The sequence below is a fragment of the Nuphar pumila genome, chromosome 7 (genome assembly GCF_984573655.1).
Source record: "Nuphar pumila chromosome 7, dmNupPumi1.hap1.1, whole genome shotgun sequence".
NCBI classification, from domain to species: Eukaryota; Viridiplantae; Streptophyta; class Magnoliopsida; order Nymphaeales; family Nymphaeaceae; genus Nuphar; species Nuphar pumila.
The window spans coordinates 125,825,079-125,969,257 of record NC_143255.1 but is presented as its reverse complement, the minus strand read 5'-3'; the positions used below and the strand labels follow the sequence as shown (position 1 = coordinate 125,969,257).

Genomic DNA, 144,179 nt, shown 5'->3' with positions numbered 1-144,179 from the left:
ATACTTTCGGTTAACCGAAAAACAAATTAAGGAGGTATGCATTTGAGTTACCTAACCTTTTTGGATATTGCTTTGTTAATGGGCCAAGCCTATCTGGCCCGCCATGGGCCAGGTTTGGGTCAAGGATTTAGGCCTGAGCCCTTTAGCTACAGGACCAAAACCCAGCCCTTTATATATGTTGTCGGATCCAGGTCGGCCCGTGGGTTACTGGTCCAGCCCGGCAAGACTGAGCTATTTCTTAATTATTAAAAATAAAAAAATAAAATAAAAAAATATTTAATTACATAATAACTTGATAACTATTATTATTTACCTAATTAGTTTCATTAATTTTATGAAAACTAGAAAGATAATCAGTTAAGTACATGAGAACATGTTAATTATTTATTATTTACCTAATTAGTTGCACTAATAAGTTGGGTTTGGGTCAAGCCAGGTCATGGGCTGCTCTTTAAACCTGAACCTGTTAATAACTGGGTCATCTCCAGACCGGGCCGTACTTAAAGCCCGGCGGGCCGAGCTCTAAACAGGCCCGAGCTGGCACGATGCCCACCCCTAGGCTTGTATTCATAATATCTCAAAAGTTAGCCGTGTGTTTGTAAATAGACCAAAAGTTAGGTGGGTTTTTGTAATTTTTATTATAGATAAGTTGAGGCCCTAGGCATATTTCATTGGAGGTCCATATTTCTCCATACTTTTTTTTTTCACATGTGAAATGTAAGAGTTATTTTTTTTTTTCATTTGAGGCCCTAGGGGAGGCCTCAAATCTAAAAGAGGCCAGTCGGCCCTGCTAGGTTGGCACCCTTACTCACATTACAAGACCTAACAAATCTTTTTTTTTCCCTTTCATTTGTTATTTGATAAAGGGCCACAATGGTCGTACCCCCAGAAGAAGGGCAGTTCCTCGGTCTGATGCTGAAGCTCATGAACGCCAAAAAGACTATGGAGATTGGAGTTTTCACTGGTTACTCAGCTCTTGTCACAGCTCTTGCATTGCCTGATGATGGCAAGGTATGAACTGAAAGCCAGCCATGCATTAAACAGGCTCCAGAGATCGGTCCGCGCAAGCCTGGTGGACCTTTTGTCTGGGACTGAGTTAGACTCAGAGGGACTTTTAGGGTCCACTTGACCTGAACAACTTGACTAGAATCAACTTGCCAAGTCTGACTTCCACTAGGCCTGGGCAGCTTGGTTTTACTAATTTTCCTATATACAGGAGCCTCCTAAATGGTTTTATCTTCTAAACATCTTAATTTCTCTTCATTATTATATTTTTTCTTAAAAACATCTTAATCACTTCAAAATAACAGTCACATGCATTTTTTTGTTTAATCCAAACCTGTAAATGTTTGTCATTGTTTAATTACCAAAAGATGCACTTTACATCAGATCTATTCAACCAGAATATTGGATTTTTTTTATCAAGAACTTTTCTGTGACCTGACCATTGAATTTTTATCACTCTAAAAGCACACATGAAAAATGTTTCATCTAAAGCATGCTTTCTAATAAGTAATAGAGCATATGTAAATTCAGATTAAGCAAACACCTATTTTTTAAGCTGTTTATAACAGTTTAAGACCTATGTGCTACTCTCTCTCTCTCTCTCTCTCTCTCTCTCTCTCTATATATATATATATATATATATATATATATATATATATATATATATAGAGAGAGAGAGAGAGAGAGAGAGAGAGAGAGAGAGAGAGAGAGAGATAGAGAGAGTTTTGTTTATTCAGTTTAATTTTGCAATGTTGGTAGGGATGCAAACAAATTGGACATGGGTGCATTTTGTAAGATTCAGATCCAGATCCAGATCCAACTCTAACCAAATTCAATAGGGGTCTGGAACACTGAGTAATATCATCACTGGATCATGTAAAAGAAGTCTGAAAATAAGCTTTTTGCATGTAAAAGGGACAAAGAAAGCATGCGTGATCCAAATCCTCAGTGATTCAAATCCAGTTTCAACCCTAAAAATTTTCTGATTAAACAAACAAAATCTGATCCAAGTACATATTTGGATCTTATTTTATGTATCCATATCTGAAAATAGAGTGTAAAATTTGGACCATGGTTTGACAAAGCCCTATTCATACGCATTCCAGTAATGTGTTTTACAATGTTTGGCTTTGCAGATAATTGCTATCGACCCGGATCGTAAAGCATATGAAATTGGTTTCCCATACATCAAAGAATCAGGAGTGGGGCACAAGATCAACTTCATTGAGGACAAGGCACTTAATTTCATTGATGAACTGCTCCAGAAGGTAAGAATGTTCACTCGTTTGTAGCCATGGTAGTACTTGAACACGTGTGTAACCGGGTCGGTCTGGTGAAGTTCAGGTTGGGTTTTGTCAGGTCCATTTTTTGAAATGAATCTAAAAATTAGAATCAAATTCAACCCAATTTGATTCGAGTTTGGATCTACATCTGGTTGCAGTTGAAATTGTAAACCAGTATAAGTTAATGGGTTTGGGCATGAATCTTGTCGAGTACAAATGAGTTGGGTATTAAACATACCCATTTTCAAATTGGGGCTAAAATTTGGAGTGGGACCTGATCCATTTTGAGAGCTAAACCAAGGTTTTAACCATGTTTGGCACATCATGCAAATGAGTCCAACCAAAGGAAGGTCTAAAATCTAAAACCAATGACGGCTCCCCTTCTCCAATGCTTGAACATCTCATGGATCAGACCTCGTATATTTGTTCTTTATAATTTATTTAGTAAGAATATGTTTTATACGAAGACTTTAAGACATATAAACACATTTTTAGAAACATGAAAAATTAATAACTCACATGCATTTAAAACTTTACATTACAAAGTATTGTGGGCAGTTGATTTTTAGCGCTTTCAAAAAACACATCTAAACATGTAAAATTCATAATCCTAAACATGTTCAATAAATAAATTATAAAAATTGAATATGTAAAGTCTCATCGATGAAAAACTCGATCGTTAGAGAAAGAATGTGGTCGATTATCATGGGTTGTAGATTTTGAGCATCATGCACGTAGGCACCTAATGATGCAGACAGCTATGCATGCCCTTCTCATATATATATACCATTGCTTGTTTTATTTTTAATAATAATAATAATGATTATTATTATTATTATTATTATTATTATTATGGTAAAAGACTAAGTGGTCTTATCTTTCAATATCAAAACACTAACCCCTTTTTTTATGCCCAACTACATGTGCTGTGTGTTGCAGCCAGAGGAGGTGGGCTCGTTTGATTTCATATTTGTTGATGCAGACAAGGAAAATTACAGGAACTACCATGAACGTTTGCTTAAGCTTGTGAAGGTTGGTGGATTGATTGCATATGACAACACACTGTGGGGCGGAACTGTGGCCGGACCCGTAGAGGGTCCACAGTTGTCCGAATCGTTTTCTCTGCTGCGCGAATTTGTACTGGATTTCAATGGATTCTTGGCTTCTGACAAGCGAGTAGAGATATCTCAGCTGTGCCTGGGAGATGGGATCACCTTGTGCCTGCGTCTACCATGATTTGGATCTGGTTCGGATCTCTGAGAGAAAGGGGTCCATATTTCAGTACTCTCTAATTATGTCATCTGTCTTGGACATCTTTCCTGTTGTTTTTGCTGGTTCTTCTGTTTAATGTACCCTTTATGTTATGCTATTTCAAATGTTTGGAATTTGGAAGGAGAATATGTGCACCTGTATCCCACGTTACAGTCGTACGTCATCTTGGACACGTGCCCCTGTATCACAAATAAATTTTTATTGATTAAAATAATTAAAAGAACAGTGTCCTTGTGGCTTATTTAAAAAAAAATTGTGAACTTGCATCTCGATACCGTGTCCCACATCGAGTCATGCACGTACTTTTGTGATATAGCCGGTATTAGTGGTATATGTTAAGTTGGGTTGACCTTGCATTGCTGGGCCATTATTTTTTTTAAACAATTGGGTCGTTAAGACCATTTGGGTTCGAATCAGTTTTTTTAAAACACCAAGTTGTGAAAGGTAAAAAAAAAAAAAAACCAATGCTATTTTTTTCATTTTGCATCACTTTTTCTACATCTTTCTCGCTTTCAAACGGCCCAAGATTGGAGAATGCCACAACAAAGATATTACTGTCTGTAATGTGATGTTGTCACAAATTCACAATATCTCTTTATTTTGAAATTCTTTTAATTTGTCACGAGCTTTCTTTTTGGAAAATTCCTTTAAAAATGAGATAACTTGAATTTGCATGATATTTGGTCAATAAAGAAAATTTGAAAAAAAATTGTGAACTTGCATCTCGATTCGCACACGCAAGAGGAGCTTTACACGTGTGAGGGGAATCACCTTAGGAGCCCTCTTGTGGAGAGAGAGAGAGAGAGAGCGAGAGCCGAACTATAACTATCAACATTACGAAACAGGTTCAACCAACATTGAACCTACCAGATCACCCACCAGGCCCAAGACATGCCAAGAAGCCCCAAAAAGAAGGGAAAAAAAAGGAAAAGAGAAATGAAAAGTGAAAAAAAATAATAGAGAAACACTGAACAACTACAGTTAGACGACGAGCATCACCCTGGATCATGAGTGGTCCTTGTAGGCAGATTGTGTTGTAGATCAGGGATGTTAATGCGAAGAATGACGTACACGTCCGCCAAAATAAGGTTCACTACCATTTTGTTGAACACTGCCGGAATATGCCGAAAAATAGCGTTGTTGCGAGTCATCCATACGGCCCACCATGACGAGAGAAGCCAGGTTCGCCAAATAATCCGCCAATAGTTGCAATGACGAACTTGCTTAGGACCCCACAGCAAGTCGTTGGCGAACGATTCCTGGCGCACACTGACCCTCGGCTTATTCCAAGTCACCTTGAAGATGTTTTGAAAGACAGAGCACTCCCAAAAAAGGTGAAACACAGATTCTTCGGCCGCCTCGCACAACACACATTTACTCGGCAGATGGAATCCGATGAATTTGAGGAAGTTGTCAGTCTGCACCCGATCGTGTAAGATTAGCCAAGCCAGGAAACAAGATCTCGGAGTCGGACCCTTGCCCCAGAGTAGGCTCGTCGGAAACTAGTCCACCCTCGACGGAAGGAGAGCGATGTAACCTTCTTTTGAGCGAAAAGATCCGTTCGGAGCAAAGATGCGTCCCACGAACTGAGACTGCGAGTCAACATTACCAATATGTAACAGAACCGCAGACCAAGCTTGGATCCATGATCGACTAAGCTTTGACATTGTTCGCTGACGCACGCTTGTGGCCCTCACCAAGAATTCCAGACCTCCGTATTTAGCCAGAAGTATGCTTACACACGGGGACCCAGGTTGGTGTGCAAGCCAGCTCTGCTTCACGACGAGAATCATACTCAACCTTAGATCCTTGATTCACAAACCCCCCCTATATAGGGGAAGTCGAAGTGTGTCACACCCTATGAGGTGGCGTTTGTTGTTGGTACCTCACCCCGACCACAGAAAGTTCGCCACTACCCGAATTAGCTTCTTACTAACCCCCATAGGCATCAGAAACATAGACATACAAAATTCTGGTATAGCAGAAAGAACGTGCTTGATGAGAGTCAGTCTACCCCCGATAGAAAGGTAGGAAGCTTGCCAGCCCGATATTTTGTTCTGAACCCTTTGAATAGTAGCGCTCTAGGCTGTCGTTGTTACACAACTGATTTGAAGCGGCAGACCCAGGTAAAAAAGGAGTTTTTCGATACCGAGCACCCGAATATCTGTTGTCCCATGTCCAGTATTGACGGAGGGGCATTGACCATGGATTGACAACACTTATCGTAGTTCATGGATAGCCCTGACATCGATAGGAAAAAAAGGACAAGCTTGAATCTTAACATTTGTTGGATGGTAGCCCTTCCGAAGATAATTATGTCATCAACGAAGGTCAGGATCTGACTACGACACTCTTGTATACCGAGAGACTCAATTAGACCATCCTCCACTGCCCTCTTAACCAAAACCACAAGGCCTTCAAAGACGATGTTAAAGAGTAACGGAGATAGAGGACATCCTTGCCGAAGACCACGACCAAGTTTGAACTGATTTCCCTTGACCCCATTGATCTGAATCTGTGACTGAGCATTGGTTACCAGCTCATGCACCCAATTAGAGAAACGTCTACCGAAGCCCAGGTTCGCCAACATGTTGAAGAGGAACGGCCAATGAACCGAGTTGTAGGCTTTATAAAAGTCAAGCTTAAGAGTGAAGAAGGCCCCTCCGCTGATCTTGAGAAAGTGCAACACTTCTGTGGCCAAAATGAAGGAATGCTGAAGCCTTCTGTTAGGAATGAAGGCAAACTGAGCCTCCGAAAAAATCCTAGGAGCGACTGAACGCATCCTATTAGCCAAGACCTTGGCGATAATGCGATATAAACTCCCTAACACTGCTATAGGGCGAAAGCGCGAGATATCCGATGCGGCTTCCTCCTTAGAAACAAGTGACACAATTGCTAGGTGAGAATTAACCGACAATCTGACATTGCGATGAAACTCAGCGAAGACCCTAAGAATGTCACTCTTAACGCATTGCCAGAATATGCGAAAGAAATCCACGGGATACCCATCAAAACCTGGAGCTTTCCACCCAGACGAATCTTGCACCGTCGAGACGATTTCTTCTTCGGTGAATAACCCCTGAATCGAGTTGAAGAGTGCTCGACCCAAGGACAAAAATAACGTCGTACCGATATTGCCACCTGCAGCTTGGTTGCAGGAATACAGGTTAGATAAATAGTTGGTGACAACATTGATTACCTGATAACCCGAAAAGGAGACACTGTTGATATACATAGAATGAATCGCATGTCTTCGATGCCTGTGCGACTCTACAGAATGAAAGAACCTTGTATTCCCGTCACCCGCCTTAAGCCAAGTCACCCTTGATCGCTGCTTCCAACGAATCTCATCCTTTAGACGCCAAGATTGCACTAGAAGAGTCAGCTCGGCCAATCTAACATTGAGTCTTTCAATATCTGATGCATTCATATAGGTCGTATACAAGAGAGACTGATTGATAGAAGACAACTCATGCTCCCAATCCTCCATATTTTGGAATTTGCTTATTTTGTTGGAGATAAGCCAAGATTTGATATCGCGGGATATGCGAAAAAGCTTAACCATACATCTAGTAGCCGCCCGAACCGCATAGCAAGGTCTACTCTAAGATTGTTGGACTAATGACTCGAAGCCCGCCTCCTTAAGCCACCATTGCTCAAATCTAAAGGATCTGTCGTCGGTGAAGCCTTGTCCCTATCGGATAACAATCTGACTATGGTCCGAGACAAATGAAAAAAGTAGGTAACATGAAATGTCGTTAATGTAACTCAGCAGATCTGACGAAACAAGCACCCTGTCTAGCAGACAAAAGCATGGTCTAGAACACCGATTGGTCCACGAGAAAGCTTCACCTACATGGGGAACATGGTACAACCGGTTCATCTGAATAAAGTTTTGAAAAATCCTCATTGAATCCGAGTAGGGCACCGGAATACTTGAGTCAATAGGAGACAGAAGGCAGTTGAAATCTCCCATGATAATATGTTGGTCCCCAAATGAAGCAATGACCCTATTCAAGTCCAACCAAAACTCCCCCCGCCGGCTTTGACGGTGGGGACCATACACCATAGTGACCACAGCTGAATTTGCGTTTGGAGAAAGTGGAAGAGAGATGGATATGAAAAACGTACCTTCATCCACCTGTTGTAAGGCTAGAGAATGCTTCACGAGGATGAGGATGCCTCCCGCATATTGAATCACAAGCTTGAAGAAGAAATCTGCGCCACGCCAGATTTCGAAGATGATGGAGCTCGAGATATCTGCCATCTTCGTTTCACAAAGAGCAATCAGATCAGGCTTTTCTTGACGGATCCAACTCGCCAGGAAAAGACGTTTGGAGGGGCAATTCAGTCCTCGAATATTCCAACACAAGATCTTCATAACTGAAAGTCTGGAAATCCCCGAGGAGTGCGGATCCTCACAGACCACCTAGGAGAGACCCCAGACTTGCCAGATGGAGAAAGTGAAGGCCGACGACGTCTTCTTATTGGGAGACCACCCCGCTCAGGTTGAGAAAACCCCCCGACCGAAGGAGATAGGGAGCTGACGTTCGTGAAACACCCATCATCCGCGACCAAGGTCGGTAAACGATATGCGATCGCAGCCAGGGACTCACGCATAACAGAATCGATGCAGAGTAACTGGGTTTGGGTAAGCATGAGTTTGAGACGCCGAGCTGCATCGTCCACAGACAGACCCATAATGGATGAAAGATGACTACTCATAGATGACGAACCCGCAGGCGACGAATAGACCGAGTTTGGGGAACCCCCCATGCCTTCGAAGTCGCCCTCCCAGAAGAAAGAGGTGTTGTTCAATGCAGGTGGAGCCCTGCAAAACACGGCTAACAGAGGTGCACTTACCAAAGTGATGGAGACCAGACGAAGCGAACAGACGATGCAATTGTTTGAGATAGACGAAACCAAGGTTGAAAGGCCATCAACTAGCCTGCAGAAAAACCACTTTCGGATCGAGACTCCGATACTAGGCGACCTGAGGGTCCGAGCAAGAACTGAGTCCTCCGAAAGATGAGACCTCTTTCGTAAGAAAGCCCCAATACCAGACTTCCCATAGGACGAAGCAAACAAAATTGAAGATGTTGCAACTGCATAGAGGCTGAGAGAAACCTTAGTCGCCCAGGCGACCCCTGACAGTCCCCGATCTTTCTCAACCTCGAAGAAAGGATCCACCAAAAAGTTCTGCAGCGACATAACCCGAGACTCAAACCAACCGGATTTCCATGACAACAAGCATCTTCCCGACCGAGGCACAAATGCTTCGTCACACCTGCCAATCCAGCTTATAGGCCGCCCGACTTGGAGCGACGAGCCCAGAAAGGATGATACTACAAATAATGATGATGACAACAGTCTCTCACCCCGAGGTTGCAAAAAGCCCCCAGCCAACACATGGGCATATACATCGCCAAGGAGCCGAGGTCGCCTGTACCCCAACGCCCCCGAGGGAGAGCAAGATGATGACAAAGGATGAAGAAAATCCCCGCTCGCCCAAGAGGACCTCGCGATGTCGGTAAAGGGCCCCACACCAACCACCGATCGTCGAACGACGTGATAACCGAGTGGCCAGCACGGCCACCAAAACAAGGAGGGGCGAGATCTCGTTATATGAATCGAGGAGAGCCTGCTAGCCTGCCCTCTGGCCTTAACATTTCCTCGAAAATAAAAAAAGGCGAAAGAAGAGTAAAGGTACCTTTGTCGAAAAGAAGAACATGAATAAATCGTTGGCACCCCAAAGCATGCAACCTGCACCCCCGAGCTTCGACTAAGAGGTACAGACTGATAAATCGCAGGCACCCCAGACCATGCTGCCTACACCCCCGAGACTGTCGCCTGCACCCCCGAGTTGCAAAAATCGCCGAAAGAGGGGCCTTCATAAACGACGGCATCACAGTGGATAGGCGGGCCCGACAAAGTAGAACAGGGATCGACCCCACCCATGAGGGCTAGCGATCCACTGGGGCGGTCACGACAAAGATGGTTGAGTCTTGAACACTTCCCTGAGAACGACATCGGCGCGGTCGACGGCGACAGCATCAGCACCCAAACAGAGCCGATATTGATTCCCAAAAAAGACTTCGAAGGATCTTCCAATAAGCCGATCTGGACCCAGGGCGTGAACGAAGCTTTGCGAGGGAGGTGCATCCCTCGGGAAGAGGCTCGACCTAGGGGGGAAGGAGAGGCTACCGCCCATGAGCGCCTGAGAACCGGGTGCCGCCGAGACCTGAACAACGAGGCACAATGGAGGCATGCACGATGCTTGCGAAAGTTGAGCGAAAGGCAACCCGCGCACCACCAGTCACCCGGTTGTGCCCGAGGACGACGAGAACGAGAAAGCTTTTTGGAGAAAGACTACTGCCATGTTGCTTTCACCTCTTGCCAGCCCCGATTGACACTTGAACTGGGAGGCCTACGAAAGAAAAATGGAGCCCAGAGAGTGGCGCCAACAGAGCAAGCCTGAAGGGATTCCACCATGATGGCTCGAAGGAATCGGCTGACATCACGAGCAAGCAGCGACCTGACGACGAGACATGACGCTAAAGCCTCCGATAGGGAAAAGAACACACGAAAAGATAGGCGAAAAGGGAGGGCAATAGAGGCACCCTGACCGCTAAGGGCGAAAGGGAGCCCCCAATCGTTCAAAGCCTCTTGGATAGAGGAAAGAGCCAGTTGGTTACTGTTGGAACATTTACAATTACATTGGATCATTTATCCAATATTGGACTTATATGTATAATAATTATGTGTTATAAACTGTCTATTTGTAAGCTTTCTTAAAAGTGATTAATTTTTGTTTAAGTTATTTAAGCTTTAATGTATCCATAGGGTGTGGTGCTCTAATGTGTAGAGACTAAGATGTAATTACACTTTAATGATGGGCTAAAGTGTAATTATCCAAATGGTGATTATCATCTTTGATAAAGGGGTCATGGTCCCTGGATCGTATACTTGAACATTCCTCTACATCCCATTAAGAGAGAGAAGAAGCTACAGGAAACAAGAGCACAAAACATCAAGTATATTGATCTAGAAGATCATACCTTCAGAGATTGTTGCTATGGATTCAGGTACGCTTCCGTTTACAGAATTCTATCAAAGTTTCTATATGATTCAACATGTTGATCTAAGGGGATTGAATATTTGTTCTCATAAGTGGTATCAAAGCCATACATGAACGGATCATTTAGAAACATTAAAAGGTTATACATTTTTTGAGATTAAGCATAGTTTTTCGATTCTGCAACTTCGTACAGAATATTTTGTTTTTTGGGAAACTGCAATCGTAGAAGGATTCAGATTGAAATCGACAAAGAACAGCAACATTGTATAAATTTTTGATTTGGGCAATTTTTTTTTCTATGCCCTTTCTGTCGCCATTAAACTCTAAATTTTTTTTTTGGCGAAGAAGTCGATGACAGACGGAAATATATTTTTTTTGATTTCCTGAAACCCTTTCTATTGAAACCCTATTCATTCGATTACAGACGACGAAAGATTCAATGACTAAAAAAAAAAAAAAAATTTAATCTTACCTTTCATCGACCAGAAAATTTCTTTTATCTATCGTCGGCCAGATGGAGAAAGGGATTCCGGCGACGGACTGCGAGGGGTCCTATTATTACCCGGTGGCCTCCTCAGGGATGGCAGAGCCTTTCTTGGACTTGCAGAGGGCGGCGGCGGGGGAGGTGATGGCCTTCGACACCTCCAAGGCCGACACGCTCCTCGACCTCGCCAGGAACTCCATGGGCTCCGTCGGTTCTCCGGTGGCTCATAGGCCGTCGGCCTCGAGCTCTCCTGCGAACAGTGACCGGTGATCGGCGGCGTCGCCTCACAGGCGAGCAGTGACCTGCCGTTTCCGCCTCACAGTGACCGGCGACCGGTGACCGGATTTTTTTCTTTTTCAGTTTGCTGCTGATTTTTCGCTGGAAAGAAGACGTGCACGGCGGAAAATCGTGAAGCGGTTTAACCCCTTTCCACATTCTTTGTGGAATAACATTTTACAAAATTGCCCAACAAATTTTTTTATTTCCAGAACAGGGGTTAATTTTGGAACAATTATAAACAGAGTATATATTGACTTTTTAAGTCAATTTTATTGCAATCTTAAGGCTAATTTTTTTTGGATATGTTAAATTTTATTATGCCAAATAATTTTGAATTCAAATATTGGAAAAGTTATATGTATTTTGAGATTAATTGATTGAAACATCATGTCACCAAAGTGACCTCTCCTGTGGAAATCGATTAATTTCAAAATATAAAAGGATTTTATGCAAGTGTAATAATGTAAATAATGATCGGCCCAAAGGAAGATCAATATTTAACAGAATTACACAAGCACCTGTGGTAATAAACATGTGATAGTTATTCGGATTACATGTGGGCAATAGATCAACCCAAAGGAAGGTCATTATTCGACATATTCTTACTGTTAATGTTTGATTACTACACCAAGATGTCAATTACAAGTTAATATCCTATCCAAAGATGGGATATTAATGGAGTGTCGATATCTTGAAATGCAATTTACCGTTATTTGAATTCATTATTATTACTATGTTAATTATGTGAGCATGACTAGTTTATTTTATTTTGATTCAGCTATTTCCGCTCCTGCTAATATTACTGCCAGTATAAATTCTATTCCCATGCTTAATGGCACAAACTTCAAGTCATGGCAAGAGAATCTCTTGATAGTTCTCGGAGTCATGGATCTCGACCTTGCGATAAGGACCGATTCTCCCTCACCTATTACAGACAATAGTACCTCTGATGAAAAGAGAGAAATGAACAGGTGGGATAGATCAAATCGCATGTGTATGATGATCATGAAGAAGGCCATTCCAGAATCATTCAGGGGCACTACGTCTGAAAATATTACTACAGCCAAAGATTTTCTTGCTGACATTGAGAAAAGATTTGCCAAGAACGAAAAGTCTGAAATTGGTACGCTCTTGACAACTCTAATCTCAATGAGGTATAAGGGTAGAGGCAATATCAGGGAGTACATTATGGAGATGTCTCATCTCGCTTCAAAATTAAGGGCACTTAAGCTTGAACTCTCTGAGGAATTGCTAGTGCATTTGGTTCTTATTTCTCTTCCAACACAATTCAGTCAGTTTAAGGTGAGCTACAATTGCCAGAAAGAGACTTGGTCTCTGAATGAGCTCATCTCTCATTGTGTTCAGGAAGAGGAAAGACTGAAGCAAGATAAGACTGAAAGTGCTCACTTTGCCTCTACATCTAAGTACTCAAAGGGTAAAGGCAAGGGAATTAAAAAAAAAAGGAAGCTGCAGATACAACACCCAACAAGAAACAAGAAAAGAAACCGGGTAACCCGGGAGGTACTGGATGTTTCTTTTGTGGTGTTGAAGGACATGTAAAGAAGCAGTATACCAACTATCATTCTTGGCGTGCTAAGAAAGGTACATTACTTAATTTGGTTTGTTCTGAGGTTAATTTAACTTCGGTGTCTAGACACACTTGGTGGATAGATTCTGGTGCAACCACTCATATCAGTGTGTCTATGCAGGGTTGCCTCCATTGCCGAAAGCCAAGTGATGCTGAAAGATACATCTATTTGGGCGATGGCAAGAAAGTTGAAGTTGAAGCAATAGGAAAATTTAGATTATTGTTAAAAACTGGATTTTATTTGAATCTTGATGAAACATTTGTTGTTCCGTTTTTTAGACGTAACCTTATTTCTATTTCTGCTTTAGACAAATTAGGCTTTACTTGTTCATTTGGAAATAGAAAATTCAGTTTGTTTCATGATTCAAAATCAGTTGGATCTGGTTCTTTGTCTTTGCATGATAATCTTTATTCTATTGATATTATTGCTTCATTTAATGAATCCCTGCATTTAAGTTATGGCATCAAAAGAAAATTAGCCAATGAGAATTCAGCTGCATTATGGCACAAGAGATTAGGACATATTTCAAAACGAAGAATTGAAAGACTTGTGTCTAATGAAATTCTAAATCCCTTAGATTTTACAGATTATGATATTTGTGTTCATTGCATTAAGGGAAAACAAACCAATAAAAGGAAATTTGTAGCCAATAGAACATTAGGCGTCCTTGAACTTATTCATACAGACATTTGTGGGCCATTCCCTACGGCTGCTTGGAATGGTCAACAATACTTTATAACGTTCATTGACGATTATTCTAGATATGGCTACATTTGTCTTATTAATAAAAAGTCACAATCCTTGGATGTGTTCAAATCTTTTAAGGCAGAAGTTGAGAATCAACTCAACAAAAGGATTAAAAGCGTCAGATCTGATCGTGGTGGTGAATACTACGGTAGATATGACTGTTCAAGTGAACAACGTCCAGGACCTTTTGCTAGATACCTAGAGGAATGCGGTATCGTCCCACAGTACACCATGCCAGGTTCACCCACGATGAATGGTGTTGCTGAAAGACGAAATAGAACGCTTAAGGATATGGTAATAAGTATGATTAGCCATTCTATCTTACCAGAATCACTCTGGGGAGATGCACTTAAGACTGTAGCATATATCCTCAACAGAGTTCCAACTAAAGCAACTACTAAAACCCCTTATGAACTTTGGACAGGCAGGAAGCCTAGTCTAAAACATTTGCACATTTGGGGATGTCCAGCTGAGGCAAGGCCATATAAGCCTAATGAAAAGAAACTGAACACAAGAACCATTAGTTGCTATTTTATTGGATACTCTGAAAGATCTAGAGGATACAAGTTTTATGATCCCACAACCAAGACAATTTTTGAATCTGGAAATGCCCAATTCTTTGAGGATGTCGAGTTTGCGGGGGGTGATAAAGTAAAGGACTTTGTCTTTGAAGAAGAATATGTTGATATTCCATTAGGTGTTATTGGTATTGATCAGAATTACTCTGACCCTGTCCAAAACACAACTCAAGACAATGTTGGAGAATCTCTCATTCCAGAAACTATTCCAGATGAACAAACTCCACAACCTCAAGAACCTATACCATTAAGAAGATCCACTAGAGAAAGAAGAAGTGCAATACTAGATGATTATATTGTATTTATCCAAGAAAATGATGTTGACATTGGAATAGTGGAAGATGATCCTATCAGCTTCCATCAGGCCATGGAAAGTTCCAATTCTCAAAAGTGGATAGATGCCATGAATGAGGAGATTAAGTCCATGAGTGACAATGACGTATGAGAACTTGTCCCATTGCCTGAAGGTGTGAAACTTGTTGGTTGCAAATGGATTTTTAAGACCAAGAGGGATTCAAAAGGCAATGTGGAGAAGTATACGGCTCGTCTTGTTGCAAAGGGCTTTAGACAAAAAGAAGGCATTGACTATAAAGAGACTTTCACTCCAGTTTCTTCGAAAGACTCTTTCAAGATTATAATGGCATTAGTGGCACATTTTGATCGTGAGTTACATCAGATGGATATAAAGACAGCGTTTCTCAATGGTGACATTGATGAAACAATTTATATGGTGCAGCCAGAAAACTTTGTGTCAGATGACTCAAAGAATATGGTCTGCAAACTTAAGAAATCCATCTATGGACTCAAACAAGCATCTAGACAATGGTATTTCAAGTTTCATCAAGTGATCATCTCGTTCGGTTTTGAGGTGAACTTGGTTGATGACTGTGTATACCATAAGTTCTGTGGGAGTACAAATATATTTCTGGTATTATATGTTGATGATATTTTGCTTGCCAGTAACGATATAAGTTTATTGCATGACACCAAGAAATTTCTAGCTAAGCATTTTGAGATGAAAGATCTTGGTGATGCATCTTTTGTGTTAGGAATGCAAATACATCGAGATCACTCTCGAGGTACTCTAGGACTATCACAAAAGCGATATATCGAAAGGATTCTGAAAAGATTTGGCATGCAAAATTGTAAACTAGGAGATACCCCTGTAGCTAAAGGAGACAAGTTCAGTCTCAATCAGTGCCCTAAAAATGATTATGAGCAAAAGGAAATGCAGAACATCCCTTATGCTTCGGCAGTAGGGAGTCTCATGTATGCTCAAGTATGTACGCGTCCAGATATCGCGTTCATTGTGGGAATGTTAAGCAGATATTTAAGTAATCCAGGAATGGACCATTGGAGAGCAGTCAAACGAGTATTACAATACTTACAGAGGACGAAGGATTACATGCTCACATATCAGAGATCGGATCAGCTAGAGATCATTGGGTATACCGATTCTGATTTTGTTGGATGCCAAGATAGCAAGAAGTCTACGTCGGGCTACATTTTTTTTCTTGCAGGAGGTGCCATTTCATGGAGGAGTGCTAAACAGACTCTCATAGCATCCTCTACCATGGCAGCTGAGTTTGTAGCATGTTTTGAAGCATCCAACCAAGGAATCTGGCTGCGTAATTTTGTCACGAGACTGCATATAGTGGATAATATTATAAAACCACTAAAGTTATTTTGTGACAATAAATCAGCAGTTATGTATTCCAATAACAACAGAAGTTCTATGAAGTCAAAGCATATAGACATCAAATTTCTGGTTGTTAAAAAAAGAATTCAAAGTGGACAAGTGTCTATTGAACATATTGGGACAAACTCCATGATTGCGGATCCGCTTACTAAGGGATTGCCACCCAAACTGTTTATTGAGCATGTTGCTCGTATGGGTGTCAAGTCTCTTGAAGATATTCAGTTTTAATGGGAGTTTGCATTTGAAATGTTTTTATTATAGACACAATTTTGTTATAAAGATGTTTTAAGATTAATTTTCTGCAGAAATTAAAGTCTTTCAGTTTATTCACACTTTGAATATGGTATATGATTGATCTCAATAAGGTTCAAGGTGGACCAGTTGGAAATAGACATGTTGTAATCACATTGCATGAAATTTCCATGCTACACATCCACATCATGATCTTTGTCATTCGATTGTGTTGGCACAAGTGACCATTGAAGGTCGAGTTACGACAAATGTAACAAAGGCCGTCTTGATTCTCTGTTAATATAATTGATGGGCATGATTGATTTTTGGATACATTCAGGTATGACAGTAAAGTTGAGCTCATATGGTATTTTAATAATACATCATTATAAGGTTACACATATAGTCCAAGTGGGAGATTGTTGGAACATTTACAATTACATTGGATCATTTATCCAATATTGGACTTATATGTATAATAATTATGTGTTATAAAATGTCTATTTGTAAGCTTTCTTAAAAGTGATTAATTTCTGTTTAAGTTATTTAAGCTTTAATGTATCCATAAGGTGTGGTGCTCTAATGTGCAGAGACTAAGATGTAATTACACTTTAATGATGGGCTAAAGTGTAATTACCCAAATGATGATTATCATCTTTGATAAAAGGGTCATGGTCCCTAGATCATATACTTGAACATTCCTCTACATCCTATTAAGAGAGAGAAGAAGCTACAGGAAACAAGAGCACAAAACATAAGTATATTATCTAGAAGATCGTACCTTCAGAGATTGTTGCTATGGATTCAGGTACGCTTTCGTTTACAGAATTCGTTTCTATATGATTCAACATGTTGATCTGAGGGGATTGCATATTTGTTCTCTCAGTTACAACCCACCACAGAGAAAGAGAAGCCCGTGGAGATGACGCTTGAAGCCTGAGGGAGCAAGATGGAGGCGAAATAGGAGAGCTCGTGCTTTGGTGGGTGGGGTCAGAGGTGGAGCCTCGAGGGTAGAGGAGCATGGTGGGTTGGGTCAGAGCGGAGGCAGGTGGGGTCATGCGACTCAGGCCGCTAATGGCAGAAAAATAGGCTGGCATCGACTGATGCTCGAGAGAGAGGGAAGGGGGGATAGGGTTGCAGAGAAGGGGGAAAACGGTCTGGCCGAGCTCGAAACGATACGAGCGTGAGGGCGGTGAAAGGGAGGGCAAATGGGGCAACCGAAGGTGGTGGTGCACGGCGATGAGAGAGAGGGAGAGAGAGAGGTACAGTCGAGGCTCGCTATGCCTGATGCTCGAGAGAGAAGGAGGGGGATAGGCGTGATGGGCGTTGCGGAAATGGATGGAGGAAATGGCCGCAGCGGGTGAGTGTCGATGTTGAGGGAGCTCGTATAGTTGGGACTCAGATTGTTGATGGGAAACAATAGCTCAGATTTGCATTGACATCGATCATCAAAGCTAATGGGCGAGGCTGCAAAATGGGAGACAAACAGGGTTGGCCGGAAAAAGGGGAGGTGAGTTAGGCTGGCGCTGATGGGGAGAGGCGGAGTGCCCTTCACGATACTGGATCGACCTTTGCAGCAGCGAGATGCAGATTTTCTCCAATGGTTGATGGGGTGCTCGGCCTTTGGCGCAGCTCTAGAAGTGCTCTTCCTCCGGACATGCTCAGCCTCCAGCGAGGTTGAGAGAGAGAGAGAGAGAGAGAGAGAGAGAGAGAGAGAGAGAGAGAGAGAGAGAGAGAGTTGGCGCATTTGTAGAGTCCAGGGGCAAAGCTGGGGATCACCGTGGAAGAGTTGTGGGACGCCCAGGAACCACTGCTCTCCCCTACACAGAAGCTCGACTCCTGCTTTGAGATCATCCCCGTCTCTTCATTCCCACGTTCCACCTTGTCTCAGAGTATCCCCACCAACAACACTCATTTGCTTTGCCTTTTTCTCTTGATCTTTTGCTTAATTCTTTGAAAATATTTTGTGGGTTTTCAGTTTTATATGGATTTCTTGTGTTAGTTTGTTGTGGGGACTCTTGATTTTAATGGAAAAAGGTTGCTTCTTGTGGAAATTGAGGCTTTTTACTTGATGGGTTTTTAGTAATTGAGATCGATTCGGATGCGAGCTTTGCAGAGGCGGTGGAGATCTTGTTGAAACACAAGATTCTGAGCGCTCCGGTGAGAAACGTGGAAGCCGATGACGGCGCGAGCTGGATCGACCGGTACATTGGCATCGTCCAGTTTGCGGCCATTTCTGTTTGGCTTCTGCATCAGGTTAGAGCTCCCAAACTGTTACAATTACGTAGTTGGTACATCCTCTTGCAGACCAAAATGGTGGTGGTTTGGTTAAAATGATGATGAACCTTACAGATTTGATACCCCAATGCAGCTAGAAGCTAATTTATCTAAAATATCTAGGAGAATGTAGGAAATTGAAGGAAAAACAGGAAATTAACTGGAAATTCAATAAATCTGAAAATTAAACGGTAATCTCAAACTCAACTCTGATCCTGATATTCTTCCCCTCATCTTTATGTAGATGATATATTACAATCTTGATGATTCAAGATTCCTATCTTAATAAACACCCAAATCAGGAAGCATCATACTTCTATAACAATCCAAACTGTAAAATGGATCCCAAAACGATCCGATAATCTAATATAAAGACCCAAATAGCAAAATACTCTTAAGAACACCAAATGAATCCAAATGGACCCAATAGACGTAGGTTGCGACCCGCTTGTGCTCTATGAATTTCATAGAAAAATGAATACCAACGTGCTTAAGTATGGGCTAAGAAGTTTGGATGTGCATTGTTCTCCTGTTGGTTTGCCCCTGAGGACTGAACATCGGAAATAGCTCTTGGAATTGTATGGAGTATGTATCTCACTTTGTATTTAAGATAATATGGTACATCATTGTGACTCACCAATTTAACGGGAATTTAACTTCTAAGGGCTTTAACCGCTGGGAGTTCAGAGTTCTTAGCAAGTTTTGGGTTGTTCTAGTGGGAAGTAGAACATAAAATTGGGATAAAGGAAGTTTAATTAGTGACAACCTGTCTGCATAGTTGAGAACTGTAAAATGGAATGGTCTTTGAATGGAAATAATGTGTTGCAAATGAAATTTGATTAAAAATGCTAAAAATAAAAGCTGCCTCTTTTAGCATAGCAAGTAAATTTTTTTATTTGAACATGCGGTTGTGATCAAACTCCTCTGTATATGCCTTTAGGCCACTAACACATATGCAACATGGGCACAGATGTGTTAGCGTCATGCACATTCCATGTCATATTAACTGTAGTCCATAGCGAGGTACTTGTGTTTGTGAGTAGACATCAGGGAGTCATAACATCTAAGTGGACATGCTCATTTGTGCAATATAATGCATGCTTAGTGAACCATAACACCCAAGTGCATGGTCATACAGGCCCGACCATGCCGCACTCTATCGCCTGGTCTATAACTGGGCTAGGCCAGATAGCAGGCTCTAGCCTAGAAGGCCTACCAATCACCCAGTTATTCACAATGTGGAATCCATGAAAATTGTGGTTCTTAATATAATATTTAGGTAATCATCAATCCTTATCACTTGAAAAGAATAACAAGGCATCAACTCTATTTGTTAAAGGTGTCACAGTCAGTCTTGATCTGCAGCCAGAATTTTTTTTCCTTTTTCTTTGGAATAAGAGCGATTGTAAGTATGGCAGACAGATCCAGCGTGGCTAGGTCTTTGATTCTAAGGGCGGTTTCTCCATGTAAATATAAAAAAAAAGACTGAGGGGATAACCCATGTGAGATTCGAACTCGAGACCTCCTTGATTATGATAGTGCAACACTGCAACCTAACCATCCAGCTATATTCATTCTACCTCCAGCTGCAACCTTCATTCTTTTATGATAGCCTAAGAAAGCCTTTTAGTCCATTTCGGTTGTGTCCATATTGACATTGAAGAAAATATTTACGATTTGAAACATGGTTGACATGTTTCTTGGTAGGAAGTCGGTATGCTTTTTTCATGGTTGTTTCTGTTGGATTTTTTATGTGATCTAAGGGTCAGTTTGCAGGTCAGAGAAACTAATTCCTCAAGGAAAATATATCTGTGACGACTTTAATTCCTTCCATTTCTTTTCTGCAAGGATTGCAAATCCCCTTGTTTGTTATATGGATAAGATAGTGTTTGCCAGTGCACCACAGAAAATCCTTTCAGAGCATTACTCATTTAGATTAAAAAATGGATCTTTGAATATCTAAATCCAACTCATGAATATGTGGATCCATTTACCTACTTACTACTAAGGCTGAAACGGATAATATATAGTTGGATATTCCATCTGAACCTGACATGTTAATTCTGGATTTGGATCCTTGATGTAAGACCTAGATGTGAATTCAGATCATATTGGATTTGCTGAATAGGGTTCATTTTGGATTTGGATCAAACTTGAAGCAATATTTTAGGTCAGAACTAGTTTGATCTAGTATTACCACATACATTTCAAATCCGGTTCTAATCCTGCCGAATCCAGTATTACCACATATATTTCAAATCCAGATTCAACCGTGTCTCATCAGAACTAGATTTGGATTAATAACTACTCTTTGCATCTTAGATTGAGATGAGGGTCTAGCAAGACTCAACCCCTACCCAATCTGTTTGTGCCATTATTACTTACCTGTCATATATATGGGTCGAGCATGTCAAATATGGGTTGGGTGCACCATGGACCTGATTCTCTCTCAGTTTAAGCTGAGGTCGGTTAGCAACCTACCCGGTTGGTAGTTGAACCAAATAAAAACTGTGTATAGACCTAAACTTGATTGTAACCCAAACCCTCATTGAGACTTATGAACTTGGCCCTAACCATCCCACTGGAACCACTAGTTCACATTTTCAAGCATATGAAGGCCTTCAAAATGGGAACCACAGCAAAATATGGGTCAGGTATGAATGGAGGGAGGATCAGGTGCAATGTGATTGCACACTTTTTAGTGTGTTGCTGCATATTTTTTTTTGGCATGAGTGCAAAATTCCATTTTTTCTTTCACACGCATGTATAGAACTGCAGAGGGAGAGGGGTTAGTGGTTGTGGTAACTGGGTGATATTGCTAATGTCACCCAGCGTTAACATTCCCTGTAGATGCATGAAGAACATTCGATATTGTTTGGAGAGAAAAAAGAGAGACGTTTTTATTTATTAGAGAAAAAAGTACAAACAGGGAACAAGACTAAGGTAATATTAGCATGGAAATGCCAGCAAAGATTCCAGATCCATTTGTAACTAAATAACTCTACTTCCTATTCAATTGCAATTCCAAAAACTTCCCAACTACAGCACTCTGCAGAACGTCCCCCATTGCCCATCCACCTGATTTCCTGTGTTCCTCGTTGCAGGCTCTAACCATCCTAGGGAAGCGCTTCATAAATAGCCTAAATGTTCCCCAAGGGATAATATAGATGTCCTACGTGTTCCACAAAGGACAATATAGATGGCTTATATGTTCCTCAAAAGTAGCTATGCAGATCTTGAATGGAAAGCATACAATGATTCTTTGAGAAGGCTCTTATTGGGAGACAATCTTTTAGTAAGGCTTAAGGTAAACAATCTCTATCATGAGTAAAATTACAAAACTACCTTCCAAAAAAATGTTGCTTTGAAACATCACGCTCTCGACCCCCGTTTTACGGGCAGGGGCACTGCTCCTTCAACCCCCGTCAATTAATGTGAAGTGGGATCCATGAAAATTAAGGATTCATATCAAGGTAGAAATTAGGCTCTACGGTCTAACAAAGATGACATCAGATGATCCATCATAGCAATAAAGCGCTCAAGTAATGAGTGAAAATCGATTGATAATAAAGTACAACTATTGCAATAATATTTTTGTTTATGTAATATGAAAGTACGAGTCTTGTGACATGTTATTAATTGCAATATATTTAATATTTTGCATTGTTCTTATGAGAGTTGATGTTTGATGATGTTTTATATAGGGGTGTTAACAGGTTGGGTTTACTCGAACCAGGCCCTAGTATGATGATAAATAAGAGGATTCGATTAAGACCTGGGTCCATACTTGAAATGCCGGTTAATATATAGGCCCGGGTATATTTTGTGAAATTTTATACCAGACCCAAACTCGACCTGAGTTTCGATTAAGACCCGCAAATTTTCAATGTAAAAATGATAAAAAATATGGTTTTATCGGGTATGGTCCAGGTCTGATTCATGTAGTTCTTATCGAGTCCAGGTATGGTTTTTCTTATAGTGGACCCGATTAGACCCAGGTTCAGACCGGATAGCATACCCAAAAATTGGGTCCAAGTCTGGTTCTACCTGGGTCTAAACCAAACCCGTTGACACCCCTAATCTTATGTAGCTCGTAGAGATATAAATGCTTCATATGGGATTTTATGATTGTATTTTGTGCAATTCATCATTGTTTAACGTGTCAAGCTTTTTTAGAATTTTTGCTACATTTTTCATGATTTATTTAATTTTTTTTATTAAAAATTACTATTTTTTTATGATACCTATCTTATTTTGGACCCAACCTATGCGAATAAAGATAGGATACTTGCAACCTTGATTTAAAACCTTCCCCACAAGACATATCTCATACATATGTTGGAAATGCATGACTCTATACCAGCTTTTATCTTTTCTTGATTACAAAGACAAAAATAGTACATCCCTCTCCTTGTTTATCTTTGTGCAAAGGGGTTTTATTTTTCTCTTTCCTTTGAAGCAAGCAGTGGAAGTTGATGATGCCAATATGCAGCATAAATCTGATGATTTCCGACAAAAACAATGTGGTAAAAGTTTACTAATGGTTTTTCTTTTCCCATTTCGTTTTTTCCAAAATGTGACATTGGCAGGAACATACAAGAGACCTTCGAGCTTCGACCCATCACACCAGCTCAAGTTACTTCAGTCAACATGGTTATACAAAAATCCAGGCCCAAGACCGAAAAGGTGTTGAAAATACAGAATCTGATGGTACCATCTCGTGCCTAATCTGATTTTGGGGTGTGGATGGCTTGCTTCAGTAAGGTTGAGGACATTAGTCGTTACTCAATAGGGTAGAGACCCTGGGCATATATTAATTTGCTCCTCCTGGTGTTGCCATCTGACCAGCCAACCAACTCTATCACCATGCCGCACTATTCAATAACCACCCTTACTTAAACAGAACACAAAAAGTCCACTAACTAAGTGGTTCATTTGATTCTCTGGTGAGACCCAATGGCCATGCTTTTGATCCTATACCCGAATCCATACTTAGGATCCAATACATGGATCCAACAGAATCTGCAATCTAAAAAGAAACAAGAAAAGATGTTGTATAGTGATCACAAAGGAAGGTTTTGATACAAAAAGATTATACGGATGACATGCAAGAAGTTTATAAAGAAAATAACTAAGATGACATTTTAAACAGAATAGAGAAGCTCTAATTCTGTATTAGAGGCAGAGGAAGACATGCACATGCGAATCCACATCACACAGTCACACACACTACAGAACTCCAAGCCATTATTGACCTTACTTGATAATCTACTATATGAAGGAAATGAACAGAGGTGTCCCATGACATTTTAACTGTTAATATATAATCTTTTACTCAAGCACTTTACCACCTTTAAACACTGGTAAGTATGAGTAACTACTACCTACCGCAGTAGATTTAGGAGTTTTGATATACAATTTCCGGCTATATATGTCATAGGTTTTATGCAACGTTCTTTTCAAACTAACCCCATTACAAACTTCATTGCCTATGGTGCCTTGCAACTTTATTCAATTATTCTTGTGTTTGAATTTATTAGAATACATACACAAATTCTAAGCTCTAATTTAAGAATGCCATTTAACTGTAATAATGGGGAAAAAAAAGAGACGATGAAGTACAATTAAGAAATAATGTAATAAAGTAGGGACTCAAATTGTAACTTAAGCATGATCCCATGAAAATTCATGCAATATTAGCCCAATTGTGGATCTGCTACCTGCATAACTAAAAAGCTCAACTGCATCTTCATAAAAAAGAACAGCACGAATAACACCAACCAAATGAGTAACCCAACCAATTGTCCGTGTCTAGGAGAAATACAGAAACAAACAAGGAGCATACAGGGATCCATGTACTTACACTGGAAATTTGGAGACATCTATATCATATGACCAAGTATACATAACAAGAATAAAAATGGGTTATCACACTCATATCGGGCTCCACGTGAAAGCACAAGACCATTGAACCCCAAAAAACTACATGCACAGTCGAAGGAATCGTGAACATATTTACACTCCCAAGACAGTACAGCAACGAGCACCGAGAAAGCATGAGACTACAACCACATATGAACTTTAAAAAAAGAAACTGATAAGAGTTACAACGATGGGTGTGAATCATATGATCATAAAATAGAGAAGCTTGAGCAGATTCAATGAGCAAACCTCTAGCAACTGAACACGGCAGCTCAAAGAACAAGAGTTACCAGTTAGATCAGACAATTGGCTTCTCATTCATCACGAACTCTTCCGCCGTGGGTTACTCAGAGTTGCAGGCACTCCTTCAAACAAATCCAACAGATAGTTTTCCAAATCCTCCGGTGTATACTTTATATATTTATCCGCATGCCTCGAGCTCTCCAAATGACTCCTGAACCTCCCCACGAATGACCGGTACGCCGGAATAACCATTTCCGATATCGAAATCCGGAGCTCCTCTCTCAGCTGTGGGTCAGGCACGTTCCAAGCTGTCTGATTCCTGTAAATCTCTTCAAACCCCATATTGAAATTCTTGAACCGCTCCTTCAAAGCGACCTTAGAGACTGAACCACCGGAAAACGAACCCCCAGAACCAGTCCCAATTCCTTCATCCTTCAAACATGACAGCACCTTATTCCAGGCTGCCCGCAGGTAGCCCGTTGCGTACTGCCGGACGTGCCCCCTTCGTTTCTTCACCCAGTAGTCACCAAGGAGCGCACTGAGCTCCGAATCCTTCACCCTTTGAACAATGTAGAGTATGGTATTCATCAAGAAGATGTACTGCATCGCCTGGTCCTTGTAAAGCTTCGATTTTTCGACAATGTTGGCCTCGAGCAAAGATGTCAACGACAACAGCCTCATCGCCATCGGTGAATTGCTCCCCAAATACTTGATATCATCGTCCTCCTCTGAGACATCGATGCTCTCGTCCTCCATCAACACGTTCAGAGTATCACTGTAATCGACCAGCAACTTCAGATAGTTCATCACATATCGAACCAGCGGGTGGATCGCCCCTCCCTGGATCGGCGTCCTCGACGTCTCCCCCTGGATCGCGTTCTCGAACTCGGCAAACGTCCCTTTTGCCGCTTCCCCTAGGCTCACCAGCAAGCTCCTCGCCTCCTCGAGCAAGGGCTCCCCAGCATCGCCAGAAAATAGAGCCTCTAGATTCGGCAGGGACTCTGAGAGGGCATCGTACATGTCCAGGATCCGGGACAGCTTCTCTGGCGACCTGCGCCCGATCGCGACGGCCTCGCCGAAGTTGAGGAGCTGCAGCACCGCACCCTTCACCGTTTCCACGAAGCAGACATTCCGGAGGTCCTCGCCGAGCTCTCCGAAGATCTGGTCGCAGAGGCAGTGCTCGCCGGAGCTGATGCTACCGATAGTGACCTTCACGGCCTGGATCCACCGACGAATCTTCCCGTCGAGGGTCTTCCACTCCATTCTCTGCACGTCGTCGATGCTGAGCTTGTCGACGCCGAGGATCGTGAGGCAATCCAAGAGGACGTCCCGCCGGACGCTGCTGTAGATCTGGCAGCACACCCCCGCATAGCCCGATCTGACCATCCGGTGAGCGATATCCCGGAGATCGGAGACTGCCTCCTGCCTGATCAGTTCCAGGGAGACGACGCCAACCTCGTCGCCACCGACGCAATCGCCCCGATCAGCCGCGGCATCTCCCTCCTCGCTTTCGTGCTCGCCGGCTCCTCCGGAGCACTCCGACCCGCCGCCGTCGTCGTCCCGACGGATCGAGATGCTCCTGTTGAGCCGATCGGCGTCGAGCGGCACCGTGTTCCGGATCAGGACGTGCCGGAACTCGTCCTCCAGGCGGTCCATGGCGACCTGGAGCACGGACTGCGCCCGCTCGAGGAGCTCGCGGTCGTCGTCGCTCGCGAGCGAGAGATTCCCCAGACTCTCCGTTAGGCCGCAGATCTCGTCGACGGCGCCGAGGAAGTCCTGGGCCTCGTTGGGGAGGTCGCCCCAGAGGAAGCAGTGGCGCCCGGCCTCCGAGTTCATGTCCCACTGCAAAACCCTCGCCTCGGCACCGTCTAGGCGCTCCTCCATCTCTCCGGCGCCGGTGCCGGCGAGGAGCTCCGTCATGGTGGAGAGCCGGTTGTCGAAGCTCGAGAGGATCATGATCATGTCTTTGGTCGCGTTCTTCGTCGTCCCGAGGCTCTTTACGATCTGCTGCGCCGTGGCTATCACCCGCTCATCGCCGTCCACGGCCGCCATCGATCTTCCTCCTCCGCTTCAGCCCGATAGGCGAACAAAGGATAAACCCCCCAAAACCCTAATCCTCAATCGACCAAATGACCCCAATTCTTCTTCTCGAGGGAAGAGTAGCAAGCGAGTCGTCTTCCTCCCTTCCTCCTTCCTTGCTCTTCTACTTCTTCTTCGCCTTGGCTGGCTTTGCTGCAGAACATTAGAAGAAGACTCTCTCTCTCTCTCTCTGAGAAGCTTCGCCCCCATCGTCTGCGTCCGCCGGCAGGTTTTCCCATCCACTTCTAGCGTGGGGCCCTCACATACTATGTCTCTCTCTTCCTCTCTTTTTTTAATTAATTAAACGTTTTAATGAAAAGAAAAATGGGAAAAAATTAGGGTGCAATCTTTTGCCATTAATTCCATAAAAGAGCCTCACGTTTCTGAATTTCTTGGTCAAAGCTTCTGAGTTCTTAAAAATTGCCAAACAGAGATTTTATTTTTAAACTAAAAGCAAGACATTGACTGCACATCGGCCTGCATCTAATTAGTAAAATCCTTTTGGGTCTTTTCTACCTATCAGCAAGTGCACACAGCGTCGACCTTGCGGGCAAGGAATGCCACTTGTGGATTTCGAACTCATAACATTCTATCCCAATCCAAACCGTTTACATCCCTAATCCACTCAGATTTAATTCAAAATCACAGAAGTCTCAATGCTATCCCCTCGTCTAATTTGACCCACAAACCAGGCCACATTTTTAAGAACATGGGTCAGGTTCCTGATTAAGCCCCGATCCGAACCACTGACGGCCCAACTGGCCATTAATTAGGACTCAAAAGGGTTTTATAAGAAAGGCAACCACCCGCGACCCAACAGTAAAGGCACATGGGAATGTAGTCATCAAAATGAGCCCAAACGATGTGAACCACACAAAATCAGTTTGACTACCCTAGTTGAGGTAGGGCACCACCCGGTAAAGAGCTACCCTAGATTGGGCCTTTTACCAAAGGAATAAAAATGAGTACTCAGCCTTCGCTTGCTGTTTCAGTTTGGTGTGCAAGATTACAAAATCTTAACTAATATAGGTTTCTTGTGAGGTGTTGTATTGTTCCTAAACATTTTCATTGGTTGACAACTAGGGGTGGCAAAATCTGACCCAACCTGCCAACCAGTTTCTTAGCCTGGTTAGGGTTTGGCTTAAGCAGGTTCGTGCCATTTTCATTGGTTCACAACTAGGGGTGGCAAAATCTGACCCAACCTGCCAACCCGTTTCTTAGCCTGGTTAGGGTTTGGCTTAAACAGGTTCGTGTCGTAAACGGGTCGACCCGCCTAACCCGTTTATTAAACGGGTTGTGTTCGTGTTAGGGGTATGCCAACCCGCCAACCCGTTTAATAAACGGGTTAGGCAGGCAGGTCAACCCGTTTACACAAACCCATTAACCCACAACCCATTTATATATATATATATATATATATATATATATATATATATATATATATATATATATATATATATATATATATATATATTAACTTATCTAACACTAACTCTTAACTTTACACTTTAGTCACCCACCTAACTCCTTCCTACCCAGCCACAGCTGAGAGCCCGAGACCTCTCCTCTAATTGCAGATTTGCAGAAAAAAAAGTATAATATGTATTTTTTTTTGTGTTTCTAATTGTGTTATTCGAGTTAGACATGTTATTCAGGTTACTCGGGTCGGTTATCGTGTCATGTCGATCTGACCCGTTTATTAAACGGGTTAACCGTGTCGTGTGAGGTTACCCGTTAAATAAATAGGTCAAATAACTTTTTAAAGGGTAAATTGTATGTATAGTCTGTTGCAATGTTTTTTGGATTTATAACCCGAAGAAACCACACCAGGCACGAAGACCTGATCCTGCTGGCTCAGCCTGCTATACCTACGATCATTGTGCCAGCAGCGAAGCTAGGATCCCCTGCCCCCTGGACCTATGCTATGCATTGGCTTGTGCAGAGGAGCGACACCCATGTGAATCGAATAGCAGCCAAGCCGCCACCCCACTACGCCAACCTCCCTTGGGGCTAGTCTATTGCAATGTTGCTATCAATGATCCTGATAGCAGATTGTCATTTGATAGAGGGATATTTTCACATTCTTTGTACTTGTGGAGATTGGATATGCTAGTGTTTAAGTGGACAAAGATCATGTCTGGTCGGTCTCTCGGACCCATGCATATGTTTTGGTGAATAAGTTTAGTAGATAATGCACCAAAGAACCGCCCAAGATGGTTTTGCTCGTTTGGTAGGGACAACTTGTCAACCATAGATACAAATCTTGTTATAGGGATATTCTTGGCAAGGGAATATCTTGAGATATTTTTAAAAAATGTGTTTTTCTTAAAAAAAAAATGGGAAAATCTTGACAAATTAAAAATAAAACAAAAAATATATATTTTGAAAGAAAGGAAAAAAAATGTTAGTTTGTAAAGAGAAAGCGGATGAAAAAAAAAATGAAGAACTTCCAGTTTTGGGGTAAATACTATGCTATTATTGCCCTTCATGCATGGGATTAGTCACATATGGAAGAGATGGGTGCAGGAACATTCCCGCATACTTTATAAAATTGAGTGCCTTCCCTCCATTTTATTTCAAAAAGAATCATGTTTCTCTCACTTGGGTGAGCATTAAGGGTGTGTATGATGGTGCATTCATGATTGGATGGAACAAGCAAACATAACAAACATAACACGTGTTTCATCGCTTCTATAATGATTGTACTATGTCTAGGGTATGTTTCAATTAGACAAAAAAGTTGTGTTCTTTGTATTCCGTGTTTGATTTTTATGTTGTGCGAACAACTTGGAGACATATGGATAATGGGTCGGATAACTTTGTTTTGGACTATATGACTCAATTTGTCTAACTGTATGAATGTTTTAACATGTTTATTATGAATTAGTTTCGAATATGGATCTCTAATTGGATCTAAAGACTAAAAAATATTTAAATTTTGAATAATTTGAGAAAAAATTGGTATATTTTTGTATATACAAGTGCTTTCATTGGTGTCATATTGGATCTAATTACGAAAGTTTATCAAAAATTGTGAATTTTAGCCTCTGAGCAAAGAAAATGGGCTTCGTGCTCTCACCACCCTGAAAGGAATAAAATGCATTTCTTTATAAATAAAGGAATGAAGATGATCATTTGCTATTTGATTAAGAGTTGCAACTGTCTCGGGCTGAGCTTTCAGAATGGGGCATGTGCAGTGCGGAGCTCTACTGAATGAAAAATGCATCAACTATAGAAACACGCAGTGTGCGTTGGCTTGATTGATAACGTAAGGTGATAGCATTGCATGCGATAGACAACGATATTGTCGTTAGTGCATCATTGTATGACGGTACATATATAGAACGTTGTTTGGTTAAGAAGTGCCAGCGGATTAAAGGATGCTGCCTTTGGAGATTTGGTTAAGGACTTCTTGGCTTGCAAGAGTTTCTCACGCATAGCTGTTGGATGCACAGGGTGCGTGTGGGTTAAAGTTAATTCCTCCAGGGATCACCTTAGGTGGTTCTAACCGAGTATGGTGACTCGGGGCTAGGTGAGTGAATGTCTAGGCACTGATGAATGAGTTTGGGTGGTGCTCTTCGCTATGATCTTCAATCATCAATTGGTCTTCGAACTGGAGGCCACAAGGTCTTATTCCTTCGATGGTGAGGTTTTGCTGTGTCGTGCGCATGAAATCACAATACGCTCTATAACACACAAGGCTAAGGCAAAGTTTGTGCCTCTTTCAGAAGTGATAGCTGGTATGAGACGGCTATACACTAAGCAGCATGGACTATATAGAATACGCATTTGAAAATGCGTTTGATCAGCTTTCGCTAGGCAGTTGCGCATGATGTGGTGCGCAGGGCCAATGAAAATGATTCAGCACATGGAAATGTGTTGGCATGCAGCCTTTAGCCGTTAGGCTAGTCAGCTTGGGCAACTTGGTGTATCACGGTTTGCAAAGCATTTTATGCCCATGACAGAGCAATATAAAGACTTGTGGCAGTAAGGAAGGACTATCACGCCATACTAACTTATTGAAAAAAAGTAAGACAATGACAAATTGACATCAGAGCAGAAAGATTCACAGAGACCTTATTGTTCATTATGTGCGACACTGAAGAGGATAATGATGGTTTATCTTGGTTAAACAAATTTTCACAGCTGAAGTGTGGTTGACCGAGTACAAAAGCAAGATGTTGGCAGGATGGTATAAGACATCTTGTCGATGATAAGCAGAAGTGTAAGGTTGTTGTTCAGTTGACTAAGGGAACATAGATAAGACAAAAGATTCCTACCAATTGTGTGTTAGGCTCACAGATAGAGCATGATGTTTGCCTTGTGCGTGTAGAGAATGCACGTTGGATTTGGGTAGATAGATTTGCATCTTTGGGTATGAGAGACTCAAGTAAACTTTTAATTTTTCTATCAAGATTGTGGGTTAGCAGAGTGCCCATGTTGAACAAAATGCTCATTGTTTTGGTTCCTTAAGTTGGCAGATTCTCTATAAATTATGTGTGTAGAAAAAAGTTTTTTTTTTTGCTCATCGGTTCCTGCGAGAACGTTTTGCTGACTCTGAGAGAGAGTTACATCGTGTTGGTTCTAGGAGGAGAGTTGCAGTGTTGGGCCAAATGTGCCTATGTGAGGATGAGTGCTGAGGAAGACGCTTTGAACGACTACTTTGGAGTGATACGCAAGAAGGCATCCCCCACTTGAGTACTAGTTTGGACCGTTGAAAAATCGCAAGTTGGTGCTTAAGGGAGTTTATATCCCTGCGGCATGCATTAATAGTCGTCTTTCTCTGTGAGGACCATGAAGGGCTTGGAATTGCCCTTGCTGGGGTTGGAAGGCACCCCAACCATGAGCAAAGAGATGGCAAGTTTGTCGTGCGGGTGAGAATGACCTGCTTAAATGCACTGGAGCCTCACGAGCAAATGATGTTCGATATTGATAAAGCAGAAGACCGTTGTCTAAGTGATCAGAGATGTGTTAAAGGTATGTACTTGGTTTATTAAAGGTTGCGGTGATGATGGATGTAAACTAGAACAAGTTGAATAGGTTGAAGAAAAAAATAAACCAAAGATAAGTACAAAGGGAAACTGACATATAAGTGAAGACTGTGTTCTTACCTACACCAGCATTGTCGAGAACGATAATGGTTTTGGTGAGACAAAATGTTCGGGATGAGCTTTCGGAATGGGGCATGTGCAGTGCAGAGCTCTACTGAGTAGAAAATGAATCGTCTGTAGAAACGTGCAGTGTGCGTTAGCTTGATCGGTAACATGCGATGGTAGCATAACATGTGATAGACAACGATATCATCATTAGTGCATCATTGTATGACATCACAGACGCAGAGTGTTGTTTGGTTAAGCAGTGCCAGCAGATCAGAGGATGTTGCCTTGGAGATTTGGTTAAGGACTTCTCAGCTTGCAAGAGTTTTTTATACGTAGCGGTTGGACGCATAGGGTGCATGTGGGTTAGGGTTAATTCTCCCAGGGATCACCTTAGGTGGTTCCAATTGAGTATAGTGACTCGAGTCTAGGCGGGTGAATGCCTAGGCACCGACGAATGAGTCTGAGTGGTGCTCTTCCTTGTGGCGTTTAATCATCAACTGGTCTTTGAACTGGGGGCCGCAATGTCTTGTTTCTTTGGTGACGAGGTTTTGTTGTGTCGTAGGTATGAAGTCGTAATACGCTCTATGACACACAAGGCTAAGGCAAAGTTTGTGTGTCTTTTGAAAGTGATAGTTAGTATGTGACGACTATGCACTAAGTGGCACGAACTATATAGAATATGCATTTAAAAATACGTTTGATCAACTTTCGCTAGGCAGTTACACACGAGGTGGTGTGCAGGGCCAATGAAAATGATTCGACACATGAAAAGGTATTGGTATGCGGCCTTTGGCCATTAGGCTGGGCAACTTAGCGCATTGTGGCTTTGTAAAACATTCTATGCCCGTGACAGAATGAAAGAAAGGCTTTCAACGGTAAAAAAAGTCTCGTCACACCACACTGGCTTATTGAAAAAAAGTAAGCCCAACATATATATGTTAAAATCATAGATTTGTTCTCTAGGCATTACATGTAACCTTTAACAAACAAAAGCAAAAATAACATTTGACATGAAAGAACACACTACCCTTTATGTTATGCTTGGGAGCCAGTCATGGGAGGGTGATGAGAGACGTGACAAGTATGGATAGATAGGAGTGGATTTCACAATAACATCCTCGCAAGGATATAGTAGATATTTGGAGATAGGAAGGGGGTTGCCAAATATACTCCAGCAACCCCTTCAATTCCAAATCCAACACCCCAAACAATAGAGACTGTCAAGGATTCGGTGAATCTTCCTTACCCTCCCCATCTCCTCCTCAGCCGCCCCAAAACCGGCTTCGAAACATCCAATAGGCTTAAACTTGGCAAACATCTTTCATAGCAGACTTCATTTTGAACACCAAGAACCTGTCCTTGGTGAAAAATATAAAAGTAGGTGTACCCAACCTCTACCAGTTCAGGCCAAGCTTATAAAAACTGAGTGTAGGAAATTTTGTTAGGCAACTTGTATCCAATCTACTTGCTCATTGATGCACGTTAAGAGTGTTTGCACACAATGCATCTACATATGTGCATCTGTACACACAACAGTGTACATATTTGAATTAGTAGAACACTTTCAAAATTGGTTTTGTTGGTCACATTAGAGATTTACTGGAAAAGTTTTTCTGTTTTTTTTTCTGTTATTGAGCTTTTTTCCCTTGACAAGTAAGCTGGAAAATAAAATTTTTCATTTCTCGCTTGAATTTGGCTGCCTTTGTAATGGTTTGGTGCTAGGGATGGCAGTGGACCGGAGGAAAATGGGGCCCCACCCCGCCTCACCCCCTTTTGGACCGGGGATGGAAGACATGAAATGGGGCTGAAAGTTAAAATCAAAACCCGTGTAGGGATGAAGGCGGGGATAGACTTATGTTTTTTTCCGCCTCATCCCTGATCATCGTTAGTAAAATAACTAAAATACCTTTAGGTATAGCATTGGATCAGAGAGAAATGGGGCCCCGCCCCACCTCGTCTCATTTGGACCAAGGATGGAAGACATGTAATGGAGATGAAGGCTGGGATGGAGGTTAAAATCAAAACCTGTGCAGGAGGGCAGAATTTTGGGATGAAGCTGAGGTGTAGACCTTGTCCCCTGCCTCTGCCCAAGGTCCCCCCCCAAAACCAATGACAGATCAGCTGCAATCACATTGCATACTTTGGGTGTGCCCCTGTATTGTTGTTCTGCCCTACAATTGATAAAGATGAGCGAGGACCAGGTGCAGCCGCACACTAATGCAATGTGATTGCACCTTATCAGTCCCCCCCACTAGTTAGCGTCCAAATCTTTGTCACTGTCCACACTCCACACAGTATATGATTTGATGTGTGTTTCCTTATAATATGAATAGATGGAATGAATGCAAATCAATTCATAGTTGACAACTTACAAAACCACCGTCATTTCTAAAGCTGAATATTCTTTCACCTGCTCTGGCCCAGCTAGCTCTCAAGGAAAAGTTTGACAAAGAATGATGGAGTGTAATATATGCATAAATGTATACTTTTAGAAATAGTTATCCAAGCCTAGTGGGTGGAGCCTTGGCTGCTAGACACCGGCCGTCAAGGTTCAATTTTCATGAGTGTTGCCCTTCTGCGCAAGCCAACGCGTAGCATAGGCCTTGGGTGCAGGGGTCCTAACGTTAAAGTTTTACGCTCCCGGCACAACGACCACAAGTATGACAGACTGAGCTAGCGCAACCAGGTCTTCGTATTGGGGGCAGTTTCTTCGGGTTATAAATCCAAACAAAAAAAATCACTGCACGGGGCAAAGCCACATGGTGGGTAGGTGGGCACGTGCTCATCCTGACCCGGAGCGTAGGTGGGTATTGCCCACCATGACCTGGACTGCAGGTGGGCATTGCCCTGGCCGGGTCGGGTGAGCACCACTCATGTTCGACCCAAATGAGTCAGGGCATAATTGGTAAACTCGTTCGAGTCAAACCGTAGACTCGATGACTCGGTCTTAGCAGACACCGTAGTGATTTTTTATCTGAAGTAAAATTGAAAGTTGCCAAAAATTAATGAAAGCTCGGCATAAACTAGTGAAACTCGTCCAAGTGATGAGTTTTTGAAGAATCATCAGAGATTTGTGTGTTTTCTTATTTTATTTTTTATATTTTATATGTATTTTTTATTATTTAGAAATTTTATTTATAAAATAAACAAAAAAATCAAAGTCATCAGAGTTGACTCACCGAGTCTTGATGATTCAGAAGATGGACCCAAATGATTTTTGGCCGAGTCACCCGGTAGGGCAACTATGGGTCAGGGTGACCCCAAGCCAACTCTAGTGAGTACATACCCAACAATCTCTCTCTCTCTCTCTATATTCCTTTGGTTAGATAATTAGGTTTTTTATTTTTAGTTATAATAAATTTATGATTTTTTTAAGAATTAAGGTATTAATTTTGACTTTTTTGAATGATATATATGTTTAAGTAGGGGTTTAATTTTTTTGTGTTCTTTTTCTAAAGAATTATTTGATAATAGCATGAATGTTTTGATTTTAAGGGTTTTATTTTCTTTTTTTAGCATGATATATAATGCTTGTTAGGGTTTTTGTTTTTTTAATTTGTTTTTAAATAGAATAAATGTTTAATTAAGATTTTACGATTTTTTTATATTTTTAATTAGCAATTAGGCATGTAATGAATGCTTGATTTTAGTTAGAATATTAGGTTTTTTTAATGAACAAAATCCATGAAATTTTGAGTGATTAGGGTATTGGTTAGCATTTTTCCAAATGATGCAAATGTTTATTTATAATTTTTTGGTTTTTTATGTTTTTTTTTATATATCATTAAGCAAGATTCTATTAATGAAGGGTTGATTTTAGTTATTACTGATTAAACCCCTAAATCTTTGATTTTTTTTAGAATTCGAGGTTTCTATTTGGTTTCTTAAATGTCATGAATATTTAATTAAATATTTTTGTCTTTTTTATTTCAATCAACATTAAACATGATTTCTTGAATACAAGCTTGATTTTGGTTAGAATTTTAAGGGTTTTATGTTTTTTTTATTAAATCATGTTGTTAGATTTTAGGGTTTTGATTTTTTTACTTTGCATTTGTGCCTACCTTAATTTATTAGTTTAGATTCTTAGCTCTCTGCTCACTGTATATTATAATATACATGGACATGTATGAAACTGGTGACAGGTATGATGGTGGTTCACTCCAAGTTTGAAATTAGTGTAGCGATCATCCTTTACAAATTTAATTTAGTTTAGAAAGTAGTTAATGATAATAAATGGAAGATGTTGGCCTCTATCTATGAGCCTTATATTCAATTCTTTGACACATCATGAGTTCTTGCAACTCACCAAGAGTCATCATCCAAAACTTCTCTTTATATCTATCTCAAAGTAAACATAAGTGGTGCATGGCTGTCATCAGTTCGTGTCGTAAGGTGTTGGGTTAAATCTAGAAACAAGTACAATCCGCTCGTATAACTGTCACCATCGAGTTAAGCCGAAGGAAGGTGAGGATGACTTCACATCATCATTGCGCCTTATGCCCTCTGCAACATGTTCTACAATGATTTTTTTTTTAAGAGGCAGACCTCTGCCACTACCAGTTATACAACTATATCATTGGGTTTTGACAATGCAATATCTCAACACAAGGTGATGTGCACTAGCTGCTCTTACCACACAAGTGAAGCCCCCGTTGGTTAAGACAAAGGGTGCAAGCTAACTCCAAAGCCAGTTCTCCGTTCGGATTGTAGGTTGCAACTCGCCTACGTGAAATTGAAATCACTAGCAAGGTTGTTAAATGCGATGAGGCGATGCAAGGCGTTGAGCCTGCGCTTCGCCTCTGAGGCGTATGCCTCAGGTACTGAGGCGTACGCCTCTCACAACATGAGACTCTCAAGTATCAGTGGTAAACGAGAGCCTTGGAAAGCTGAAACCCCAATAATACGTATTCGACTGCATCAGAATGACCTTTGTTTAATGATCAGATTTGGAAAGCTGAAACCCCATCTGCAAATAATCAGATTTCTTTTTTTATATTTACCTTAGGCGCATCACTGCAACGCCTCAGTACCTTGAGCGTGTGCTTCGCCTCTGAGGCGTACGCTTCAGGTACTGAGGCGTACGCCTCTCACAACACTGATCACTAGTAATCACCGGTCAGCCATACGGCAGTGATTGTGAATTCACTCTTGAGTCCTGTACATAGTGTCTGACTCTTAAGAATTATATGTCCTGTATATTTAGTTTTTTTGTAGGTGTAGGTGACCAAATAATGGTTGGTTTGAGTTGGGTGTCCAAGAGCATATATTAGCCCGTTATTATAAACAATAAAAGTGGGTTAGTTGTGGATCAGGAAAGGTTTCAAACACGCGTAAACACATCATGGTTGAGATTTGGAGCCTGATACGGATTTGATTCACCTAGCTGCATCAGAAGTTCACAAAATCAGCAGGAGCCTATTGGTTTAAAAAAATGTGAGACATGAATTTGGGTCTTAGATATGTACACATGCAAGAAAATCAAAATCCGAATATGACTAAAACCCGAACACAATTACGTGTGAACGTCAGGTCTTAAGCTAGTCGGATCCAGATTTGGTTTTATCTTTTTATCCAACCCGAGTTCGACCGGTTGACATCAGGTGAGCTCCCTATCCACGAGCCCAATGCCATTTGAGCTACCTCTTGGGGTCCTATGGTGTGCCTACTCAAATAAGCGCAATTTTCAAAAATGCAAATAAAGTTTGGGCATTAATAAAAAACATGCCTAAGTTTTAATTTTTTTTTAAAAAGGCACCTAAGTTTTTGCACCGTTGATCAAAGACAAACTTTCAGGTTATCACTAATCCAAGATGAATTAAGAGAGTTAATTTACTTAGTTAACCCTTCAAATACGCCTTCCCTCCTTTTATGTTCATTTTACAAATATAATGCAGAGGGTAAAATGGTAATTTCATGTTGCATTTAGCAACAAACTTGATGGCTGGTCCTTTTAATTAACCATGATATTTTCTAAGTGCTCGAGGAGACAAAATCGGTTGAGAGCTCACGTCTACAGCTATGGTGTCATGTACACGTTATCCAAATGAGTGGGTTTCAACTACATAAAATCTTAGTATATATAGTACTATATTTTAGGCACCTTGCATCCATGAGGTTCGCCAACTACTAAAGCTTTTCATATCTTACTCACAACATAGAAAATTCTCTCTCTTTCTTTATATATATATATATATATATATATATATATATATATATATATATATATATATATATATATATGCCCTCCTGCCCACCTCGTTCTACCTCTTCAAAAATCATCGTTTTTGACATTTTTTATCACATCTAACGCCACAAATATGATCTATATGTGGGATCCTGCTTTTGGATCACCGGAACATGACCTGCACACAGGTTCTTCTGGTGATCCAAAATCAATGGCTATGAAGGTACAAGTTTTTTTTTGCTCATAAAATATATTTTTACATCCAAAAAACATGATCCAAGAGTTGATTCTCATTAAATTGAGATACTAAATACATCCAACGGTTCAGATCTATCATCAAACACTTCAAAACTATGAGGCAGAATGAGAAATGAGACCTAATATGTTCAGTTCTCTCTCTCTATATAGTCACTAGAATATGAGAACCAAAAATATGAGCATTTTCGTCACTTTTTTTTGCAAATCCAACCATGTGGATGTGCTTAGCATAGTGAATTTGCTGGGAATCAATCATTGGATCTTGTATTTTGAAGAAAAATGTGATTTTTTAATGCTTGATTATTTATGAAAATTATGAGCCATTGATTTTAAAGCTTTAAAAAAATCTTGTTTATGCATCAAAATCAGATAATTCAAGAGCAGGTTCTTATAAAACCACACATGTAGATCACATCCGTATGGTTAGAATCAAGAGAAAAGAAACAAAAATTCATGAAAATCGTGGTTTACACATTAGTTCTCATAATGCCAGTTCTCATATTCTAGTGACTCATATATATATATATATATATATATATATATATATATATTGTTCTCATGAATTTTTGTTTCTTTTCTCTTGATTCTAACCATACGAATGTGATCTACATGCATGGTTTTATAAGAACCCGCTCTTGAATTATCCGATTTTGATGCATAAACAAGATTTTTTTAAAGCTTTAAAATCAATGGCTCATAATTTTCATAAATATTCAAGCATTAAAAAATCACATTTTTCATCGAAAATATACAATTCAATGCTTCATTCTTAGCAAATTCAACATGCTAAGCACATGGTTGAATTTGCAAAAAAAGTGTTGGAAATGCCCATATTTCTAGTTCTCATGTTTCACTTCTCATATTCTAGTGACTCAATATAATATATAATATATAATATATAATATATAATAATAATAATAAGATGGTTCTCGACCATGACATCGTATGGTGATACACATTTTTGTTGGTATGGATCTAGCCCTCAAATGATAGATCTAACCATACGATTTATTTACTATAGTAAAAGGTTTTATCATGCTTCATACATCATACGATCCTATTGAGACAGTGAAAATCAATGACTCACAATTCATGAGGGTGGTCTATAAAATGTTATAAAATAAACATCTTTCTATCATGTGCTTTGCTTTTCGTCCAGTTCTCATGACACCATTTAACAAGCTGTTTATCCTTGTCAAAACTTATTTATCAAGTTGTTTAGGTTTGATTAAGACAAAAGAATGAGATCATTGTCTGATTAGTTGTTGTAAGCACCCATTTAGTTCCTATGTGCTGCCTCTTGGTATGCATATAATAATTCCTCAGGTGGGTGTATGTGATTCTGTTGCTGGATCCATGTCCTCCTCTAATGGTTGGAACTGTGACAAATTATTTATTTAATATTTTAATGCCCCCACCTCTCCATCTTAGGTTTCTGCCTAAAGATTATTTAAAATTCTTTTAAAAGAAAAAGATCAAATCAACTGATGTTTCCTATTAATAAAGAACTTAGGGTGCATTTGGATTTACGATTGACTAGGGAAATGTGATTTTGTTATCCTCTCGATCTTAGGTGGCTGCCTAAGGAATATTAAAATTTTATAGAAGATTTTATAAGTTTGTTTATTTAGGAGTGTTGGATTTGGATTCATATCTGGCATGACTGGCCTATATCTGACCCATTTGCACTTCGAGAAATAGGGCTGTGAAATGAGACAAAGCAGCTTGTAGCTTAACTTGTGATTTAGCTAGTAAAGATGTTGTTGGCTCGCAAGATGGGCAGTCAAGGTTTGATTCTCATGGTCGTCATCCCCAGCACAAGCCAATGTGTAGCATAGGCTCAGGGAGCAGGGGTCCTAGCCTCGGAGTTTTACGCTGCTGGCACGACATAGGTATGGCCGGTTGAGCCAACCCGACCAGGTCTTTGTGCCAGGTACAATTTCTTTTAATTATAAATCTAAAAAAAAAGCTTGGCAAGCCAAACACAAATAACAAGTGATCAACTCGGATTGTATTTGTATATGCTTGTTAACTAGTAATAAACATATTTGACATATATTTTATACCACATAGTGCAGATGACTGAAGTATTTAGTTTACAAAACAACAATTTGGAAGTTCAATCTTATTGCTTATAGCCTAGAAACAATGCATTTATTTTGTAATGAGTCAGCTTGAGCTTAGCCAAGCAAATTTAAAGTCCAAGTTTTATTTTTTTCAGTTATATATATATATATATATATATATATATATATATATATATATAACAAATCAGCTTAAATTCAATTTTTTCAAAAGACTACAAAAGAAGCCCCAAAGAGGTTTGGCTTAGTGGGATGGGACCTAGGCAGGTGGTATAGGTTCAAATCTCATGGACATTCACTCACTCCTTGTACTAGTTGAAGTGTGACTAATCTTTGGGGGCAAGAGGTAAGCCCATGAAGTTTTTACTTTGTTAGGATAGTGACTTTCGGGGCAAGAGGTAAAGCCAGAGCGGTTAGGTCTATGTTCTTGGGGGTGATTTCTCCATGTAAATATCAAAAAAAGTGACAACAAAGGAAACAAAAAAAAAAAAAAAGGAATTACAATTTTCAAGGTGATAGATACTGACTTGAGCTGTTTTCAAGAAAAAAATTAGTCCATATTACAAATTTCAGAAATATGAAGTCAATATTTATAATTAAGAGCAAAAGATGGGACCAAAATGAAAATTTTCCATTTTTTAAAATGCGGGAACTCTCTCTCTCTCTCTTCTCAACGGCGTCCTCTTCCTCCTCTTCCCACCTCTCCCGACCAACCCTAACCCTTCCGTCTCCAACTCGCGAGTTGCAGAGAGTTGAGTTAAAAGAGTCTTCACAAGCGTCCATCGTTGGGGCGAGGAGGAGCGTTCGCCGACATGAGCGTCGGGTCGCTCTCGAGCTCCGCGATCGCGAGGTTTTCCTATGTGTTGAGTTCCTCTTCCTCCGGTAATACTTTTTCTTCTTCTTCTTCTCTCTTTTTTTTTTGTTCCGACGGTTTCGTTACGATCGTGTGGTGCTCCGATCTCGTTCTTGTTTTTTCTCGTTTTGGGGGTGAGTTTTTAAGTTTTTTCGTGGAATATTGGGAATGTTGGTGAATTTTTGTTGTTACAATTTTGGCTTTGGATGTTTTATGATTTTTTACGGTTGAAATGCTATTTTTGGTGTTCCTCGATCTTGCGTCGAACCCTCTCTGTATGTTGATGCGGACGATTTTGAGTTTATGGATTTTTTCTGAGGATCGGTTTTCATTTCGTTATGCTTCGAACGATCTTGTGGTGTTTCGTTCTTGTTTATTTCTTTGTTGTTGTTGGGAATTTTGATTTTGATTCGTGGAATTAAGGGAATGTTGATGAATTTTTGATGTTGCTATTTTGGTTTTAATACGTGTTATTTGTTGTGGCTGAATGTAGTTTTGGGTTCTTTGATCCCTCGTATTGAATTCTCTCTGTACGGAGATGTGGATGATTTTGAATATATGTATTTGCTTTTTTATGTTCTCCTTTGATGTTTAATGATTTCGTTATTTTATTTGAAGATCTTGAGAAGAAAGAGGGAAGAAGGATTAGTCTTTTGATTAGTTATTTGTTGTTTGTTTACTTCTATTTGTGTTTTTTCTTTGTCTTCAGCGATCTTTGTTTTTCTGGAAAGGGTTTAAGAGCGTTGTGAGCGAGCTTTTTTGGTTATGTGAATGAGGGAAATAATGATACATTGGAAGATTCTGTTCCCTTTGGAACTGCATGTTGTGATTAGCAAAGATATTTAGATTTTTGATACATTTTCTGCTTTGAATTATTTTATTTGTATTTTTTTGGTGGAGGAGAATATTGCCTAATTTCATGAGTTGTACATAAGATTAACTGCCTTTCTGGTCTGTTATTATTGAGAATGGATTTCCTATCGCTTGTGTATTATGTGATCTTTGAAGTCTGTCTGTCATTGGGATCAAAGGCCCTTGTAATTGTTTTGAGATGGTTCATGAAGTTCCACACGAAATATGTACATCAGTTAATTTTCGGATCCTGTGGATTTCATGTTGAAGCGATATTTGTAGCATTGTGCTAGTTTTTACAAGTTAGGAGCATCACACGGAAAGTACATGCAAAAGTAGATATACATTATGGGAATTATGTGCCTGAAGAATTGATCATGCTTTTCCAATGTTGGCATCTGGGGTGCCAATATCTTAGGAATGTGGATGCCTTATTGGTCGTAGGAGGTTACATGAAAATTGACCTGCTATTTATCATGTTGCAAAATAATGTTTATCATGCCAAGGTGGTGTTTTCCATATTATATGTCCTGTGTTTTTGTCCAACATGTTTTCTTCATATGTTAGCGTCACCTGAGGAATGCATCTATGTTTTCTTTTGCAAAAAAAATCTTTTCTTATTTTTGTATTTTATTTTTATTCATTTCAATTTTAAAATTGCAGATATTTTCCAGATCTTTTTTGGAGATCTATTGAAAAACTTAAAATATCCTGATTTGCTTGCCGAGATACAGTTGAGATTGATATATGTGATTATGACGAAAGCAAATGACATTGCAGATGCCTACACAAAAGAGATTTTAAACGCTAACAAGCAAATCTCCAATGCACACAACTACCTATTAGTCAAACTGATAGAATGGGAGGCTTTATTTCCACTGAAACCATGTTTGATTGTTACAAATTCACAGCTTAATTGCAAACCTAAGTTATTTGTTTGCAAAGTACTGCCTGTATACACTGTTTCGTTGAAGAATTTAGCATTTGGTATTCATTGTGGTCCACCATTGGTGGATTCAATTTTGTTTGTATTATGAAAATTTTCCATGAGCCAGTGATCTTGTCTTGCTGAGATACAGGAGGAACAACAGAATCTTGATTTTTGATCTGAGGTTGAATTCTGTGTAAATAGATTGTGATTGGTGAAGAGGGTGATTGAGGTTGAGTCCTATGTAGACTCAGAATGGAAGGCAAGAATACAGAATTTGTATGAGAAGTAATATTTGTTTTTTTTTTAGAAAAGTATGAGAAGTAGTAAGTTGAGGAATGGAAAGAGACTAGTATCCACCGATGGTCTTAATCCCACCATCTCTTTATCAGTTGTAGCATTTGATACACTTGTGGTTTCTCTTCATCTACTCATTCTCATTTAAGACAGAAAGGTGAAATGCTTCCACCCATGGTACTTCTTATCAGAAGTCTGTTAGAGGCCTTCAGAATATGAAGTACTAGGTGCAACTATAACCATTCTTCCATCAAGGTGAACCCCTTATAAGTGGGATGCAGCAGCTACAACTGGTTCTACTTGATGGAATATTCTGGACACCACCTGTGACAGCTTAAATGGTTGGAATAGCTGTATTGTCCAGAGTTTGGTTTGGTAATCCAGGACTTACAGAGCAGCATTTCTTGGACCAGGTTCTATTTTTTCACAAGTTGTGATAAAAGAATCATCTTGGGCCTTTTATTTGCGATGGTCCTTTTTATTCAAGGCACTAGATACTGCCGAGGAATTTTTTATTACTTTGAGTAGGAACACTCATGCGTTGTGACATTATCTTGGTGGTCTGCTAGTTGATTGTTATTGCTATCCCAGGGTGTCCTTCACATTTGTTATATAAGAACAATACTATTCTAAATATGTGAAAGCTCCTCATGTTGAGTGGACACTTGTTTTTCTTTGAAGGAATGGGTTCTTCTGGTGTAGGGGGGAAGTGACCTGGGATGGGGTATGTGAGGTAAGCTGGTTGTTGTTGCATTTAATTCAATGGAGGATATTGTGATAGGATTTAGTCATATACCACTTGTATCGGAAACTTTGATAATGTCATATCCAAAATCCAGCCCTCTGGTTATTCTTATTGTGATTATGATCCAGTGAGAATCATGTTCATCCGTAACTTTTGCTAACTGCTTACTAAATTGTTCCTTTTTCAGTATTAGTAGATTGTAGTAGAGTAGGATAGAAATCATGTCTTTAATACCTAGTCACTTGCATTACCAAATTATTCCTTTTCCAGCACTAGTCGATCTTATAACAGTAGCATAGAAATCACAAGCATCTTTAAGACCTAGTCATTTCCCACATGCTAAATTTTTATGCTTTCATTTAAAACTGAACACATTCTTGGTCAACTCAGTTGTTTCTTTGTCATTTTAAGTCAATGTTTTTGGCTTCATATGCCTTTTTTATCTCACTTCTTTGATGGATTGGCACTGAGTAAAATCAACTTCTGGTTGTCATTTGGGTATAATAATATATCATTATATTGCACCATCATATTTTTAGAATTTATAAGATTAAATGATTCTCACAGCTGATGCAACAAATGGGACATTGGCATGGCGTGGTAAAGGTGTTTGGTGCATCTGTATGCAGCGAAAAGGGACTTATGAGCGTATATGTATTAATTTGACTCCATTACAGGTGAGTTTTGTTTGCAAGCTGCACATGATTAATAAACAATAGAACTAGGATTACGAGTCATGATTTTTTGAATTTTCAACAACAATTGTTGTTGATGTGGGATTTAGGTAAAATTTGTTCTATTTTTTCTTGCAATTGCCATTTCCAATAAGTGCAATGCTGGTGCTGTATAGCACTGATCTCTTATTCTATTCTTTTGAGCTATTCAATAATTTATGCAAATATTTCTCTCTCTCTCTCTCTCTCTCTCTCTCTCTATCTCTCTCTTACACATACACACACACACACACACACACACACATTAATGTATCCTTTTGCCTTTCTCTGTGGTGACCACTCTTTGCCGTATCATGTGCTCTTTCTTATCCTTTTTTTTATTTAAATCATGGTTTTCTTTTCTATTGCCTCAAAAAAGAAAAAGTTAAAAGTGGAGATTATACTGTAAGATGGTTGTGTTACCCTTGGTACTTATTTTTGGTATGTTATGTGTCTATAATTGCTTTTCCTTTTCCTTATGTTACTACACCTTCTTGGCTTCTTCGAGGAGAGATATATGTATCATATGGCCTTGTTATTGTTGGAAATTGAATTGTGTCTAGGTTCATAGCTAAAACAAAATATGCTGAAATAGATGTGGAGATTTAAAATTTTATGCATGCATACGATAAAACTTTAATTGAGGAAGCAATAAAAGAGGAGATTATAAGTTAGATAGAAATGCCATGGGCCCCTAATTGCCTCTTGCAGTCTTGTGTCTGTGAGGTGGCACACATCTTTTATTTGAAAACTAATTATGGTTAACAACAAAGAAGAACATCATGTAACAATAGTTACATGATTACCATACCAACATAATACACAAAATAAAGAAATTACATCAATGCCAGGCCCATCACTGAATACATCATTTGTCAGGAGAAACTTATATGGCACCATATTGTGTGGTAGCCCAGTGACTAGTCATAAATACTATAAGACAGATGCAACCTTTTTGTGAGAAAAGCTCCATGTATGATTTGCTCAACAAAATGGCCTCGTTTTCCCTAAATAATATTAAAGAAAAATGGGATAAGCAGATTTCTCCTAATTAAACTTTCATAAAATAAATGTAGCATTTTTACTTGAAAAGGTTAAAAATATTGAATTGCAAAACTGACACACGGACAGTTGGTTTGAATTAATAAAATGGGTATTACTATGAGCATGCAACAGCACATGGTTATGCTTCAATTTTTTATGATAAGGGTGGTGTTACATTGTTGAACTATTGCAGGAAGAACAATTAGGGCGTTTGAAGCATCGCATGAAAGCAAGCTTCGATTCCTCAAAATTGGATCATCAGGTGCAGTTTGCTTACTATGCAGTTATCATATGTTTATCTATAGCGAGCCATTCATAGAATTTATACTGATTTGATGGATCAGATGTGTTAACTGGTTTGAGTTGCATTGACCAGCCAAGGGGTTGATGCTCCCATGAGGGGCTATCGGCAGGCCTGCCTTGAAAAGAGAAAAGGAAAAAAATTGTTATTTTGCTAATGCAACAACATGCTACTTTTGAGGAACTATAGGAGGTTGCTCTTAAGTTGATTGCCATGCATGCATCTGGAAGACGAGCCAACATATTTGACAAGCATCTGGATGTCCATATGTTCATCGATACATCTATATCTAATGTTCAACAAAATCCTAGATTCTAAATGCAAAGAAGGGGGAGGAAAATTTTCAGGCATCATCATCGACACCAGGCACCAGTCTCATCATCACTTTCTTCATTATCAACAACTTTTTCCATCTTCTCTCTCTTCATCACACACACACACACACACACACACAGAGAGAGAGAGAGAGAGAGAGAGAGAGAGAGAGAGAGAGAGAGAGAGAGAGAGAGAGAGAGAGAGAGCATTTGGTGACACAATTCTGTTTTGGTTGTAGACCGAGAGAGTAGCATTTTCTTGTTCATGATTGACGTATACATATCATCGTTCAAGTTGTACACAAAGGTGTGCCGGGAGAATAAAAGTGTTGTGGCTATGCAAATTTAGTATTTCTTAAATTAACTGCACTTATAAATTGGTCAACATTTTCACTAGATCAAATGCATAACAAAAATGATAAATTACAATCACATAAATATGCACTTGGCACATACTACAACGAGTTCTTACACTTAACCTTCAAATCATATAATTTATTTAAATGTGTGGCACTTATATTCTAGGAACTCATGGATTTTTAGGAAGGGAACTTATTTTTTTTTATTCTCAAAAACTGAGATTTGGTGATACGATTCAGTTTTGATTGTAAACTGACAAATAGGTAAAAGGGGATATTCCCTATCTGTAAGTTTTCTAGACTCCACTTCTATAGTTGGATATCAGTAAACCCACTTCTAATTAGATATCTCTTTATGTTTAATAGTATTATCAATCTAATGGAAAGAGATTGAGTGGAGGTTTTAGACTTGTCGACAGACCTACAGCTTCTTGGTGAGTTGATATTTTTTAACCTGTTTCAAATTGTGAAACTCCCACTTTATGCTTTCAGGAAGCTCTCAGAGTTCTTTGGCAGACTGCATACCCTGGACAGGAGCTGAATGGCTTAATATCTGAACAATGGAAAGAAATGGGATGGCAGGGAAGAGACCCATCAACAGATTTCAGGTTCTCCAAGTGTTCGTTTCATAGTTCTTTTGGGGTTTCTGCTTGGCAATCTTTAGCGACCCATTAACTCAAGACAGAAAATTAATGTTTTACAGGGGAGCCGGTTTCATTGCTTTGGAGAACTTGCTTTTCTTTGCAAAAACTTTTTCTGTAAGGCTTTTTTGTGCCCAAGTGATTACATTATGTTTTTTTAATTTCTATGTCACAGATACACTATTTGGGTCCAGTGTCTAGGGGACAGAGGCACAATTGGAGGCACACCTCATGACATGCTTTGACACCTTTTGGGCACCAATAATTTTTTTAGTAATTTGTTGAATTTTATTGTTTTTATTTTTAATGATGTTTGAGTTTAATCCATTACTTTTGTATATATACTGCACTTGATAGATGTATTTTTATGCATTGAAAATTAACTGAAAAAATGTCTTGAGTCAGCATCGTATCCTTGTTTAGTTTAATTTGCTACTCGCCGAGTACGGTAAATTGTTTGTGCATGTGCTCAGGCACATTCACTTGCAATATATGCTTAAGTTAACATTGCTATGCCTAGCTAATGTGTGGGCTGTCCTTGATCTTTCTTGAAGATCTCTCAATTGTATAGGCAGTTGCCATTCATGCCTATACTCATCATTAGGCGAAATGGTATTGTTGAGGCATAGAGGCCGATATCAAATGGATGCTTATTAGTTGAAAATTTCTTCAAATTCCCATTTGTTCTGGAATACTGAATGAAAGATAAATATTGGGAATTGCACAGAACACTATCTGAAAATTGCTAGGGAAAAAAATAAGAACGTGCATTCAAGCTGAGATTTGGGACTTAAAGAACAAAAAAACTGACTAAAGATTCCTTTTTCCATTTTGATCAAGATTTCTAACGTATCAAATTCCTATTAGATTGCTGATAAATGTTCTTAGTAACATCTTTATTATATTAATTAGTTGTTGCTGTGTTAATTGATTGCAAGTTGTTTCTTCAGAGTTACAGAGTTTAGATTTGATTTTAGTTTTATTATTTCATTTAGATAAAATGATTATTCACTGATCATGTAACTTCTACATTTTTTAATGTTAATTCCTTTTTTTAACCTTTTGCTCCGCAATGAAAATTTACATGATTGCCAGCTCATTCATTTCTATTTTCTTACACTTTTATATCAATTCTTTTGTTGTATGGGCCTAATACTAAATTTCATGGTGTTTACTAAAACTGTTGATGACATTCTTAACAAAAATTTCTTTATGATCTAGTTATTTAGAGATAAGAATTAATGTTTTTCATTCTCATTTAAAAACTCCACATATCTGTTTTATTCAGACATCCTTCCAACGTTTGTTGACCAAGCAGGGAGGAAAACGAGCCACTTGGGAGTATCCATTTGCTGTTGCTGGAGTAAACATTACATTTATGATCATCCAAATGCTTGACCTGCACTCCTGTAAGAATCCGATAGCATGCACATGCATGCATAGACAATCACATCTGCTAATGGTTATGATGCTTGCAATCTCTCTCTCTCTCTCCATATATCTATCTATCTATATATATATATATATATATTGAGAAGCATTTTCACCTTCTGCTTGATATCTTTGTACTATTCTATGATTGGAGAAAAGATAGGACAGATGAGCTATCACCAGCTAGGCATGCAGTTCTTTTTATAGTTTTATCTATTTGTTTGTGCTTGAGCCTAGTCTGCTTCTTTTTGCTACAAAAGTGAATAACCTCCATATATATGCTTTTGTTTCACTGCCAAATAGAATTTTGACCGATAGCAGAATTTTAATATGGTCTTTAAGTTATTTCAACTGTTTGCAGCAAAGCCAAGGACATTGATCGGTGCTGTGTTCATGCAAATGCTTTCAGGTCACTTGTCAAGCTCATTTTAGCATTAATTTCTGTTTCCATTACAGACACTTGATATAGCCTGCTATCAGAAATTGCAAAGGTGGCAGATATCTTACTAACTTGAACATATTCCTGCTGTATGTTTTCAGAGGATGAATGGGCATTCGACTTGCTTTACTGCATTGCTTTTGTGGCTATGGATGCACAATGGCTGGCAAAGAATGCATCATACATGGATTTTAATGTAATCTTTGTGCGTGTGTGTGTGTGTGTGTGTGTGTGTGTGTGTGAGAGAGAGAGAGAGAGAGAGAGAGAGAGAGAGAGAGAGAGAGAGAGAGAGAGAGAGAGAGAGAGAGAGAGAGTTTTGATGTTGAGAAGTGATTATGATTCTGAACACACAGGATGTTTTGAAGTCGACTCGAGCTCAGCTGGAGAGGGAGTTTTTGTTGGAGGATGTATATCGGATTGAGGATATGCCATCATATGGCCTGCTTCTGTGAGCACTAGCAGCTTGTGAATTTATTTTGCTGTTGGTGCTCGTTCCTGCAGGCTCGCTTCAACAGTAACAAACTAACACAATTGTGTTTCTTCATGTATTGTTAAATTATTGTCAAGTCTTGTATCATTCTGGTATACTATACTACTGTGGCCCCTTTCAAGGGGAAGCATGTTCAAATGGAATTCATTTATTTATTTATTTTTCACTGCCAAATAGAATTTGACCAATATGGTCTTAAGTTTTTTCATGTGTTGGCAGCAAAACCAAGGACATTGATCTGTGCAGTCTTCATGCAAACGTTTTCAGTTCAGGTCACTTGTCAAAGCTCATTTTAGCATTAATTTCTGTTCTCATTACAGACACCTGATATAGCTTGCTATCAGAAATTGAAAGGATGATAGATATCTTCCCTCCAAAGTGTAAGATTTTGCAGGGATTGGAAAATCGACGACCTACAATGCACCAAACTTTCAATCCTTACAAAATCATATTTTATATCGAAAAAAATATGATCCAAGAGTTGATTCCTACTATTTTGACCATGCTAAATGCAGTTATGTGGTTTGGTTCGGTCAAAATTCGACCTCCCATTATGAGTTCCAACTAAAGGGTTCCGTGCGCATGAGGGTACAAAATCTAATATCCGCACTTCTCTAAACCATATCTTACCTCCTATACTAGCATTTCTTGAACAAAGTGTCGGGATATATAAAAAATCAATTGTATATACAAAATATGCAAACATATAAATAAATATTTCAATGATATAAAAAAAGTCTAGAAAATTGTTTTTATCCTGCTGATATCATGATAAAAAAAAATGGCATTCTCAAAATAGGTGATATTGAAAATATTATGTTTTTCCTTGTATAATATTGGTCTTTGAAATTTTCAGCAACACTGGTGACTATCATTTAAAATGTGATATATTTATTCAATTGTTTCTTATATTTTAAAATTTTTAATCTTGTTATTTCTGTCAAAAGTTCTCATATAAAAACTCAAAATTGATAATTTAAGAAATTCACAGCCGAAAATTTTGTTGTTTTAAGCTTTTTCCACTATGCTTAGCATTAACATATTGGCACATAAAAGCATTGATAGAAATTGAACCAACACTAGAATTCTTTCAGCTGCATTCTGAACTGGAATTTGTTTGGGAAGTTCTATGGCATAATCGGGCTGCAAACGGATGTGATATGGGCTGGATCCGGGCTCATCCAAATCCAGATTTTCTAAAGTTCATTTGAATCTGAGTTTGAATCTGGGAAAGATCTGATGATGTAATATCCAATCCAGATCCGAAATATATATGTTGATATTGGATCTGACCAAGAAGAACAAAAATCAAGGTTTTTACATGTAAAATGTGCAAAAGCATCAGAGTAGACCTAAATATGAACATAGATCTGCTATGGATCCCACTTCAAAAAACACTCCAAATACATTTGTTGATCTTACTTTGATGATTCACATCCAAAAATAAAAGTGTCAGATTCAGATTCAGATCAAAGGTCTGATCCAACCCGGTTCCTCTGCACCCCTACTTAAAAGCCCACAATTTTATAATTGACGTTTGTTACCAAGGGTGGGCAATGGGCCCGCGACCTGATGGGCCAAGCAGACCCGGGCCCGTTAGGTACCGGGCCGAAACCCGGCCCGTTATATATGTGGGCTGAGCTCAGGCCGGCCTGCAGGCTACCGGCCCGATGGGCCTGAGTTATTTATTAATTTTTTAATAATATATAAAATTTTAAATTAACTATTACATAGTAATTTAGATAACTATTATTATTTACCTAATCAGTTGCATGGAAACTTACTATTTGTTAATTATTACTATTTATCTAATTAATTGCATTAGGTAGGAATTAGTTGCATGGGAACTTGCTATTCTCTAGGTGACCCATGATTTCAGTCAAGCATTTAAGCATTTTAGGATTGGGCCAGGCCAGGCCGGACCCAGCCTGCTTCACATTGGCCCGTTGGGCCAATGGGCCGGGACATGGGCTTCTCTTCAAACCCGGACCCATTAAGAACCGGACGGGCTGATGCCCACCCCTATTTGTTACTTTAGACTCTGTTTTTTTTTGTAGGATATAAATGTTGCATTATATTATTACCAATTGGTTAAAATTTTAAGTGAAAGTTAATGAGTTTTAGGCAAAAAGCACTGTAATAAAAGTTCAATGATGAGACCCAAGGGATTTGGCATAGTGGGATGGGGCTTAGACCATTTGATGGGTAGTCTAGGTTTAAATTCCATGGGCGTCACCCCCTGCATGAGCTGAAGCTTGGCGATTCCCTGTGGTCGTGGGGTAAGCCGTCAGTGTTTTATGCCAGGCTGAGCCAACGCCGCTAGGTCTATGCGCCTGAAGCATTAAGTATTGGGGCTCCACAACGTCACAAAATCAGCATAGATGCGGGAAAAATGTTGAGAAAATTATCATACATACAAAAAATATAAAACTACAAAAACACAAAACGTTAATATCAAATCTGATATTTTTTTGAAAAACTACTACTTTTAAAACATCGCCATTTTTTCAACACCATCACTATGGGCCCCTCTGGAGGGCGTCAATGGGTCGGGTTTGACCCAGACCCGAGCTGTACCAAACCCTTTAGGGTCAAGGCTTGGTGGTAAATAAAAAGGTCTGATTAGAATCCGCGTAGGACCTTCGGGTCCCATTAATATATGGAATTTGATATGATTTGTAAAATTTCATACCAGACCCAGGCCCGACCTGAGTTTCTACTAAAATCCATAATTTTTCAATATAAAAAAGGAAAAATATTACTTTACCAAGTATAGGGTCTGAATATCGTTTTTCTTATGGTGGTTTCGATTGGACCCGAATTCAGAAGCAGTTCAGTCATCTCAGGTCTGGGTCTGCTTCTACCTGGGTTCAAACCAAATCCAACCCTTGGACACACCAACACCATGTGATCGTGGCATACAAAACACCATTAGGAAACCAAATAAACAATCATCAGAATAATCAAATGATAAAGACAAAAAATCACAAAATATTTCAGTTTCTTCCAAATTGGTGGAGGCCGCGCGAACGCGTTCCCCCGCTGACACAAATTATGACGTCCACTCTCCCACTTGGGGAGATGGTAGAAAGACGCGCCTCCCAAGTGCAGTGGAAGCCGCCTCCCTAGGCCATCGACCTTATTGATCGCCGATAAACCCCGCCCAGGTAAGTATGGTTATACTATGCCATCAAGCCCCTTTTATAACCATTCACTTCTCCACCTTCCTCTTCTCTCTTCGATGTGGGACTATTTTTCCTTGTCTTTTGTGCCTGCTACAAATAGAGAATATCGAGGGGTTGATTTACTACCAACGGGCCAGGAACAGTTATTTCACGTCACCTTGTGTTGCCATGTTGTATACAGGGGTGTCAACTGGTCGGGTTTACCCAGACCTGACTCAGATCAAACTCTAAAGGGTTCAGGTATTGTGACAAATATGAAGACTTGATTAAGACTCAGGTCCGGACCCGAAGGTCCGATTAATACATGAACCCGAGTAGAGTTTGTGAAATTTTATACCACACCTGAGCCCGGTCTGAACTCCAATTAAGACCCACAAATTTTTAATGTAAGAATGATAAAAAATATTATTTTACCGGGTATGGTCCGGGTCAGGTTCATGTAGTTCTTATCGGGTTCGGGTATAGTTTTGACTCAGGTCTGGACGATGATACCATACCTGAAAATCTGGTCCAAGTCTGATTTCACCCGAGTTCGAACCAAACCCAACCCAACTCGTTAACACCTCTAGGGGTCGGCCTAACCCCAGCTTTCTCTGTCGAAAAAAATACAATGTGTTACTGAGGACGCTTCATATGCTAGCAGTTTCCATTTACGCCTTGTATGTGAAGCTCATAATGACTATTTATTATTTGTTCCTCTCTTGTATGTTTGCCTGAGGGAAAATAAATTATACAAATAAAAGACATTTGGGTTTGGAAACCAGAAAGCAAATGGATCAGTGTTTCGGCCCTTGGTCTTAACCAGATCCAATCCATATTGCCATGTTCAAGTAGTATGCATTTGTATCTGAGTCGGATTTGGAACAAACATGGTCAGGTCCATTCGGATGTGTGATAGAATCTGGTAAACAAATTCTTGTGATTAGATTTGAGTTAGAGTCGGACCCAACCCTATGTCAGTTGACTTTTTCACGTGTAGCTTTACCAATTTTCAACGGATACAAATACATACCACAGGACTCTCGAATCGTAACCAGATCCAAAACCTTACTATGAGATCAAGTTAGACCCAAATCTGTAACCAGACCCACTACTCAGAAGTTAGATACAGTCGCAGGACCAATTTCAATCCCTATTTTCAAATGGGCATGTTCCAAGTCCAACCGATATGGTATGGCATTGGTGTTGTCCCGGACCGAGCATTTGGAATGGGGCATGTGCGCTTCTAAGCCCGTGACAGGTGAATTGTATATCCCTAATTGTGTGTGCCATTGCCTCATGGGATAAATCCATTCTCAGTTACATCGGGCAGGGACCTATGCTTGGTTTTTTCAGGCCACTAGGCCAAGTATAAAATAGCTGATGCAATCAAACGCATGGCTTCGGCCCGTCCAAGCCGATATCAGACACAAAATTTTCACATATGTCACATGGATGCGGCTGCAGATATAGGGATTCGACCAAATTTAGTAAAGTTTTCAATACAACTTGTATTTAAATGGATATGGAATGACAGTCAAAACAGAGTATCCATGTGACAGTTCTTCACTGACCTTAAGGCTGGGCAACTTTTCATGGATGGTTGGCTCATGCCAAGATCACCCAGGCTCACACTGCATCCTGAATAGGAAATGGGTACCCGCCCCACCTCACCCCATTTGGGCTGGGATGGAGGACATGAAACTGGAATTTAGGTGGGGATGAACTTACTTTTCACCCAGCCCCGTCCTCGATCCACGTTAGTAAAATAACTAAAATACCTTTAGGGATGACAGTAGACCAGGGAAAAACGGGGCCCCACCCTGCCTCGCTCCATTTGGACCGTGGATGGAGAACATGAAACAGGGATGGAGGCGGGACTGAAAGTTAAAATCAAAACCCTTGCGGGGATGAAAGCAAGGATGGAGGGCAGAATTTTGAGACAGGGAAGGGGTGGAGACCTTGTCCCCCGCTTCCACCCCAGTCCATTGCCATCCCTAATCCTGAACAGTTGAATTTGGCTGAGCTCGGTGTGACTGGCAAGTCTAGGACAAATGTTGTGTATCTGGACCGCACAGCATTTGTCTTGTGGATCAAATGCACCCAACACAGATTCTGATTTGAATTTGAATTAGATCTTACAAAAAATACTGCTTTAAATATGATCTAAATTAAAAAATCATCTTATTAAAGAAATCCAAGTCCAATACAAATGCATTTGAGATTTTTCGTGAAGTGCACAGATGGATTGAACATGGTCAACTTGATAGGAATCAACTGTTGGATATCATTTTTTTGACAAAAATAAAGTTTTAAAATCAATAAATTTTGACATTGTTTGTAGCCATTGATTTTTGAACAAGCTAGAAAATCACACATTTCAAAGTCATTGTACTATGAGACAATTGACAATGAATCCAGCGGTTAACACACGTGTGGACCATGTAATAAAAGTAGAATAATCCCATATGGGTCTCACCCACTAAAGCTGATAGGTTTAGCCAAGCTTAAGACCGAGACCTGTCTATTCTACATTGTTTTGCACCTCTAAAATTGCCTTGAAGGTGTACTTACCCTACAAGGATGAGGGTCAATAGCGACAATTCTTTAATGGTGACATAAAATGTCGCTTCTATTGACTGAGCAATAACTGCAATTTTGGAATTCTCGATAAATGCATTGGCACTAAACAAATATCACCATTATGGATATGTCTATAATGGGGCCTTAAGATATCGCCGTTATAGGTATACATGTAATGGTAACATTATATGGCCATTAACTATATCGTCGTTATAAAGAGACTTATACCAACAACATTAGATATCGACATTATAGGTACTTTTATAACGACAACATTATATGGACACTACAAGGATGAAGGTAAATAGCGGCGACACTTTTACGACGATAATAAATGTCATCACTATTGATAAACTACGACAGATGTGTCGCCATTATAAACATACCTATAACAACGACATTATTTAACCATTAAAACCACTTTAAAGACAATATTTAATGATCAATAATGTTGCCGTTAAATATCAATAACATGATATATAACTGTTGTTATAAGGTTTTACTCAATAACAATGACTTATATATTGTCGTTATTTACTCTATAATTAGAGCTTTTTTGGACAAAAAAATGCTCACTTTCTCTCTATCCAGCCCCACTCCTCCCTACTTGGGTGATGCCATCGAACCCCAGCCTTCTTCCTCCCTACTCAAGAGATGTCGCTGAACCCCGACCTCCCTCTCGAAGATCACCCTCTCTCTTTCTCTCTTTTCTTCCTCCTCCTCTTCTCGTTCTTCTTCTCCCCTCGTTGTCGCCAATGTGTCGAACCTAGCTGGGGCTTAGTTCAACAAAGCCGAACCCAATGTCAAACCCAGACTGGGTTGGGTTGTGCTTTTTTAGGGTTAGGGCTTTTTATAAATTTTTTAATTCGCAATTGGTTCTTTTTTTTTTGTTTTTTAAATAAAATGAATGTTTATTTATGTGTTTTCTTTGCAATTAACATAAAACATGATTCTATATACTTGATTTTAGTTAAAACTTTGCAATTTTAAGTTTTTTTTAATTATCATGTATATGAAATTATGAATGATATTTGTTAGGCCTTAGGGTTTATTTTTTTATTTACTTTTTTTAAAATAACATGAAAACATGTATGTCATGCATTTTATATATTTTTTTATTTACTTTTTCACTTATATTCATGGTTCTTTCAAGTTCACGTGCATAATGATTAATGGGAGTGTAGGTCACGTGTATACTCCATTGTTGTTTGGTATTCCATAGTATATGAGGCATATTAAAAAACCTCATAGAAATGATTATATCCCTATGTTTATAGTTGTATCCATGCCAAAACATGCAAGTTATGGATGGGTTAAGAAGGTTTTGCTTATTGCCACAGTCAATTATATTTATAAAAATGTCCCCATGTCTTCAACATTACCGCATCACATAGAAGCAAGTTGTCAATGGGTTAAAAAATGGGACATGATGTGCAAATCTTCATGCACAAATTATAAGTTGATCTAGAGTAAACTTATTATGTTCACAATATTAACCCATTTGAGTGTATTGTATGACTATTGAGCATATTCATGTTAAATCTATGTTACATGAGTCTGAGTTCCATTGATACTCATTTATAATGTAATACAAATGAGTTTATACTATTATAATTCTTATATTTAAAAATTTAGATTTCATATTCTAGTTCTCATATTTCAGTTCTTATATTCTAGTGATTCATCAATATATATATATATATATATATATATATATATATATATATATATTGATGTCTTTTCTCAACTTTAGATAATTTTATGGGCATTTCTTAGAATTTTAAAAATTTGTGTTTTTATTTGTAAATGTCATTTGTTAAAGATTCTCTTGTTGAATATAGTGGGGTCGTCGTATGTGAATATTGATCAATCGTAGATACACATTCACGTCATTAGTTCTAAACCTTATACATTTGGAATTGATCAACTCATTGAAGCGTCATGCTCTTATATCGATTATGTTGGTAGAATGCTATGTTTATCTCGAGATTGCAAGGATAAAAAATATAAAGTTACACCACTAATCAAACTATACTTGACTGGACGTGATTCTACCATAAAATATATTCAGTCCCATGTAAGTATGACTCAAATCCACGTAGATGCAGTGCATGTACATCATGATGAGAGCAAGGATACAACAAAGATTCACAATCGGGTCTAGGAAATGTTGAACAACGTTATTATGTAGATAATATTGGATCCAACTGTAGACGATGGTGGCAAACACATGTCCCTTCAAGACTTAATAGGTGATGTTTGGAGCGATTTATATTCAGGTTGGACAAAGTTAACAAAACTAAATTTCATTGTCAAGTTGTTACATATCAAATTAATAAACAATTTGAGCAATAAATTGTTCGACCTGCTGATTGATTTGTTAAATGAGGCATTGCCCGAGTAGAAAAGATTGACAAACTCTTATTATGAGGCAAATAAATTTATGAATCACACTAGCTTTGGTTACGTGAAGATAGTTGCATGCATGAATAACCGTGTATTTTTCTAGGAGCATAAGAAAAAAAAAGTGTCTAAAGTGCAATCCTTGAAGATGAAAACCACACAAAGGCAAAGAAATGAAAGTTTCTCAAAAGATATTACACTATTTTTTCATAAAACCGAAGTAGTAGCGCTTGTTCGTGAAAACAAAAACAACATCAAATATGAGGTGACACAAGACCCGACGTGTAAGTAATAAGAACATACTAATTCATCCATAAATAAGCTAATAGCGATGAGAAACGTCATCGCTATTGACCCTCATCCTTATAATGTTAAGGAGTAAAATAAGAGTAGAAAAACTTGCTACAAGGTCGAAGCTAGGTGTACTTCCCACAGTGCAGGAAAGACCGCAAGAGTTCTAGAAGTCAGAGCATTGCCAATATATATTGGGTTTTTTCCTTGGATTAGCCAAAAAAATCATGATTTCCTCAGTGTAATTATTATTTTTTTTACTCAAAGAAACTGCTCCAGGCGCAGAGACCTAGTCGTGTTGGCTCAGCCTGTCATACTTATTATCATTGTCCCTTTCGTCAAGCTTCATGAGGGTGAGATTGGGATTTGAACCTAGACTGTCCATCAAACGGTCTAGCACCCCCATCCCACTACGCCAAACCCCTTGAATCTCCTCAATGCAATTATTCATTACCCAAACATAGCAATTATTCATTTTACACCCAAACATGTTCAATAAATAAAGACCATAACGTAGAGACCAAGCAGGGTGATATCCCATGTGGTAAGCGGGGTTCTGTGCCAAGCCCAGGTTTGATAGGGCCCATGAGACCTGTGATAGAGGTCAGCCTAACCCCAGCCTGCCTATCATTTTTTTTTTTTTTTTGCGGACCCTAATAAATGACAACAAACAAGGTTCAAAAGAGAAACCAGATTAAAAATCACCAAAAATCATGACAATCATGGCATAAAATCACGTAATGCAATAACAGATACTTGAATGGGCTTAATGCCCTCAACCATTTCTTAACGCCCAAACAGGAACTGAAGCAGAGTCATAGATAGTGGTGTGAACGGGTCGGACTCACCTGGGTCTGAACCGGGTTCTGTTTTGACGTTTAGGTACTGAGTCCAGACCCGGTTCCCATCGGGTCTGCTACAAACAAATCCACACACGCACCCTATAAGGATTACATGAATATGCGTAGATTTTCATATTGTACGCAAACTTATGTGCTTTGATTATTCTGCATTTGGACTCAAATTCAGATCAATATTTTTGTTGGATCTGCATCACACCTGATCCATTTTCACATGCTACATGTAAAATGTATGCTGACAACCTAATTTTAACAGATGTGAGTAATAAATCTACTTCATAAGGTCCATTTCAGATTTGGATTCAGGCATATTGTTTAAAATTTGGACTATTTGATCTATCATGTTTCAGGCTGGATGTACTGGCACCGTATCTAACTTTTGAGGAGTGGGTTTGGTTATAGATTTGGGTCTAACTTGGCATTATAGTGAAATTTTGGATCTGGTTATGATCCGAGTCCTTTGGTATTGTATCATTAGATTTTTTTTTGGTAGTCAAGTATCACTTGAAAATTGGCAAAGCTACACGTGAAAAACGTAAATGATTTGGATTCTATCACATATCCGAGTGGGTTGGGTGTGACTCTTACCCAAATTTAATCAACAAAATTTGTTTACCAGATTCTGTCACATATCCGAGTGGACCTGACCATGTTTGTTCCAAATCCCACTCAGATTCAAATGAATACTACTTGAACATGGCAATATGGGTAGGATCTGATTAAGACCATGGCCCAAAACTCGATCCCATTTGCTTTCTTGTTTCCAAAGTCCAAACCCGCACATATAAGGCACAAATGGAAAGTGGGAGCATACAAGGCGATCACAAAAATGTGAAGAAAAATAGTCCCACATCGAAGAGAGAAGAGGAAGGTGGAGAAGTGAATGGTTATAAAAGGGGCTTGATGGCAGGGTATAACCATACTTACCTGGGCGGGGTTTATCGGCGATCAATAAGGTCGATGGCCTAGGGAGGCGGCTTCCATTGCACTTGGGAGGAGCGTCTTTCTACCATCTCCCCAAGTGGGAGAGTGGACGTCATAATTTGTGGCAGCGGGGGAACGCGTTCGCGCGGCCTCCACCAATTTTTTGTTTAAATTTTTTTGTGATTTTATATATCCTGGTCATTTGATTATTCTGATGATTGTTAATTGCTTTCAGAAAGGAGTTTTGTATGGCTGTGCGAAAATGGTGAGAGTGATCACATGGAGTTGGGGTGTCCAAGGGTTGGATTTGGGACCCAGACGTGAGAGATTTAACTGCACCTGAATTCGGGTCGAAACCGCCATAAGAAAAAGCATATCCAGACCCTATAAAAATTACATAAACCAAGGGGCGGGGAGGGAGAAAGCTCCCACACAGGTTTGGATTTTAACCTTCATCCCCACCTACGTATCTGTTTCATGTCCTTCATCCACGGTTGAAATGGGGCAAGGCAGAGCCCCGTTATCCCCCGATCGATCCACTGCCATCCCTATTCAGGATGTAGTGCCTGGGTGATCCAGGCATGAGCCAACCATCCATGAAAAGAGGCCCAGCCTTAAGGTCTGTGAAAAACTGTTTTGACCGTCATTCCGTATCCATTTAAATATAAGTTGTATTGGAACTTCACAAAAATGGTCAAATCCCTGTATCCGCAGCCTCATCCACGTGACATGGGTGAAAATTTTGTCTGATGTCGGTTCAGACTGACCGAAGTCATGCGATTGATTGCATCATCTATTTTATACTTGGCCTGGTGGCCTGAAAAAACCAAGCTTTCGGTCCCTGCCTGATGTAACTGAGAAAGGATTTATCCCATGTGGTAAGTGGGGTCTTGTACCAAGCTGAAGGCTCAGGTTCGAATCCCTCTGCCACATGGGGCTTAAGAGATATCTGGTAGGGGTCTGCCTAAACTAAGCTTGCCTATAAAAAAAAAACCAAGCATAGGTCCCTGCCTGATGCAACTGAGAATGGATTTTAAAGGCACGATAAGCGGCTGTCACAAATATCACTGATATTTTTTCTAAATATCATGATTTTAGCATGAAGTTAACACGATAATGGAGTAGCTTTTATTTACATTTTTATGTATTTTATAAACCTTTTTTGTATATTTACATGTGAAGAAAATAACTTCATTATAACTCATGGTCTGTTTTTTTTTATATATATTTACATGGAGAAACCGCCCCAGGATCAGAGACCTAAACGCCCATTTGAATACACCAATGTCATACCATATCGGTTGGACTTGGAACATGCCCATTTGAAAATAGGGATTGAGTGTCAAATAATATATGCTGGTCCTGCTTGTCCTGCGACTGTATCTAATTTCTGAGTAGTGGGTCCGTTATAGATTTGGGTCTAACTTGACCTCATAGTAAGGTTTTGGATCTGGTTATGATCCGAGTGTCCTGTGGTATGGTATTCCTATCAGTTGAAAATTGGTAAAGCTACACGTGAAAAGGTCCAATGATATAGGGTTGGGTCTGACACTAACCCAAATGTAATCACAAAAAATTGTTTACCAGATTATATCACACATCCGAATGGACCTGACCATGTTTGTTCCAAATCCGACTCATACAAATGCATACTACTTTAACATGACAATATGGATTGGATCTGGTTAAGACCAATGGCCGAAACACTGATCCATTTGCTTTCTTGTTTCCAAACCCAAATGTTTTTTATTTGTAATTTATTTTCCCTCAGGCAAACATACAAGAGAGCAACAAATAATAAACAGTCATTCTGAGCTGCACATACAAGGCTTAAATGGAAACTGCTAGCATATGAAGTGTCCTCAGTAACACATTATTTTTTTTTCAACAGAGAAAGCCCGGGTTAGGCAGACCCCTACCAGTTATACAACTTAGGTGTGTTAACGGGTCGGGTTTGGTTCAAACCCAGGTAGAACCAGACTTAGACCAGATTTTCAGTTATGGTCTCGGGTCCAGACCAGAGTCAAAATTATACCCGGACCATACCCAGTAAAATAATATTTTTTTTATCATTCTTACATTGAAAAATGGTGGGTCTTAATCAGAACTCAGACCGGGCCCAAGTCTGATATAAAATTTCACAAATTCTACCCCGGTCCATGTATTAATCGGACCTTCGAGTCCGGACCTGTGTCATAATTGGGTCTTCTTATTTTGTCACCGTACTCGAACTTCTAAGGGTTTGTTAGTATCACATATTGTTTATCAACGCCTCTCTATTCTCTATTTGTGGCAGACACAAAAGACAAGGAAGAATAATCCCACATCGAAGAGGAGAAGAGGAAGGTTGAGAAGTGAGTGGCTATAAAAAGGGGCTTGATGTCACTTTACACCCATACTTACCTGGGCGGGGTTTTTCGTCAATCAATATGGTCGATGGCCTGGGGAGGTGGCCTCCTTTGCACTTGGGTTGACCGGTTGAGCTTCTATCTACCATATACATCTACCATCTACCCCATGGGAGAGTGGACGTTATAATTTGTGGCAGAGGGGGAACGCGTTCGCGCGTCATAAATTAACATGGTTTTATGCCATGACGTCTATGATCTATAGTTAAGTCTGTCAATTTTCCAGCTATGGTTAATTCACTTTTTCCAGAATGATTATTTCTTATTTGAAGTTTCTAAATGGGATTTCGTATGGCCATTGGAAAGTAACGAGAGAGGTGATCTAATATGTCTATGAGTCGGGTTTAACCTAGATCCAACCCCGTTAAGGTCAATGGGTCTAGTTTAACCCGGATTCAACCTGTGTCAAACCTTATAGGTAGGAGTGTCAACCGGTCGGGTTTTAGGTAGGAGTGTCAATCGATCGGGTTTGGTTCGGATCCAGGTGGAGCCAGACCTAGCCTCTGGTTTTCGGGTATGGTATGGGGTTAGGGCTCATGTGTAATAAGAGAAACCATACCCAACCCAATAAGTACTATATGAACCAGACCCGATAAAATAATATTATTATCTTGTTTACATTGAAAAATTACAAGTTTTAATCTAAACTCATTTCGACCCCTAGTCTGGTATAAATTTTCACAAACTATACCCAGGTCTATGTATTAATGGGACCTTTGGGTCCAAACCCAGGTCTTGATTGGGATTTGAACCTAGACTGCCCTCAAAGCACCACCAACAGCCAAGACCTTCCACCCTTTCTCTTTTCTATGAAATTTGATCAATATCACGCCACAATGGTTCATTGATTCTTAGTGCTTCTTGTAACGACCCCAACTCATACCCCTTAAAAAGTATATTTTTTTTTACAAGTATGAAAACAATCTTAGAGACCTAGCGCCATTACAGTTGAACACAACCACCACCATAAATGATCTTATACTCATCTTTCACACCAAACCAAATTTTATTTATTCAATTATAAAGAATTCGACAAATAAGTAAATAAAAGTAAAGAAAGCAAAGAAAAAGTCACGTCGTCCCAAAAATCTGCCAGGCAGTCCTGTAGTCCTCTCGTGACTCTTCTTAAAAGCAAGTCCTCCACACTAAGCATCTGAGGCTGCGAAAAATACAAAAAGTAGGGTGTCAAAATTCAAAGAATCCTGCGTATGAATTTTTCTAGTAAAATAAATAAGTAAAAAGAATATAAATAAGATTCATGTAATATTTTAGATGGATACAATTATGATAAATTTATAACTCAATTAACTATTCATGCAATAAGAAACAATTAATAAGCATGAGAAAACAATTTAATAAACAACCAAGACTACAATTTAAGCAATAAAGACATTTAACATACATTAGGAAAAAAACATCATGCATTCACCAATATATCACAATTTAGATAACAAGTAAATATGTATGATCTAATGCATAGAAAGAATATAACAACAACAATAACTACTACTACTACGCCTTCATCCCAAAACAATTAGGGTCAATGATATGAACCAACAAAGAAAATCATTCTAGGTCTTCCACATGAATCCTTCTCCTCCAATCATTTTTATCCAATGCCATGTCCTCGGTGAGGTTCGAAGCGTTCATATCCTTTCCTATCATCTTCATCCAAGTCTTCTTAGACCTACCCCGACCTCTTTTAACTAATATATTTTCCCATTTCTCCATCCTTCTAACTGGAGCATCATTAGGCCTTCGCCGAATATGTTCAAACCATCGTAAACGATTCTCTCTCATCTTATTTTCAATGGATGCAACGCCTACCTTCTAACGTATCTCCTCGTTTCGAATCTTATCTTTTATTGTATTTCCACACATCCATCTAAGCATACGCACCTCAGCTACACTTATTTTTTGAATATGATGTGTCTTGGCAGCTCAACATTCCGTACCATATAGTAAAGCGGGCCTAATTGTCATCTTATAAAACTTTTTCTTCAACCGCAATGGCATTCTACGATTGCACAACACACTAGTTGTACTTTTCCATTTCATCCACCCAACCTTTATCCTATGATTTACATCTCCATCAATTTCTCCATACTTTTTAATAATAGATCCCAAATATTTGAAACAATCATCCACCGGTATTTCTTGCTCACCAAGCTTCACTACACTCTCATCACTACTTCGTTGCTTACTAAATCGACATTCCATATATTTTGTCTTACTCTTACTTAACTTAAAACCTCTTGCTTCCAATGTCTGTCTCCATAATTCTAACTTAGCATTAACCCCAACTCTAGACTCATCAATCAAAACAATATCATCAGCAAACAACATACACCATGACACATTTTCTTGAATTGATCTCGTAAGCTCATCCATCACTATAGCAAATAGGAAAGGGCTTAAAGCAGATCCTTGATGTAAGCCAACCGTTATAGGAAACTTGGTTGTCACCCCTCCACAAGTGCGGACATTGGTTATTATTCTTTCATACATATCCTTAATTATACTAATGTACTTGAGAGAAACACCTTTCTTCATCATTGTCCACCAGAGAACATCCTTAGGTACTCTGTCGTATGCCTTCTTCAAATCAATAAAAACCATATGTAAATCTTTGTTTCTCTCTCTATTTCTCTCAATAAGTTGTCTAAGAAGACGTATAACTTTCATAGTTGATCTTCCAGGCATAAAACCAAATTGATTCTCCGATATCATGACAACCTTCCTCAACCTAGACTTAATCACCCTCTCCCAAAGTTTCATAGTATGACTCATGAGTTTTATACCACGATAGTTTGTGCAATCTTGTATATCACCCTTATGCTTATATAGAGGTACCAAAGTACTCTTCATCCACTCATTAGGCATCTTATTTGTTCGCCAAATCTTGTTTAAAAGATTTGTCAACCATTCTAAACCTTTCTCTCCCAAGCATTTTCAAGCCTCGATAGGTATACCATCTGGGCTAACTGCCCTTCTTGATTTCATTTTCTTCAAAACCTCTACAATTTCTTTATTTTGAATCTTGCGCATGAACTCACGATTCATCTCATGAAAAGGAATGAACAAGTCTCCAAGATACTCAATATGACTTTCATTAAATAGCTTATCAAAATAATCTTTCCATCTCTCCTTAATCTCATCATCTTTGACTAAAACCCTTTATGTTTCATCTTTGATACATCTAACCATACCTAGATCCCTCGATTTCCTATCTCTCATCTTTGCAATCCAATAAATATCCTTCCCTCCCTCTTTGGTATTCAACTTGTCATAAACCTCCTTATATATCTTATCCCTCGCGTTTCAATCTATTTTTTTAGCTTCCTTCTTTGCTATCATATACTTCTCCAAATTCTCATTATCACGACTCTTACTTAGATTTCTATAACACTCTCTTTTAACCTTAATAGCTAATTTGACATCCTCGTTCCACCATGATGTATCCTTACCTAGCGGTGCACCGCCTTTAGACTCACCCAATACCTCCTTAGCCACCATTCTCATGTCACCCACTATCTTATTCCATATTGATTCTGAATCCTCCTCGAGAGACCAATCAACTTCCTTAACTACCTCCTCTACAAACATTCTTTGTTTAGCACCTTTCAGTGCCTACCACTTAATTCTAGGATCTATCCTATGTCTATCTTTTTTGCGGCATTGTCTAATTCTAAGATTTAAAATTAAGACTCTATGTTGTGTAGCTACACTTTCTCCCGGTATAACCTTACAATTGATGCAATAACCCCTATCTCTTTTTCTATGTAGGAAAAAATCTATCTGACTCGTATTAACCCCACTTTTAAATATTACTAGGTGAGAATATGCATGAATAATTTATTATTATCTTTTAGCAGAGTTTTTTTTATATGTATGTCTCTACTAAATGCACACAATTTAAGTTCCTCCTTTTTAATTAGCATTGCCCGTAGATATTCCAAACATTAAGAATTCTCGAAGTCAAGTAGGGTTCTCAGGGTAACTTAGCACACAAGTTGTATTTTATTACTGGGTTCTAAACTTAACCCTTGATTGATATCAGGAATTAACATCATCCATCAGAACATTAAAAATCAACAACCAATATTGGGACACTATGAAAATCAACAACCATAATGTTACTTTCTTGGTATACCAAAATAATAGTTGTGTCTACACACCACCCCCAGAAAAAGTGACAAATTCTTTTTAAAACCGTAGCAAAGAGAAGAACCTCAATATCGAATTTCGGGATAACAACAATGCATACGGAATTTTAGTATCCTCACAATTTCTCAAAAACCGCAATATCCAAGATTCTCACACTATACAAGGGACATCAAAGAAACATATATTACACTACTCTTTTAATTCCTTTTATTAATTCATCTTCTTTTAAATTGCAATTCAACATGCAGAATTAATAACGCAAGCTCGTAAAACAACATGCAAAGCTCTTCACAGGACCACAACTCATGGCATCATAGAACAGTACAATAAGAATAATAATATCATAATTGATTTTTGCAATGCATGAATCAACTAAAACAAAAAGGAACACCTGCTCAAGGCTCATATAGCCTATGATGATCCATTTTGATCATCGATGCATACATATGCAAAACTCATCAATCACATGCCACTATGCATTCCTTTCACATGCCTTTTAATGCACATTCGTGTATGCCAATTTAGAGATGTGAATAAACAACAATATTCATAAGCATGCACATGAGTTCACATAATCATGTTGATTGCATCTTTTATTCAATTCATATATTCATGGCAAATGCATGCTTTCATTCATGAATCATTTTAATTAAAGTATGTGCACTATCAGGCAATTACTTACATGCAAAATACATCGATTTCATGAATGCACGTGCACATAAGAACAATTATGTATTAACACTTTGATTAAGCATGATATACTAATGTGCAAACATGCGAAAATTTTATTCTTTTACATGCATAAAGCCAAGCCCAATTTGATTAAAAATCTAAAAAATTTATTACATAACTGAACACATCCACGTGAAGCAAACTTAAAACAACATATTGCTTAAGCATGTTACCCCAAGCCAACGCATGCGAAAAATCCATTCTTAGCATGTATTAAAATAAAAATACATGTACTTAACAAAAATCCAAATTTTTTAAATATATAACAAAATAGTTATTTATTTATTTTTTTGACTGCTATAACTCCAAAACATGCCCAGCCGAGTGACAGTCATTTGGGGTTAAAACCAAGTTTGTACCCAGCCAATTGTAAGTCGGTTGGGCTCAAATAAAAATAAAAATAAAATCTTCCTTCTTTTTATTTTTTAAATAGCACATTTAGTCCACCAACAAATGAGCCGAGCAAAAAGTGCTTTTAAAAGTGTAAAGACAAAAGGAGAAAAAGATACCTATACCTGACAAGGTATTATATCAAGTTCTAACAAAAAAATCTGTTGTTGATGCATCAAATTATGGACTTGCATTAAAGAAGGTTGTTACCACATGACTATAAAGTCTAGGTTGCCTTTATGCATTGAAAGTAACATAAAGAAAAACCAGGGAGGAATAACTAGGAACTGTTTAGGAACCATAGTAACTGAAAGATCCCTAAACAAAGATAATCATAGAAGCCTCATTTGCTGGATTAAGACTTATGTGCATATTTTGTAAGGGCAGGAAAAAATATTATAAAAAAAATGGGATCTGATTCAAAGTTTTTGTGAAATCTTATACATTAGAAGAATTGCAAAAGCTACACATGCAACCATATTCATTAACCATTGGAAGATAACCGAAGAATACTAACAATAAAATATGTGCACAATTTGAGCTACTTGTTGCATGATTTAATGGCTAAACTAGCAAAAGAAATAGATTATGCTCACGTTGATTTTTTTTTAAACACCTGCCCAACCGAGCCCACTCAGCTGGGTCCCTGCAGTTTGGCAGGTCTGGCTGGGCCAACTCAACTGGTTCACCTGGGCTTGGCAGGCCTGTCAAGGAACTGTCAGGTCTGGCCAATCGACCAGGCAGCAACAAAAAAAATCCCAAAACCAAACATGTACGTATTAAAAGAAACCACGCCCATGACTACATACATGATAAAAAAAAGTAAACCCCACATAGATTTATGTATCTGAATTCATTACCAGTCATATGCAATTCTTCTTCACATAAGCATACATAGTTATCAGGCTATTAGCTTAGAAATATAAGGACTTAGGAATTAATGATTCAAAAGGCATGGTAGGTAAACTTACACTCACGTATGCACAGACTCATGGTCAAATAAACATGTTAATACATGAGTACAATATTATTTCACCAAATATTTGCATACCTCTAGCAGTCCATAGTATGGACCGTCCATCAAAATCGATAATAGCATAAAACACATAGAATAAACTATTTTTTTCATGAAATAAATTCTGTTTTAAAACTCTAACACACTAGATCGGTGACTCATCAAATATACATACGTATATATATATACATACATATTCCCAACATAAATTTCGAAAAAGATGAAAATATATTAATTTTAACTATGGATCTTAGAGTAAGTAATCAAGTTTACTCTTTCTCGTAGATTTCTATTAAAATATAGCATGAAAAGTCGAATCCATGTTTTTTTTCTTGTTTGAAACAAAAGAGAAACCCGTACCTTAGCTGTAGATTGAAAATAAATATGGATTTGATTGTGAAATCGACTGATGATTAAAGAAGGAAGCCTTTTTTTCTTCCTCTCTTTTTCTCTCTCTTCGTCTCTCTTTCCTTCTCTTACTCTTTCTTCCCTTTTCTTTTGATCTATTTATAGAGCTTTAAATGGGCTAAAGAAGAGAGTGCAGTTCAGATGGAGCTCTCTTTTCTCTTAGAGTTTCAAAAATTTTGAAACTATCAAAGTATTGAATTTTCAAAGTTAAGTGCTTTTTAAAAGTCTTTCTTAAACCTTCTAAGGCATGAACAAGGGGTCTATAAGGAGTCCTAAACACTCTTAAAGTAAATCTAAAAATTAATTATAATTAATTAATTAAAATTAATTAATTTATCAATTAATTAATAATAAATAAATACCTAGAAGCTTTTAAAAATCATATTATTGAGCTAGAACACTTCAAAAGTGATTTTATATGGGTTTAAGGTCTCTACTTAGAGTCCTAGCCAATTGTCAAATTAAAATTTTGGAATTACATTAATTAATTAATTAATTTATTTAATGTTAAATATTAAATAAATTCCCAAAAGCTGTCAAAAATTACCAAATTAACCTAGGAGGCTTCTTAACATTAATAAATTATAATTTAAAGGTTTTAATGAATTTAAAGTTGGAAAAATCATTGGGCATGGATTTGGATCTAGATCAGAATCCAAGATCCAAATCCATCTCAAAAATTCAAATGGGTCTTGGACTGGAACAATACCAAATTAATATGGGTTTTGGATAGAGTCTAAATCCATATCAATTTGGATCAGATTCGATTCAAATCCAGATCCAAACCGACAAACTGCTCAATTTTTGAAAAAATGTGTTTCTCGAGCCAACCGTAGCTCGAATCAAGAAAAATAAAATATTGTTACGCTCAAAATTTTGAGATGCATCTAACAATATATAACTTAAATTTTGTTTCAGAAATTCTTCCAAAAATAACCCAAATTTTGCTTAAATTTCACTGTTAAAAATAAAACTTTCTCACATTTTAAGTGATTCGTTTAGACTAAGTTGATTAGACCTGGGTGACGCCCATACTTAAAAGCATTGGTCTAATATCGAGGTTCAAACAATTTTTCTTCTATACTTAATTTTTTTTAAAATTTCAAATTTAACTAAGTGTAAAAATATGTGATATTACACTTCTCATGGCCAGACACTCTTGGAATAAATTTTTTCTTTTTAGCGCATGCAACTAATTTATCTTTTTTTTTTCAGCTCTCTTATTTTGCAAAAGACTGCCAAATTCACTTGTGCACATGGTTATGCTTTGATTTTTCTTTTCTTTTTTTTCTCCCTTCCCCAACTTTCCTTCAAAGACTACAAAATTTTGTGCAGTCATGAATATTCCCAATGTGAGCTCAAATGCCATAGATATAGGGATGCAAATGAGTTGGATTCAGGATAGGGGTTGGATTTTTTTGACAGAGAAAGCTGGAGTTAGGCAAACCCCTATCAGTTATATAATCATATACCATTGGGATTCAAACTTGCAACGTCCAACATAAGGACTAATTAACTGCTCCTGCTAGACAATCATAGTTCACTCCGCTTGCGGGGTTTGGATTTTTTTTTACCCAAAAAACTGGAGTTAGGCAGACCCCTATCAGTTATACAATTATATACCATTGGGATTGGGATTCGACCTTGAAACGTCCCAACATAAGGTGACGTGCACTAACTGCTGCCAGAAAAGAGTAGCGCCAGTTAGTGGGTTTGGAATATTTAGCTGTTCTGGATCAGACTCCCCACGTATTTGGCTGTTCCATATCCGAACTGTTTGCATCCCAACATAGATCGTGATCTAGCTCATGAACTCTATCACCTAGTAATACAAACCTTCCAAGTATCACGTAGGGCTGCATAAAATACGATATGGGCTGTAAGCATGGTGATAAAAGTTTAAAATGGGAAAATAAAGGTTGCCAAATTCTCAAGAAAATTTAAATTTTTTAAAATTTTCTCACATTTACATCAACAAAATTTTAGAAAAAAAATTAAGTTAAAAGATTAACAAAAATATTTAAAGGAAAAAATTAAAAATATATAAAATAATCCATTGTCACTGAGAAACAACCAGTATAAGCAAAAATATCATGACATTTTTGTTAAAATAATAAATATCATAGTATTTTGAAAATATCATAATATTTTGGCTATTTAAAACAGCGACTAAAATAACATGTTTTTTGGTGATATTTTCAAAATGTCACCGATATTTGACACCAGTTATAACACACACAGGGTGTATTAAAGATGGCAGTGCTTTCATTACTTCATAGCATTAGTCCAAGGAAGCGAGAAAAAGAAAGATTAATTTCCTTGAACACTTGTGGAAGAAAAAAATTACAAATGCAGTTTTTGAGAATTCTAATGTAGTTGAGACAGACCTCGGAATTTTGATGGTATAAAAACTGAACAACCATATCTGGATCCACATTGCTAGATCAGTGGGGTACCTTTTTTTTTTTTACTCGAAGAAACCGCCCGTCACTGAAACCTAGCCGTGCTGGCTCAGTTGTACTAATGGTCTCTGTCCATGTAAAGCTCAGAGGGCTTACCCCTTGACTGTAGGGAGTCGCCATGCTTCGGCTTACGCAACACAAATTAAGACATCCACTCTCCCACTTGCGGAGTTGGTAGAGAGACGCTCATCACAAGTGCGATGGAGACCGCGTCTCTAGGCCATCGACCTTCTTGATCGTCTATAAACCTTGCCCCGGTAAGTATGGTTAGGATATGCATCAAGCCCCATTTATAACTACTCACTTCTCCACCTTCCTCTTCTCTCTCTGATGTGGGACTATTTTTCCTTGTCTTTTGTGCCTGCCACCAGAGCCGTACCTGTGTTTTATGGGGCCTGAGGCGGAGGGAAAAAATGGCCCCCCTATTAATAGTAGGAGTTTGGGGACAGGGCCTTGAAATTTTTTGAGTCCCTATTAAGAATGGGGGCTCTAAAAATAGGCCCCCTATTAATAGTAGGAGTTCGGGGGCAGCGCCTCAGAATTTTTTGAGCCCTCTATTAATTAATAATAGGAGTTCGAGGGCAGCGCCACCAAAATTTTTGGTGCCTCTATTGAAAATGCAATCCCAATTAAAAATGGGCCCCTAAATTTTTTTTGGCCGAGGGGACCTGAGGCCCAAGTCTCATTGGCCTCTTGACAGGTCCGGCTCTGCCTGCCACCCATAGAGAATAGCGAGGGGTTGATTTACTACCAACGGGGCAGGAACAGTTGTGTTGCCATGTTGTATATAGGGGTGTCAACGGGTCGGGTTTACCCAGACCTGACTCAGACCAAACCCTAAAGGGTTCATGTACGGTGACAAATAAAAGGACTTGATTAAGATTAAGAGTAACGTTCAGACCGGAAGGTCCGATTAATACATGAACCCAGGTAGAGTTTGTGAAATTTTATACCACACCTCGGCCCGGTCCAAACTCTGAATAAGACAAATAATTTTTTAATGTAAGAATGATAAAAAATATTATTTTACTGACTATGGTCCGGGTTAGGTTTACCCGACCCGCCAACCCGTTTACCCGACCCGTTTAATAAACGGGTCGGGTTCGTGTTGATGTATGCTGACCCGTCAACCCTCCAACCGGCTGACCCGACCTGATTGCCAACCCTACTCCTCAATGCAATTATTCATTATACACGCAAACATGTTCAATAAATAAAGACCACAAACGTAGAGCCAAAGAGACCTAGCAGGGTTGTTTGCAAAACAAAGTCATTGTTTACTACCAAGGTGATATCTCGTGTGGTAAGCGGGGTTCTATGCCAAGCTGAAGGCCCAGGTTCGAATCCCTCTGCCACATAGGGCCTATGAGATATCCGACAGAGGTCTGCCTAACCCTAGCTTTAGTGGTGGCAATTTCTGACATGACCCGCAAACCCGACCCGCCAACCCGCCTCTTAGGCGGGTTCGGGTTGGGCTTAAGCCAACCCATTTAATAAACGGGTCGACCCGCATAACCCGTTTATTGAACAGGTCGGGTTCGGGTTGGGGGTATGCCAACCCGCCAACCCGGCTGACCCGTTTAATAAACGGGTTAGGCGGGTGGGTCAACCCGCCAACCCGCCAACTCGTCTGCCCGACCCGTCAACCCGCCAACCTGCCTACCTTCCAACCCGATCCGTCAACCCGCCAACCCAACCCGCCAAACTGACCCGCGAACCTGAAAACCCGTTTACCCGACCCAACCCAATTATTAAATGGGTTGGCGGGTCGTGTCGGGTTACCCGTTTATTAAACGGGTCGGGTTCATGTTTGCCACAGCCGACCCGTTTAATAAACGGGTCGGGTTCGGGTTGAGGTATGCTGACCCGCCAACCCGACCCGCCAACCCGCCAACCCGACCCGATTGCCACCCCTACCTAGCTTGCCTATAAAAAAAAAAGGTTTTGCGGACCCTTATAAATGGCCACAATTACAAACAAGTTTCAAAAGAGAAACCAGATTAAAATCACCAAAAATCATGACAAACAGATATTTGAATGGGCGTAATGCCCTCAACCATTTCTTAACGCCCAAACAGGAACTCAGAAGCAGAGTCATAGATAGTGGTGTCAACGGGTTGGACTCACCTGGGTCCGAACCGGGTTCTGTTTTGACATTTAGGTACTGAGTCCAGACCCGGTTCCTATCGGGTCTGCTACAAACAAATCCATACACGGACCCTGTAAGGATTACATGAATATGTGTGGATTTTCATATTGTACGCAAACTTATGTGCTTTGATTATTCTGCATTTGGACTCAAATTCAGATCAATATTTTTGTTGGATCTGCATCACACCTGATCCATTTTTACATGCTACATGTAAAATGTATGCTGACAACCTAATTTTAACAGATGTGAGTAATAAATCTACTTCATAAGGTCCATTTCAGATTTGGATTCAGGCATACTGCTTAAAATTTGGACTCTTTGATCTATCATGTTTCGGGCTGGATGTACTGGCACCGTATCTAACTTTTGAGGAGTGGGTTTGGTTATAGATTTGGGTCTAACTTGACATTATAGTGAAATTTTGGATCTGGTTATGATCCGAGTCCCGTGGTATTGTATCATTAGAAATTTTTTTTGGTAGTCAAGTATCACTTGAAAATTGGCAAAGCTACACGTGAAAAACGTAAATGATTTGGATTCTATCACATATCCGAGTGGGTTGGGTGTGACTCTTACCCAAATTTAATCAACAAAATTTGTTTACCAGATTCTGTCACATATCCGAGTGGACCTGACCATGTTTGTTCCAAATCCCACTCAGATTCAAATGAATACTACTTGAACATGGCAATATGGGTAGGATCTGATTAAGACCATGGCCCAAAACTCGATCCCATTTGCTTTCTTGTTTCCAAAGTCCAAACCCGCACATATAAGGCACAAATGGAAAGTGGGAGCATACAAGGCGATCACAAAAATGTGAAGAAAAATAGTCCCACATCGAAGAGAAAAGAGAAAGGTGGAGAAATGAGTGGTTATAAAAAGGGCCTGATGGCATTGTTAAGCCATACTTACCTGGGCGGGGTTTATCGGCGATCAATAAGGTCGATGGCCTAGGGAGGCGGCTTCCATTGCACTTGGGAGGAGCGTCTTTCTACCATCTCCCCAAGTGGGAGAGTGGACGTCATAATTTGTGGCAGAGGGGGAACGCGTTCGCGCGGCCCCCACCAATTTGTAAGTTGAAATTTTTGGTGATTTAAATTAACTTCATGTTTTTCGTGATTTTATTCCATGATTCTTAGTTAAGTCTCAATTTTACAGCTATTGTAAATTCACTTTTTCATGATTGATTATTTCTTATTTAATATTTCTAAATAGTATTTCGTATGGCCATTGGAAAGTAATGAGAGGGGGTGATAATATGTCTAGAGTCGGGTTTGCCTAGATCCGACCCGTTAGGTTCAATGGGTCTGGTTTAACCCTGATTCAACCTGTGTCAAACCTTATAGATAGGGGTGTCAACCGGTCGGGTTTGGTTCGGATCCAGGTGGAACCAGACCTAGCCTCGGTTTTCGGGTATGGTATGGGGTCCGGGCTCATGTGTAATAAGAGAAGCCATACCCCAACCCAATAAGTACTATATGAACCAGACCCCAATCATACCCGGTAAAATAATATTATTATCATGTTTACATTGAAAAATTACAGGTTTTAATCCAAACTCAGGTGGATCCCTGGTCTGGTATAAATTTTCACAAACTATACCCAGATCTATTTATTAATGGGACCTTCGGGTCCAGACCCGGGTCTTGATTGGGATTTGAACCTAGACTTCCCCTCAAAGCACCACCAACACCAAGGCGTTCCACCTTTTCTTTTTTTTCTCTTTTCTGTGAAATTTGATCGATATCACGCCACAATGGTTCATTGGTTCTTGGTGCTTCTCATGGCCAGACACTCATGGAATAAATTTTTTCTTTGCTTTTGCAGCTCCTTTATTTTGCAAAAGACTGTCAAATTCACTTGTGCACATGGTTATGCTTTGATTTTTCTTTTCTTTTTTTTCTCCCTTCCCCAACTTTCCTTCAAAGACTACAAAAATTTGTGCTGTCATGAATATTCCCAATGTGAGCTCAGATGCCATAGATTTAGGGACTCAAATGAGTTGGATTCAGGATAGGGGTTTGGATTTTTTTTGACAGAGAAAGCTGGAGTTAGGCAGACCCCTATCAGTTATACAATCATATATATACCATTGGGATTCGACCTTGCAACATCACAACATATGGTGACGTGCACTAACTGCAGCTGCCAGATAAGCATAGCGCCGGTTGGTGGGTTTGGAATTTTTAGTTGTTCTGGATCAGACTCCCCATGTATTTGGCTGTTCCGCATACGAACTGTTTGCATCCCAACATAGATCGTGATCTAGTTCATGAACTCTATCGCCTAGTAATACAAACCTTCCAAGTATCACGTAGGGCTGCATAAAATACAATATGGGCCGTAAACATGGTGATAAAAGTTTAAAATGATAAAATAACGGCCGCCAAATTCTCAAGAAATTTTAAAATTTTTAAAATTTTCTCACATTTTCATCATCAAAATATCAGAAAATACAATTAAGTTAAAAGATTAACAAAAACATTTGAAGGAAAATTTTAAAATATATAAAATAATCCATTCTCACTGAGAAACAGCCAGTATAAGCAAAAATATCATGATATTTTTGTTAAAATAATAAATATCATAGTATTTTGAGAATATCATAATATTTTGGCTGTTTAAAACTGCGACTAAAATAACATGTTTTTTGGTGAAATTTTCAAAATATCACCGATATTTGACACCAGTTATAACACACACAGATGCACGTGCACACACACACACAGGAAGTATTAAAGATGGCAGTGCTTTCATTACTTTATAGCATTAGTCCAAGGAAGCGAGCAAAAGAAAGATTAATTTCCTTGAACACTTGTGGAAGAAAAAAATTACAAATGCAGTTTATGAGAATTCTAATGTAGTTGAGACAGACCTCGGAATTCTGATGGTATAAACAGTGTTGTGAGAGGCGTAAGCCTCAGTACCTGAAGCGTACGCCTCAGAGGCGAGGCGCACGCTCAAGGTAGTGAGGCGTGCTGTGATGCGCAAATTGCCCCTCATCAACCTCCAGAACCCCAGCTCCTTCATCCCCAAGTCTTCCTCCTCCGCCCGATTCATCGTCTGTGCTAACCCCAAGTGCCGGTGGATCCACCGCCACGTGCCGGTGGATCCACCGCCACGTGCCGGCCAGCTGCTCCACCGCCGCTCCCTGCCTCCCCTCCCACCGCTTCACTTTCATACCAGTTGTGAAGCCAAGTAGATCTCATGGTGATGCAGTAAACAGGTGGATCGCTCCTGAACCCCGCAAGAATCGGCACCCTAGTGCAGCTACAAAACTAAAAAACTATGAAAAGAGAAAAAATAATAAAAAATTCAAGATAAATAACTAAAAATCATCAATAATTCATTCATGTGGCTCCCTGTCTAACTCTCTACAATAAATATTTATAATGAATAAAGGAAAATCCTTGACACCCTAATCTTACTTCATATCTGAGATAGATCTGATATTAACTAAATAATTATAAAAAAAAACTAAATAATGAAAATGGATCCGAATGAACCCGACCCTATGAACCCAGTAGTGTCTCGCTCTTGCTCGTGCATCACATGGCCAGCTTAACCTGGTCCACATTAAGATCTGAGCAGGGTCTGGTTGAACTTTACATTATAGTCTTGACCTGGAATGGAGCACGTTGGAACCTACCCATTACAAATCCAAACTCCGCATGCTTGCATTTTGCAAATGACTGGCCTTTCCAAAGAAAATTTAACAATTTTGTGTGGTTCAATTTAGAGTCTTGGGCTAGAGCATGTATCTTTTGAAGATATACTATAAGCTGGATCTACTCTTTAGTTGGATTATGAATCTAGGGTCCACACTTCAAGGACAACAAATCCAAGTCACTTGCATGCTGAATGCACTAGCAGCCTAAGTCTTTGGTCAAAACCTTCCCTCAAAAACAGAAAATTTCCCTCAGAAAAAAAAAATGTGATCAAAACCCAAAATCCTCGGAGGTATAAATCATTTTCATGTATTGTGATCAATCTCAATGTAGCAGCTGCAAGTGGGTCGGTTCGGTTCTACTTTCATAAGACTTGAAAAGCTAGACCTGAACCCAACCATACGAATTAGGTTGGATAGAGTATTTATTTCTGACCCATATTTGTAACTAGGTTAAGGTATATATCTGCTCGGGTATATATCGGGTCAAGATTTTAAATGAACCGGGTCGGATTTTGTGTAAACTAGGTTTGGGTTATGAGCCAGTTCAGGCCTTCGTATGTTATAGGTACAGGTATAAATGGGCTCAGACACAAATCGAATTTGGGCTTGGATCAGTTCAGGTGTATATTGTAAAGAACCAATTGAGTCAGGTTTAAAAACAGGTCAGGTACAAACAGGTTTGGGTCTTCAATTTTCATCCCAAAGAACTGATTCACTTTTTAAACAAACCCAAGTTTTGGACCTGATATGACCCATGAGTCTATTAACATCGGATTGGTTCGACCTAGTCAGTTTTTCCGGGTTTAGAGACCCACTTACACCTCTCCATCAATGTGATGGAAGAAGATTGAATCAGACAGCAGTCACACATATATATAAATATATATATATATATATATATATATATATATATATATATATATATATATATAGAGAGAGAGAGAGAGAGAGAGAGAGAGAGAGAGAGAGAGAGAGAGCATATTAATCACACAAGCGATATATATAAATAGAGTAACCCGTATCTTCAAACACTTAAAAGTATTTGAAGCTGCATTTTTTTTTGAGCGCTTGCTAAAAGTCTTGGCGGGAAAACTGACATTTAGCGGCGGTTCAAAACTAAAAGTCCTTTTTTTAAAAGACGTGCGGCGTTACACCGCGAACGGTTCGAAAGAAAGCCTGTTAGAATATACGGTTTTTCCTATATATTTATTTCCCTGACCATCCTAAACCATTTTTAAAAAAATGTACTTGCATTCCTTTAGATGAGCTTGGAAAATGAAAAATAAAGGTGAGGGAAATAACTGGAATCCTGAATTGGCATTGCTACAAATGGAAATAAACTATAAATACCTTCTCTTTCAATCATTATGTATCTCTTTGAATACAAGTGACCATATAGGTACGACTTACCGAAACTGAAAAGAATGATCCGGGGAAATTGGTCCAGTGTAGGGGATTGAGATGTTTTGACTCCAAACAGAGGGGCCCTCTAAAGTCAGTCAGGTGTTAGAGGGGTTTGACCAATGCTGTCAGTATCGTATTGATTTGGCCCAAAATCGATTCTAAAGTGGCCGATTGGGTTTAATTATTTTTAAGGGTGTTTAAAGTTTTTTAATAATTTTATTATTGTTTTATGTGTTAATGACAAGCGTTCATTGGATGTTGGCCGATTCTCTGAATCATTTTGAAAATTGATTCAAACCCGATACATTACAAGAAAAAAGCTAATTAGCGATGAAAATTTGTGACAAAAATAATTCATCGCAAATTTGAGACAGATTAGCTAGAGAAAACTAGTCGTCTGTAAAATTAAAATTAGTTACAGAATTAGCGACGGAAAAATTCTGTCTCAAAATTCGTTGCTATTAGCGACGGAAATTTTCTGTCTCAAAATCTATCACAAATTAGGCACACATTAGCTCCAAAAAAATTACTTCACTAATCTGTCGTAAATTAGCGATGGATGTCGCGAAAAATTTTTTTTGTCCCTAATCCGTCGCTACGTAGCGACGAAATTTTTTCATTGTGAATCCGTCGCTAATTTGCGATATAAAATGGCCCGTTTAGGGCATACTCTCTCTCTCTTTCCTCCTCCCCCCTCCTTTCTCCTCGTAGCCTCCACACCACTCGCTTGTCGCAGTTCCTCGGACTTCGCAACCAGCACGGCTTGTGGTCCGAATCTGATTACGGCTCCGACGTCATAGTCAACATCCTCGACACTGGAATCTGGCCGGAGCGCCGGTCTTTCTCCGACCTCAACCTCACTCCAGTGTTGTCGCGATGGTACAGTGCCTGCGAGGAAGGCCAGGTGTTCACGACCGCGAACTGCAATCAGAAGATCGTTGGTGCGCGGTTCTTCTCCAAGGGACACGAGGCCACCGCCGAGTTCCACTCGCCCCACGACTCCGACGACCACGGATCTCACATGGCGTTGACGGCCGCATGCAGGTACATTTTTTAGGCGAACATGTACGGCTACGCGGTCGGGATAGTGAAAGGCGTCGCTCCTAAGGCCCGCCTCGCTATCTACAAGGTCTGCTGGAAGTCTGGTTGCTTCGACTCCGATATCCTCGCAGCCTTCGATTGGGCCGTCGTCGACGACATCGACATGATCTTTGTCTCGATCGGCGGGGGCTCTGTCCCTTACTACCTCGACTGTATTGCCCTTGGCTCCTTCGCGGTTGCGGCCAAGGGTGTCTTCGTCGCCTCCTTTGCTGAGAACGAAGGGCCCATGGGGATGTCCATCACGAACCTCACCCCCTGGATCAGCACCATCGGTGTCGGGATGATCGACAGAAACTTCCCCTCGCAGGTCACAATCGGTAATGGCAAGACGTTCACCAGTGTCTCGCTTTACTCCGGCAATCCCCTTTCTTGCAGCATATACCCGCTCATCACCCACTGCTCGTGGTTAATGGTAATTAGATGATCTTCTCATGTAATTCTTTAAACAGGCTTGTGCTGGTAGCGATGATGGAAGTGACAGTGATGAAAATTGAAGTGATGATTGAATTTCATGTGAACAGTGATACAACATACCATGATGATGCTCAGTTATATATCTTGGCTTTACCATGAGCTAGATCAAGATGCTTGGCTTTATGAGACATGCACATTGGCTTTACAACTTGTTGTAGATCTCTTTGTTAAGTTTTACAACTCTGTTAACCCTTTGCTCAAAAAAATGCTAATGCTGCTAATAAGTTTCATAAAACGACATCATCAAAGCCTTGCTGGCATTGGTATTGCAGCTTTTGTTCATCTTATGAGTCATGCAGGTGGTTTGTTTTCCGAGGATAAGTAGCTAGAAGTGGTTTTATTACTGAAAGAAATAACTATTGCCACTCTTCCTGATTTCTCAAGGGTTCTAAATAAAATGAACAGTGTGCATGTGATTAGCAGCTCTGAAGTCTCTTCCAACAAACAGGGTGAGTTTTCTGGATCAGCTATGCCTGATGATGAAATGGAGAAATCAAGCGAACAGAGCCTGTATCTTCCCATTAGCGATGTCAAGTGTCAGACCGTTGTTCAACTTCTACTTATTCGGGTATGCTCCTCTCACCCCCGCAATGTTTCACTTGTTATTTCTATTTAGATATTTGAGCATCATATTCATCATGTTTATATTGGTATTAATTTGATGTCTGTGTTACCTGTCTTGTAGAGAGGTTTTGTTTCTCTCTCTCTCTCTCTCTTCTTTCATTGTTGATTTTTCAAGTGTTATGAAAGATCTCATTTGCCAGGCTCTTAACAAATATATTGTATACAATGAAGAACCATCTTTACTGATTTTGATATCTATGAACCTTGTCTACATTTGATTACCCCAAGAAAACACTACGAGAAAAGAATCATTAAGAAAATAAAAGAAAAAAAGTGACAAAAATCTTTTCACTATGCATTTTCTCTTTTAATGTTGCAGCTTGGATCTCTTCTCAGATTTGAGACAAATCGAGGTCTCATACTTGTTGCAACTTAGGATCCGAGCCGAGCTGGAATCCCTCATGAGGACTTCTACAAAATCATCAATTGACCCTTGAGAGAGAGAGAGAGTATTTTCTTGGTTTCAAGGTGTTTTTCTTAGCACGATGGAAACTTGAGAAGAAATTTTTAACTTCACATTGCTGATTCTCATTGTTGCATGATGGACATGTTTTTATGGGATCTGATTGCTTGGGGGTTGCTTATATTGTTCTTAGATTAGTGTGCTAATAGAATTCTTGTTGCAAACACTGATACAGATCTTGACACTCTGGTATGGAGCTCCTGAGGTCCTTCTGGGTGCTACTCACTACTGAACTCCAGTAGACATGGTATGTCGGTTGCGTCTTTGGTAATGGTTGAAGAACAATTAGAACTTACAAGCGACATTGTTATTCCAAATTTTCATTAACATGAATTCTTTCAATTACATGTTTATTATTAGTTTAACAACATAAAGATTGAAATTATGTTGCAGTTGAGCTTGTTACAAATAAAGCACTCTTTCCAGGAGACTCTGAACTTCAACAGCTATTGCACATATTCAGGTTCTACTAGCTCACCCTTAACTTTATTAGTTTTTTCGTCTGTATGAACTACTACATTGCTTCAAATGGCCAGCTAGAAATTATTTTCTTTGGCTGTAGGTTGCTGGAAACTTCAAATGAAGAGGTGTGGCCTGATGTAAGTGCACTAAAAAATTGGCATGAGTAACCACAATGGAAGCCAAAGAGTTTATTAACAACCATTCTTGATCTTGATCTTGTTGGCTTGGATCTATTCTGGGTATTATATGCCCTATTCCATTTTTTTTCTTTTAGATCAATAAGTTCATGTTAACTCCTTGACTTACATATGTGCTCTAACATCTACAGAACATGTTGCAGTATGATCCCTTGAAAAGAATCTCTGCAAAGAAGGCAATGGAGCACGCATACTTTGATGATTTGAACAAAACTCACCTTTGAGAAGTGGTTTTCTCATTGACAGTGTGCAATCTCACCCTCTTAAGTGAGTTCATTTGCTTTTCGCAAGTACTTGTTTTAACATTTGTGAACAACAAACCGATCATGTTGGATGAAGTTATGTAATTAACATGTTTGTCGGTTCTCTTTTCTAGTTTTTTAATTAACATGTGCACAAGTGTCAATTTGTTTTCATTTTTTTATTTCAAACAATTTTTTTTAAAATTTTGCGACGGATTAACAATGGATAGTATTCATCGCTAATATTTGGTTTTGCGACGGAATGTAATCCATCGCTAATCCGTTAATAAAATAGCGACGGATATGTATCTGTCGCAAAACCAAATCCGTGCTTATTTAGCGACGGACTCACAATGGATCATGACCATCGTTAATCCATCTTAAAGTAGCGATAGATCAGTTCTGTCGCTATTTAGCGATCAAGAAATTGAGACAGACGATATATGTCACTAAACAGTTCAATGATGGATTTGCGACAAATATCGTCCGTCGCTAATCCACATTTTTCTTGTAGTGATACCAATTCTAACAACATTGGTTTAAGACAATTAACTGATACAACATCTTCTGTTTAAAAGTGTTCGTTAGGAAATTATCTACGTGGGGATTCATGTCGTTTGTGTAGGGGTTTCAAAGAGTCAGGTTTGGTTGGACCTAGGTGGAACCAAATTTGGACCCAATTTTCGGGTACACTATCAGATCTGAGCTCATGTTTAATCGGATCCACTATAAAAAAACCATACCTGGACTCGATAAGAACTACATGAATCATACCTGGACCATACCATGTAAAGCCATATTTTGTATCATTTTGACATTGAAAATTTATGGGTCGTAATCGAAACTCGGGTCGGGTCCGGGTTTGGTATAAAATTTCACAAACTATACTCGGGTCCATGTAATAATCAGACCTTTGGGTCTGGATCCTAGTCTTAATTGGGTTTTATTATTTATCATCACACTCGGACATTATAGGGTTTGGTTCATATCGAGTCTCGGTAAATCCGACCTATTGACACCCTTACATTTGTGTAAGCTTATCAGATCAGAATATCAAGGACCGACCCTTCGGTGCTACTCTATTGATCATGCATATATTTTGCATTTTATTCATACATTTTTATGCATGATCCATCGAAAAATCGTATTAAAAACTTTATTTTATCTTTATTTTTGAGAAACTGCTTTGAAATTAAAAATACAGGTAAATCGCACATTTCAGAGTTTGCCCTACGTTTTTCAGTGTTTTACCTCGTTTAAAATTTTCTAACTTATAGTTTAATTAAATTAGGAGTTGGTGAATTAATTTTAATTAGTTTAGAAGTAGTTTTTATGGGAAACACGTTTTCAAAGGAAGACTTGTTTTGAAATTTCTGAAAATTTTTCAAACTTTCATAAAAAAATGTGTTTTAACCTAGAAATTAGTATAAATAATGTTTTTAGACCTGCGGCCCACGTTTTTCCTGCTTGAAAAAATGCAGATCTCTTCTCCCTCTTCTCTTCTCTTCTTTCTCCTCTTCATTCTCAACCGGTTCTCCCTCGTTCTCCTTTTTTTTCTATTTTTGATTCATATTGCTTCTATTTATTTTTTTTGTCGTCGATTCTTCTTGCATTAATCGATGGAGGTGTGTGTTGCTCAAGAGAAAGACCATCTTCTTCTTCTCAACCCCTCCATCAAAGGTAAATCACATAGTTTGCTTCTTCTCCCACATCTCTGTAGTATTTAGGATCATTGCATACATAATATTTTATTTTCTGAGCATAGCATTTAAAAGAGTTTGAGTTTGCATTGTGATTCTTGCGTTTAAGTTAGGATTAAATTCAATATGTTGCATCTGATAAATAGTTATTTGTAGTTTGGTTGGGTCTATTTAATATTTTTTGAAGTTTTTTTTAGAGCAAAATGCAATCTATATTTACTCTTTGAAGGCCAACAATCCGACCTGCGTGACTTTCATATTGTACGCAAACTTATGTGCTTTGATTATTCTGCATTTGGAGTCAAATTCAGATCAATATTTTTGTTGGATCTGCATCACACCTGATCCATTTTCACATGCTACATGTAAAATGTATGCTGACAACCTAATTTTAACAGATGTGAGTAATAAATCTACTTCATAAGGTCCATTTCAGATTTGGATTCAGGCATACTGCTTAAAATTTGGACTCTTTGATCTATCATGTTTCAGGCTGGATGTACTGGCACCGTATCTAACTTTTGAGGAGTGGGTTTGATTATAGATTTGGGTCTAACTTGACATTATAGTGAAATTTTGGATCTGGTTATGATCCGAGTCCTTTGGTATTGTATCATTAGATTTTTTTTTGGTAGTCAAGTATCACTTGAAAATTGGCAAAGCTACACGTGAAAAACGTAAATGATTTGGATTCTATCACATATCCGAGTGGGTTGGGTGTGACTCTTACCCAAATTTAATCAACAAAATTTGTTTACCAGATTCTGTCACATATCCGAGTGGACCTGACCATGTTTGTTCCAAATCCCACTCAGATTCAAATGAATACTACTTGAACATGGCAATATGGGTATGATCTGATTAAGACCATGGCCCAAAACTCGATCCAATTTGCTTTCTTGTTTCCAAAGTCCAAACCCGGAACTTTTTTTTTATTTATTTTTTCCCCAAGCAAACTTACAAGTGCTATAAATAATAAACGGTCATTATGAGCTGGACTTGTCCGCACATATAAGGCACAAATGGAAAGTGGGAGCATACAAGGCGATCACAAAAATGTGAAGAAAAATAGTCCCACATCGAAGAGAAAAGAGAAAGGTGGAGAAATGATTGGTTATAAAAAGGGCCTGATGGCATTGTTAAGCCATACTTACCTGGGCGGGGTTTATCGGCGATCAATAAGGTCGATGGCTTAGGGAGGCGGCTTCCATTGCACTTGGGAGGAGCGTCTTTCTACCATCTCCCCAAGTGGGAGAGTGGACGTCATAATTTGTGGCAGCGGGGGAACGCGTTCGCGCGGCCTCCACCAATTTGTAAGTTGAAATTTTTGGGGATTTAAATTAACTGTATGGTATTCGTGATTTTATGCCACGATGTTTATATTTCTTAGTTAAGTCTTTCAATTTTTCAGCTATTGTAAATTCACTTTTTCGTGAATGATTATTTCTTATTTAATATTTGTAAATGGGATTTCGTATGGCCATTGGAAAGTAATGAGAGGTGTGATCTAATATGTCTAGAGTCGGGTTTTACCTAGATCCGACCCGTTATGTTCAATGGGTCTGGTTTAACCCGGATTCAACCTGTGTCAAACCTTATAGGTAGGGGTGTCAACCGGTCGGGTTTGGTTCACAATCCGACCTGCGTGACTTTCATATTCATGCAGACCGGCTGGGCTCTCCAAACGTTAAGGGATCAGCAAATCGTGTCGTCCACATAGATTTAGCGATCCGACCTGCGTGAGTCAAGATTACTTGTGATGACGCAGGCCTAATTTCTCTGGCCAATATAGACTGGTATAACTGCACTAGTTGGTTTGCCCGAGTAGCTTTAGATTAATTAATTTTTAGACATTTAATGTTTTGTTTGTTAGTAATTAAGTAATATGTACTAACATATTTTGATTAGTGTATTTCAGATTAATGAGTCATAGTTAATGAATCGGTTAGCGTATCTTCAACCTTTAGTGTAATGTAGAGTAGCCGTATGAGTCCTTGATTTGAACGTTTTGTGCTAGATTAAAATAGTTCACAATTTTTAGTCAAAAAAAGGTGAAAAAAGAAATGAAAGAAAAAGGAAGAAAGAAAAGAGAAAAAGAAAAAGAAAAAGGAAAAAGGAAAAGGAAAGAGAGAAAAGAAGAAAAAGAAAATGAGGAAAAGTTACATGCACATTCACAAGGGTGAATATGTGTAAAATGGGAAATGATAGAAATGCCCCTGGAAAAATATATATATATATATATATACCCCCCTCAAACTTAGGGCTTGATGACCGAAAGTTTGCTAAGAAGAAAATAAAATCTGGGGGAACACAACGCCTTTGTGAAAAAGTATGTCAACTGGTATTCTGAAGTCACATAAGCAAGGTCTATGATTTTCTGTAAGTAGGCTTCTCTGACATAGTGGCAGTTCATCTTAATGTGCTTGATACGCTTACGAAAAGTGTGATTTTTAACAATATAGATTGCACTTTTATTATCACAACACTAACTTATAGGTCCTTGGATTAGTACTCTCATATCCTTCAACACTTGATGAATCCACACAATCTCCATAGTCGTAGAGGCCATGGCTCGATATTCTGCTTATGTTGATGAAAGAGACACCTTCTGTTGTTTCTTGCATCTCCATGAGATCAGTGATTCACCTAGAAAAATACAAAAATCAGTGGTGGAGTGACGGTTATTTAGGTCATCTCCCCAATCAAAATTAGTATATGCAATCAATTTTATTTTTGAAGATGAGGAAAGAAATACTCTCTTGTTTATTGTGTCCTTTATGTATCTGACAATACAAAGTACAACACTCATATGAAATAAAATGGGAGCATGCTGAAATTGACTCACAGTATACACGGCATGAGATATGTCTGGCCGTGTGATACTAAGATACATAAGTGATCCCACAAGTTGCCGATAGGGAGTAGGATTTTCCAAATAAATCTCATCATCACCCTTCATTTTTTAGCCCACAACTTCAGAAGTCTCACAAATTTTTTCATCTGTAATGTCAGATCTGTCAAGAATCTCGCAAGCCAGTTTAGTCTGAGACAAAAAATAACCTCTATGAGAGTAAACAACCTCAATACCCAAAAAGTATGTCAAATACCCTAAGTTTGACATTTCAAACCTTTCTTTTAGAGTGGATTTGATATTTCTGATTCCCTTAATATCATTGCCTGTAATTAGCATATCATCAACATATAACAACAAAATTACAATTACTGCATCAGACTTTTTGACAAAGAGAGCAATGTCAGTATAACAAGAATTAAATCCAGTTTCAGCCATTACTTCGCTAAATTGATTGTACCAAGCTTTTGGAGCTTGCTTTAAACCGTACAAGGCTTTTCTAAGACGAAGAACTTTAGCCTTTGGTATATCCATGCCAGGGGGGCCTCCATGTAAACTTCTTCGTTTAGGTCCTCATTCAGAAAGGCATTTTTAACTTCAATTTGATATATGTTCTATTTTTTAATGGATGCAGTAGTAATCAAACATCTTACAATGACCATTCTTGCAACAAGAGCAAAGGTTTCTTCGTAATCAATATCATATTCTTTGCTATAACCTTTAGCTACTAGCCGAGCCTTATATCTTTCAAGAGTTTCATCATTTTTTGTCTTAACTTTAAAGACCCATCTACATCCTATTGTCTTTTTTCCTTCAGAAAGATTTTGAAATTCCCAAGTCTTGTCTCTGTTAAGGGCATAAAGTTCATTATTCATTGCATTTCTCCATTCTAATCTTTCTTTAGCTTCTTCGAAGTTTCTGGTTCTTCGTATGAGTGAATGACACTAAGGCAAGCCCTATGTTTTGGGAAAAAGCATTCATAAGATATAAATTTGGAAGGATTTCTCCTAGGTCTTTTAGTTCTTCATAAGTTGCTATCTTCAGAGGGCTCACTAAAATCACTATATCTTTCTATTGCACTTCTAAACGTATTTTTATCCCTACGTGAGTATGTAATTGGTTCATTCACATCTTCTTCAACTGGTTGAACAAACAGGGGAACTTCATTATCAACATTTTCATTATTTGTCTCATCATCATTGAAAAATTCTTCATTCCTATTTAGTAATTCAAATAAAAAGGAGTAATCAGCATTATCGGGAAGGGTTGAGTCCTTCTCAAAACCACTTTCATTTTCCAAAAAGGTGACATTCCTTGAGACGTACAGTTTATCATTCTGAATGTCATAACACCTAAAACCTTTTTGTGTTTCTGAATAACCAAGAAAAACACAGGGAATGACTTTAGAAGATAACTTATCATTTTTATCAGTGAGAACAAAACATTTACAACCAAAGATTCATAATCTGTTATAATCAGATTCTTTTTTATATAAAACTTCAAAAGAAGATATTTGGCTCAAATTTTTAGAAGGAAGACGATTTATAAGATAGACAGAGGCCAGGGCAGCTTCGGCTCAAAATCTTTTTGGAATCTTTTGTAAAATAAGTAGAGTCCTTGTAGTTTCAATAATATATTTATGTTTTCGTTCGGCTAAGCCATTTTCTTGAGGAGTTTTGGTGCAAGATATTTGATGAATGATCCCATTACTCTTTATAGTCTTTAAATTCATTTGAGAGAAATTCACTCCCTGAATTTGTTCTAAAGATTTGTAACTTTCTATTGAATTGGGTTTCGAGCATTTCATGAAAATTCTTAAAAGTGAAAAAAACTTCATGCTTATGTTTTAAAAAGTATATCCAATTGTATCTTGAATAGTCATCAACATAATATGAAAACCCTCCCTTAGATACTACATGTGCGGGTCCCCATACATCCGAATACACAATTTCAAAAGGCTTAGTTGAAAACATAGATCTTGAGCCAAGAGGTAAGCTTCTCATTTTTTCCAGAATACAATCATTACAACTGAAATTTTCTTTACATAATGTTTTAGCAAAATGAATATGAGAAATCTTGTCAATATTTGGATACCCAAGGCATTTATGCCAAACATTTATATCTTTATGTTGGGCAATGTTACAAAAAGAAGTTTTTGAAACTTAAAGAGACTCCATAAAATAGAGGTCACCCTTCCTAGAGCCTTTCACAATCAACTTCTCGGACTGGCGATCCTGTATCCAATATTTATGTGATGAGAATTTTATATCGCATCTAAGATCCGAAAGTTGAGAGACGGAAGGCAAGTTCAAATTTAATTTTGGAATAAATCTAACTTTGGGAACAAAAAAATCTTGTTTTTCAAAATCTCCAATTTCTTTAATTTCAAGAGAAGCCTCATCCGCAGTAGAGACAAAGGATGATGAGGGGGTTTTAGAATAGTTGGTCAATGAAAAAGCATTTGGAGTCATATGAAAGGATGCACCTGAGTCTAATAGCTAAAGAATTTTACCTGGAGGAGAGAAAGATGATTTATCGACTCAAGAAATAGATCCCTTGAGGAGTGGTTGAAGAGCTTCAATAAATTAATTTATAGATAGAATGAAATTGTTGGAGGAAGGCGACGTCTCCTCTCTGAGGGTTGTCGACATTACCACCATCTTTTTCCACTTGGAACACACGGATTTTATGTGCCCTGGTTCTTTACAAAAATGAAACACAATTTTACTATAGTCTCTTCTTTCATATTGTTCGTTATTATATCTTCTTCCTTGATTCTTGTTGAAGTGTGGAGGTTTATAAGGTTTAACATTACTCCCCGGTCTAGATACAGTGTAAGCTCCCTCATCCTCATTTTTAGAGGGGATGACCAACACATTTTGATTGGTTTTATTTATTCCTAATCTAGTCTCTTTTCCACTTAATTTGGTAAAAACATCTTCTAAAGGTAGAGAAGAAAAAGAAGATAAAAGAAGATAAAAGAGAGGATCAAGATTGTTCGAATTCGGGTCTAAGCCCATTTAGGAAATTAAAAAAGTGATCCTCTTCAAATTGTTTTTGCCTTAGTTCGATAACCTCTCCACTCCATTTAGGTTCAAGGATAGCAAGTTCATCCCATATAGCGGATAATTCGGCAAAATACTCTCTAACCGACAAGTCTCCTTGTTGTAGAGTCAAAGCCTTCTTTTGGAGGTAATACTTATGGGACAAGTCTCTTGACATATACATTCGTTCAAGATACTCTCATACTTGATATGCTTTCTTGAATTTCAATATATTGGCATTAATCTTGGTTTCCACCGAAGAGAAAAACCATGAAAGAATTTTTTAGTTTTTCATCTCTCACTCTTCATGCCTTTTATTGTATTCTTCAAACGCCTTTTCTCTTTCTTCACCGTCAAGGACCTTAATCTCTCCTCTCTCAATGATAGTAATTTTAGGTTCGAGAATAGTTCCTTGAACATATCCCCAAAGACCCTTACATTTGATATGAGCCTCCATATTTTTTGCCCATACATGATAATTATATCTATTTAATTTAAAGCCAAGAGAGAAGTGTGGGAGTCCTTTTCGCCCATTAGAGAGAAGAAAAAGAGAAAGAGATGCATACGACAATGAGATATAAAGTCCTACTTAAGGTAGGATGCTTCTAAAATATTGAATGAAGAAACGAGTCTTCACCCTAATCATCCAAACTTTGATGGCACGCTTTTCGAGACACCCAAAAGAGAGAACAAATCACACAATCTTCTTTTCTCCCAACCAAGCTCTGATACCATGTAAAAATATCTTCAAAGATGTGCACTATAAGCACAAGCTTCACGAAGGGATACGTGTACAAAGACACTAAAAAACTTTGAATAAAAAGTATACAAAGATACAAAGAGAACACTTGAAATGCAAAAGATTGAATCTATTGAGCAAAGGTGAGCACAAAGGCTCCTAAAAGAATGGGTACAATTAGAGGGGACACACCCCTATTTATAATACAAGAGGAGACCAAAAGGAAGGGCTCCTAGTAGACGTTGGAGGGGGATCCAACGTCTCCCCCTCCTTTGACTTTTAGTCAAAAAGGTGAAAAACGAAAAAAAAGAAAAGAAAAGAAAGAAAAGAGAAAAAGAAAAAGGAAAAAGAAAGAAAAAAAAAGAAAAAGAAAATGAGGAAAAGTTACATGCACATTCACAAGGGTGAATATGCGTAAAATGGGAAATAACTAAAATGCCCCTAGGGCCAATATATATATATATATATATATATATATATATATATATATATATATATATATATATATATATATATATATATATATGTATGTATGTATGATGGTATAATTTAACACGGTTATGATAGAATGTGAGTCTTCGCCTCATATGGCCAAGTGATAGATGTTGGATCCTAGTTTTGGATCCAGTGTAGCCATACATTCTCACACCGGAATCTCAAGAGCCAAGACAGGTAGACTCGTTAAACCTAATTATGAAATATAATTATATGATTTATGAAATGATTATGGACTGGATTTTATGAGGCACTATCTTTAATTTGTGGTGTATTAAATTCAATCCTCGTATCTCAACAGATAGAGCACGTGTTTTCCACATGCATGGAGGTTTGATACCATCTAGCACACGCCTCATTCGATCCAGTACCCAATTTTGGAACAACATGTTTATCCAAGACTGTAAGAACAGCACTTCCATACAAGGTTAAATGTTGCACAACTAAGAACAGACAGGAAGAGAGAGTGCACACAATTGAACATAAGTACATTACCATAGATATGTTAAAAAAAATATGCTCATAGTAGTAGTGACTACCTATTAAGACTTTTAGGAGTATTACCGAAAAACAGAAACAAGTTTGAAGTTACATAAAGATAGTTGAAGGCTACAAGCATGTGCCACAAAGATTAACCACAACCCTTGCAGTATTATTCCATTCATCAAACTTTTAGCACATTAGGGCCACGAGAAGCAGCACTCGGGTCGAGACGATTACCTCCTTGGGCAATCGGATGAGCTTGTGGACGGTGGAGATGAGCCGCCGGTAGAGAGACTTCCCAGATTCCGTCGGGAAACCGATTCCCATTGGCTTAGATCCACGCCACCCGTCTCGTCCATCGTGACCTTCCATAGGCGCACGTCGGGCTCCCTTGCCTTCCCCTGCACCGCCGTCGGATCATCAGACGAAGGCCTCTCTCCAGTGATCTTCACTGCCTCGTTTCCGGCCGACGCCGTCTCCCAACGCCCCCGTCCACGGCAAGACGTTCAGACACATTCGCGCGCGCGCGCGCGCGCGCGCGAGAGAGAGAGAGAGAGAGAGAGAGAGAGAGAGAGAGAGAGGCCGGCGCGGCCTTAGGCCTTTATAGAGGGGTGAAAATCAAAGCAGGTTATATGTCCCCCCCCCCCCGAACAGGGCAATTAGCTACATCTCATGATCGGGGGTCCCAAAGAGCACCACGTATGTAAGCATGTGCGTCTCGTATCCCCATGTTTGTCAGCATTAATTAGCGTTGGAGTTTGATAAGATTGCAAAGACTTAAGTACCCTCTCCTCCATTGGTGCAAAAAAAAATGACGGTTCTTGAAAAGGAGTGGTTGTAAAGACTTAAGTGCCCTGAAGATGATTATTTAAGACCTAGTCTCTGCACTGCAGGATTATCCGAGAAAGAAATCTCCCCTGGAGGAGGCCATGAACATCAACCCTCTCACTCTCACTCTCCCTTCTATTTCTGCTTCTGTGCACATCCATTAAAAGATCATACATTGCTCCATCAAGCACCGACTGACCTGTACATTGACTCTTGTGAAGCCTGATTTAGAGTTTTTACCCTTACAGGAGGAGGGTTTGGGGGCTCCTCCCAGTGTGGGTATCATCATTCAATTAAATGAGTTGTAGATCCTGATTCAGAGTTTTTACCCTTACAAGAGAGGGGTAAAACCTCATCTCACTCTCTCTCCCTTCTCTCTCTACTTCTGTGCACATCCAACAAACGATCCAATATTTCTCCATCAAACACCGACTGACCTGCACGCTAACTGTAGCATCGTTCAACTTGATGAGTTGTGGAGCCTGATTTAGAGTTTTTGCCCTTACAGGAGGGGGGTTTGGGGGCTCCTCCCAGCGTGGGTAGCATCATTCAACTTGATGAGTTGTGGAGTCTGATTCAAAGTTTTTATCCATTCATATTTTAAGGCATTAGATGTCATTTTTGAACATCCACGCATGTGCAGTTTGCTTTCATCATGTTCAGTTGCTTTCTAGATTATACTTTGAATTCTTGTGCATTTTAGATCTATCGATTTGTATGTAACCAGAGCTCATTTTAATTTGAATTTTTTACTGCAACTTCATGTATATGTCTTCATGCTCTCCACCAAAACTTAGATCATTCTGAGTTTGTTTGACCCACTTTAAAAATCGAGATTCAAAACCTGTTATTTTGCACCGTCAGGATTTTAGCAGAATCAGGACCAACTTGCGGAAGTGATTTCTCCCTAACCAGAGATGATCTTTCGGATCCGTAAAAAGGGTTGTTTTCTAAATTGAATCTAGTTTGTTCATACCAAATTTCAGCGATTTCTATGGTGTTTTCATACCAGTTTCGGGTCAAAAACAATAACCCTGTCACCCTGTGTCATTTTAACGGCTTAGATTTTGATCCATTTTGTTTGAATTTTATTTTCCTAATGGGAGATCATTTTTCAATTCTGTAAAACGGGTTCTCTTCGTTTATGTGTCTAGTTCATCCCTGTAAATTTTCAGAATTTTTCATGGTCAATTACTATTTTATTTTGATTAAATACCAGAACCTTGTATCCAGATTTTATAAATGTTCTGATTTTGGCCCCCATATCATAACTGTTGTATCACTTCTTCAACAAATTGTTATTTGGTTGGCAATATTCTTCAGCAAATTGTTGTTATGATTTTTTTGAGTCTCTAATGAGTCCCTACTATGATTTGTAGTATTTTTGGGTCTCCAACGAGCCTCACAATGATTTATAGTGTTGTCCGATCTTTTAACTATGATTTATAGTGCTTTGGGGTCTCCAACGAGCCCCACAATGATTTGTAGTATTTTTCGGTCTTTTAACTATGATTTATAGTGTTTTCGGGTCTCTAACGAGACCCACAGCGATTTATAGTGTTGCTGGACCTCGCTATAGCGATTTGTAGTGTTTCTCACTAAACACTACAGCGATTTGTGATACAAATCGCTATCCGAATCAGGACCAACTTGTCAGGGTCATATCTCCCTAACCAGAGATCGGATTTCAAATCCGTAAAAAGTGGTGTCTTCGTTATGAAGTCTAGTTTATTCATGTAAATTGTCAGTGATTTATATGGTCATTTGATACCCCATTTGGATCTAAAACCAGACCCCTATCAGTCTGTCTTATTTGAGTGACATAGGTTTTTATTTCATTTTGTAAGAGTCATATCTCCCCAACGGAAGATCATTTTCCAAATCCGTAAAAAGGGTTTTTTTTCTCTATATGTCTAGTTTATATCTGGAAAGTTTTATAACTTTTTATGCTCATTTGATATTTCAAACCTGTTAAAACTCGAGACACATAGAGGAAGTTTTAAACTTTTTAAGTTTTATAACATTTTATAACATGTCTCGGTTTTTAACAGGTTTTAAATATCAAATGAGCATAAAAAGTTATAAAACTTTCTAGATATAAACTAGACATATAGAGGAAAAAAACCTTTTTTACGGATTTGAAAAATGATCTTCCGTTGGGGAGATATGACTCTTACAAAATGAAATAAAAACCTATGTCACTCAAATAAGGCAGACTGATAGGGGTCTGGTTTTAGATCCAAATGGGGTATCAAATGACCATATAAATCGCTGAAAATTTACATAAATAAACTAGACTTCATAACGAAGACACCACTTTTTACGGATTTGAAATCCGATCTCTGGTTAGGGAGATATGACCCTGACAAGTTGGTCCTGATTCGGATAGCGATTTGTATCACAAATCGCTGTAGTGTTTAGTGAGAAACACTACAAATCGCTATAGCGAGGTCCAGCAACACTATAAATCGCTGTGGGTCTCGTTAGAGACCCGAAAATACTATAAATCATAGTTAAAAGACCGAAAAACACTACAAATCATTGTGGGACTCGTTGGAGACCCCAAAGCACTATAAATCATAGTTAAAAGATCGGACAACACTATAAATCATTGTGAGGCTCGTTGGAGACCCAAAAATACTACAAATCATAGTAGGGACTCATTAGAGACTCAAAAAAATTATAACAACAATTTGCTGAAGAATATTGCCAACCAAATAACAATTTGTTGAAGAAGTGATACAACAGTTATGATATGGGGGCCAAAATCAGAACATTTATAAAATCTGGATACAAGGTTCTGGTATTTAATCAAAATAAAATAGTAATTGACCATGAAAAATTCTGAAAATTTACAGGGATGAACTAGACACATAAACGAAGAGAACCCGTTTTACATAATTGAAAAATGATCTCCCATTAGGAAAATAAAATTCAAACAAAATGGATCAAAATCTAAGCCGTTAAAATGACACAGGGTGACAGGGTTATGGTTTTTGACCCGAAACTGGTATGAAAACACCATAGAAATCGCTGAAATTTGGTATGAACAAACTAGATTCAATTTAGAAAACAACCCTTTTTACGGATCGGAAAGATCATCTCTGGTTAGAGAGAAATCACTTCTGCAAGTTGATCCTGATTCTGCTAAAATCCTGACGGTGCAAAATAACAGGTTTTGAATCTCGATTTTTAAAGTGGGTCAAACAAACTCAGAATGATCTGATTTTTGATGAAGAGCATGAAGACATATGCATGAAGTTGCAGTAAAAAATTCAGATTAAAATGAGCTCTGGTTACATACAAATCGATAGATCTAAAATGCACCAGAATTCAAAGTATAATCTAGAAAGCAACTGAACATGATGAAAGCAAACTGCACATGCGTGGATGTTCAAACATGATATCTAATGCCTTAAAATATGAATGGGTAAAAACTTTGAATCAGACTCCACAACTCATCAAGTTGAATGATGCTACCCACGTTGGGAGGAGCCCTCAGACCCCCCTTTTCTGTAAGGGTAAAAACTTTGAATCAGACTCCACAACTCTTCAAGTTGAATGATGCTACCCACGTTGGGAGGAGCCCCCAGACCCCTCTCCTATAAGGGTAAAAACTCTGAATCAGGATCTACAACTCATTTAGTTGAATGATGCTACCCACGCTGGGATGAACCCCCGGACTCCCCTCCTGTAAGGGCAAAAACTCTAAATCAGGCACATAAGTAGAGAGAGAAGGGAGAGAGAGTGAGAGGGTTGGTGTTCATGGCCTTCTCCAGGAGGAACCCTTTACCTCCATTGATTTCTTCTCTAGAGAGAGAGAGGGTTTTACAGTGTTTTACGAAGAAGGAAGAAGAAGAAGATGACGATGGAGCAATGTAGGATCGTCTGTTGGATGTGCACAGAAGTAGAGAGAGAGTGAGAGGGTTGATGTTCATGGCCTTCTCCAGGAAGAACTCTTTGTTTCCCTTGATTTCTTCTCTAGAGAGAGAGAGGGTTTTACAGTGTTTTATGGAGAAAGAAGAAGAAGACATGTTTGTCCTTTTTTTGAACAGAAAAAGAAAAAGACTTTGAAGAGTCAACATCATCCTCGACTTTCTGGATGGAGGACATGTTTGTCCTTTTTTTGAACTGATTGTTTTTTCTTTTTTGAATAAAGGGCATTTTTGTCATTTTCTCAAACCATCACTTTATGAGAAGAATAGCAAGAAAGGGTACTTAAGTCTTTGCAACAACACCAGAGTCCGATGCAAAGTTATGTCAACATACACGGAAATACGAGCCCCATGTGCTTGTATACGTGATGCTCATTCAAAGCCCCGAACACAGACGTGGGATTCAGTGAATCATCGGGGGCGAACATACACCACCCTCTCGGTGAAAATGGATAGAGTTTGGTTAGACATCTTATCCTGGTCGGGTTTACATTTGCTTAATCAGTATTAGGGATGTCAATGACTCAATGGATCAGATTTTATCCGATGTCCGACAGAATTAGATTCCGTAAGCCAAAACCATATCTTATTATAATTAGATGCGGATATTGTCTGATTTTTGGTGTTGGATTCGACAAATATCCTAACGAGCTTTTTACCATCAGAATTCAAATCCGTTTAGGCAACATCCGATTAGTAGTCGAATATGGTATTACATCCCTATTAATAATCATAAACACTTTCAGGCTCGAATTAAATTATTATCAATACTTCATGATATGCCCAGAATGAGATAAAAACCCGATCCTTTTGAACTTTTTACATGTAAATTTATATCAGTTCCTTGATTGCTACGAGTATTTTAGATCTAGATTTAGCCCTGCTTCATCGGATCTTATTTGGATCTATTGCATAGAATTCACATTCAGATTTGATCAAGCGCATGATTAGGTCTGTATCTAATCCATATCAAATCCATTTGCAACCCTTGGGGTGGATTTGGGCTCGCTCATAGATGAATCTGATCTAGATCCATTTACAAGCTGTCAAATATTGCAAAATCGAGTTTGGATCCTATTTGTGCACACCGTGGCCGGATTTGAGCCTGCTTGTAAATGGATTGGTACTATATCCATTTACCAGGATCCATGTTTGGATCCTAAGTGCATCCATAGCAAGATCTTGATTTGAATCCCGTGCTTATTGGGTGAGCATGGACTAAGAGTCTTCTTATTTGGATTTGGATTGGACATTGTTATATATCGGTATTTGGCTTGAGAAAAGAAGGTGTGTGCTTGTATCGTGCATAAACCTACAGGTTTTTACCAAAGGGGGTTCCCCTTGTCAGGCAAGAGCAGTTAGTGCAGGTCACCATGTGTTGGGAAGTTGCAAGTTCGAATCCCAATGGTATGGTTGTATAACTGGTAGGGGTCTGCCTAACCCCAGTTTTCTTTGTCGAAAATAAAAACTGCATGTCTTTTGCAGAAATGCACAAAATCCGACACTTTTTCACAGGCCCCACTGCGCGAGGTGAATCGGGGCCGCTTTCATGGGACCATCCCTGTTCCGACAAAAAAGGCTCCAAATAGGGATGTAAAAGAGTCGGGCTCAGGTCAGATCTAGTCATTACCAAGTCCGACATAAATGGGTCTGATCCAATCGGAATCAGATTCAAGTGCAGGGTAGGATGAAATCAGATAAAACTGAATTCGGATCCGACTAGCTTAAACCCTGATATTTACACTTAATCAGATTCAGGTTAGAGTTTAAATGTAAAACTCAATACCGAACACAAATCTGATTATTAATCGGATCCGGATTTGGCTACTGAATCCAACTAATCGGATTCAGATTTGGTTTGGATGTTGGGTTACGTCCGACCCGTTGACATCCTAGCTCTAGCCTATATGCTATGACACAAACTCTTGTGGCATGATGCGGGTTCAACTTCTAAGTTTAATCAATAAAAAACTATTATTTGATATTTTAATAGTAGAAATATACTTTTTATTTTTATTTTTATTTTTATTTTTATTTTTTATTTTTTCAGTAAAGAATTAGAACTAGACACAGTAACGCTAATCAAGGAATTTGTTAACAAGGATTTCTTTTTACTTAAATGAAAGGAATCCATTAGGATTGAACCCTAATTGGCACTAGTAAACCCAGAAAGAGTGGACCAGTCCACAGCGCTGATTTACACCTTTTTTTTCTTGTTTTATAATGAGAAAGTCTCAACTGAGAACAGGGTCACTTAATGGGCGGGTCACCAACACTCAAGCTCTTATAGAGTCCACCAGTTAAAGGTACTCACATATATACCCCATGGGAGTCGAACCTGGGATAAAGGGGTCATCACCTTCTCCCCAAGCCCACTACCACTTGGCCGACCCAGGCGAGTGTAATGTTGATTTATACCTTTGGCACGTTTGATTACAAGTAGGGGTGTCAACAGGTTAGGTTTGGTTCCGGCCTCAGTGGAACCAGACTTGATCCTGATTTTTGGGTATGGTATTGGGTCTGGATCCGAGTCTAATAAGACCCAACATAAGAGAAACCATACCCATACCCAATAAGAACTACATAAACGAGACCCGGGCCATACCCATTAAAATGATTATTTTTTATCATTTTTACATTGAAAATTTGCGAGTCTTAATCGGAACTCAGGTTGGGCCCGACTCTGGTATAAAATTTCACAAACTATACCGGGCTTCATGTATTAATTGGACCTTTGGGTCCAGACCCGGGTCTTAATCGGGTTTTCTTCTTTATCACCATACACGGACCCTATAGGGTTTGGTACAGGTTGGGGTCGGGTTTAGGGTCAGGTCCGGTTAAACCCGACCCGTTGACAACTTTAATAAAAAGGGAACTAAACTCATGATGTCTAGGGACTAGGATTTTACACTTTAAAGATATAGAAGGTTAACCTTTCATGATGATACTTAACAAGTAGAATTACAAGCCCCCTTTTTTTTTAAGAGAGAATCACAAGCAGTTGTCCTTATGATTCCTATGAACAAGATGTACTGGAGTTTTTGTTTGGAGCAGCGCAAAAACCCGCTTAGTCAAGCCTGGCCTACTTAGATACTCCCAAACGTGACAATTCTGCGTCAACCTTGCCGGATTCCATCAAAACGGAACCAGGTTCCGGCGAACCGCCCTACATGCTAGCGGCTTCTTCAACTCGAGCGACATGCGCAACTGTTCGGAAAGATCCACCAGCCGTCGTGGATCCGCATAAGGAGATGGAAGCCAGCTGAACTGGTGCAGCAGCCTAGCAAGCCATAGATGAACCGTTGCCAAGCCCAAGACCTTACCGGGGCACGCCCTCCGCCCCGACCCGAATGGGGCTAGCCTGAGGTCCGAACCCATGATGCTAATGTCCTCCTCCAGGAACCGCTCTGGCCTGAACAAGCCCGGGTCCTTCCAGATGGACCCATCGTGGGTGATGGCCCACATGTTGACCATGGCCGTAGTGCCAGCAGGGACGAACCACTTGCCTACGTGGACATCGTGCACGGCCAGGCGGGCCCACGAGAGGAGCGGACCCGGTGGGTGCAGGCGCAGTACTTCTTTGACAATGGCGTGGAGGAAGGTGAGCTCAGGGAGGTCCGAGTCTTCAACTCGCCGAGTCGAGTTTACGTGTGCATCGATCTCTCGTTGGGCACGAGCCTGGATGTCAGGGTGGAGCACCATCCTCGCCATGATCCATTCCATAAGGATGGACACTGTATCAGTGCCTCGAAATATCATCTCCTAAAAAATAAAAATATGTAAAATGATAGCAAAAAATCAGAATTGGCTCACCGAATACAAAGAATTGTGCTTGAGTTGCAGTCATAGCCCTACGGTTGATTCATTGTGCTTCACTAATCAAACTGACCTGACTAGAAAAAGTCTAGCTTGACTGGTCAAGATTGACCCGACTAGGCTAAGTCAAATCAAACCGACCTGAGACTGACTACTTTGAACTCAGCCCAATGCAAAGCGAGTAATCACGTACCCAAAGAACCGCCACCATATCCGAGTCCGAAACCCGATCCTCTTCTGGCAGCGCAAGCAACACGCTCAAAAAATCACCACCACCACCTCCATCCTTCTTGCGCTCAGCCACCACCCTGCCAAGGAGCTCAAAAACCCGAGCCCGCAACTTTTCGGATCTCTTCCCTATGGATTGAAGATCAAAGATCCGAACCGGAAAATAGTCCCCCCAGTTGAACTTCCCCAGCAGCTCATACCCTTCCCTTACCATTCCCACCAACTCCCCTCTCTCTTCCTCCACCCACCTCCCAAACACGGTCATCCAAACGCTCTTCAGGGAGGCTTCCTGTAGGGCCCACCTCAGCCCCACCACCCCATCCCTCTCCATTACCCTGCACACCCCCTCCATCACCTCACCGATACACCCCTGCCTATATGTCCCGGACCCAGCGATACGTCTGGGGCAGAAGAAGTGGGTGGCAGCGATGCGGCGGAGGTGGTGCCAGTGCTCGCCGGAAGGGGCAAACCCCACAGCACGGTGGAACATGAGACGCCGGGCTGAGTCCTTGATGGGCCGGTCCGTAAAGGCTGAACCGGTTAGGATCTCCCGAGCCGTATCGGGGTGGCTGGTGATGACGAGACGTGTGAGGCCAATGGAGAAGGCCATGAGATGGGTGGCATCAAGGGCGGCGGCAACCTTGGCGAGGGCACGGTGGGAGAGTGGGCTGGAGAGGAGCGAGGGGCTGCCGAGGAAGGGGAGGCCGGCCGGGCCGGGGACCGGTGGCAAGCCGTGGCGGGGTACCGAGTGCCACGCAAGACCGCCTGACGATGGCCAGAAGTTGAGGAGGAAGAGGAGGAGGAGGAGGGAGGAGAGGAAGAGGAGGAACTGCCATTGTTCGAAGAAAAAGAAGGTTGTCATGTTGGTGGTGGTAGTGTAAGAATAGAGTGAAGAGTTGCTGATTCGTAATTCATATATAGCATGAGCAACAGGGGGCACACTCGTGATTTTTGGACTTTCTAGTGGTAGTCACAAACATCAGCGGTACTTTGAAAATATCGTCATTTTGTCGGGCAGTTATTTTATTGTGGAATATTCTCAAAGGCCAAAACCTTCGCAAAAAGTGGCACATTCTTTAAATATCAGTTATTTAAATATCATGTTTTTAATTATCCCTATATTACATAAAAAGACAACTCTTTTATTTGTATACCGTTTATCAGGAGGATGAACAGCAATTGGAAAAAGTTTGGACTGTCAACCAAGTTGCTAGGACCATTGTCACAATTATATCGGCCATTTTTTTAATTTTATCGTGAGATTTTCAAAACTGAGATAATCTCCAAAAATGTGATATTTTCAGAATATAGACTATTTTTTAAAATGTCATGTTTTTATCACGGTATTAGCACAATATTTATATTTTCATAATTTTAATGTTTTTTTATGATTTATATATTTCTATATACTTTTAAATTTTAAATTTTAAATTTTAAATATATGGACACTTTATCGAGATTTGTTCTGAAAAAAAAAATTAATTTAGCACAATATTTTGTTTGGCTCAGAAAATCCCATTTAACTTTCTTTCAAAAAAAATGAAGTTTTCTTTCAAAAAGAAAATTCCATTAAACTAGATTTGTTACCATGGTTAGGACCTGATTGGGGTTCACTTAAGCAAATAGATATTTATAACAGCAGAGTGAATGCTGTGAAGTTCCATGTCAGTAGATTGACCATAAGATAATGGTGTGAACTAGAATGATTCCTACTAAAAAGGAGCATGCATTAATGCACTAACTCTAGTACATAAGTTACAAGTTCCAAACCCCACGGGTGGCGTTTCTTGCTGCAAGGTCGAAGCTGGGTGTACTCCTTGATGGACAGGGAGAGAGCAGAGCAGGTGATTCATCAAATCACTTTAAGTGATTTGATATCTTCACCGTCCATTGTGTCATTCCATGGGACTCCACGGTCTTTATGAAATTTGTGGACGGTGAGGATGCCAAATCATTTTTCTTAAAGCTATTTAGCAGATCACCTGATTTGCTCTCGGGCAGGGAGACCTTAAGGGTTTTACCAACCTGAGGCCAGCCAATGTGCAGATTGACTATCAAACAAAAAATGTAGCCCTTTTGAAGTAAACACTATTTTGTAGTACATAAAAAACATTGGTACAGTCCAGCTCAAGAAATCTTTTTCTCACCAGACAGCTTCTCAAATGTGGGACCTAAGAGATTAAGAGTGCACAAGCATGATTATAAGTTCGACTATGACTCAGAAAACATGTCCCTATGTTAGCAGAAACCTGTACATAATTCATTAGAATGCCCAAATGAAGCTTTTAGATTCATGAAAGTGTTTTTAAATTATTGTAAGCATATCAAGGTTAAGTACCAACTTGTATAATAGTACAATGATTTCTGATTATAGATATGATCATGTTCATATACAGATAAGATCTAGCTCACCTCTGTATTCCCATGTGGGTTGTTTTGTACCATAAATGGATTCAGGGTTGGTGCTATAGACTGATAATGATTGAACTGAATCATGCTTGTAAAACCAAAGTTACCGGAAGCTTCTTAGGTAGGTGGGAAACTCGCTTCGGAAGCACGATACTCCTCGCTTCCGAAACTTCATGGGAAGCTCGATTCCCCCACGCTTCTTCTATGCCTCATACACATGGTCTATGCATACTATATGCTTTTCTCACGTTTCTTTTCATCTTTTTCATGTATTTTCTCTGATGCTTTCACTCACTTTCCATGTACTTTCTTTAAATTGGTAACCATCATTGTTAGATTTTAACAAAAAAATTAACTCTTTTATAGAAAAATCATGAAATATAAGAATAATCAATTTTATTTTAGTTTTTATTTGTTTCTTGTTTGATTCCATATTGCTTTATTTTTTATTCATATTTCGCTTTTAAATTAAAACTTCGCTTCCCGCTTCGTATAAATTTTAAAATGCCTCGCTTCTCGCTTCCGCTTCCCGTGTAGTTTAAAACATTCTTTGACCAAGTTCATAAGCATGGCCTCACATTTATGAGTTGTTTTCTAAGCATAAATAAACATTAGCAATCAACTCTAGGCAAAGAGTAGATGAGAACATATCATACAACATGGTTGATTGCATGAAATGATTAATTAAACTTTTGATGTTCTATATTATGGTTTTTTGGGGGATATCTAGGAAAAACCACCTCACTCGCTTGCGAGCTCATTGATATAAAAACCGCAAGAAGCTCATGCGCACCAGGGGGTACACCCAACTTTGGCCTTGCAGAAAGAGACACTCACCATATGCGGTTTTGAACTCGTGACATCCCTTCAACTTGGTGACATTCACTAGTTGCCCCGACTAGATGAATGCCTGGGCATATTCCGTATTATAGTTCACCTGAACTGGTGGTAAATTTTATCTTAACATTGAATAAGATGTATCCATAGATAATTTGTTTAACCTAATATATATTAAATCTTTAAAGATAAACAAATTGTTTCTCTTTTATGGATATTTAACCTTGTTTCTCTGTTAGTCACTTGCGGTCTGAGAGGAGCCTTAGAAGCCAGTTGGGTTATCAGAGTAACCTAATTGCCATGAGTGCAGACAGTGTAGTGGGACGCTTCTCTTCTGTGCTTAAAAGCTTTGGTATAATTTTTTAGTGTTTTATTCTAGGTTTCAGCTTACCCAATTAAATTTTGTACCAATAAAATGAGAGAGAGAGAGACATATGTGAAAGACAACTATGCTCATTGAGAGAGAGAGAGAGAGAGTCATTTTCCCGAGCATATGTGAAAGACAACCATGCACATTTTAATCCTTCTTTTGGGCTTATTTGGTGGAACTTTCAAAATCATGATCACCAAATTTCTCAAGCTAGCAAAACAGTATGGTGGGAATATTCATGATTTTTATACCTCTTCTGTGCTTAAAAGCTTTGGTATAATTTTTTAGTGTTTTATTCTTGATTTCAGCTTACCTAATTAAATGTTGTACAAATAAAATGAGAGAGAGAGAGAGGCATATGTGAAAGACAACTATGCTCATTGAGAGAGAGAGAGAGAGAGGCACGTGTGAAAGACAACTTTTGGGCTTATTTGGTGGAACTTTCGAAATCATGATCACCAATTTTCTCATTCTAGCCAAACAGTATGTTTGGAATATTCATGATCATGACATTGAATATTCCAGATAAACCCTAGCACTGGCTCTTTAAGCTCACCAATGGATACGACTAGGGATGGAGGTCCTAATCAATCTTTTCATGGAGGGCTTCATAATAAGAAATGATTCCACGCACGTACTTCCAATTAGCGAACGGGTTTGGAGCATGTGGGTCCCGGGTCTGATACTAACAAAGCAGTACGACAATGACATTTGAATGTCATTGTGGTGGGCCCCGTCACCACTCTCCAAGGATATGGAGGGAATGGTCTCGCATGCTCCACACACAATAGTCTGTCTAACTATACGCCCCCGGCCCCACCCCAGTTGGATGGGACCCATCATTTGGTGAGTTTGACAATTGGTCGGGTTTGCGTCTGGTACCCCAACCGACCCGAACATCAGAGTACGGGCATAAAAATGACAGCCCATTATTCGGGTGGACCCAAACACCACCCAGGTAATATGTGGTTCAGGTTCAAGCCGTGAGTTTTCATCGTTATCTGAACCATCTCGGACTGACCCGAGTATTTTGTATGTATTTGCAAGTAAAAAAATAAATAAAAAACACATCTAAATTGTGCCAATAGTAAAACACACATTAGCTTCTGATATTGTTAAAAACATATATATCCCTTAATTATTTTTTAATATTTACACGGAAAAACCACCCCAGGATCAGACGTAGCTGCGCTGGCTTTGCCTGCCATACTTATGATCGCAGTGTAAAACTCGGTGAGCTTATAACCCAATTAATTCAAGTAAAGTTAATATGATAAAGTTACTAATTTAACCAAAAAATTAGAAAAAGCACATAAAGCTTTGACAATAAATCAAAGCATGCCTGAATTTTCGTAACTGTAGCACACATTGGTGGTGCATTTGGTAGAAACATGGTCAAATTGCTTTGGTGGTGGGTGTTTGAAAACTGGTAGCTTAGATGGGAGTTTATGCATTTGGTAGAGGAAGTGAGACTTCTCCTTTTCTATATTTGCAATAAAGAGTGGATTTGTAGACTCCCACCCGATACACAACAAGCCATTAGGTTTTGAACTTGCAACGTGGGTGACATGCACTATCAGCTCCTACCAAACAAGCGGAGCCCCAGTTGATTCTCATGGCAAAGTTTTTTTTTGTTTTAAAGGCAAGGTGGGGTTAGGCAGACCCCTACCAGTTATATAACTATACCATTTGGTTTTGAACCTGCAAAGTCCAACACAAGGTGACGTGCACTAGCTGCTTTTTTTTTTTTTGAAAGGCAAGCTGGGGTTAGTCAGACCTCTCCCAGTTATTATTCAACTTACCACTGGGGTTTGAACCTGCAATGTCCCACCACAAAGAGACGTGAACTGATAGCTCCTACCAACCACGCGGAGCCCCCGTTGGTATCACATGGTGACTTGCATAAACGGATTCTACCAGACGGTCAGAGGCCCCGGTTATGATGTTAAAAACTTCCCGAAAGTATGGATACTCTTTGAATTATGTGGATTGAGTTTTGGCTTCCATTTTCTAGAGCCTACTTAGCCCTAAACCAAACGCAATTACTTTGTTATTTGGGTAGGTTTGGGTTTACCCTGATGGGTCGGCTGCCCTACCCTTTAACCTGGATTTCAGGAACTTGGCCCAAGTGAACAAAGAAGGCACCATGGCTACTGCTAGGGATGGCAGTGAACCGGGGGACAACGGGGCTCCGCCCCGCCTCACTCCGTTTGGATCGGGGATGAAGGGCATGAAACGGGGATGGAGGTGGGATGAAGGTTAAAATCTATCCCGTGCGGGGATGGACTTATGCTTTTCTCCGCCCCGTCCTCATCCCAATCCCCGCCCCACCCCACCCCACCCCACCCCACCCCACCCCACCCCATCCCCAATCTTTTAAGGGATGACTATACACTAAGGGAAAATGGGGCCCCCGCCTCACCCCCGTTTGGACCGGGAATGGAGGACATGAAACGGGGATGGAGGTAGAGGTTAAAATTCATCCCCATGCGGGGATGGAGGTTCGGATTTTGAAACGGGGCGGGGGTGGAGACCTTGTCCCCCACCCCCATCCCTGTCCGCTGACATCCCTAGCTACAGCTCAACCTCATGATGAATGGCCACATCCATGGGACCATGCTATAACAGCCCCATGATTCCGTCCATCTTGTCCACGTGGCACCCATACATTAAAACTACACTTTGCATGATATATGGCACTGGGAAATAGCATAACTAGATTGGATCCAGGAGACTATAACCACTTGAATGGAGGACTTTGTGTGGCATGATCTAGTCTTGATCTTGATGCCAAATCCATGCTCTCCAATCCATAGAAAGGTTAAGGATGTCAACAGATATCTAACCAAATTCAAATCCTATTATTTGCATTCAATAAAGAAAATAGAATCCCATTAATAATCAGATTCGGATTTGATATACAGATTTTTCAACTGAATAAGGGCATGTTTGGAATCTAGGAACTGGGATAGCAGTTGATGCATTTGGCAAAAAGTTGGTCAAACTACCACCTGGTGGCTGTTTGGTAACTGGTAGCTGGGATGGGAGAATGCATTTAGGATGAGAAGTGGCAATGTATTTACATTAAAACATGAAATTGACAGCTGCCACTTCCCATCCCAGCTACTAGTTTCCAAACAAGGCCAAATGAATTTATCCGACCCTGTTACTTGTAAAATATATCTATTACTTAATCAGCATCGGGTTTTAGTATTGCTTTTTTCCATCTGACTCTGCATCCAATTAAGCTAGATCTAATTAGGTCAGACTCAGTAATGCTTAGATCCGAACCCAATCCTGAAGTTTACAACAATGTTCCTTTATTGGGGTTTTCTTTAAGGACCATGGCAAACAGCCTTAAGTCCAATCTGTGCATGACTCTATGCCCAGTCTATCACTCTTTCCTTTCTTTTTCTTTTGCCCTATTCCAACTTGGCACAAGCTGGCATTCACAATCACTCAAAAGTATTTAATTTCTTTCTCCCCAAGGGAACAGAAATTTGCATAATCACTTCATTGAAAGAGCAATTCCTGTTGTGGACAAAACATGCATCACACACCACAGTCTCAAATGCTCAATAACAAGCTAATGGTAGAGAGAGAAACAGTTAGAGAAAGAGAACTCCAGTAGTGGAAATAAAGAACCACAGTCTACCAATTGGGACAAAACAAGTCAACTCCATTTGTTTATTCTAGCTACCTTTACCCATAGTGGAAAGCAATGCTATTCCCGCAAGACCCCCTCGCTAGAGCATTTTACTCTGGGGAGGGTGGGGGGGGCACTCAAGCAATCTTTCTTTTATTCATTTCCCATGATCCCCCAATCAACTGGCCCCTTGTTTCATGTGAAACCTTGCCTCCCATTTGTTATACACTTAACTCTACCACACCAATGATTCAAAAGGATAGTAGACAACAAAATGCCATTAATCAACTCATCAATCAATTGATGACCAACTAATAACACAAGCCCCAAGGGGGTTAGCATAGTGGGTGGGGCCTTGGCTGCTAGACTGGCAGTCAAGGTTCGATTCTCATGGGCATCGCTTTTCTGTGCAAGCTAATGCGTAGTATAGACCCTGGGGGTAGAGGTCTATTCTTGGAGTTTTATGCTACCGGCATGATGATCGTAGGTATGACAGGCTGAGCCAGTGTGATCAGGTCTTCGTGCCCGGGTACTATTTCTTCGAGTTATAAATAAATAAATAAATAAATAAAAACTAATAACACAACAAGATTGAACGTGGGGCTTTCATTCTTACACGTGTTAAACACAGCCCCACGCCAATTAAGGGACTAATCCTCTTTTCTTTTGCATTTTATATTGATTTGGGGATCTCTATACTACAACCTAGGCTTCCTTTTGATCAAAAAGCAAGATATGCAAAGAGATACGAACAAAACCTAATATGCATTGAGACAGCCATAGCCATGGCTAAAGGTTAAAAGAGGGGCAGATGTCGTGTCATTCTACTGGCCTAGTCTTGCACATTGTGGGGGCAAAAGTTGCAGACACGTGTGCCACCTCCGAGGAGAGCGGCTCTAATGGTACGTGTCACGAGTGAGAAATATTATTCAAAAGAGCACTCACGATAGTGACTGCAACATCTTTATGGTTGATGCATTAGGGAAGATGCTTAATGGGGTCCATGAGCAAACCAGTATGAATTAGTCAAAATGAGCACCACCAATGCATAAGTTTAATTTCATCCAATTCATCATTAACAAGATCATCACCATAATCATGGTCATCATCATCATCATCATCATTGCTGTGATACCAAAGGGGGCTCCGCTTGTCTGGTAGAAGCAGCTAGTGCACGTCACCTTGTGTTGGGACGTTGCAGGTTCAAAACCCAAAGGTATAGTTGTATAAGCCTAACCCTAGCTCGCCTTTAAAAAAAAAAACATCATTGTTGTGATGCGGTCACTCGATCGTCATCTTATATGTTTTGAATGCTGGGGTGAGGAAAGTGAGCTGCAACCAGTAAAGTGGATTTTAGGAGGTCTTTTGGTTGAGATATAGAGAGCTAAACATGAAAGATGGCCCATGGTCATGAGAAATTGTAAGTTTGGATGGAAATGTTTTTTGCCCTGTTCAAGCATGATAGTTTGTTCCCCAATTTTATAGGACTCACACCTAACAGCATTTTGGGTAAAATTGGATCCCAATGAGAGTGGATCTTTAAGTTCATCTCATTCACAAATGCACATGAAATGATTGTGAGATACAAAACTAGCGCAGTTTATTGAAGCAGGATCATGGGCACCATGATCCTGGAATTTGAATATCCAGATTTTCTACGATCCAATTTCTTGAAACCATGCAACTGTTTGTTACAGGAACATATACCCCCCATCTCAAAAAACACTAACAAAGGTTAGATAATTTACTAGATCTAGCTGTCATAATAGTCCATATCTAGAAGAATCACTTATAGATCCCATGTTCACAATTAGGTGGTGCCATGCATTTCTCAGTGGGCAAAGGCTGAATAGAGATGAATAATCTTATTAAAAGCTTCACATTATAAATTATTTCCTTCTTGCAGGAGTTTTCACCTACATTAACCTTGTTTCATGAATGCTTATCTTTGACACGCTGCCTGCTTTTTGTTTGTTATTTGGTGGTGATCTTTTTTGCTTTTTCCGTCTTATTTTGTTAATACATGCAAGTTTTACAAATTGCAACTTGGGGTTAAAGGGTCCACTTTGGGTCCAACCCGGATACATTACGTTTTTTATTGAAATAAAAGAGAAAATATACCCTCAAACAATATATTATCAATGTGGGCATGTCAATTATTGGAAAGAATCTTATTAAAAGCTGCACATTATAAATTATTTCCTTCTTGCAGGAGGTTTCACCTACATTAACCTTGTTTCATGAATGCTTATCTTTGACACACTGCCTGCTTTTTGTTTGCCATTTGGTGGTGATCTTTTTGCTTTTTCTGTCTTATTTTGTTAGTACATGCAAGTTTTACAAATTGCAACTTGGGTTTAAAGGGGCCACTTTGGGTCCAACCCGGATACATTGCAATCTATTCTCAAGGCTTTTTATTGAAAGAAAAAGGAAAACACTCCCTCAAACAATAGATTATCAATGTGGGCATGTCAATTATAGGAAATAATCTTATTAAAAGCTGCACATTATAAATTATTTCCTTCTTGCAGGAAGTTTCACCTACACATTAACCTTGTTTCTTGAATGTTTATCTTTGACACACTGCCTGCTTTTTGTTTGCCACTTGGTGGTGATCTTTTTTGCTTTTTCTGTCTTATTTTGTTAATATATGCAAGTTTTACAAATTGCAACTTGGGGTTAAAGGGGCCACTTTGGGTCCAACCCGGATACATTACAATCTATTCTCAAGGTTTTTTATTGAAAGAAAAGGGAAAATGCACCCTCAAACAATAGATTATCAATGTGGGCATGTCAATTATAGGAAATAATCTTATTAAAAGCTTCACATTATAGATTATTTCCTTCTTGCAGGAAATTTCACCTACACATTAACCTTGTTTCATGAATGTTTATCTTTGACACACTGCCTGCTTTTTGTTTGCCATTTGGTGGTGATCTTTTTGCTTTTTCTGTCTTATTTTGTTAATACATGCAAGTTTTACAAATTGCAACTTGGGGTTAAAGGGGCCACTTTGGGTCCAACCAGGATACATGACAATCTATTCTGAAGGGTTTTTATTGAAAGAAAAGGGAAAATGCACCCTCAAACAATAGATTATCAATGTGGGCATGTCAATTATTGGAAATAATGCTCAGAAACCTTATACCTAGAACTGCAAGTGGGCAGGGGTAAGATTAGGTCAAAGTATGCCCAAGACCCTGCCCAATTTTTCTACTTTTCTCGCGTGCCTTGTGTCGGTGCACCTACTTGCCATATTTCATGTCTTCGATTGGAGCACTGGCTCCCACATAAATAATATAAGAAGGGAGCCATGACAGATCAAATCCAGATGGGCCTCAATTTCAGGTCAAAATGCTCACTAGGCTAGTGCAGCATCTGGGTTGGCATGTGGTCTTTCCCTGGTTACAACCAGGGCCCAAATCCATCTTCAAGGTTCTGTTTGGAAGGTAGGATTCATGAGGCTGGAGTATAGAGGTATTTGACAAGAGATTCCTTGAAGAGGCCATAGTTTTTTTTTGACAAAGAAAGCTGGGGTTAGGCAGACCCCTACCAGTTATACAACCATACCATTTGTGGTTCAAAACTTGCAACGTCCCAACACAAGGTGATGTGAAGTGCACTAACTGTTCCTGCCAGACAAGCGGAGCCCCCCGTTGATCAAGAGGCCATAGTTGCTCAGTGTAAAGATTTTAGTTTGGACGTAGATGCTCCATTAACCATTGGAATCATTTAATCTCTCCAAGAGAGACCAATCGGGCTTTGTTTGTCTAGTAGGAGCAGTTAGTGCACATCACCTTGTGTTGGGACGTCGCAAGTTCAAATCCCAATGGTATGGGCCCCAGCTTGGCTGTCAAGAAAAGAACTCCAATAGAGAGATTTGCAAGATGAGATGGGGGCCCCTTTCTCCTCACATCCCACTCTTTCCAAAACTCTAAGCTCTCCGCTTGGAACCTAGAAAGGCAACACCGGGTGTGCAAGTGCCTAAGTAGGTCGGGTCAGGTCAGACCAGCAGACCTTGTTTTGAACAATGTTTGGAAATCAAAACCAAACAAACCAATATGAATCAAGCAAGGTTCAGCCCTGGCATGACTTTTACCTTTAATCCATTTGGATCATTAGGTTCAAGTCGGTGTATGGCGTATGTTAAACGTAAATGGTTTGATTAAACATAATATCACGTTCAATTGGATTTGCAACAGTTTAGTCTGGGATCAGTTTGGGTATGAATCGATTCAGGGCCATAACAGCTTACGCCCAGTTCGAAAATAACATGAATTGGTACAAATGCCAACAAATAAGCCCGACATGAACTCTTGCAAACTTGATCCAACAAATAAGCCCAACATGAACTCTTGCAAACTTGACCCATCAGGGTGTACCCAAACTCTCCCCAATAACAAGTCAGATTTGGGTTCGGGTTTTGCCGGGTCAAAAAAATAAAATCTCAAATCCAGATCAGTATAATTTCATAGGCAAGCTTTTACTAAAGATACATATAAAACACTCAGGTCCAGAATATCCAGCAAAACCGCATATTACATGGGTCAGGCTTCTAGAAATTCAGGTTCAGGTTGGGTCAAGTACGTGATACAAACCCAACCCATTGACAGACAGTGCGGGCTTGTTTGGTAGGTGCTGTTAGTGCATGTCACCGTGTATTGGAAGGTTGAAAGTTCAAAACCCAATGGTATGTACCGTAACTGGTAGGGGTCTGCCTAACCCCAGCTTGCCTATCAGAAAAAAAGGGGCGGAGTGGGAGCACCAACAAATTGGAGCATATTGTTCCTTTTTTCCCTTTCTTTTAATGTTAAAGAAAACCTAGGCGGGTGTACAAATGAACCACTAAGAGGAGCAATTGCCAAATTGGTAATAAACAATTCCCCAGGACCAACTGCCAGTAAACACTTCCCTGTATCAATTTATGTCTAAGTGCCCCAATGGCCACACAAGAATGATAGCATGATGAAATTAATACTAGATTTAATCTCATAAAACAGGGGGCCATGCAACCGTAATGCCAATTGCCAACACAAAGTGAAGGGACAACCATTTCAGTATGGTTTACAACCAGGAAAAGGGATGCACAATTTACCCATCTGTGGATCTACAGTCCCCACCAACAGCGGTCCAGAGAAAAAAGTTACATATTAATCCTCATTTCAGCAAAGCATATATATATAGGGGATAAAGAGTCATAAATAGGAATTTATACACTAAGATCATGTCTCTCAATCACTGTGCATGGTTCGAGTCTTATCCAGATTCATCTGAACTTGCAAAAGCCTTAGTCTTAGTAAATCCCAAGTCCCTTTCAAGGCCATTCAACCAGAAATAGCCCAACCACAAACTCATGCTCGACTTACTGAATGTTGGACCGAGTTTCAAGTCCTTTACTCTAACTAATACAAAACAATAGTGATGAAAAGGAGCATACCAACAAGGCAAGGTTGTGATTTTGCAAACCCTCAAGAGTAGCTAAATTATATGAAATCTCCATTTAAACATCATTATTGATGATATATGCTCATGTGTGTGAATGTGTGATATGCATTGCTGAACTAGTGAATTTGTAGCAAAATAAAAATGCCCGTGATGCTGAATCAGTAACTTGTAGCAAAAAGCATCATGGTGTTTTTTTTCAGCTCGAGGAAGTTTTCCTTCACACACACCCCACGTTTGTCTATTCTCTCATCCACGAACTACTATGGTCTTATACTATACTTTGACAGAGAACACAATGCACGTAATGAACAACAAAATGTTCTTGTTAAACCTCATAAAAGAAGCAAACCTACATAAAAAGAGGTTATGATGACAAAGGATGGCCTTATACAAACTATGACTTAGTATATACTAAGTTCCAACCATATACATGAAGTACTAAACTGATGGAACAACCCTGTTGCTGTAAGTTGAAAATACAGTAGGACTAGGAGGTTGGCACTGGATATGCCTGTTAGATGATTCACCCAGTTAACCCCAAAGAAGTCTCTGCCAAAGTCAACCATTCACTTGGATCTTCTGACAGAACATCCAAAGTAAAGGATAATAATGGCCAATCAAAAACTGAAGCAACAGAAATTTGGAAAGAAAAGAGAAGATAAAGGCAGGGAGGACTAAAGGGACTAACCATTATGGCCCACCTGGTAGACAGGCAGGTCATGAAGCTTTTTACAGTAGAGCTGATCAAATCAGCAAGAGATTAAACCAGCGTGACCTTATGGGACATTTTTCATTGAGTTGTGGGCATGGTTGAGCTGATCATTCAGTCTTGCCCAGCTGACCAGAGCTAATTCAGCACTCCCTTTAGTTAACAGACAGTCCATTGACAGACCTCAGCTGGTTTAAGCATAAGCAGAAGTAGTGCCAGAGCTAACTCAGCACACAAGGTACAGGTAGCTACTACTTCTGCTAAAAGCATCTCATGCAACTTCGACATAGAATGCACCAATAAACGAAGCACGTAGCCACATACAATTAATATAATGCTTTTCTCCCTAGTGCACAAAGTAACCCTCACAAGGGTTTCAATACTATATACTGTTGTCCAAGACCCAAGGTAATATTAACCAAGCGACCAAAGGGGATTATACTCATTTATCACTCATCGGCCATATTGATTTCATGTCTGGTGGGATATTTGATATTTTGCTGATTTGTATTGTTATCTAACAGTTTCTGTTTATTTTCATGTATTTCAGTTTTACTATGAGTCTTGTAAGTGCCCCTATTAGCACATTACTTTTGATGTGTTTGCCCCACAAGTGAGGTCATAAGGGGCCAAGAGATTCCTTTCTTCAATTGGATCAAAACCTTCATCTTCTTCTTCAAATCTATTAATTCTTACAAGATCTGTAACTTAAACAAATTCAACCTACTCCAGCCAGCCATAAGTACCTGCCTACCAGTCAGACCGCACAGCACTAGTCTTCATATGAAATCAAGCCCTAAATCTACTCAAATGGTACCAACCCAGACGTATGATATGATCCTCATCTCAATATCGAAGTATTCTCCCCATTAAAACAAAGATGACAAGGCAATTAATATTTGTTAAAAAGCGCAGAAAAAAAGAAACATAAACAACTCTGTGATATAGAATTCTCTGAAGTAGCTCACATGTGGATGGGGTAGGAACCATGGGGGATGCTGATTCAACTCATATATATGCCTTCAGAACTTGCAAAAGGAATCGAACAAAAAGAGGACCAAAAAGCACCGCTTCCTCCTGGTGAAATTCAACAGTAACAAAGTTACCTTGAGATAAGTATTCGGCCTATGCATTGGCTCTTCTCATGGAGGTGGAGCAGGAGGCATATGTGATTTTGCCATACCAACCCATGCAACAATACCAACTGCAAGGATGATCCACCCAAATATATCATATTTGAGATCACTGCTTTTCTTCTTTTTCATGTTCTGCGAAAAAAAATGTTTGTTAGAGAGAGAGGTGTCAGTGTAATTAACAGATTAACAGCCAACTTGAACAAGAAGATATATTTCTTTTTACATAATCAGCATCATCATCAAGGCCTATTTTATAGCCAATTTATACATAGATCACACACACATCATTTTAGAACAACAGCCACATGGGAGGTGAAGGGCAGAAAACAGGTCACGTTCAGTTCCAACCTAGGTACATCCTGGACCATCCCAATACAATCCAGCTTAATTATCAGATAAAGCATTGGACCCCCAGTTTGCAAGCCTTGTAAGAGAATCGGGAAGAATAAAGTTTGACCTTTTTTAATCCTGTTGCTTTCTCCTTTAGAGTTGGATCTTTACTGGATAAAATTTTGATATTTTACCAGCCTTTTAACTGATTGTGCAATATTTATTTGAGAATTGAGAAACCTTAACCAGATTAAATTGTTTAGTGATCTTTCCTCTCTTTTTTCTGTGAAAGCATAGACAAGTCAGTGAGCACATCCGGTACAAGCATGCCAAATAAAGTTAAAAGTACTTGCAACCTGTAGATCTCAGTACGAAAAAAATGTCATTTATATCCCTACTGGCAGGAATGGCACAATGCATCCTGCCAAGAGCTATATCATCACTAAGCTTTCAAAGAATATCCAACAAAAATCTCACACATCTGTTGAGAAATTACTAATAGTTTGGTTGGCTTTCTTGAACTCATTTGATGAAATCACAGAATTGCTTCTCCAATTTTTCATCTTCTGTTCTTTGATCTGGATCTCATCTGAATCACCACTTCTGGTCCACCTTGATGAAGGCTGCATGCACCATGCACTGTTCTAAAAGGACTTTAATGGCTTCCATCTTCAATATATAAAGACAAAGCAATACATCGCAAAAAGCCACACTACAGGCTTCCAGTAAGTAGTATCGATTCGAACTAGCAAATGGTTTAAGGCAGTTCACTCCAAAGAAACTTATATAGACTTCTATTCACCTTGTACAAAGTAATAGAATTCTCAATTATCCACATTCAAAGCATTCCATGGAGCTAACTGTCCCGTATAGTACATTTATTGAACTTGCACAGTCAAGACTCAAGCTTGTCTGTACTGGTGTCCACCGCTATCACGTGTAATATAATACTCTTCTTCACTGTTAAAGTATCATTTTAACTAAGATGGACCACTAATCCCATAAAGGATGTACCATTAAGGGTGGGGATTGAACCAGGTCTTCATGTGCTTTTTGGATACCTTACCCCAGATAGACTGGGGTCATCCTAGTGTATAATAGGCAGAACCACAATGACATCCACACAAATGATGTAAACTACCCCTTATGCACAAAAGCTGTACATTGGCAAGTTTCCGCAAATGGGGACATGCAATCTGCCAAAACCTCATGATTGCACTTCAAATTACTTATATCCTCAAATAAGACTAAACATGCAACCCGAGTAAATGGCATCAAAATTTAAGGAAACAAGCAAATTTGATTAACAATGTGTGACCAAGGGTCCCACCAGACAACCATATGGAAAATGCTAGTATGCAATGCAAGCAATGTCTATGCCATTTATGGAAGACATGCCACAAGCAGTTCAGGTCACAAATCAACTCAAGATGCATCAAAATCACCACTTGCAAGACAACTTTCCAATTAGAACATGCTAATGTAGAGCCTGTACCCACTTCCAAATGTGAACTATCTCAGCTCCTGTATCAATAAGGACGTGGCCTCACCACATAGGCAGCGCAACAACAGCGATTTCCCATGGCTACTCATGTGCTACAGTGTGATGGCACCAATGAGAACGTCTGTGAACACTGAATAAAAAAGAATACTTGACATATAAGGCATCTATCCACTAAAAGTACATGTGCTATTAACCAAACAAAACTAGACTTTGGCTCTCGTGTTTGATCTGAACAGGTCTATAGACAACAGGACAAAGTGATATATTGAATAGTTGAAAAGACTTCAATCAAATTCCATCAGAAACATCAAAACCGAAGGTATCCTCACATCCTTGCTAATCTTCTAAAAATTCTTGTGAATTTGCATAACCACCAACCCTTAAAAATCAAAAGCCTTTGGATGGATAAGTCAACAGTCAATGCTTAAATAAAGCACTCTTCTAGAATCTTAAAAAGATCCTCTGACCTACATTGAATTCAATGGATGGGCTAGTGTGTGTGATTAATGATATTAAACCAAACACCGTATAAAACGCACAGAACATGAAATTTATGAACAGACACATTTGATCAAATCAACTAAGAAGCGAGCCGGAAGATAAAAATACTCAATGATTTTCTCGTTTCTACTTTTGTGATTACAATTTCTTTTCCGTAACCTCATAGCAACTTCACCTTGACATTGGAAGATGCAGAGGAACTCGTAGCAGCCTGCTGTTGATATTGCACCTGCCTATGGACTTCTAGATGCAATTCAGGAGCCTGTGGAAATCAAAGAAACCAAAAAAATAAATATATAAATAAACTCTCAGTAAAGTGCAAAGAATTCTCTCAAATAATTAATGACAGGGCAAATCATGATCGTTCATTTTTACAAGAGGTACACTGAATCTATAAACAACATGAATTGAACTTCTATTGTTTTCGGTTTTTCGCAATCAACAGAGCAGAAGTCTAGCCAGCAAAACATAAGATAGTAATTTGAAAAGCAGGCTCTTAGTCTTACCTAAGTAAACTACTATAGAACCTTATTGTTCAGAAAGTTGAATTTGCACTAAGCTAATTAATAAACAGTAGCAACACATACAAAAGAGGAAATACATTAAAAAAACCTCCAAAAGACTCGATTTATTGGCAGAAACATTAATATAAATATTTGCAAAAATAATTCGATAGCAGATGACCCCAAGAAACATAAACCAGTTAAATATGAGGCTAAGAAAGTAATAAGCAAGAATATGTGCAATACATGACCTTCCTTGAATAAATCCTAAAATCTTTACATGATTACATACAAATAGATGAAAAACGTTTCGTACCTTACTAACCAAGAGTGGAAGAATGAAGTTGACCGAGAAAAAGAGACATAAGGAAATGATGGATAAAAATATGAATTAAGGATTAAATAATAAAAAAAAAAGTCAAGGAACTAAAACTAGATGATATTCCTTCATTATAATAAAAAAACACCATTTTCTTCAGGCTATGCCTTGGCTTTCATGACATAAGAGATGAGATTAAAAAAAATGCCACAAGATAAAGATTTTGAGGTCGTTTTCCATGGTACAATATCCTCTCTTTTTTTTAGTAGGGCTGAAGGCTTTAAGAAACAAAAAAAAGATAAAAATGGACCTATTACTAAACTTCTCACTTACCGAGATTCCAATATATGTGAATTAAAGCACCCTCAGCCTATGCATCAAAAGCATGTGCCACTATCCTAAAGTGGCTTCTCATTACGTTACATTAGGTAACAAACCTACGTAACATATAACAGATGGAACAGGGAAAAAGGACAAGAAAATACAAAAACAGTTGATTTGCAAGATCCACGAGCAAAGCCAAGTAGTCGACAGATTAGTCGCATGCTCTTTAACATGGTGACCGGTATCAAATATACATTAGAAATTAGTCTCATGACTCTCATGAGTAATAACAACCTGACCCTACATAACATATAACAGATGGAATAGGAAAACAGGACAAGAAAATTAATAATAAAAAAAACTAATTGCAAGGTCCACAAGTAGAGCCAGGTAGTCAAACAGATTGGTTACATAAGCACTTCAACACAGTGACAAGCATCAAAGATACACCAGAAATTGGTTTGATGAGTAGTAACAACCTGCTACATAGCCATTAGTTCCTGTATGCAAGAATAGTTAAACTTAAGAGACCAGCACATCATGAAAAGGACATCATAAACATTAAAGGTTTACTAATGAATCCTAATCACACTAAAAAGGAAGCTTATCGAAATGTAATTGTAATAAACGAAGAAAATATACCCTGGCAGTCAACTCAAGGGACTTCAGATAAATCTCGTTGTCTGGATCCTGCAAAAGAAAATGACTTCAGTTAGTAACATAATTTAAAATTGAACAAAATAAAAAGAAAGACTGCATAACTCTTTTTACAAGAAAGAGGTCCTTGTTAAGATGTACTTAACGTTGTGCTGTTTTCTGTATTTATAAGCTAGTGTATTGAGTACTTAGTTTGGTTTATTCTAAGTGGATATAGGATAATTATAAATAAGGTATACTTTTACAATAGAATAGGAGTTTTTCTTATTTTTTGTCATTACAATTTTTTTTATTGTCTTTTTATTTTTTGGTCAATTTAAGTTGACCAACTAGCCGTTGGACCTCTTCCAATTAGCCATTGGGCTTGCCCCTCTCTATTTAAAGTGTGAGTATGTGCATGAGTGACTTGAGAGAGGATGAATGTACATAGGGTGTGTGCTTGAGTGTTTTGTAGTAAGAATGCTTTGTAACTTTTGCATATTTTTGTTATTAATAAAATTATTTATTTTACTTTATTTCTAGGTGTTCTTGTGAATGTACAAATATGTTGTTCATTATTCTTGGCTAAATGAATTATCTTTATGCTTTAGTCCCTTTTTGTTTTTCATTTGGTTGGGCTCGGGTTCCATGCCACTTCATGACAGTCCTACCCCTTGGTCACTGTTTGAAACTACACATTCCAACCATGAGACCAAAACCAGATCTTTATGATAAGGTCATTGGCCTAACACATGCTTGTCAATCCACAGGAAAAAAAAAGAAAGATAAATAAAAGATCCAGTGAAAACAAATTCAAAACCACCTGCTTAGCAATCATGACCCTTTTGCAACCAGCAAAACTGAATCAAGCACCATAAAATAATAAGCAATCAATGCCATTTCTAAAATGCAAGATATTGAACAAACAGAAAATATTGAAGTCTAAAGCCATTTTCCCAAAAAAAGCAGAACAAACATCATAAATACCAGTGTTTTCGGCTAATAAGTCAATCACAATAGCAAATCAGCTTCATGAACAACAATAGTAAATGACCTTCCATGTGACTCAACACTTGTAAAAGAATGGTGAAAGTGTAAGCAAAACAGTGAATACAAAGTTATAACTATCAAGGACCAAGCATACCTCTTCCACTGCCTGCTGAAAATATTGTGCTGCCTTCTTGAAGTAAACCTTAGCAACATCATGCTCAGGAGTAAGAAATGCATGGGAAGTGTGTGCATTTCCTAAGCACCACATAGTATCATGCTTTCTTGGATTGACTTTCAACGCCTCCTCAAGTTTAGAAACAGCATCTAGCTCAAGAAGTGGCAAAAGAGTAGGGTTAGAAGCAGAAACCCATTAAAAAGGCTTCACATGTTTTACATGACTAACAGACCTGGATCAAAGACACATGAAACAAACCTTACACAGGCCACATATCAAAAGTATGTTTTCAAATAATTAATGAGATGATTACGCCAATATTATTGGGACAAAATGGTATAAACATACAACATTTGTATAATTCCAAGAACAGGCACAAGATTGTAGAGAGAATGCCAACAAGATGGAATATAGAAGTTAGATGGCCAAGATAGTAAAATATGCACACTTCCAGATCAGTCTACATATCTTAGTCTAAATAGTCACTGTTCTTTAGTACGGCCCTACAGTTTTAAAAGGTTTTTGAAATACCAGACTATGGCTTATTAGAAAATGCAAGTGAAACATTTTTACAGCTTCCCAGCATTGAATAATTTTCAGATTCTTATGACCATAGAGGCACACAAGAACAAAACTGAGTTTGGTGGTAACATTTTGAGAGAGGCATGTAAACAGGAAAACAGCCCTTCAAAAATGTTTCACCAACATTTAGGGGTGGTAATCAAATTGAGCTACTTGACAGCAGGCTGAAAAGTTCAAATGTGTTTGCTAAGCTAACAACACAAACTCTCTCTCTCTCTCTCTCTCTCTCTCTCTCTCTCTCTCTCTCTCTCTCTCTCTCTCTCTCTCTCTCAACCACATGCATGCATGCACAAGAACATGCAGACAAGCCACATCCCCCCCCCCCCATGCCCATGCCCGCACACGCCACACACATGCAGTCAAAATCTATTGAAGTTATATTTAGGGTAGTTTCCAGCTTATTAGAAGCAAAAGGCTGAGGAATATTTTGTAACTATGTGCAAGTGCAAGTTTGAAATATCTAGATATCATATAAAGCTAAGAAACCCAAGTAAGCTTGAAAAGTAACGGTCAACAGCTTTCTGCCACCACATGTAATGTGTGAAAGTTTACTCCCAAGAATGTCCTTCACCTTCTCAGCTAGTTGTTCACACAATCACATGCACACATGAAAACATAGATACATACACACATGCATGCATACACATACATGCATGTACAAGGTGAAAGATATTTTGTGGATAAATATATATACATTCCTGTGCATGCAACATGTGTTTCTCATGAACTCCAATTTCAAGCACCATTGGTTGAAAATTACAATCTACTACATGGCTCATGGACTTGATCGGTCAGCAATTGATTGCTCAATTTTCAAGCAAGATGCATGAAAGATAGAAGACTTGTGGGGAGAAAACATTCATATATGTGTTTTATGTGTGTGTATGTGTGTGCACCATGTATGCTTTTCTAGTATTATTGGTTGAAAATTATAACCTACTATATTGTTTAGTCTGCTTAGAGAATAGAGACTTGAACTTGTCAGCAGTTGATCGCTCATGTACACCAAATAGAAGACTCCGCTAATCTAATCTAAGGCTCTGTTCGGTTGGTGAAATTCAATTTACACTTAGGGTGCAATGCCTTCACTCTTTAATTCCAAGTCTTTGACTGAGATATTCCTCTGGTAGCTATCAGAAGTAGGATTTAAAAGAAAAGATATTTGATTTTATAGGGAAAGTCTTCCTTTAGGATGTATGGTATAAATGAGTTGAAAATCATATGCACAAGTTGTTTCGACTCAATCTGGCACTGTAGATGTGATCTACATGTTTTGTTCAGTGGGGAACAGACTTTGAATTTTGTGTCTTTGGACAAATATATATATATATATATATATATAGAGAGAGAGAGAGAGAGAGAGTAATGCACTGGTTCTGCCCCGATCTGCCCCCTCAAAACCACATTTTTTTTTTTTGGGGGGGGGGGGGGGGGGGGTTCTCACATCTAACACCATAGATGTGATCTATAGGTTTTGTTTAGTGAGAACCGGCTTTTGGATCACCGGGATCTGACCTGTATACAAGTTTTTCCGGTGATCCAAAATCAATGGCTATGAAGGTACCAGTTTTTCCCGGCTCATAAAACCATGCTTTTTAATCAAAAAAACATGATCCAAGAGTCAGTTCCCACTAAATTGAGCATGTTAAACACATCTAACGGTTCAGGTCTATCATAAAACACTTCAAAACTATGGGGCAGAATGGGGCAGAACGAGAAATGGGGCCTAATATGTTCAGTTATATATACACACACACGTTACATTTGATTCACTAAAACAATCTGCTCACACATCAGAATTCAGTGATCCAAGGGCTGACGCTCACCAAACAAAACATGTAGATCACAACTACTTTGCCGGATTGAGTCGAAACACCTTGCACCTATGATGAGTTTCAACTCCGATACCATTTACACATCCGCAACGAAGACTTTCCCGATTTTATATACCGACATACCTACATACACATACATCATATATAATTATATATATATGAAAAATATTGGCTACCCCCATGGGTTCCAAATCCCCTGATAAAAAATATTTTTTTACACATCTGACACTTCAGATGCAATTTATATGTTTGATTTAGTAGAAACTGGTCCTTGGATCATGTTCCCACATGTATGTCAGATTTCCTGGGGGTTAAAGAATCAACTGCCTACAATATACTGCATTTTCAATCCTCAAAAAATTGCATTTTTTACGTCAAAAAGAGTATGATCCATGGGTCAATTCCTACTATTTTGACCCTGTTGAACACATCCATGAGATCAGATTTTGGTCAAAACAACCTCCCCATATGAACTTCAATTAAGGGGTCTGGAACATTATATATATATATATATATATATATATATATATATATATTATCACCTAGACCATCCCAAACCCCTTTGAAAAACATACTTGCATGTGTTTAATGCTTAATCCAAACTTGTAGATGTGTTTATCATTGCATATTCACTAAGAACCATGTTTTGGATTGAATCAATTTAACATACTTGATTTTTAGTTAATCAAGTTTTTAGCGTAATATGAACTGTTTATTTCTTTTGTTCAGTTAAAAACACATCTAAACATAAAAAATGTTTAAACCAATACATGTTTTCTACTAAACAAAACATAGAGATCACATCTATGCATTTAGATTAAGTAAAAAATATATGCAAATATGTTTTTTAAAGGTGCCTGGAACAGTCTGGAAGATAAATGGTATGGAACTTGCACATTACAATATATATATATATATATATATATATATAGATAGATAGATATAGATATATATATATATACGGGCACTTCTATGGTGGTACTGTACCACCATAGCTCATGGTAGTACACACTTGATTTACATAGATTTAAGCTCCAAAAGCAAAATCTAACTGTTGGATTATGTTTAGCATATGCTATTTATTACTTGTGTTAAAGTTGACTCAAATATGATATTTTATACCATTTTTAAACCACCCTTAATTTCATGAATTGTGAGCCGTTGAATTTCAGTGTCACAAAAATGAAATCTTATGACATATTAAACATGATAAAACTGTTAAATTATGTATATATAAATATATATATATATACATATACTTATATATATATATATATATATATATATATATACATTAGTATATATATAAGTATATATACGTATATATGTATATATACATAATTATATAGCTTTTTCCTGTTTTGTATAAACCAAAAACCCGATAGGGGTGTTTTGGTAATTCCATATGTATTTTTTGTTTTTTACTTTTCTTTCTTTTTTCCCCTTTTTCTTTTTCCTTTTTTATTTTCTGTTTTTTGCTTTTTGGAACCATAAAGGGGCCCCACCCATCTAGTCGTTGGGGCCCCAACAGTCATATTTATGACCGTTGGGGCTCTCAACGACTAGAAGGGAGCCCCCTTTATGGTCCTTCTAAAGTGCTCTCCTCCTCTATAAAAGGAGGAGGTTCCCCCTTGTAAAGGTATGGGTTTTTACACCCCTCTCTTCCTTTCTTCAATAAATCCAACTTATGACTTTAAGTCATTTTCTATATTCTTGAGTTTTTGTGTGTGCACATTTGGTGTTTGTGTTCGTGGCTCTTGTAGTCACTCTTAAAGAGTGACTTTTGCCCTATTGGTGCTTCCGCCTCTTTTCATTTCATGGTATCAGAGCTCGGTTGGTGATTGGGCTTCTCTTTTGTCATCTTGGAAAGCGTGCCTCTCAAAGTTTTGAAGAAAGGAAGTATATTTGGTGCCGATGGAACATGACTCTAAAGTGGAGCTCTCTTTCAAGCTAAATGGGTCCAACTATCTCATGTGGGCCTCCGCTATGGAAAATCATCTAAGAGGTAAGAAACTTTGGGGCTTTGTTATGGGAACTACTCCCGAACCCTCTCTTGTTCTTACCAAAATTGAAAATGAAGTTGAAAAGGCTTTAGATGGCGATGAGCGCATCAAAGCCATTAATGAACATCAATCCAAAATCGAGGATTGGGAAAGTTTATGAACAATGTAGATCTTAAAAATTGTGCTAATGTTGCCAAGTTTAGAAGGGCCAATGAGGCTTGGTTTTTCCTTAAGGGTATGTATACCCAAAAGGATCTTGCTCGGCAATTCTTTTGTCAAGAAAAAATTCGTTCCACCAAACAAATGGATATGAGTGTCCGGGACTATTTTAGCTCTCTAACCCCTCTTTGGGATGAGCTTGCCCTTCTTGAGCCCAAATGGGTTGCTCTACAAGATATTGAACTTAGAAGGGAACAAATTGAAAAGGAGCACTTTTTTCAATTCCTTCATGGACTTCGCCCGGAATTTGAACAAGTGAGGGCATCTCTTCTCCATAGAAGCAAAGCCCTACCTATTGAAGATGCTCTTGCCGAGGTATGTCAAGAAGAAACTCGACTTGGCTTGAGCATTAAGAATGATGAGGTTTTGGCCGTTAATAGGCCCGGATCAAATGTTAAAGCATATAGACCTCCCCACTTTAACAAAAATATCAATGGGCCTAGAAAGGGAATCATATGCCACTATTGTAATGAACCGGAGCACATTAGACCGGTTTGTCCAAAGCTTAAAGGAAAGGTTGCCGCGGTTGGAGAAAATTCTCCAAAGAAGGAAGAAAGTACCAAAGAAGGAGATATCAAAGAAACTCTTAATCATATCTCTGAAGTTCTCCAACACCTTCTCAAGTCTTCTCCTTCAACATCCGAAGCCGTCATCGCCTACTCTTCATCACCTCCAGGTATGTGGATACTAGATTCTGGTGCTTCTTTTCATATGACATCTCATAAAAACTCTCTTTCAAATGTTTTTTCCGAACCCATGTCCTCCTATGTTTCAACGGCCGATGGAACGTCATTAAAAATTGAAAGTATTGGAACACTTGACTTCAAAAATTCTCAAAACTTTTTTGTTCCTAAAGTAAGAGTTGTTCCAAAAATTAATTTAAATCTCTTTTCTGTTTCCCAAATCACCGACCATGGATGCCAAGTCTCTTTCTCACCTAAAGATTGCATCGTGCAGGATCTCCAGTCAGGGAAGCTGATTGGGCAAGGCCATAGAAGGGGTGATCTCTATTTTATGGACTTTTTGACGCTTCCATCTAAGTCATCTTGCAATCTTGTTAAAGACAAAAGTATTGGAATTTGGCATGAGAGACTTGGTCATCCAAATTTTGTAAAAATGTCTCTCTTCCCTTTTTTGAACAATACTTGTAAAGACAATCACATGACTTGTAAAGATTGCATTTTTGGAAAATCTAAAGCTACTCCGTTTCCTCAAAGAAGTTATTTTACCACTCGGCCATTTGAACTTGTTCATTCCGATGTGTGGGGACCTTCCCCAATTTTATCTAAAGGAGGTTTTTCGTATTATGTGGTCTTTATTGATGACTTCACTAGATTTACGTGGATATACTTCCTAAGTCGCAAATCTGAAGTTTTCTCTTTCTTTAAAGAATTTCATGCAATGGTTAAAAATCAATTTTTGGAAAATCTATCTATTCTTAGGTCCGATTCGGGAGGTGAATATATGTCTAATGATTTTCAAAATTACTTAAAAGAAAATGGAATTTGTCATCAACGTTCTTGTCCCAACACTCCGCAACAAAATGGTCTTGCGGAAAGAAAGCATAGGCACATAATAGAAACTACAAGAACATTATTGATTTCAAAAAATATCCCAAAATCCTTTTGGGCCGAAGCGGTTCTAACTTCAACATATCTCATCAATAGAATCCCTTCATCCTCTTTGAAAAATCTTTCGCCATTTGAAAAACTTTACAATATGTCTCCCGATTATAAAAGATTAAGAATTTTTGGATGTAAATGCTTTGTTTTAACTCGCAAAAATGATAAACTTTCTCCTAGGGCTATTGAATGTATTTTTTTGGGATATGGCGAAAAACAAAAAGGATATCGATGTTTTGACATAATTAAGAATAAACTTTATATCTCAAAAGATGTCACATTCCTCGAAGAAGAAAATGGTTTTTCGCATCAACCAAATGAAAATATTGACTATTCCTTTTTATTTGACTTGTTACCTCAAGAAAACATCATTGATGATCATATTGATCTTAATGAACCTCTTAATGAAGATCTTGTTGAACATCCAAATAATGACCAAAACTTAGAAGAAAATGCTTCAAGACAAATACAAGTCTACTCTAGAAGGAATGAAAAAAATCCTCCTTGTGCCCTTGAAAGATTTTCTCAAAGTGAGTCGATAGAAGAAACCTCTCAAAGAAGATCAAATCGTATTCCTAAGATTCCAAATAGATTTGTTTCTTATGACTCTTTTTCCCCTAATTATCGAGCATGTCTTCTTGCTCTTCACTCCTTTCATGAACCATCTCATTACAATGATGCTAAACAATATGCTCATTGGAATGAAGCTATGGAGCTTGAACTTAATGCCCTTAAAAAGGCACAAACTTGGGAAATCATTGATCCTCCCAATGGCAAGAAACTCATTGGATGTAGATGGGTGTTTAAAGTAAAAACTAAGAGTGATGGTTCATTAGAAAGATATAAGGCTAGGTTGGTAGCCAAAGGTTATGCCCAAGAGTATGGGGTAGACTATGATGAAACTTTTGCCCCAGTTGCTCGAATGACTAGTGTTCGAGCCCTTATTGCTATAGCTTCTGTTAAAAAATGGCCCATCTTTCAACTTGATGTTAAAAATGCCTTCTTGAATGGTAATTTAAATGAAGAAGTTTATATGGAACCACCTCCAGGTATGAATTTAAATGGAAAAGTTTTAAAATTAAAAAAGGTTTTATATGGACTTAAGCAAGCTCCTAAAGCTTGGTATGACAGGTTTAGTAATGTATTAATCAATTTAGGTTTTTCTTCTTGTTATACTGACACTGCTCTTTTTGTCAAAAGGACAGGTGACTCCATTATTATGCTTCTGCTGTATGTTGATGATATGATCATCACTGGGAATGACAAAAAGGGAGTAAATGATGTTAAGTCTATGTTAAAAGATACTTTTGATATGTCTGACCTTGGTTATTTGAGATATTTTTTAGGAATTGAAGTGGCTTATTCAGCGCGTGGGTACATCTTATCTCAAATGAAATTAGCTGCAGAAATTTGTACCAAATCAGGAATATCTGATGAAAAGAAAGTGGAGACTCTTGAAGTTATCAATGCGAAACTAAGACTTGAAGATGGTGTTCTTCTTGAAGATCCAACCCCCTACCGTCAATTAATTGGATCTCTCACCTATCTATCCATCACACGTCCAGACATAGCTCATGCGATTCATGCAGCGAGCCAATTTCAGCACGCTCCTACTACGGTTCATATGGCGGCCGTAATGAGAATTGTGCGATATATCAAAAATACCATCTCCAAGGGACTCTTCTTATCCTCTTCCTCATCTCTTGAATTGACTGTTTTTACTGATGCTGACTGAGGAGGAAATCCCAATGATCGGATCTCGATTACGGGTCTTTGCATTTTTTTAGGTGAATCTCTCATCTCGTGGAGATGCAAGAAGCAGCAGAAGGTCTCCTTATCATCTACTGAAGCTGAATATCGGGCCATGGCGATGATAACTATGGAGATTGTGTGGCTCAGAAGTCTTCTTGGTGACATGGGCGTTCCCATTTCCACTCCCACCAAGCTCTGTTGTGATAACAAGAGTGCGATATACATTGCCAGCAATCACACCTTTCATGAGCGGACCAAGCATATCGAAATGGATTGCCATTATGTTCGAGACGAATATCTCAAAAGGACCATCACATTGCCATATGTCACTTCAGAGTATCAACTAGCTGACTTCTTCACCAAGGCGCTCCCAACTCTACGATTCATGTTTTTTCTTGGCAAACTTTCGGTCTTTTCCTCGTAAAGTTTGAGGGGGCATGTTAAATTATGTATATATAAATATATATATACATATACTTATATATATACATTAGTATATATATAAGTATATATATATACATAATTATATAGCTTTTTCCTATTTTGTATAAACCAAAAACCCGATATGGGTGTTTTGGTAATTCCATATGTATTTTTTGTTTTTTACTTTTCTTTCTTTTTTCCCCTTTTTCTTTTTCCTTTTTTATTTTCTGTTTTTTGCTTTTTGGAACCATAAAGGGGGCCCACCCATCTAGTCGTTGGGGCCCCAACAGTCATATTTATGACCGTTGGGGCTCCCAACGACTAGAAGGGAGCCCCCTTTATGGTCCTTCTAAAGTGCTCTCCTCCTCTATAAAAGGAGGAGGTTCCCCCTTGTAAAGGTATGAGTTTTTACACCCCTCTCTCCCTTTCTTCAATAAATCCAACTTATGACTTTAAGTCATTTTCTATATTCTTGAGTTTTTGTGTGTGCACATTTGGTGTTTGTGTTCGTGGCTCTTGTAGTCACTCTTAAAGAGTGACTTTTGCCCTATTGGTGCTTCCGCCTCTTTTCATTTCACTTCTCATATAGTAAGGTTAGATCATGCTAAACATATTTGTCTGGTTCGATTTACCATTTGGTGGCTAGATCTATGCACACAAAAACGTGTACCACCGTATGGTATAATGGTACAGAACCACCATATATTTTTCATATACATAATACATACATACATATATATAGAGTAGCGTATATCATCAAACACATAAAGTGTTTGACGATACACCGGATCATTTTGCGCCACTAATCGTGCACGCGAACAGCGGCCCAAAAAAATTTGCACAAAAGACAAGTTTTCATCTTTTTGAAAGAAAAAAAGATGCGTAGCGCAAGGCCGCACGCCTGGGGCGTTCGATGATACTCTCTCTCTCTCTCTCTCTCTCTCTCTCTCTCTCTCTCTCTCTCTCTCTCTCTCTCTCTCTCTCACACACACACACACACACACACATATATATATATATATAGAGAGAGAGAGAGAGACAATGTGTAGCCTTTCTTTTTTTTATAATCTACACCTACAGATGTAATCTACTTGGTCCATTTAGTGGGGATCAGCATTTGGGCCACCAGATACTAACATCTGAACAGGTTTTTGCAGCAATTGTAAAATTGACAACCATAAACCCTTCAAATTTTCTTAATTTAGAAAATGTATTTTTTTGTCAAAAAACCATGATCCAAGGGTCCATCAAAATGACCATGTCAAATTGAGTCAAAACAACTTGCATCGTGAGACTGTATAAATATATATCCACTTTGTTGAGTCAGAGTTTGTGGGACAAGTCCGCAATACAGAGGCCATGTCTTGTTAGCCTCAATGTTCTGGGACCTACAGAATGAGTCCTTGAATATCTATACACATTCAACAAGTACACTAATTATTATATGAAATAGATTACAGCTCCAAGTGAGTCCCTGGACACACATTATCACAAGAAATAAATTACAGCTTTAAAAGATATTCATAACGAAAAGAGTGTTACCTTTGACCATCTTGATGCATTCTTGTCCTTGTTGGAACTGAGACAGTTCCAAGAGTGCACCACCCCATCTAGTCAAATTCTGTTAACAAAATTTGCGACAGTTATAAGCCCAGTTCTTCCAAATTTATCATTATCTTTCTGACACAAAAAAAAACAAACACATATGCCAAATCAGCAACAGGTAACCATCATGGCATGCTCAGTTGAAGAAATTAAATGCACATACCATGGATCAAGAACTTTGTGGCACCTTTTTAGTCTGTGTTCAGACTTCAGAGCCATTTGAAATACAGAATGCATTTTCCACACATAAGAAACAAGGAAATGGGCCTCTTAGGACCTAATTTTGTAAAGCATCTATACCATTTTCCAAGGAATATAGATGCCATCAGCCAAAGGACAATTCCACTTCACGGGATCACCTTTCAATTCTGTGAACCTAAACGTTTCAACTATGAATTGCAGGGGAAAAAAAAAAGTAAGGCAGCATCCATGTTCTGCCAAGAGAAAACGAATAGGCAGATAGAGAGAAAGAATACATGCCATTCTTTTTGCACACCACTGATTGAAATCACATCCGTGATCCACTGAAACAAGCTTTTGATTCCAATTTCAAGAGACCAAAACGGCCATTAAGAACACTAAATGAACCGGCAGAAAACAACTTTTCACGTGACAAAAAAATAAGATCACATTCGTGAACCAAACGGTCTTTTGACAACACCTCAACACATTAGCAATGACATGTTTTTGCAGCTAAAAACATAAAGATATGTGTACGCAGACGCACACATAACATGAATTCCTGATTGCTGCTGAACTCACCACAAAGCAAAGTCGCGTTCCTTTAGTTAATAAGACGCAAAGTTTGATTGATCTTAGACGGCCACTGATTCATAATAGGCATATAGAGATTATTGTAGGACAAAATGACATCAAACATGTAGGTTTCAGAAGATAGAATGTCTAATGTTTTTTCACCAATGGAACTAATCAGATCATGTGTTTGTGTATATGTGCGTGTTTGCGTGCATGAGCTTAGAGAAGCAACAATTCATCCACGATCACGCCGCGATTCTAAACCAAATAGAATCGGAAAGAGAGGAGATGAAATGATGAAATGAAGAAAAGACGGCAACAAAATAAGTTATAAACACTACACAGTCTCGAAACGACGAATAGTACTAGGATTAGAGCACGCCCAAAGGCATCATCAACGAGAACGAAAAGCTAGAACTAAACGTTCCCGGGTTCCGAACTCGCGAATTTGGACTAAACGGCCCCAGAGATCGAGTTTCTCCGCTTGGTCGCAAGAATCAACGAACGGAAAACGATCCGAGGGTGTGATCGATAAAGAAGTTACCGAAAACTATTAACCGTGGGAGAAACCTAGAGAAGAAGAAGAGGCTTACGTCGGCGTCGAGGGGATCCTTTGCGTAGTTCAACTCGGACGTCTTCCTCGCGGCTTCGAAGAAGAGAAGGCGATCGAGATCGCTGGTAGGGATCGAAATATCGTCCATCTCTCTCTCTCTCTCTCTCTCTCTCTCTCTCTCTCTCTCTCTCCCTAGGGCACGGAGTAACAGAGAGTGAAGCGGGGAAGAGTGCTCTCTTTTCTAAGAAGGGCAGACGTCCGAGAGCAGATCAGGTGATCTGTCGAATCACTTTAAGAAAGTGATTTGATATCTTTACCGTGCATTGCTTCATCCCATAGGGACCTCATTGTCCTTGAGTACATTGTGGAAGGTGAGGATGCCAAATCTCTTTTCTAGAAGTGATTTGGCGGATCACTTGATCTGCTCTCCAGAGGTCGAGAGAAAGACGAGTCCGTGTGGCCCGGTCGACTCGTGCGGTCCATGAAAGGTATAACGGATGAGAACCGGTTTTGGAGTAACGTTGAGCCGGTCTGGCATACGAATCGGTTTTTCAGTTTTAACTGGTAGCCCAAGACTCAAAGAGCAGGGAGACCGGCCCCCCGTTTGGACCGGGGATGGAGGTTAAAATCAAAATCTGTGCTGAAGGCAGGGGTGGACTTACGCTTTCCCCACCACGGCCCGCCCCGTGAGAGGAAATAGGGCCCACCCCGCCTCGCTCCCTTTGGACCGGGACAAGGGACATGAAATGAGGATGGAGGTTAAAATCAAAACTCGTGCGAGGACGGAGGTGTGGATGGAGGGTAGGATTTTGAGACAGGGTACGGGTGGAGACCTTATTTCCCACTCCGGTCACGGTCCATTTCCATCCCTATCAAACAGAATTTTCGATATGGAGAACTCTTCCACTCGAATCTCATGTTTTTTTTTTCATCATTTTGCTTTTATCACTGAAAAAACAGCTTCAAAAGTATCGAGGTACATGAATTTATAATTAGGGGTGTCAACGGGATTGGTTTACCCCGACTCTACCTGAACCAAACCCTATAGAGTTCGGGTATGGTGATGAATAAGAAGACCAGATTAAGACTGGGTCCTGACCCAAAGGTCTGGTTGGACCCAGGTATAGTTTGTGAAATTTTATACCAGTCAGGGACCTGACCGGAGTTTTGCTTAAGACCCACAAATTTTCAATGTCAAAATGATAAAAAATATGATTTTATGGAGTATGGTCTGGGTTTGGTTCATGTAGTTATTATCGGGTCCGGGTATGTATTTCTTCTAGTGGACACGATTAGACCCGAATCTAGACTCAATACCATACCCAGAAATCTGATCCTAGTAAGGTTCCACCTTGGTCCAAACCAAACCCCACCCCTTGACACCCCTATTTATAATAAATGTTTTGAATATACAATGGGCTCTACAAAAGTAACAATACAAAGAAAATCACGGCAGGGTCAGCCAAGGTGGTTGTGAGGGCAATGAGATGAAAGGCGCCATATAGAACCTTGTTAGTGCACGAGTGTGTTTGTGGCTTTCAAAGGTGAGCCATGTAAGGGTAGTTGTGGGGCCCCAGCTGAGGTTTTTGACGCTTCGGTGAGAGTTCCTCCTTATCGAAAAAGTGATACAAAGAAAATTACAACCTATTTTTAGGTTATTATTGAAAAAATTAATATAATGTGGTTCGATGAAATCACCTACGTCCACGAAAAGTTGCCTTGCTTCTCACCATATTTTTGAAGCAAGGTTTCCACTAAAAATAAAGAGTTTTTTTACAAAGTAGAGGCACTCTCATTTGATAGAGATGAGTTGTTAACATATCTAGATGATGTAACTCTTTCCTCAATTTTAGGTGATCTTTCCACCTTTATTTCAGCAGTAGTATTTGATTTATATTTGCTAAGATCCTACGTAGAGCTGTCCTTGGAAACCAACTCATGGTCATCCTTATCACTTTCATTTTTACTGTTGTAATTGTTTGTAACTTTGTAACTGACTTTTGCTTTGGATCAGGGTCTCGGATCTCAAACGTAGCTTCGGATATTCTAACATCCCCCCTCAAACAAAACGGGTGGGACACCATAGTGAGTTTGGTGAGTAAATGGAGAAATTGGGCCTCAGGAAGTGCTTTAGTGAGAATATCAACAACTTGAGGAGATTAGGCAAGATGTTGGACAACAAGTTGGTGTTTGGCAATCCAATCTCGTACAAAATGGATGTCAATCTCCACATGTTTGCTGCGATTATGAAACACGGGATGGGCCGCCATGTAGGTTGCACTAACATTATCACACCACAGGATTGAAGGAGAAGGATGAGGTATCTTGAGCTCTATAAGAAGGTATTGTAGCCAAATTAATTCAGTGGCTCCATGTGCGACTGAACGGTATTCAGCTTCAGAGCTGGAGTGGGCAACGGTGGCCTACTTTTTCGAGCTCCATGACAATAAGTTTGGTCCAAGAAAGACCGTGTATCCACTTGTCGACTTGCGATCATGAGGGCAACCAGCCCAGTCCGCATCAGTGTAGGCTTGAAGCAATAAGTGAGGAGATGCTCGAATGTGAAGGTCAAACTGAAGAGTATGCTTCATATAGCGCAAGATCCGTTTAACAACGCCCCAATGAAGGATAGTCGGTTACTGCCTAAATTGACACACCTTGTTGACTAGGTAGGCCAGATCGGGTCGAGTGAGAGTGAGATATTGGAGAGCACCAACCGACATCTGGGCGAAGTGCTATGGAGGTGGACATGGGTGTGGAGATAGGTTTGGCACCCACCATATTGGTCCGTTGAAGGAACTCAACTGCATACTTTTGTTGAGACAGGAACAACCCTTGAGAAGTGAGTGAGGCCTCAATGCCAAGGAAGAAGTGAAGGTCCCCCAGGTCTGTGAGTGCAAATGTGTGACTTAACGCCTGAGTGAGGGAGAGCAAAAATTTAGACGAGTTATCGGTGAGAATAATATCGTCAACATAGACCAAGACATATGCAAGGACTGTCTTTTGGAAATAGTCAAACAAAGAGGTGTCTGTTTGAGATGCAACACAACCAAGATGAATAAGAGCATTGCTTAGTTTTTTGTACCATGCTCACGGGGCTTGTTTTAACCCATATAAAGCCTTTTTCAATTTACACACATAATAAGGATAATGATAATCTTCAAAGCCTTGGGTTGCTTCATATACACAGTTTCATGTAGGTCTCCATGAAGGAAGGCATTCTTAACGTCAAGTTGTTTGATGGGCCATTGGCGACTGGCATCTATGGTAAGGATGGTACGAATGGTAGTTGGTTTGTCAACCAGGCTAAAAGTGTCAAAGTAGTCAATCCCTGCCTCCTGTGTGTACCCTTTTGCAACAAGTCGTGCTTTATATCGTTCGATATGTCCATCAGATTTCTTCTTAATTTTGAAAATCCATTTATTTCCAACAAGATGTTGTCCTTAGCGAGGAGGCTCTAAAACCCAAGTGTCATTAGTTATCAAGGCCCGATACTCACTTTCCATTGATTGTTTCCATCTGGGATCTTAAGAGGCCATGTGATAGGGTTTTGGTTCAACTGCTTGAAGGTATTGGGCCACCAGGGTAGGGGAAATTGGGTGAGTGGTAGCCAGAAAAACCTTGGGTACCCGAATGCCATTTTGGGACCTAGTGACCATCGAATGGGTTTGGACAATAGGGTTTGGGATAGGAACATTTGGTTGAGGAGAGGTGGCTTTAAGAGATTGGTCGACAGGTGAGGTATGAGGCAAGGGGGAATGATCGGGCTGGATTGGAGAAGTGGTAGAATACGAGGAGAGTATAGGTAGACTGACCAGAACCGGTTATGAAGTAGACGATTTAGTTTAAACAAGTTTGGCATTTTCAAATGGAAAGCGAGTTTCATCAAAGATGACATGTCGTGACACAATGATTTTCTTGGTTGTAGGATTTAGGCAAAAATATCCTTTATGTATATTACTGTACCTAAGAAAAACATGTTTTTGAGACTTGAAATCCAACTTGTGTTTACGATAAGGTCTAAAACATGGGTAACATAAGCAATCCAAAACTTTGAGGAATTGGTAATTTGGTTGTTGCTTAAAAAGAATCTCAAAAGGGAATTGAATTCTGTAGGTGGTAGAGGGAATCTGTTTTATAAAGAACATTGCAGTAACAAAGGCATAGCTCCAGTACACCATCGGTAGATGAGCATGTGCCATTAATGAGAGTCTTGTATCCACATTGTGCCTATGTTTCCTCTCAGTAGACCCATTTTGCTCATGAGTATGAGGACACGATACCCTGTGCTCAATGCCACACATTTTCATAAATGAATCCAAAGCTTTAAATTCCCCACCTCCATCAGTTTTAAAATATTTGACTTCTCTGTCAAAAATATTTTCCACCTTGGTTTTGAAGTTTTTGAATACCATAGCCACATCTGATTTGTTATCCAACATATATATCCATGTGAACCGAGAAAAACCATCCACAAAGTGAACATAGTGCTCCATGCTAGAAGCAGAGCAAGGTCCCCAAACATCAGAATAGATTATATCTAAGGGTTCACATGCTTTATTTTCATTCAAATGAAAGGGCAAGGCATGAGATTTACCCTTTTGGCAAGCATTACAAATAGAATACTCAAAATAATCAAAACTATGCAAACCAAATTTCTTAACAACTTGTCTGATTGATACTACTGCTGAAATATAAATCAGATACTACTGTTGAAATAAAGGTGGGAAGATCACCTAAAATTGAGGAAAGAGTTACATCCTCTAGATCTGTTAATAGCGCATCTCTATCAGATGAGAGAGCCTCCACTATATAAAAAAACTCTTTTTATTTTTAGTGTTGTAATTGTTTGTAACTAACTTTTGCTTTGGATCAGGGTCTCGAATCTCATGCGTAGCTTCAGATATTCTAACATGGTGCACCAACCGGGAATTGGAGTCCATCAAACTTGATTTTGTAGATATCTCGATCAGATGTTCCTCTAGCGAGTTCCTTCCCTGTCACCTGGTCCTTCACATGACAAAACTGAGGGTGAAATTCAAAAATCACATTATTGTCTTTTGTAAATTTATTTATGGAAAATAGATTACGAGTGATTTGTGGCACATAAAGAATATTCTTAAGATCAAATTTTGTATTGGAATGATAAACTTGCGAGGATCCAATGTGATTAATATGAAAACCTGAACCATTTCCAACTTTGACCATGTCTCTTCCTTCATATGGTTCTTGTATAGATAAAGCATTCAAATTATTTGTGACATGGTGCATGGCACCTGAGTCGGGGTATCGATTGCATTCATCAATAGCAGATGACTGAGAACTAACGTTTGAGTGGAATGCTTGAGGAGAGGAAGATCTGGCTGGATTCTTGTTTTTGGAGTTTTGAAAACACGACTTAGCTCCATGCCCAGGCTTGTCACAGTATTGACAAACCATGACGGGTCTTCCAGATCTTCCTCTAAAGATACAACCTTTATTATTCTTTGGATTAAACTTTTCATTTCCTTTGAACTGATTTGAATTTTGCTGCTCGACCAGATTTACGGTGGGGTTTTCAACTTCAACGTCATCTTGGCTAGCTTCTCTGAGTTGTGCTTCATGAGATAGGAGCAAACTATGTAGTTTGCTTAAGGTTATTGGATTTGCTTGGGTGCAGATTGATGTCTTGAAAGCTGCATATTATGAGGGAAGTCCTCTCAAGATATAAAGGATTAAATAATCTTTTTCAACAGGTTTGGATGCCACAACAAGTTGATGTGAGATAATCTTAGCACGCTGAAAAAGTCATTGATGGATTTTACTCATTTCTTGAAGCATTGTGGTTGTTCCTTCAACTGCATTACACAAGATCGTGAGAAGGTTGCATAGGTATTTTTGAGGGGATTCCAAACCTCGTATAAGGTTTTAAGTCCAACTATTTGAGCATGGACAAACTCAGATAGCGATGATATGAGCCAACTTAACAGTAGTTGATCTTGTCTAATCCACAAGAGATAATCTGGATTAATGACACCGGTATCTCCATCATTTTTGAATTTCGGAGGACATACCTTCGATCCATCAACATAACCAAATAGATCATAAGACACCAACAAAGGTGTAAACTGGGATTCCCATAGAAGAAAGTTGTCGGGCGTCAACTTGATATTAAGTAAATGCTGAAAGCTGTTGGGAGTTGGCAGAGTCAGAAACAATGAGGATTCACTAGCTGAAGAACCAGCCATGTCTGAACCCTGACGCTCTGATACCATGAAAGAAATCAATATAACGTGGTTTGGTAAAATCACCTACATCCACGGAAAGTTGCCTTGCTTTTCACCGTATTTTTTTAAGCAAGGTTTCCACTAAAAATAAAAAGAGTTTTTTTACAGAGTGGAGGCTCTCTCATTTGATAGAGATGAGAGGTTAACAGATCTAGAGGATGCAACTCTTTCCTCAATTTTAGGTGATTTTTCCACCTTTAGTTCAGCAGTAGTATCTGATCTATATTAATTTGCTAAGATCTTGCATAGAGCTATCCTTGGAAACCAACTCATGGTCATCCTTATCACTTTCATTTTTACTGTGTAATTGTTTGTAACTGACTTTTGCTTTGGATCGGTGTCCCGGATTGTTGGGTCCAACCCTATCCCTCATTAATGGTGTGGGGAAGTGGAATAGTCACCCATTTCTCATTAATGCAGGAGAAGTTGAAGGGTCAGCCCTATCCCCTCATTAATGATGTGAGAAAGTGGAATAGCCACCTAACTCCCATTAATGCAGGAAGTTGAAGGGTTAAAACCCCTTCGATTTCTGAAATGAGTCTAGAAGGCTCACTTCTAGAAGGTTCATATCTAGAAGACTCTATGCCATCTATAAATAGGGGTGCAGAGGCTGTGTGCAGAAGGGAGAAGGGTAGAGTGGCTGTGTGCAGTGTGCAGAGAGAAAAGAAGTAAGAGAGAATTAGTAGAAAGAAGAAAATGAATAAAGAAGGTTCGTCACCACGCATTGATCCTCAGAGAGAGGTGTTGGTTGTGATGTGGGCTTTGACTCGGGTTGTGCACCCGAGAGGTAATATTGTATTCATTTTTTCCTGTGATTTCTTTGTTGTTATTATCTTTAGCTTTGGGCAAGCTATTGGACGTTGTACTTTCTACATTGTACTCTCTACTTTCATTATAGTGGATTATTCTCTTCGTGCCCCGTGAATGTAGGTCGTGTTGACCGAACCACGTAAACCCTTGTGTTGTGATTTGATTATGCCTTTGTTAGATCCTATATTGCTTTCGCATATTTTTTGTTATCTTAATTTCTTCACAAGTGGTATCAGAGTAGGTTCGTGGAAAATCATGTTTTCTAAGTCAGTTAGCTCTAAGTTCGAGGTGGAGAGGTTTGATGGCAAAGAACACTTTTCCTTATGGCAAAGAAGGGTGAAAGCTCTACTTGCACAACAAGGGTTGCACAAGGCTCTTGTCGGGAAGGCGAATAAGTCAGAAAGCATGACCAATGATGAATGGGATGATCTTGACTTGAGGGCTGCTGGTGTGATTGAGTTGTGTCTATCAGATGAAGTCATGTGTAACATGATGGAAGAGAGGACAACAACGGGATTGTGGTTGTGGCTAGAGAGCCTCTATATGACCAAGAACTTGTCCAACAAGTTACACCTCAAGAAACAACTTTATAGTCTTCGTATAAAGGAAGGTACTCTCATTCTTGACCATCTTAGTGTGTTTAATAAGATTATTGCTGGTCTGTTTAGTCTGGATGTTAAACTTGAAGATGAGGATAAAGCTTTGTTGTTACTAACCTCATTGTCACCATCTTATGAACATCTTGTGACAACCATAATTTATGGAAAAGAAATATTGGATATGAAAGAGGTCCTAGGTATGCTCATTTTCAATAAAATTAGGATGAGACCACCACCGAATGAGGATTCTGGTGAAGGATTGATGGCGAGTTCATCCAAAGGCAGGGGTCGGTCAAAGGACAGGAAAATTGACCGCAGATATAGGAGTAAGTCCAGGTCAAGGAAGGACATCACTTGCTACAATTGTGGAAAGAAATGGCACTTCCAGAATCAGTGCAAAGAGCCAAAGAAAAATCAGAAAAAAGGGAAGAGACAAAATCATCAGAAACCAAAGAAGATACCACAGTTACAGTTGAATGTGAGCTTGTGATTTTGTCTACTACTAATGATCTATGTATCTGTATATGTCAGGATACAGATTGGGTCATAGACACAGGAACCTCGTACCATGTCATACCACAGAGGAAATATTTCAGTACATACAAGACCAGTAATTTTGGTGTTGTCCGAATGGGAAACACATGAACGTCAGAAATTGTAGGTATTAGAGATATTCATCTCCAGACTAGTCTTGGGTACATGTTGGTGCTCAAGGATGTCAGACATGTTTCAGACTTGAGGTTGAATTTGCTTTCAGTAGAAAAGCTTGATGAAGAGGGAAGAAGCAGTGTTTTTAGCCAAGGACAGTGGAAACTCAGCAGCAGATCATTGGTTCAGGCCAGAGAAAAAAGATGTACTCTTTACAAGATGCAAGGCAAGGTATGCAAGGGACAATTGAATACAACTAAGGACTCTTCTATTAATTTGTGGCACAGTCGATTAGGCCATATGAGTGAGAAGGGCTTGCAGATTCTTGCTAAGAGGGAGAAACTCCCAGAGTTAAAAGGTACATGTCTAAACCCGTGTGTTCATTGCTTAGCTGGTAAGCAACATAGAGTTTCCTTTGTTAGAAATGCCTTTCATAGAAAATCTCACATTCTAAAGCGAGTTTATACTAATGTTTGTGGTCCTCTCAAAACAAAAATTGTTAATGGTTTTACTGATGTAAAAACTTTCAGTGGTGCACTTTATTTTGTTACTTTTATAGATGACTTCTCCAGGAAGGTTTGGGCATACCCTCTGAAAACCAAGAATCAGGTTCTTGATGTATTCAAGCAATTTCATGCTATGGTTGAGAGAGAAACAGGAAAACAACTGAAATACATCAGGTCAGATAATGGTGGCAAGTACATAGGTCTATTCCATGAATATTGTAAAATTCATGGAATTCGCCATGAGTTGTCAGTTCCAAGTACCCCACAACACAATGCAATTGCAGAAAGGATGAATCGTACAATTGCAGAAAGAATCAGGTGTGTGCTTGCACAGTCCAAGCTGCCAAAGAAATTCTGGGGCGAGGCCTTAAGGACAACAGTTAATGTGATCAACTTGTCTCTTGCTCATGCCTTAGCAAATGATGTTGCAGATAGGGTATGGTCTGGAAAAGATGTGTCTTATAAGCACCTGAGGGTATTTGGATGCATGGCATTTGCACATATCCCCAAGGAGGAGAGGTCCAAGCTTGATGATAAGACGATGCAATGCATTTTTTTGGGATATGGTGATGCCGAATTCGGCTACAGGCTATGAGATCCAGAAAAGCATAAGGTATTCAAATTCAAAGACGTGGTATTCTTTGAAGACCAGACACTTGAAGATATCAAGAAATAGGTGTCAATTCAGACTTCTACAGGTGGATTTATACACTTAGATCCAGTTACTCCTCTAGTGGCACAAGTTGAAGGAAGAACAATGCAGGAAGATGATGCAGAGGCAGATGTTGATTTACCTGCAGGCCATGTTGAGCAGGAAGAAGTTAGAGAACAACCTCTTCCAGAACCCCAACTGAAAAGATCTTACAGAGAGTCACAACCTTCCAGAAGGTATTCTCCACATGAGTATGTGATGCTTACTAATGCAGGTGAATCTGAGAGTTACCAAGAAACACAAGAGTGTGAGCAGAAAGAACAATGGCTAATAGCTATGCACGATGAGATGGATGCATTGCAGAAGAACCACACTTATGATTTGGTGGAACTACTAGAAGGCAGAAAGGCCTTGAAGAACAAGTGGGTTTTCAGGTTGAAAACTCAAGAAAAATGTTCTCAACCAAAGTACAAAGCTAGATTGGTTGTGAAAGGCTTTGGTCAAAAGCAAGGTATTGACTTTGAAGAGATTTTCTCTCCTGTTGTTAAAATATCTTCTATTCGTGTTGCTCTAGGTATTGCTGCTAGCCTGAACTTGGAGATTGAGCAGCTAGATGTGAAGACTACTTTCTTCCATGGTGATTTGGAGGAAGAGATATACATGGAGCAACTAGGAGGCTTTAAAGTCAAAGGTAAAGAAAATCTTGTATGCAGGTTGAAAAAGGGCTTGTATGGGTTGAAGCAAGCTCCAAGACAGTGGTAGAAGAAATTTGATTCATTTATGGTTGAAAATGGATACAATAGATCGGTTGCAGATCATTGTGTCTACATAAAATGGTTCGGTGAGAATTTTATTATTCTCTTGTTATATGTTGATGATATGCTTATCCTTGGAAAAGATATGTCTATAATTGACAGGCTTAAGAAAGAACTGAGTAAGACCTTTGCAATGAAGGACATGAGGCCAACAAAGAAAATATTGGGCATGCAAATCTCTCGTAATAAAAAAACCAAGAAGATATGGTTAGCACAGGAGAAATACATCGAAAAGGTGTTAGACAGGTTCAGTATGAACAATGCAAAGCCAGTTGGTTCTCCTTTTCCAGGTCACTTTAAGCTGAACTCAGAGCAGAGTCCATCAAATGTCGAGGAGAATGAGAAAATAAAGGAAGTTCCTTATGCTTCAGCACTCGGAAGTTTGATGTACGCGATGGTATGTACGAGACCAGACATCGCATATGCAGTAGGTGTTGCTAGTAGATTCCTTGCAAATCCAGGAAAAGAGCATTGGGCAGCAGTAAAGTGGATCTTTAGATATCTCAAAGGGAGCTCCAAAGTTTGTTTAAGCTTTGGTGGTGAATCACCTATCTTGACAGGTTACACAGATGCAAATATGGCTGGAGATATTGATACGAGGAAGTCCACATCTGGTTTTGTACTCACTTTTGCAGGGAGAGCTGTGTCATGGCAGTCAAAATTGCAAAGGTGTATTGCTTTGCCTACTACTGAGGCAGAGTACATTGCTCTTACAGAAGCTTGCAAAGAGATGTTGTGGATGAAAAGATTCTTGATGGAGTTGGGTTTTGAGCAAGACAAGTACTTGGTGTACTGCGACAGTCAGAGTGCCATTCATCTCGCCAAGAATCGGAGTTTTCACTCAAAGTCAAAACATATAGATATCAGGTACCATTGGATCCGAGATGTGTTTGAGAAAATTTTGCTTCATCTTGCAAAGATCTCCACAAATGATAATGGTGCAGATATGCTGACAAAGGCCTTACCAATGGAGAAACAAAATACATGTCGACAACTGGCCGACATGAACTTCAGTTGATTAGTTGAATTGGAGTATCCCCTTGGGCTGGAGGGGGAGATTGTTGGGTCCAGCCCTATCCCTCATTAATGGTGTGGGGAAGTAGAATAGTCACCCACTTCTCATTAATACAGGAGAAGTTGAAGGGTCAGCCCTATCCCCTCATTAATGATGTGGGGAAGTGGAATAGCCACCTAACTTCCATTAATGCAGGAAGTTGAAGGGTTAAAACCCCTTCAGTTTCTGGAATGAGTCTAGAAGGCTCACTTCTAGAAGGTTCATATCTAGAAGACTCTATGCTATCTATAAATAGGGGTGCAGAGGCTGTGTGTAGAAGGGAGAATGGTAGAGTGGATGTGTGCAGTGTGCAGAGAGAGAAAAAGTAAGAGAGAGAGTAGAAAGAAAAAAAAGAAGGAAGAAGGTTCGTCACCACGCATTGATCCTCAGATAGAGGTGTTGGTTGTGGTGTGAGCTTTGACTCGGGTTGTGCACCCGAGAGGTAATCTTGTATTCATTTCTTCTTGTGATTTCTTTGTTGTTATTATCTTTAGCTTTGGGCAAGCTATTGGACGTTATACTCTCTACATTGTACTCTCTACTTTCATTATAGTGGATTATTCTCTCTGTGCCCCGTGGATGTAGGTTGTGTTGACCGAACCACGTAAACCCTTGTGTTGTGATTTGATTGTGCCTTTGTTAGATCCTATATTGCTTCCGCATATTTTTTGTTATCTTAATTTCTCCACACGGATCTCAGACATAGCTTCGGATATTCTAACAATTATTGGGTTCTTGGTAGATAACAAACTTTTCAATGTTTTAAAAAAGGATTGATATTTGTGGCAAAGTTTTTACATTATAGGTTTTAAGGATTTTAGCATTTTTTTCCATGAAAAGAAGGAAAACCATTCTTGAATTTTAGACCTAGTCACACTGGCTCAGCCTGCCATACCTTGAATAGCTATCTCAATTGTGTAAACCTGTGACACACCCCTTGCCCATAGAGAGTTGAGTTACTTGGGCACGAGTAAGCCACATTTGCCCTTGCTCTTTCTTATGTGCAAAGGGCTGACGCCTGTGGGCTATGTCACAAAGCTGCAGGAAGATACTTATACACAATTCAGACACGTGACACAAAATTGAGAAAAAATAAGACACAAACCCATGCGTATATATATATAT

The 144,179-nt window shown here is 39.1% G+C and overlaps 5 protein-coding genes, 1 long non-coding RNA gene, 4 other non-coding genes and 2 pseudogenes across 11 annotated transcripts in view; 7 read left to right on the top strand and 5 right to left on the bottom strand.

Moving 5' to 3' along the window:
* The window catches only part of LOC149833397 (caffeoyl-CoA O-methyltransferase-like), a 4,824-nt gene extending 1,209 nt beyond the window's left edge, over positions 1-3,615 (top strand). Inside the window, exons 3-5 of the mRNA XM_090013425.1 lie at positions 867-1,011; positions 2,142-2,273; positions 3,228-3,615. Of these exons, the coding sequence (XP_089869551.1) occupies positions 867-1,011; positions 2,142-2,273; positions 3,228-3,524 (574 nt within the window). The 3' untranslated portion in view covers positions 3,525-3,615. The remainder of the gene's footprint in view (positions 1-866; positions 1,012-2,141; positions 2,274-3,227) is intronic.
* A 20,717-nt stretch (positions 3,616-24,332) lies between these two features.
* Positions 24,333-26,968, bottom strand: LOC149833396 (exocyst complex component EXO70A1-like). Its single transcript, XM_090012822.1, has one exon. The coding sequence runs from the start codon at positions 26,737-26,739 to the stop codon at positions 24,766-24,768; it is 1,974 nt and encodes a 657-aa protein (XP_089868948.1). The 5' UTR covers positions 26,740-26,968; the 3' UTR covers positions 24,333-24,765.
* Positions 26,969-41,206: 14,238 nt separating this feature from the next.
* LOC149833395 (uncharacterized) lies at positions 41,207-49,945 on the top strand. The gene is made up of 9 exons (XM_090013424.1): positions 41,207-41,276; positions 44,637-44,746; positions 46,020-46,088; positions 47,293-47,408; positions 47,504-47,558; positions 48,730-48,850; positions 49,234-49,281; positions 49,413-49,507; positions 49,665-49,945. Exons 1-9 carry the CDS (start codon positions 41,207-41,209, stop codon positions 49,761-49,763), a joined length of 783 nt encoding a protein of 260 aa, XP_089869550.1. The 3' UTR covers positions 49,764-49,945.
* Positions 49,946-52,815: 2,870 nt separating this feature from the next.
* On the bottom strand, positions 52,816-52,976 carry LOC149833394 (U1 spliceosomal RNA). The gene has a single exon (XR_016433466.1). It is a non-coding gene; the product is annotated as a U1 spliceosomal RNA (small nuclear RNA).
* Positions 52,977-60,021: 7,045 nt separating this feature from the next.
* LOC149833393 (U1 spliceosomal RNA) lies at positions 60,022-60,182 on the top strand. Its single transcript, XR_016433463.1, has one exon. It is a non-coding gene; the product is annotated as a U1 spliceosomal RNA (small nuclear RNA).
* A 2,239-nt stretch (positions 60,183-62,421) lies between these two features.
* Positions 62,422-62,601, top strand: LOC149833392 (U1 spliceosomal RNA; annotated as a pseudogene).
* A 9,139-nt stretch (positions 62,602-71,740) lies between these two features.
* LOC149833391 (U1 spliceosomal RNA) lies at positions 71,741-71,873 on the bottom strand (annotated as a pseudogene).
* Positions 71,874-74,667: 2,794 nt separating this feature from the next.
* LOC149833390 (U1 spliceosomal RNA) lies at positions 74,668-74,828 on the top strand. The gene has a single exon (XR_016433458.1). It is a non-coding gene; the product is annotated as a U1 spliceosomal RNA (small nuclear RNA).
* Positions 74,829-80,823: 5,995 nt separating this feature from the next.
* On the top strand, positions 80,824-82,338 carry LOC149833389 (uncharacterized). The gene is made up of 4 exons (XR_016433165.1): positions 80,824-80,980; positions 81,675-81,746; positions 81,893-81,962; positions 82,062-82,338. It is a non-coding gene; the product is annotated as an uncharacterized LOC149833389 (long non-coding RNA).
* Positions 82,339-85,246: 2,908 nt separating this feature from the next.
* On the top strand, positions 85,247-85,407 carry LOC149833388 (U1 spliceosomal RNA). Its single transcript, XR_016433464.1, has one exon. It is a non-coding gene; the product is annotated as a U1 spliceosomal RNA (small nuclear RNA).
* A 14,203-nt stretch (positions 85,408-99,610) lies between these two features.
* LOC149833387 (cytochrome P450 78A5-like) lies at positions 99,611-114,224 on the bottom strand. The gene is made up of 4 exons (XM_090013423.1): positions 114,120-114,224; positions 113,916-113,967; positions 100,485-101,284; positions 99,611-100,237 (listed from the first exon to the last, which is right to left on the bottom strand). The coding sequence occupies exons 1-4, from the start codon at positions 114,222-114,224 to the stop codon at positions 99,611-99,613; spliced, it is 1,584 nt and encodes a 527-aa protein (XP_089869549.1).
* Positions 114,225-114,577: 353 nt separating this feature from the next.
* Positions 114,578-131,877, bottom strand: LOC149833386 (mitochondrial import receptor subunit TOM20-like). 2 transcript variants are annotated; one of them, XM_090015094.1, is made up of 6 exons: positions 131,745-131,877; positions 130,333-130,411; positions 120,334-120,503; positions 119,196-119,243; positions 117,583-117,669; positions 114,578-115,204 (listed from the first exon to the last, which is right to left on the bottom strand). In XM_090015094.1, the coding sequence occupies exons 1-6, from the start codon at positions 131,850-131,852 to the stop codon at positions 115,079-115,081; spliced, it is 618 nt and encodes a 205-aa protein (XP_089871220.1). In that variant the 5' UTR covers positions 131,853-131,877; the 3' UTR covers positions 114,578-115,078. The 2 variants fall into 2 exon arrangements, with proteins under 2 accessions (XP_089871220.1, XP_089871221.1); XM_090015095.1 differs by lacking the exon at positions 114,578-115,204 and adding an exon at positions 116,853-117,036.
* Positions 131,878-144,179: the final 12,302 nt, after the last annotated feature.

Excerpts from the sequence above, each read along its gene's own strand:
- LOC149833387 (XM_090013423.1), bottom strand. The coding sequence starts at position 114,224 with ATGTCGAAGTTGCATGAGATGCTTTTAGCAGAAGTAGTAGCTACCTGT. Across the intron at positions 101,285-113,915 it reads CTACCAGGTGGGCCATAATG|GCGGTCTTGCGTGGCACTCG; the intron begins GTTAGTCCCTTT and ends GGCCATCGTCAG. Across the intron at positions 100,238-100,484 it reads ATATGGTGGCGGTTCTTTGG|GAGATGATATTTCGAGGCAC; the intron begins GTACGTGATTAC and ends TTTATTTTTTAG.
- LOC149833396 (XM_090012822.1), bottom strand. The coding sequence starts at position 26,739 with ATGGCGGCCGTGGACGGCGATGAGCGGGTGATAGCCACGGCGCAGCAG.
- LOC149833386 (XM_090015094.1), bottom strand. The coding sequence starts at position 131,852 with ATGGACGATATTTCGATCCCTACCAGCGATCTCGATCGCCTTCTCTTC. Across the intron at positions 130,412-131,744 it reads AGGATCCCCTCGACGCCGAC|AATTTGACTAGATGGGGTGG; the intron begins GTAAGCCTCTTC and ends TTTTGTTAACAG. Across the intron at positions 119,244-120,333 it reads TTCAGCAGGCAGTGGAAGAG|GATCCAGACAACGAGATTTA; the intron begins GTATGCTTGGTC and ends TTTCTTTTGCAG.
- LOC149833395 (XM_090013424.1), top strand. The coding sequence starts at position 41,207 with ATGAGCGTCGGGTCGCTCTCGAGCTCCGCGATCGCGAGGTTTTCCTAT. Across the intron at positions 46,089-47,292 it reads CCTCAAAATTGGATCATCAG|GAAGCTCTCAGAGTTCTTTG; the intron begins GTGCAGTTTGCT and ends TTATGCTTTCAG. Across the intron at positions 47,409-47,503 it reads GACCCATCAACAGATTTCAG|GGGAGCCGGTTTCATTGCTT; the intron begins GTTCTCCAAGTG and ends AATGTTTTACAG.